Raw genomic sequence first — 142,699 nt, 5'->3', positions numbered from 1 at the left:
TGATGCAGGGTAATGATGCTCTTACAGAATCAGTAGTTATGCTGACAAAACAAGTTGCGAAACTTAAAAACCAGTTTCACAAACATATGCGAAGCCAACGCAACAACAGAGAGGACCAGACCTTAAGACAGTCAAGAATATCAGATATCTCCTCTTTAGGACACTATCGAAAGAAGGAACATGAACGAGGAAAAGGAATTAAAGCCTCAAAATCTGACAAATATGGCAAAGGGATCAGGTGTCATGAATGTGAAGGATTTGGACATATCCAAGCCGAGTGTGCTACTTATCTTAAACGCAAGAAAAAAGGTATGGTAGCTACCTTCTCTAATGAAGAAGATTATTCCGAAAGTGACGATGAAGACCTTGGAATGGCCCTGATTAGTGTCTACACCATGAATGACGAAGAAAATGTTCAAACACATGACCAGCTGGAATCAAAGAACTTAACTGACGACACAGCAAACAGAAAGATAGAAGATCAAGAAGTTATCTTGCAACAACAAGAACGAATTCAAGATCTAGTGGAAGAGAACCAAAGCTTTCTATCCTCTATAGTAACTCTAAAAAAAAGAACTAGCAGAAACCAAGCATCAATTCGAAGAGCTCCTAAAATTTGTAAGGATGCTGACGAATGGGACCTCGAAACTAGATGACATACTCGACCAAGGAATGAGGGCTGACGACAAAAGAGGCCTCAGATTTGCAGAAAGGGACACACCTGTCAGAAAAACTGTCTTTATCCGAGAAGGTACCCTTCAGAACAGCCCTACAAATAATGAACAGGGAAAGGGTACTGAGATTACTAGCATGCCTGTGAAATCCCCAAACAAGCGAACACGTAGAATTTGTTATTTTTGTGGATGGGCTGGACATATTCGTTGGAATTACTTGAATTACTGACTACTCACGCGCAGGCAACTCGACACTCGACAGACCAAACACCTGAGGAGTCCTAGAACAGAATGGTGCCAAAAAATCCACATAGAAAACTGCAAGGTGGCTCTCACCTCTGTCAAAAGCCCCAACTCTAGTGACTGGTACTTTGACAGTGGGTGTTCCAGACACATGACAGGTAATGCAGATTTCTTTTCTGAACTGAGTGAATGCAAAGTCGGATCAGTAGTGTTTGAAGATGGAGGAAAAGGAAAAATAATTGGCAAAGGAATGATTAACCGTTCAGATCTACCGTTTCTTCTTGATGTTCGACTAATACAAGGACTGGCTGCAAATCTCATAAGCATCAGCCAATTATGTGACCAAGGCTATCAAGTCAGTTTCAATAAAGATAGATGTAATGTGTTAGATGTTCAAAATAAAGTATTTCTCAGTGGAACAAGGCTGTCAGACAACTGCTATCACTGGGATGCAGAGGTAACCTTATGCAATCTATCAAAAGTGGAAGAAGCTAGACTCTGGCACAAACGACTTGGACACCTTAGTGGCGCTACTATCTCCAAGGTCACCAAAGTTGATGCCATTATCGGTCTTCCCCCACTATCATTTTTGTCACTAGAAAGCTATTCGGAGTGCACAGCTGGCAAGCAAGTCAAGTCTGTACACAAGCCTGTAAATATCTCCTCGACGTCCCATATTCTGGAACTTCTTCATATAGACCTAATGGGGCCCATGCAAACAGAAAGCTTGGGTAGAAAATGGTATGCAGTAATGTGTGTAGATGATTTCTCTCGCTACACCTGGATAAAATTTATCCTTGACAAACCAAAAACCTTTAAGACATGTCAGACCCTGTTCACTCAACTCCAAAGAGAGAAAAATACTGGCATTGGCCGAATACAAACTGATCATGGGCGTGAATTTGAGAATCAGCACTTTGCTGAGTTCTGTGATAATGAAGGCATCTTTCATGAGTTCTCTGCCCCATTAACACTACAGAAAAATGGAGTTGTAAAGAGAAGGAATCGAACCTTACAGGAGATGGCCCGAGTGATGATCCATGCAAAGCAACTGCCAATTCAATTCTAGGCTGAAGCTCTAAACACTGCATGCCATATACATAACAGAGTCATTCTCCGTCCAGGGACCACTACTACCTCGTATGAGCTGTGGAAAGGAAGAAAACCAAATGTGAAGTATTTTCACATCTTTGGCAGCACGTGCTTTATCTTGAGTGATAGGGATCATCGCAGAAAGTGGGACTCAAAGTCAGATCGTGGAATATTTCTGGGATATTTAGCTAACAGCCGAGCCTACAGGGTCTACAACCAATGTTCCAAAATAGTAATGGAATCCATTAACGTGATTATTGATGACCTTGGTAGGAACCTAACAGAAATCTTGATGATGAAGATGAGGTTTTTTGGAATTCTCTTTCTCATAAACCAGATGAAGGAGAGTTAGAATCGTCGGCTCGCACTAATGAAACAACATACTTACCCTCTCATCTTGGTTTAAGCAGAATTGACATGTCAACACCATCTACATCAGCCATTCACTGTAACACACATGAAAGTGAAGCAATAGTATCTGCGAGTCAGCACACTCCAGAACAAACTGCGGGTGCAACTGATTCTTCAAAGTGTGACCTCATACCTCCTACGCATACAGCCAAAAATCATCCCTCCAGCTTCATTATTAGAGATATTCACAGTGGAATCATAACTCGGAAGAAGGAGAGGAAAGATTATGCGAAAATGGTTGCCACTGTGTGCTACACATCTTTACTAGAACCGACCACAGTCTCTGCAGCACTTTCCGATGAACATTGGATCTTGACTATGCAGGAAGAGCTACTGCAGTTTGAAAGAAACCAAGTATGGGAATTAGTGCCAAAGCCACCTTATGCTAACATAATTGGTACCAAATGGATCTTTAAGAACAAAACAGATGAAGAAGGTAGAGTTATCCGTAATAAAGCTAGACTGGTTGCTCAAGGGTATTCTCAAATAGAAGGGCTGGATTTTGGAGAAACATTTGCCCCAGTTGCCAGATTAGAAGCCATCCGACTACTGCTAAGCTACGCATGTTTTTGGAGGTTCAAACTGTTCCAAATGGATGTAAAGAGTGCGTTCCTAAATGGGTACTTATGTGAGGAAGTGTATGTGGCCCAGCCAAAAGGATTTGTTGATCCAGTGCATCAGGATCATGTTTACAAACTTCGAAAGGCACTCTATAGACTTAAACAAGCTCCTAGAGCTTGGTATGAGAGACTCTCCACTTACCTGTTACAACAAGGATATCAAAGGGGCAGTGCGGATCAAACTATGTTTATATATCGTCAAGGCACTGACTTTCTGATCGTTCAGATCTATGTTGACGGAATTATATTTGGTGATACGTCCTAAGACTATGTTGAATAGTTTGTTGCCCAGATGAAGGGAGAATTCGAAATGAGCATGGTTAGGGAACTAACCTTCTTCCTGGGGTTTCAAATTAAGCAAGAAAATACAGGGATTTTTTTCTCTCAAGAAAAATATGCAAAGAACCTTATATCTAAGTTTGGAATGGATAAGGCCAAACCTAAAAGAACGCCCGCCGCTACACATCTGAAATGACTAAGAACACAAGTGGTGAAAAAGTTGATACAAATCTGTACCGAAGCATAATTGGGAGCTTACTCTATCTAACAGCCAGCAGATCGGATATAGCCTTCGCAGTAGGAGTTTATGCTCGGTATCAGGCTGACTCGCGCACGTCACATCTTCACTGTGCAAAACGAATACTCAAATATATATCAGGTACATTTAACTATGGAATTTGGTATACTTATGACACAACTGGTACTCTTGTTGGCTACTGTGATTCAGACTGGGCAGGGTGCACAGATGATAGGAAGAGCACATATGGAGGGTGCTTCTTCTTAGGAAATAATGTAGCTGCTTGGTTCAGGAAGAAACAAAATAGTGTCTCCCTCTCAACAGCCGAAGCTGAATACATTGCTGTAGAGAGTAGCTGCTCTCAACTGTTGTGGATGAAACAAATGCTTGATGAATATGGGATAACTCAGTCATCCATGATTCTCTACTGTGATAATCTAAGCGCAATAAGCATCTCCAAAAATCCAGTTCAACATAGTCGAACAAAGCACATAGATATCTGACATCGTTTTATTCGAGAGCTCATTGAAGCCAATATTATAAGATTAGAACATGTTTAAAGTGCCTTTCAGCTAACAGACATATTCACCAAGCCTCTGGATGTTGCAACATTTGAAGGACTGAGGGCCAGTGTTGGAGTTTGTCAACGGCCCGCATGATAATTAGTAGGTCAGGGGCCCAATTATTTCCCTTAAGCACATATTGGGCCTCATATAGTACGTTCAGCCCATTTAAATTACCTGCCCCTCAAGCTTCAAATTCAAAAATACACCGGGTTCCATGTAGTAAAGTTATATATCTCTTAATATTCCTAGCTTTTCTCTGATTAGTTGGGATTCGTCTCTGCAGATTCTCCAACGTCCTGCCTATATTAATGCTTCTTACTCAGAATGGTTAAAACTCGATTCAAGAAGTATTCATCTGGTATCTCCTCCTCCAAAAACCCTTCAGCTTCTTGCAGTTCAGAAGCAATGGATCCCACAGCTCCGAAGTCGACAACTTCCTCGAAAGGGAAACGGTAGAAAGGAATTCCGACTAAGCATCCGTATAAGAAGGTATGCAAGTCCATTCCGTCGAATGGGTATAGTGCGGTTCCCAATCCTGAACACAGCTCCCATGCAGAGCGATCGGCAAATCCTCCGTCGCCAGTTACAGTTAAGGAAGAAGTTCTTGAGTTCTCCTCACCCAGAGTGCTCGTCCTTCTGTATCTTCGTCAGTACCAAAGTCGTCCTCGAGGCCTGAACCAAGGGTTTCTGTGGAAACTGTGGTATTAGACTCTGACTCATCAGACAGTGATGACAATGTGATCCTATCTACTCTTCTTCACTGAACAAGAAGCGCACGTAGCAATCAAACTACCTCTCTCGCAAAACCTCAGGCAAGTGGTGGTGTGTCTCCTAAGGTAGCGCCGCCTCGACCTAGTGAGCATACTAAGTACTCTGGTACTCCATCACCCTAGGCCTCTCCCAAGACGGCTCCACCCTGTGAAGCGGAGGATGATGATGATGATTTTGATGATGAAGACTATGCTCCAGGAACGAAAGAAAAGACAGAACCGGAAGCCACGTCCACATCAACTGAAAACCAGAGTGCATCTCCTGAAAAGGACCCATCCGATCACCGATCAAATGAAGAACCGGGTGAGTCCTCCATCTCTAGGTCAACTGAAGGACCAAGTGAGTTTTCGACTCCTATGTCCACACCAGCGCATATGGCATCCTCCTCTGGTTTTCGGCGCCCACCTACTAAAGGACAGCAAGTTGTTTCCACCAAGGCTGGAAGGCGAAAGGTACCCCCCAATGTGTCGTCCCTACCAATTGATGGAGTATCTTTTCACTCTAAGGAAGGAGCACACAAATGGAAATATGTGGTTAAACAGCGAATTACGGATGAGGCTAATATTGCTGATCAATACAACTTTTTCCCTGCCATACTAGGATTGATACGCAATGCCGGACTTATTCGTACTGTCTTTGAGGTTGGTCCGTTTTATCCGCGACTCATGAGGGAGCTGATTATGAACTTACCTTCAGACTTCAATGATCCAAGTGTCGACGAGTATCAAAAGGTACATATTCGTGGTGTGTGCTTCAACGTGTCTCGTGAACTTTTGAACTCTTATCTGGATATCACTCTGCCTGCTGACTATGAAGCTTCGTATCCCACTCCTGAACGACTGGCTGAGGAACTTACCGGTGGAACAGTCCCAGTGTGGCCAGTTGATGGGCAGTTACCAGTTGCCTCCCTAACGGTTAAGTATTCAATTCTTCATCGAATTGGGATCTCTAATTGGATTCCGTCTACGCATGCCTCCACTATTTCGACATCGCTGGGTCACTTTTTCTACCTTATGGGCACTGGGGTAAAAGTGAACGTTGGAGAATTCATCTTCAATCATCTTCTGCGGCATGTTGATACTTTTGCCATCCATATTCTAATCTGCTTCCTGTGAGTTCTAAGTGGCTTTATTCTGGCTCAGCAGTCAACCATTCTGACTCCTCTGGATACTGTTGGTTCAGCACCTCGGGTTATACCACTCAATATGCGGCTATTTCAAGGGGCTCATTTTCCTGATGTTGCTGCTGAGTTTGACAATGCTCAAGGCGGAACCAGTACTCCTACTGCCTCGCAACCTACGGTTGGCCATCCTGTGACTCTCTCTATGTCACTTACCAATCGGCTGCTGCAAGCTCTTATTGCTGTATCTCGCGCTCTGACCCGTCAAATAAGTGAGCTAACCAATCGTCGTACCATATTGGATGCTGTCATCCGTGACCTCCAACGTGCAGCTTCTGTAACTACCTCTCCATCTGATTAAGATGCTCTGGCTTTGATTTTTCATTCAAGAAGGGGAAGTTACGATTGTTTTTGACTTAGTTGGAGTTGGGTTGGAGTTGGCTTCATTTTTTTTTTTTTGTGAATAGCAGTCTCTGTCTTTTACTATATCAGTAGTTTCAGCAGTCTTTGTCGTTTTCCATAACAGTAGATTTGGTAGTCTTTTTCTTTGCATTATGTTCTTTCAACGATCTCATAATGGTTCAGTTGCTTTAGGTTAGGAGGTCTCAGCTCTACTTGCTATATCAGTGTACAGTTGTTTTCTGTTATTCACTCCATTAATGAAATCTGTGTTGTTCTCTAATCTGGGTACTATGTCCTCTGATTTCAACACTCGGGAAGTTAGTTAATCTGGGTGCTTGACTACAGAAATAAAAGTCAGTGGTACCAAGGGGGAGTCTGTTAAGCAAACTGGTCCCACATGATTATTTCTCCTAACAACCAGCTTAAGATTCTCCCCTTAAAAAGAGGATTCTGTTGAACTAATAAAGTGGATCCAAGTGGTTAAGATTTTCTATAAATTAGTTACTTCCTAAGGAAGTATCTTCAAGTACAAATAGTGGAGTTTACTAAGCTTTTGGTTGTGGTTTTTGGTTGAACTCTGAAAACAAAGTAACATGGATAGAGAAGCTCTACAGAGTCAACATTGAAAACACCCTCAACCAATGCCACCATTGAGGGGGAGCTTTATGTCATTTATTATATAGTTATGATCATTATGATATTCCATAATTTAGTTCTATCTTGAACAATTCGAAAAACAGCACAGAAGCTAAGGATCATAGTGTTGTTTCTCCAGTCATAACTATGCATTCAACAGCCGTTGTAGTTGTCATTAATACAAGTCTCTATCTCGGGCGAACTGCCCCCCAGATGTAGATGTATATTCATCGAACTGGGTTAACAAACCTCTGTGTTGTATTGCCTGTTTATCTCCCTTTCACTCCTCGTGTGTTGTATTGCCTGTTTATCTCCCTTGCACTCTACTCTTAACATAACTGAAACTACATCTGTTGCTTATCTCGACCACCGTTCATATTTCACTTCTCTTTCACGACATCATTCAAATAGTCTTTCTACCAAAGGCTCTCAATTAACTGGTGTCACGAATCCTTAACAAAAGTTGTTACCCCAATCAAGCTCGGACTAAGTAAAGGAAAGACAACAAAATTCACTTCTCAAGGCCTCTATATCCGAAGATAACTCGGATCTCCTGGAGCTTGGAGGTCTACAGTTTCAAACTTTAGACTGATACGCATTTAAAACAAGTCAGTTACGGTTCCCCTAGCTCATAAGCTCTTCAATTATTCAAGTTTCATAGATCCTAACACTAAAATCACCTTATTACGAGATTCTCCATGCCACTCAACTGGTTCTATTCAGAAAAAGCCGACTGCAGAAATACTCTCCTTATAATGTTAGTAATGAAGAATCAGCAAGCTTGAAAAAAATTATGAGGTTAAAACAAATGCTGAAGTGGATGGAGTGGGTTTGAATACACTATTTGTCACACCCCCTCCCGGACTACCTGCTACCTTAGACCGAAAGATGGCGTGAAGCCGACGAACAACATTTTTCTGTACCTGTATCTGTCGACTCTGCTTAAAACTTTCATGTGATGAACTTGCCAATCTAGTATATAAACTATTGTACATGCCACAAAACACAGCGGATCCTAGGCTAGTCAAACACATACATGAAGTGTACCTCAAAATTTACCGACTTCACGGGTAAACCTAAAGACACCTTAATCAAAATATAACCAACAAAATTTACACAACTACAGCTCCTAAAGCTTATACAAACTGTGGAGTATCTATAACATACAAGGGTGTGAATACATCACAACACAACAGACTTTATGCCCAACTCAAAACACGTACTGGCAATCGATAATGAAGCTTCCGCAGACTAAGGCAGTCTATCAGGCACCAGAAAGTCGATCTCTACCTGGAAAATGGGTAAAACATTTTGGAAAAAGTGAGCTATGAAGCTCAGTGAGTGACTCAGTTTAAAGCTATGAATTTAAAGATAAGAGCACGTGAAAACTTTACACATATAAATCTGTTTATACAAGTCATAAATGTAAATGTGTAATAGTAAGAATAGCTTCCTTAAATACTCAGCATGTTCATCATTGAAATCTAGCAAGGCATATCAAGTATATCGAAGCATTTTAACTAACATGACGAATCTACGTTGTGTAGGGTACACCTAGTACAACAACGTTTACAAGCACTACGATGTAGTGGGGCCCGCCCAGCACTCCCATCGTCTTTGTCGTAGTGGGGCCCGCCCAGCACTCACGACAGCATCGTTGTTACGGAGTACACTCAACGTCAACAACGAAATCTAACCAGTGTGCACACGGTAATCTCTAGCCTCAAGCTCAAGATCTCAGTCATGTAGTTAATGAAAATTTCATAAATCATCATAAAATATTAAAACATGCCTGCTTATAAATTTTACACAAAGCTCGAACTTTACTCAGCTCTTTCGTGGAAAATTGTAGTTCTTAAAACAAAACTTCATACTAATTCATGCTTTGCTTAAAATATTGTGGTTTAAATACTTTCCAAACATTTAATATCTACGTGCTAGCATAAATTTCTTTAAGAAATCTAGTCTCCAAATGTATACTTGAAAATAGTCATGAAATTCAAATACCTTTCATGGCTTCGTAAATAAACATTTATCGCATTCAATCATAATAACAGTTATGGAAAATATTTCAAAGTTGGTTTTGTCACTCACAGTCTTGGGCTAGACCCTTGGTCTATAAGCTCGGTTTAATTCTTTTCGGCCTGCCAACAACCCAACCGAGTATTAAAACCCTAAACATTCTGGTTTCCTAAAGATATACATAACATGTCGCACCAAAGATGACGCTCACGAAAACAAAGCTTAAGAAATAAAATCCTATTTCAACAATTCTCTAAAATTTCCAGATTTCTAACATAAACTTCAAAGGACTATAACTTTCTCACTACTTAACCAAAATGAGTGTTCTTTATATCAAACTCTTTATTTTGAGATCCTCTAAAACTTACCTGAAGACATATAAATCTGATTCCCCGTGCATAAACACATATAACCCTCAAAACAGAATCACTTCCAGAATCGCGCGCACACGACCTCTTTAACTTGTTCCTACAATTTAACCAATTTTTAGTCGTTTTTGGTTTACAATTTCTTCATGAAAGTTGTATTAAATTGAATAAGAATTCCAACCATACCAAATAGAGATTCTAACTCTACCGATACACTCTGAAATACAAGAAAAACCAGAGACCTCTTGATTTCGAGTGAAAACCAACTGTCCTGTTTTCTTCATCAAAAAGCACCAAATGAATATCCGAATTTGCTCAAACGTTCTTCATAAAGTTTGTTTAAAAATGAGTTAACTTTCAGTAAATGTAAATCTCACCTCTTAATTCCTTTTGAAGAGTTCAAACCGAATTAAAAACCAGTGATGTGCAGAATGAACTAAAATTCAGCCATTGATACACTTTGCTTGAGTTCTCCTCCTCTTCTTCAACCTAAAAATTCTAGTAAAATTTCTCTTCTTCTTCCAAACTCTCTCTTAGAAGTTCTCTGCAAATTGAAGAAGGAAAAAGAAAAAAGAAAAAAAATAAAGGGAACTTGGATGTCTTCAAACTCTTGGCGGTGAAGGGAAGAGAAGAAGAAGAAAAAAAAGAAAATGAAATTTTCTTCTCCTTTTCTTCTTTTTGTCCTTTCTTTTCTTTCTTTTCTTTAATTAATTTAATAAAACTATTTAATATATAAATATATATATTTATATTTACACTTAATTTCCATTTTTTTTTCTTTTTTTTTCACATTTAAAGAAATTAAACCAAGAAAATATCGGGTTTACACTATTCGATGTTAATGGTGCTGATATTAGTAAAGCTCCCCGGTCCTCCCCTATCAAAATTATCAGAAGTTCCAAAGGAGTTGGTGCTCATTGTAAATGATTGTGGTATTGTGCTGGTTTGAGTAAGCAGTCATGTTGCTATTATTTTATGATACCTCACCCATAAAGATAATTTCTTGGAATACAAGAGGCTTAAGAAATTCATCAAGAACCATCATCCGGATGTGATCATGATTCAAGAATAGAAGATGGAAAGCTTTGATGCAATGTTTATTAAATTACTATAAAGTTCCAAAGAAATTGGATGGGAGTTCGTGGAATCAGTAGGTGTCTCAAGGGTATTCTCACAATGTGGGACAAGAGCAAAATAACGGTAGTTGAGACGATTAGAGGGAGGTTTTCTCTCTCAATTAAAGGTGACACCATTTGCAAGAAACGTTGTTGGATTACCAATGTATATGGCCCATGTAGTTACAAAGAAAGAAAGCTCGTTTGGCCAGAGCTTTTATTAATTTTAGAATGCAGTTTTATTAATTTGGATGCTGAAGTGGTTTTACAGGGGCCTTCTCCCTTTAGGATTTGCAGTAGCTGGCTGATGTTCAAAGAATGCAATTAGGCCATTGAAGGATTCCTAAGTAATCCCCTTGGTACCGGTTATGTAGAATTCATTCTACATGAGCAACTAGGCAAAGTTAAAGCAACAGTAAAGGATTGGCATGCTCATTTCATGTCTCTCTCAAGCAAAAATAAGATAGTTTGTTGAAGGAATTGGAAGCCTGCGACGCAATTGCAGAACGTATTGGTTTAAATGATGAAGAGCTGGGTCATAGATCTGTCATTCAAGCATATTTACTAAGTGTTTACAGAATTGAAGAGAGGAATTGCATCAAAAAAGTAAACTGAATTGGTTGGCAGTGGAGGATGAGAACACTGATTTCTTTCACCGATTTCTTAATGCAAAAAAGAGGAGCAACCGAATCATAGAATTTGTTGATGAGTAAGGAGTAGCAACAGAGTCATTTTAGGATATCGAAAGGCTTTATTAGGATTTTTTGATGACCTATACAAAAGGATTTCAGGGGATAGATGTATTCCTTTCATTAGAGACTGGCCTTGTGTCACTCCCAATCATAATATGCTACTTGTCACCAGATTTTTAGAGGAGGAAATATTCAAGGCAGTCAAGGCACTTGGTAGAAACAAAGCCCCAGTCCCGGAGGGTTTCATTAGAGTTCCTTGTCAAAGCATTGGCAGAAGTTAAAAGGAAGCTTCAAAAACCTGTTTGACGATTTTCAAAGAAATGGAAGACTAAATGCTTGTGTTCAAGAAAATTTCATTTGTTTAATACAAAAGAAATAAAATGTGATTCATGCAAAAAAAATTTGACCCATCAACCTTACTACCTCACGTACAAGGCTGACCCTCACATACAAGGTGGTAACAAAAGTTTTAGCGGACCATCTAAAATAAGTTATAGATTCGATCATAAGTCCATTTCAAAGCACATTTATTATAGGAAGGCTGATTTTGGACCCGGTCTTAATAGCTAACGAGATAGTTCAAGATTATTGAGCTAAAAAGAAAAAGGGTTGGATTCTGAAGCTAGATCTTGAAAAAGCTTTTATTAGAGTGGATTGGGGTTTTCTTGAAAAGGTATTGCATTGTAAAAAATTCAGTTCTAAATGGTCAACCTGGATGTTGGGTTGCTTGAAAAACCCCCGATTCTCTATTTTCTTCAATAGGAAACCAAGAGGTAGAATTGTGGCTTCTATATTCAACTAGAAGACCCTCTCTCCTCTCTTTTATTTCTGCTAATCAGCAAAGTGCTAGGAGCCATCATCAACAAGTTATACGATAATGGACATTTTGAAGGCTTCATGGTTGGAAAGGATAAGAGCCACATTCCCATCCTCCAATACGCTGATGATACAATCCTCTTTTGTAAATATGATGAGGCCATGCTCCTCAAGTTAAAGAAAGCTATTAATTTGTTTGAATGGTGCTCTGGTTAGAAAGTTAATTTAGATAAATCTGCACTAAGCGGAGTTAACGTGGGGGAAAAAGATTTGCTCCAAAAGACATAAAAACTAGGATGCAAGGCGGAAAAGCTTCCTTTTCTATATTTAGGTCTCCCTTTAGATGCTACCCATGACAGAAAGCCTTATGGCAACCATTGATTGACAAGGTGCACAAAAAATTGGATAGATGGAAAATATTCAATATTTCAAGAGGTGGAAGACAAACTTTATGTAATTCAGTCTTGGCCAGGTTTCCAACCTCTAATTTATCTATCTTTGCCATTCCAGACAATGTAGCTTCTACTCTAGAAAAGCTAATGAGAAATTTCTTCTGAGAAGGGCACTCCGATAGTAAAATAAATCATATGATGTCTTAGAGAAATGTCACACCTTCTCAGCTAGATTGGGGGGGGGCTTGGTCTGGGAGGCATCAAAATTCAAAATATGGCTCTTCTTGCTAAATAGGGTTGGAGATACATGAAGGGCTAAATAGGGTTAGAGATACATGAAGGGCTAAATAGGGTTGGAAATACATGAAGGAGGATATGTGCTGTGGAGATAAGTTATAAGAAATATTCATGGCAAAGAAGCTTTTGATTTGCATACGTGAAACAAATCTAGGAACAATCTAAAAAGTCCTTGGGTCAACATCTCAAGAACGTGGAGGCAGGTGGAAGCCTAAGAAGCACGGACACGGACACGAATACGATAGGACACGGACACGAATACGATAGGACACGGTGAGAAGCCAATTTCTAAAATAATAGGACACTGACACGTTGGGGATATGAAGGCATTGGAGTTTCTTCCTCCTCTCATCGGGGTTCTTCATCCACGACGAAAGATTTGATATAGAAAAGTCAGTCTGGTGTGAACGCATCAAAGGAAGTTGAAGTTCAAAGTACTCAACCCAAAATTATCCCACATTCCTCAACAAAAGACTTCAAATGTTCTGGAACTTCACAATTGAGGTTGAAAAGGGAAATAAAGGAACCTGCTTTAGAGGTATGCTACTTCTTACTTCTTACTTCAAAACTTATGCATACATTTAAAATTAAACGATCGTTTAGTTATTTTAAATGATCGTTTAGTTATTTTAAACGATCGTTGAGTTATTTTAAACGATCATTTAGCTATGTTAAATGATCGTTTAGTTGTTTTTAAACGATCGTTTAGTTATATTTAAACGATCGTGAAACCACTTTTTTATATATCTATATATATCTTGTGGCCCTTCCTAAACTTGTTTGTCAAATGTGGAATAGGTTTGGGCATATGAGTCTATACCAACCATCATTGGATGTGATGTAGATAAAGTAAACGATGATGTCATACCACGAATGCTAAGGTGGGTGTGCCAACAATCACCAAAGTCCCAAACTATAAGCTAGGTGTTTGACTCGCCAATGGTAAGTAGCAAGCAATAGTAACTAACTTAAGGGTCGCATGAAAATTGCTTCAGGTGAACTTTTTGAAAACCTCCGCTCATCTACCATTGTTCAGTCGAAGAATGGTGGTTCAAAAAGAGGAAGAGAAGTTGTTAATGATAAAGGTGACTTCAAAAAGAGTAAGAAATAGAAGTCGAAGTCTGAGATGAAAAAGGCTATTCGAAATCTCCAAGATCGAGTAGCGGTTGTTGAAGGGCAACTTACTAGTATAAAATCAGATATTAACGAATTGAAGGGCATGATGTCAACCATATTGAAGCACATTGGACTTCAAAGAAAGGTTAGGAATCAAACTGTTAATTGTATTGATGTTAGTTGTTTCATATTTGGTAATTACTCATACGTTAAGTTGCATGTTCTCGCTAATCTTGATGTTTACTTTCTATTGTTATCCACACTAATTCATTTCGAGGTTCCATAGGGTGACGAAGGAGACCGCAAGGGGTTTGAAGGCTTAGCAGATCATACACTAGAAAGTGAAGAAGTGGATAATGATAAGACCGAAGATGTTGACACAGGCAGTACCTCTAATTGGTTGAGGATGCCAAAGGAGGATGACACAAGTAATGAGGCAAAACACATTGAACTTAGAAAGAAGGTTTGGTTCCATGTTCTTGCTAATATTGATGTTCAATTTCTATCATTATCCACACTAATGCATTATGAGCTTCCATAGGACGAAAAAGATGTTTACACCATCGGTACCCCTTCTTGGTTGAGGTTTAATATTGAGTTAGAGAAGCCAATCGACGTGTTGGAGAAGAAGGTTGAGATTGGTTTAAAGGAGCCAATAGATGTCATTGACGATGAGGTTGAAATTGAGGACAGTGGGAAAAAACTTTGTACTCATTTTGATTCATACGTCACAGAGATAGAACCATTTCCCACTCAATGACCACACGTTCGGCCCGCCCGTAGGAAGCGTGCAAGTGTTTACCTATCAACCCCATTCACAACTCTACCTAAACGGTCTATGACATCAACCCCCACTACCTCTCAGTGTGAACCAATTGTTTATGATCCCATGCACAAAATACTTGATATTGATTTAGAAAGACTTTGAGCTTGGATTATAGATAAGCGTACAGACGATGAGGTGCGTGAAACCTTTCATGGGAAAAAATCGAAGATATTTTTCAGAGACTTGTTTAGGTGTCGCCAGTGGTTGGCAAATGAGGTAAAGGATTATCTTATTATTTATGCCATTATAATTTTTTTTATTGTTATGGTTCTATACATTTAGTACTTACTTTTGTTTCTATTAACATTTAGATGCACTTTTTCTTTTCATTCGCTTCAAGATTAAGGCAACCGGGATACCTTCTGCTCAAAACTTTACAACTGCAGACACAATCTTTATGGTTTGGAATCGTCACATTACTTTATGTATGTATTTGCGTTTGATATTTGTCTTTCGGTCTGATATTTGCGTTTGTATGTTTTTCTTTGTAGCGCATTTTAGTTGCAAAGTTGTCCCAATACAAAGAATGTATTAAAGAGAATCGCCCGTTTGACTGGAAGGAAGAATATAGGTTGGTTAACTATGTTGTCGGGTCAAAAGAGGACTTCCAAGATCCTTGGGTAAGTGTTGATTACGTTTACTCTCCATTCAATGTCCATGTCAACCATTGGGTTCTATTATGCTTGGATTTAGTAAGTTGTCAAGTCAAGGTATGGGATTCGCTTCCGTCACTTACAACTGCCGAAGAGATGAGAAACATATTACTGCCCATTCGAGAGTTGGTGCCAAATTTATTAGATAGTACTGGATTCTTTGCTAGGAGAGGTGGATCATCGACATACAAGGAACCTTGGCCAGTTGTCATTGTCGACTCCATTCCACTACAATGAAATAATAGTGATTGTGGCGTATTCACCATTAAGTATTTTGAGTACAAAGCTGCTGGTTTTGATTTAGATACATTATGTCAAGAAAACATGTTGTATTTCAGAAAACAATTGGCATTTCAATTATGGACCAACACTCCTATGTATTGAAATATGTACATAAATCACAAGAATCATGTATATCACAATTGGCTTTTCAATTAGTAGTTGTATATCATGTATGTATGTACATAAATCACAAGTATCGATTATTCTCTATGTTGCAAAACTACTTATAGGTAAACGATCACTTAATATTTTTTATGATTTTAAGAAGATCGTTTAGACTTTACTAAACAATTGCTTAAACGATCTTTTAAAGATATGTGCACGATCTTTTACATTAGTGTGATACATATAAACGATCGCTTAATATTCTTCACCTGAACGTTTAGGAAATCGCTTAATATTCTTTTAGATATTAGTGTGGTTTCTATAAACGATCGCTTAATAATTTTTATGTTTATTAAGAAGATCGTTTAGACTTTACTAAACGATCGCTTAAAGATATGTGCGCGATGAGTATTTCTCTACACGAATGTTTTGTGATATGTATCTAAACGAATACAAATATTAACTCAAAAGTACAAGAACCAAATATATATTTATTTACCAAAAGTATTTATTCGCCCAAAGTTCCAGTACATACTGTTGTCTAAACAGTTTCATGTTTGGCACAATTAGACAACCAAGGTTAGCTTCAGTTACAAGGCATTCAATAAATTTAGAACAGAAAATGCCACAATCCTGTAAACGCCCTTTCTGTAATGTGGTCTTCGATCTGTGTACTAGCCAAGGGCTATATGTGAATTGTTTTGAATGGAGGTTCACTCCAATTGCAATTACGAGTGAGGCGATACATCGGGCAAGCATTTGAAGAGCTTGACCAACAAGTTTTTGCTCAACATAATTTGGCATTGATTCGAACACATAGATCTTGCATTTTCTCATATCAGCTGCAATAGCCAACCAGTGTTCTTTTATGTTGATGCAGCCAATCACGTAGTTGACATCTCCCCACCCTGTGTTGAAATAGTATTCCAAATCTTTTTCTGCCCATATATTTAAGTGTGTTATTGTGTCTGTCCATTCAACTTTTTTATTGTTTGATGTCACTAGATGAGTATCAAAAATATGTTGCCAAACAATGCAATCTGGTTTATTGATTCCAGTCTTGAAGAACAAGTAAAAAAATTTAGTCAGAATATAATGATGCAGTTTAACTTCTATACAACAAAAAATTAAAGAATAACAACTTACTATAAACACGGAATCTAATATTCTAAAAGTACGCTTGCAAAGTTGCTTGAGATGCAACATTTTCTCCTGCAAGTGGGATAATAGCAAATCCATGGTCTACAAAGAAAATTAAACGATCATTTAGTGAATGAAAGGAGAGTATAAGCGATCGTTTAAAAAATGCACATGTGATTGTTTACTTACTAAGTGATCGTGCAATATATATAAACGATCGTTAAGTTAATAGAAGCGATCGTTTAGTTAATAAAAGCGATCATTTAGTTAATAGAAGCGACCGTTAGAAAATACGAGTGATCGTTTACATATAAAATGAAATTTGGAAAGAGTACTTACGTCTCCAAGTACCCATGTATTTTCTTCAAGCTGTTTGAAAAAATCTTTCTTTCTGGTTGTGGAGACAACTTTCCTTTCTTCATGAGTTGTTTTTCTTGATCTTTTCCATTCTAAGTATGCCTTCCATAATTTACAATCCACTTGCCACATGGGACTATATCTATCTACATCTCTGATTTTGACATTTGGGACAGGTATTGGACATTCTGATATGATCTTAGTAAATGTTGTGGGTGGATTAACCTGTTCATCTTCATCAGTCACCTCTTTATTTTCTATTTTACATAATTTTCTTCTCTTTATTGGTTTTTGTTGTTCATCTTTATTAGGCATCGTTACTGGTTCTTTTTCAACCAAAGTAATTGCTTCATCATTTTTTTGAATCTCAACCTGTTATTTTGTTGTTTCCTACAATGTATGATATTAGACAAGTAACAAACTATTAATTCAAAGGACTACAAATTTGTTGTGTATACACACCAGTTGAGATTCTTCATTTACAATTGAAATTGATGGTGGCACTTCATGAATTTGTACAGTTTGATCCAATGGAGCCATTTCACAAAGTGCAAGAGGTTGGCTCACAAGTGGAAAGGTAGTAATCATTTCTGACAGATCTTTTTCTTTCTGACTTTGAGCATTTAGATTATTCGATATATCTCTTATAGTCATTAACAAGTCTGCATCCCTGCCGTATATGCTTATATCACTACCAGATTCCTCTTGATGTTCCCTAAACAAAATGAGGAAAAAAAATAAGAATAAGAAAAAAATACAATTGTTACTTATTTAGAATGTAAGCAATTTTCAACATTATAAAGCAGTAAACAATGAATGAAATGTTAACCTTTGGGTTTCCTCTTGATGTTCAGTATGTTGTTGTTCAGTATGTTGTTATTCAGTATGTTGTTGTTCAGTATGTTGTTCTTCAACATATGCTTGGTCTGGTGATCATATCTTCTCTATTCTGATCATCATTGTCATTCTGATGAGTATGATCATTCCCTTAATTTTCATTTTGATTCTAATGAACAAATAAAAACGAAAATAAAATTAAAAATAATGTATTGTTAAACGATCGTGTATATAAAAGTAAACGATTGCGTAACTTTGATAAACGATCGTGTAACTTTCATAACCGGTCGTGTAACTTTGATAAACAATCGTGTATCTTTGATAAACGATCGTGTAACTTTGATAAACGATCGTGTATATAATATATTCTGAAAACAAATTTTACCTAGATCAATCTCTCGAGCATCTGCTTCATCTCAGACAGCTCCAATGAATGCTTTCTGATTGTGTCATCCATCCTACAGACTATAGAAGTCAGTGTGGATAAATCCTTACGAACTTCTTTTATTTCGTTCTTCAGTTTCTTGTAGGATTTTGAATGACTTTGTTGTTCTTTGTCATTGGACTTCTTTGATCTGTAACATTTCTTGTTGATGATTAGATGCATTTCAGACTGGTCAGCCACTATTTGACTTTGTTTCCTTTGTGGTGACAACTATGGAGATGAGTCCGATTGCTCCAATGATTTATTGTTCATTGCATGATCAGGAGTATTGGTATCATTGTTGTTAATATCTTGAATGGATTCATCGTCCTCCATTTGCATGTTATCATCCTCTCAAATTCGACTTTTCGTGAAAGCTTTCTCTTGGGTTGACAGCTTTAGTTTAGGTTTAACAACAGTCTGCAATGTAATCGTATTAAACGATCGTTTAATTATATTAAACGATCGTGTAATTGTATTAAACGATCGTGTAATTGTATTGAACGGTCACTTTGACAAGTTTTACTTACATTTTTGTTGTCGAATATGTTCTTCTGCAGCATTTTGTAAGATGGAGCTTGTGTACAATTCCATCTAAATATCCTGGGGATTAATCCCTTACTGTTTCTTGTGGCCAGGTGCTCACTTGCATTTGAGAGTACTTCATAAGCCCACACCTACAACATTTAAGTAAATATGTTAAACTTAGATGTTTAATTTGCATTTAATTAAAGTGTATAAACAAATAAAAATCACCTAAAAAGCAAGCATGTAGTCTTTGATGTTGTAGTATGCCACTGCTTTGGAACTTGTTGTCTTCTTTAGCTCGTATGCTTCTTTTTTTCCTTATAGACTTGTCTTTAAACTGTTGAGCAGACGAGTGTAGAAGAAAGTTGACCAATCGAAGCTTTTAAATGCTTCTTCATCATCAACTCTTCCCAAAATATCCATGCCAAACTGTGTTTTCTTATCCTTCCTGACCATCACAGTTTCTATAAAGACAGCCAAGGCGACCTTCACAGCATCGTCATCATTTGTAAACTCACAATTCTTGAAAATTTCCTCAATTTTCAAGCATGTTATTAGTTTCTTATTTTCTGATCCGAATAGAAGGCTTTGTAGGCATTTGTTATCATAATCTTTCTCCAATGTTGTGTTTGTTGGCCACAATCTAGTTATGATGTTGAATTCCTCTTGGGTGAAACAGACGTTCTTCCCCAAAACTGAAAAACAGATTCCATCTGCGTTACCATCTTCAGGTATCTACCTCAGCAAAAAATGATGGATCAACTGGCCGTTGAAGACCATGTTGACATTCAGCAATGGACCAAAAATTGTTTTGTCGAACATTTGCAGTTGTTCCTTGGTCAGTTTATCCTTAATAAGATTGTCGATCTTATGCACTTGGCATGAGACAGTGGCAGGGAAATACTTGTCGCTAAGTACCGCCATCCTGAAAATAAAGTTAATCGGCAAGTAAGAAATTTAACAATCTGGAGAATATAAGTTTAAACGAATCTAAAACCCTAAATGCTTGACAATAAGAATTTAAGAACAGAACAATAGTTTTTCAAGACAGAAGTCGAAACGTTTGAAAATAAAGAAAGGAAAGTGTAACGTTATAGTAGGAAAAGTTCAGGAAAATACCTTTTGACGTTGAAGAAAAAAATGAACTAAGACAAAAATGGTCTGAGAGAAAAATGGACTGAGTGATCAGTGCGGTTGTGTATTGCGAAGTGACGGCAAACGAAAAAGGCAGAACGTATATATTTGTTGTTTTTACCAAAGGGGCAATATTGTAAATTTGCGTACTTTTTTTAAAATGTTGAATCGCGGTTGTAAATTCGCGGTTTTCTTTCGTTATTTTAAACGATAGTTTAGTTATTTTAAACAATAGTTTAGTTACGTTAAACGATCGTTTAGTTTTTTTAACCGATCGTTTAGTTGTTTTCAAACGATTGTTTGGTTGTTTTAAACGATCGTTTGGTTGTTTTTACACGATCGTTTGGTTGTTTTTAAACGATTGTGTAATTATTTCAAAACGATCTTTTAAATATGTATATATAAATTAAAGAATTACAAACTAAACGAACAGTCGTGTGAAATATAAAAACGATCATTTCGTTATTCTAAACGATCGTTTAAAATTTAAACGATCGTTTATTTATTTTAAACGATTGTTTAGTTACGTTAAAGGATTGTTTAGTTTTTATTAACCGATCGTTTAGTTGTTTTCAAACGATCGTTTGGTTATTTTAAACGATCGTTTAGTTATTTCTAAACGATCGTGAAACCAGTTTTTTGTGTTCCTACATGAATAAGCCAGTTGTTAATTTCGTCTTCTTCATCTATTTGGAAGCACATAAAGTAAGAATGTTGGGAGACATCATTAAGAAAACACATCATTAACAAACATTCATTAATTAGTGTAATAATTAGTACATTGGTAGAGAAATTTCTAATCTTGTATGCTCGACTTCTTAGTATATGAAATTGGATTCGTACACGTTAATCTGTTGTGACCTATTTGTTTACACCGACCACACTTATGAAATTTTGGAGCTTCACCAACACTTGGAATCCTCTTTTTCTTCAGTCGACCAACTCTTTTGACTACTTTCGGGGGTAAAACAGTCATATGTACGTAGTCTTCGCTTGTCTTCCTATCTCACTGATTCCCAACTGGGTAGACGGCCTCCGCATATACAGCCAACAAATATTCATTTGTATAATAATTAGCACACAAACTATAAACATTTATATTGCGATCCCATGCTGCAGCAATGGCATGTGAGCATGGTAGTTGCTCAGCTTGAAATTCCTTGCAAGTGCATTCTTCAGTCTGAAGATTTACGACCTCCTCCTTATCTAAATCTTTGACATGAAATTGGTAACAGTCAATTCTTCATTGTCAAAGCTCGTTCTTGTTTCTTTTGAATAACTAACTCTGCCCATTTGGTCAATGTAGATGTCACTTTAATGCCTTCTTCTTGACGCTCCTAAAACCAACGTTGTAGCAAAGCTCGAACATGTTCAAGGAATGAAGCAATAGACAAATCTCTAGGTTCTTTCAGTATAGAATTCATGGACTCTGCTATATTTGTTGTCATCATGTTATATCGTCTATCTGGGCAGTGAACACGAGACCACCGTGCTATTCCAACATCATTTAAATATTACCCTGAACCATTAGAAAATGCAAGAAGATATCTCCACGCTTCTAGAAACGTTGATTCACGATATGTTCTCGATGCATTGTAAAACAAAGTAGTAAAAACGTCATTCTTATATTAATCATGCAAATTTTGAGTCAAATGTTGGACACAAAGGTCGTGGAATGCTGAGGGGAAAACTGATGAAATACCCTTGGAGAAGCATGTTTTCCTATTTGTCACGAAGCCTAGATTAGGCACCTCTCCTATTGAACCTTTCAATTTTTCTAAGAACCACTGTATTGAGTTATCTGTTTCTTTATCAACTACTCCAAAGGCTAGAGGATAAATCTGATTGTTACCATCTAAGCAAACGACCACTATCAACAGACTCCGATATTTGTTCTTAAGAAATGTTCCATCCATGACTATGATCGATCTAATGCAATTTAAGAATCCTCTGACACATGGACCAATAGCCATAAAAAGATATTTAAAGAAACGATCATCTTCGAGTTCCATGTGAAATATTGTATCAGGATTTGTAAGTTTGAGTGCTTCACCATATCTACGCAAATGATTATATGACTCTTCAGGAGACTCTCGCACTCATTCATATGCATTTTCTCTAGCACACCGTGCTTTTTCATAACTCATATTTATGTCATAGTCTTGCCTCTTGTCTACTATGATATCACGTGGTTTGTATAGGAGACCGGCTCCCTTGAATTTGGACTTTATTAATTCTCCAACAACCCAAGATTTTGCTTGCCTATGGTCACAATTCAAAAACTCAAGAGAACATGAATGAACTTTTACATACTCTTTAATCTTGAATATATTTGAATCTTTCAGTCTCACCGCTCGCAATCTCCAACCACACTTGTTATCGATGCATCTAACAAAAAGAACCTCTTTTGTAGACTTTTTTACTACGAACTGAAAAAAAAATCATTACCAACACACTTAATCTCATTGACAAATCTCTCTTGTAAAAAAATATTTGTCGTACATCCAACTCCTCGCTTGTAGAGCTTTCTTCGGACCAACCACTTCCTTATGTCTTCAACTTCCGACTAGAGGAGCTGTAGTTAACTTTACCTTTTCCTTTGCTATCTTTTGTAAGAGCATCTCTTTGTTGTGGGATGTCAAAAGATTCATTGTTCATCTCAACTGACTCCCATTTAAAAGTATCATCTTTTGAATGATATGACTCATATGATTCCCATATAGCCGAATTGGTCCCTATCATGTTATCACACAAGCCAACCTGAACTTCACCAATATCAACTTCATTATCATGTAATGTATCCATTCCAATTGGAGGATAAGGGTTTAAATTTTGAACTTGGTTGCTCCCAGATACTGAATTGTAATCTTTGTTTAACACTTTCTTGTTTTGATTGCTTGTAGGCTCAAATGATAGGTATAGGGGGACCTCCAATAGATTTTCACTAAGAATATAAAACTTCAAATCACGGTCATTGCTTAACTCAAATAGAGGAGCTTCCTTTTCCCCTTTTATCTCATATATACATCTTATCTTTATGTCGAACTTTGTAAGGTCAACTTCTGCAAGGTCATATAATTCATCCTATAAATCTTTGTGTGTTATTTCTTTACTGACAACAATGCCTTTTAACACTCATCCTTCATATTTTCTTCGTCCCTCATCCCATGCACCACCGTAATGCACTAAAATCCGAACATGTGTCATCCTTAAACTACCTTAAGTTTTTTAGTTCCTGCAAAAATTGATTTGAACGTAAGAACCTACGAGATGCATGCGAAATATTTGCGAGATGCAAAGAAATAACAAAAATAACTGCAAGATGTGTGCGAGATATGTGCGAGATAAAGCATGAGGGCCTAAGAAACTTACTAAACATGCAAAGAATAGCTCTAAATGGATTAGGATGTGTATCAATTTGATTTTGAAATAAATAGTGAAAGTTTGGAACGTGCGAGATGCGTGCGAGATAAAGCATGATGGCCTAAGAGACTTACTAAACATGCAAAGAATAACTCTAAATGGATTAAGAGGTGTATCAATTTGATTTTGAAATAAATAGTGAAAGTTTGGAACGTGCGAGATGCGTGCGAGATACGTGTGAGATAAAGCATAAGGGCCTAAGAGACTTACTAAACATGCAAAGAATCGCTCTAAATGGATTAGGAGGTGTACCAATTTCATTTTGAAATAAATAGTGAAAGTTTGGAACGTGTGAGATGCATGCGAGATAAAAAAAAAAAAAAAAAAAAAAAAAAAAAAAAAAAAAAAAAACCTCTATTCCTTCTATTCCTATTGCTTACTCCTCTTCTATTTGACCCAACTAAATCCTCTAGTTCAATTCATTTTTCACTACCCATTTAACTTTCTAAGAACCTAAACCAAACTTTGACTAAACTAATTTACAGCAAATAAGTCCATTCCAAAAACCAAACATTTACGGATGAAACTAGCAACAAATACCCCAACCAAACATTTATAGCAAATAAATTGCAAATGGGTTAGAGATGAAACTCACTGAAATAAGAGAAAACGCTCGAAGTTGATTGAATGGTTCGAAGAGGAGCGACGAAATGCACTGGACGACCGACGAAGGGCAAGTAACGAATGGTCGGAGTATCTTCAGGTGTTCTACGCGAAAGAGAAGGAAAAGGGAACTCTACGTGAAGAGAAGGGAAATCGATTGTGGAGAGAAGGGAAAGCGAACATGGAAGAGGGAAAGGAAAAGAGAAAGAGAAATTTAATGAAGGGCATTTTTGTCCATTCACACCTAAATTGTCCTAAAACTCTTCATTTTGAAAAGTTATCCCAAAAGTCATTTAACCCTCCTTTGTTAACCTATTTTTGGCAATTTCCCAAAAAAAAATCACTGCCCTTTTTTCTGATCTTATTCGTTACTGTTTTATTTAACATTTAACTACTTGAATTTTCCAACCTTCCATGGCAGAGATCCTACCTTGAAAATATTTTGAATGCACTTGAAATAATTTTATAATATTGGTTTATGATGGAAGTGCCCATGCATCAGTAGGAAAATAGGGGTAATATTGTTAGGAATAGTAGCAATGATAATGTGGCGTATTTATTCACTTACATGTTGGTTTATGTTGAAATTTATGAAAAGATGAAATTGGGTATGGTAGGCAGAATTTTGTGGATTAGTTTCCGTTGGAGAGAGGTAGCTCTCTTTAAAACTATACTAATATACTTTCTCAGTCTTTCTCTTCGAGTATCATACAATTCCTATATTTTCTTATCCCCAGGCCTAAGATTGGGATCCTTAGCAGATTTAGCTCTGCCTCTATTTACTTTATGAAACTGTCATCTATGTTATTCTATTATCGATTGACTATGCTATTTGTCAAGTTTAACTCTGCCCTTGTAGCTTCAAAGTTGTTGAAATCTAAGTTAAATTTAAAATTTAAGACCCAAACGATTTAACATTTCACTTAGAGGTGGCAGGACTGCTCAAGTCGCATCTGCATTTGTAACGTGAGAAGGTGGCATTGCAAGTGGGCGCGTGACAACAACTTTTTCCCTTTTTTTTTCTTTTTTGAAGTTTACAATATATCATGTCTCTTCTCTGCTATATTAAAACTGTTGATAAGAGAGAGTCTCTTCCCTTCTTGGCCTTAGAATTTTTGACAATTCCTATTTTGCCCCTATTATGTCCCTTCGCTTAAAACCTTCACATACCTCATCAATCGCGCTCTTTCGTCAAAACATCCTTTTACAAAAGATTCCATTCCTTCCATGAGAACCACCTAACTTGCTTTTGTATTTAAGTTTTTGAAAGGATTTTATTTTTTCAATTGTTAGAAATCAACTATTTCTAAATTATCAAAGTCGATCAAAGTGGGACCGAAACGCACATGGATCTAAAATTTATTCCACCATTGGTTTAAGATAGAGCGACAATTCAAAAATGAAAATTCTAAGTTAAATTTCAAAACGATGATTTTTCTTTTTTGTTCAAATTTCTTTTTGGAGAAAATGTTAATGTTCTTGAAATTTTTACTTGAATTAATTGTATGAATTTTCTTGACTTACATTGTGTAGGTGTTGTTTGTTTTTTTTAGATGCACTTTTTTGTGTTTTTTAAAGGTATAGTAATACAACTTGGGAGTAGGGAGATCTGAACCCGAGACCTTTTGTCTTCGGGTACATACATGTTCTAGTTGAATTGAGTCCATGTTTGCTTTTTATTTTCATTTTCATTTGATTCTTGGTAGACAAACAAATAATCAATTTATTTAGATAGGATTTTCAACCTAATTATTCTCTCGACTTAAACATCATAAAACTAAATCTTCCAAAATTTGTTTGTCGATATTTGAGTATAATAATGTATGGAATATCTCTTGCTCACTTTCTCTTCCTCCGAGTAAATGGTGATTTATTTTCTCAAAGCGAGTTTTCACTAAAAAATAATAGTGTCTTTACTGTTGAGTAAGAGGTGTGCATTTTCTTTTTCACATATTAATCTAAAAAAAAGAAAAGTAATATTAAGTGGAATTAATTGACTATAATTGTGATATATCGTCCATAAATATATTCTCAGCTCAATATATGTCATGTGTGCAGTCGTATTGAATACACTTTTGTATTAGTAATGTTTGAGTCTTAGAGATAATAGTCAATTTATCCAACGTTATGCAATGTATATACTGTGTTTGATTCGTCAACTACATTTAATATAACACTCGTTGATTGAAATTTTGAGATAATAATGATATTTTTTTTCCTATACAATAAATTGAGCTAAATAAGGTTCGAACATCCAACTTTAAAAAATACACACCACACTATTAACTAGTCAGTATTGACCAATATATCATATATTCAAAGCCCTCAATCCAAAAGAGTTTTCATATGTTTTGTGCCTTCCTGAATCTACGATGAATTATTAGTTTACAATGACTATAAATAGTACTTAAACAGTACTACGAGTATTATATTTTACTTGTTTATACAACATGTGATATGATATTAAATATATTTTTATCCATCAAATTAGTTGAGCTTTTAAGTCAATCAATGATTTAAAATGGTATCAAAGCATTCATGCAAGTTGATAAACAATTTCATTCTTTACGTTATTTTGGCTTTCTTTTTTAAAATTTAAAAATAGTCGAAACATTATTTTTAAAATTACATTTCTATTTTAGTTTTCAGTAATTAAATTCTAAAAAACAAATTTAAAAAAATATAATCACCAGAGGTCTGGTGCTTATGATATTCCTCTGAGAAAAAAAACCATTATTAGACACAGTCATAATAATTTATTTTGCAACACATAGCAAGTATATTCATTATATTTCTTTTTGTGTGTGAGGTTTTGAAATGACAATGGTTTTGAAATGACAATAACCTTATTTGTGAATGTAGAGTTGATTAGTTAGACAATAATGAGGTGCAATTTGGTAGTGTGTAACCATTGCTTTACAATCAACTTTCTTGTCACAGCAACAACATTATGATTGGATGTCTATGGTTGATCCACATGGCACATACTTATATATCATTCATTCACATCCACAATGCAAAGTGCCTTCAAGATATAAAACTAATGTCTGTATGCTTTTCAATAAAACTTGATCATTTCATTAATACATCTTTTATCTTTTGTTTTTTATTCTCCCTTTCTATCACTATTATCATCACTACAAGAAAAGGTATCTACTATGACAGTTCATTCCATCCAAAATTAAAAGGAGGGAAGAAAAAATTGTCATAAAAGGTAAAAATACGCGTTTTTATCGGAAAAAGACGGAATTTTTCGAATTTGAAAAATTTATGACAGTTTTTAATTGTCACAAATCTATGACAAATTTTAACTGTCATTGAATATAAATAATAAAATAATTTATTAATTATATATTTTCTTATCTTCTTTCTCTCTACATCTCCACGAAAGGCTCCAAAAACCCCAATCTCAATCCTCTCCATCTCCACCTCTAGCGACTGGTCACACTTCTCATCGACAACAAACCACGGAGCCTCGAAAGAAAGCACATCTCGATCACACTACTCGGTTTCTCATCGATGTCGACCCACGACATTTTGGCCGGCCCCTACTCGATTTCTCAATTAGACGGCGACCCACGAAGCTTTCGACCCACAAAGCTGATGTATATATGATGAAGGCTCTAATCTGGTAAGCTTGATTCCATTCAACTTCTCTAAAAATCCAAACACCAACATTCACAATATGAAGATCCTCCACATCAATTCGTTGTTGCTGACATTTCTACCGCTGACAACAAATTTCAGTTTCGTCTCATCCTATCAATTACTACGAAGCTACTGCTGGCGGTGGCGAAGAAGGAAAACATAAAAGACTGTTGAACTCTTAACACATTGCTCAGTTAAAAAGGTATTCTTGTGTTAGTTTTCTTTTCATACATCTTTTAAATGCTCATCACCGAGTAATATTTTTGCTTGATCAGTTATCAACGGTGGCTAGTAGTGAAGATGGGTCGACGGTAGAACAAGATGCAATAGCACTAAAGCACCCCAATCCCATCTATGTCCTCGATGGCTCGTTATATAGAGATGATGAAGCATCTCCTATGAAAAAAATTACGATTTCACTTCTGGGTAAACTCTTGTTATTCAACCATTTGTGGCAGCTGCTTTGTCAAAAGTTATTAGTCCAATTAAACTGACTTAGTAATTTTATTTGCCTGATTTTACTCTATGATAGTTCAAGGAATGATAATCCATTTGTCTAAACCTTCAAATTTTCAAGGATATAAAAATTGTAGTTATAGTTGTTTGTTTCTTGACTGGTTATCATACTATGCTATGTCCATTTCTAATTTTGTAATGGGTACTAAGTTCAATAACAGGTTCTCTCAGTGCAACTGTATGATCTAAAACTCTGGAATCATTGCATCTGTAATTAAATCTGGTGATCAGGATGGATTGCAAGTGATAGAAGTTCTCAGATTGTGTTGCTTCAGAGGAAACTAAGTCAGTTGCTCGTGTTCCAAATAATGGTAATAATTTTATGTTTGTTATAGCTTCTTGGGAATTCTAATGCTTATGTCTCGTGTTCTTTTTTCCTATATAGAAAGTATAGGGAAGAGTGAGTGTGATTTGCCTGTATTTTGCGAGTTTCATCTTCCATATAATCATCTCTTCCATTTTTCGAGCCTTTCTCCTCCACTTGTGCCATTATAGTAAACAACAGAGAGGCAGAGTACTAACAAATGAACTTTCTACAAGGAAATCGTTGAAATTCATGTGAGTTCTATTACCTTTTTTATATAATCTTAAGGTAGCTATGCATCTTTACACAACCTCCCTCTTCTCCCAATAAAAAGAAATAAATAAATAAAATTACCACCACAAACTTATTTAGTGTGAAAGTTTAATAACATTAATTTAAAGCAAGTAAATTAGGCATGCTCATGTTGACTGTGAATTAGTCTTCGTTTTATATTGCCATTGTCTGAATGTAATGCTTTGTTTAATTTCATCATCCTATCAACTAAACTCGCTGGTGAGGCCTTAAGCTTATTGATCGATATGCTGAATGATGATTCAGTTTTTGTCCGCTTCCAAGCTTTCGAAACATTACATCATATGGCAGTCTAAGGTATAAATGATCGTATATGTATATAACTTTTGTATCTGTAGTAGTTTATTGTTGAAAGTTTCAAATGTACGATATCATACTAAGCTATTCACAACGCCACTCGTTAAGTCATTCAACGAATCAATTTATTTTGTTTGAATACTTAAGATAGGAGTATAAAGAACAATATCTATATTTAGTTCACATTATTCTTATCATTGTTGGGGTTTGCTTTGCAGTTTCTTAATGCTTTAAAAGACAATGATGGTCATGTAAGATCTGCTTTAAGGAAATTGAATTCTGTTTATAGACCTTTTCATTCGTTAATTTAGAAAATGAATTCTAACATATACTTCTCATATGTGTCATACTTATGATTTTTTTTGTTTGGATCATTAATCATGTGATGCTTGTAGTTTTCATAAAAGCTTCTCTATTCTCATCGGCTTGTTCTTCATTGACATTTTACCGAAAATGGGATTATTGGAAATAAAACATGGTTTGCTTCAACTAGCAAAGTCTTGGACTGAGTTTGTTGCATCTCGGTTGAAGGAAGACTTCAAAGTATAACGCTTCCAATCCTTCTTTAAATTTGAATTGAAATTTTATAAGCTTCATATGCTAATTGATTAAATTTGTATAATGAAATGTAAAGAAAAAGAGTGAAAATGGGAAGGAGAAGCGGAAGAAATATAAGTATAACCACAGAACCTCTAGGAAGGGGTATGCAAATCTTATGGAAGAGTTGGTAAGCTGATTTTTTTAAGATGTTGTAGGATTATATGTAATTCTAAATATCTTATTGTGTTATAGTTACTCTTTTGCCACATTCTTTAACGTTCGCTTCGTGTTCTAACTATAAATAGAAAGCATCGTCATCGGATCAAATTGATCGATCCATAGTTTGGAAACAAGCTAAAATGGATCGTAAGGGACAAATAGCTACCGCTTGCCTTGATGCGTACATAATGTAAGATATGTTATTACAGTGTTACTCTTTATAAGTTTGTTTGAAATTTATCTTCTTTCAATGTCTTTGTAATGTGTTAGACCCCTATTATTCATCAATACCAGAGGAGGGATAGAAAACAGTAAAGAATTGGTGGAAGTCGGTTGTATAGGAGGGACCACATTTTTGTTAGAATTGTTTGTTACAAGGGGGGACCACCTAAAGGTTATAAATAGGTAGAGGAGAGAAAGATGAGGGGAGGAAAATTTTCATGAAGTAGTGGGCATTGTAGCTCTAGAGAGAGTCTTCTGTGATAGTCTTTTTCGTTTATGAATTACATATTGTAATCGTTGAGCTCCTTCGTTTACATTGTTGATCGTTGAGTTCCTTCGTTTACCTTTTTGGCTATTTCATATTGTAATCGTTGAGCCCCTTCGTTTACACTTCTGATCGCTGAGTTCCTTCGTTTACCTTTTTGGCTATTTCATATTGTAATCGTTGAGCTCCTTCGTTTACACTTCCGATCGTTGAGTTCCTTCATTTACCTTTTTGGCTATTTCATATTGTAATCGTTGAGCTTCTTTGTTTACACTTCCGATCATTGAGTTCCTTCGTTTACCTTTTTGGCTATTTCATATTGTAATTGTTGAGCTCCTTCGTTTACACTTTTGATCGTTGAGTTCCTTCGTTTACCTTTTTGGCTATTTCATATTGTAATCGTTGAGCTCCTTCGTTTATATTCTGATCGTTGAGTTCCTTCGTTTACCTTTTTGGCTATTTCATATTGTAATTGTTGAGCTCCTTCGTTTACACTTTCAATCATTGAGTTCCTTCATTTACCTTTTTAGATATTTCATATTGTAATCGTTGAGCTCCTTCGCTTGCATTTCTGGATAATACATATCGTAATCGTTGAGCTTCTTCGTTTACCTTGTATACAGCCGTTTTCATTTCAATTAAATTGTTAGTTTTACCCTAAGAAATTCAGTGTTGGATTAAGATCCAACATAATGCACTCGTAGGTATCTATAAACATGTATGGAATCATCAAGAACTTTGAATCTATACAAGTTCGTTGACGCTGGGTCGATTAGTTGTGGGAGTTCTAAAAAAGAACACGCCCAATTGTTGACTGCACGATTACTTGGAACAGATTACGATCAACTCTTATTGATTCCTTACAATTCTGGGTATGTCCATAACCTAAAGTTATTGATACGAATTGTGCTTACAATAGTCTAAGATGTAGTATTATTGTTTCACACATATATTTAGGAATCATTGGACATTGGTTGTAATAAACCTTACGAAGGGTGCTGCCTTTTGGATAGACCCTTTGAAAAACCATATTGACCCAGATGTAACCGAAGTAGTTGAAAGGTATGTCATACTTACTTTTACCTTTACTTCCTTTTTTCTTAAGTAGTTCAAACTATGATATTGTTTTGTAGGTCGTTCAACATAATGAACAAGAAAAAACCAAATTGGAGGGTCGTGAAGGTATGTGAATATCTATGTTGCTATGGGTTGTAAATTAATTCATATTTCTAACATAGGTCAAGTCATTTGTATGTGTATCTCCAGTGTCCTAAGCAATCAGGAGTAGTAGAATGTGGTTATTACGTGATGCGGTTCATGCGTGACATCATATTGTCAAGGAGTACTTCTATCATACAGATAGTAAGCATAACAGTTATAAAACTAGCGTGCATATATACTTTTTTGTGAATGAAACTCATTTAGAACCACTTTATTGTCTACATATGAAAGATTCACCTCGTGCTTACACACAGGATGACATTGATTGTATAAGGTCTGAGTGGGTTGAGTTTGTAGGGAAGCACGTACATTGTGCTTAGAATAAGATATTTTGTCACACATTTTGTCACATATTTTGTCATATACTTTGTCACACATTTTGTCACATATTTTGTCATATACTTTGTCACATATTTTGTCACATATTTTTATGTTCGAGCTACCATGGAAAATACAGTGCTGGAGGAAAATACAGCTGCCATGTCTAATATCAATGAGGTAAGGTTATCTTAGAAATTACTAAAATGCAGTTTTTAAAGTTCATCAAATTATCTCCATTGATTTAGTATATATAACTTGAATACACTTTTTGCTAAGATGAGGCACTCTGTTTTACTTTCCAAGCGCTAAAAGTTGTTCTCAGCCTTCTACTTCAAATCCCAGCACTTCATAATCCATTTTCATTCAAAAGGTTGGTTTTCTCTCCTTTTGTATTTTGTGCTAGTGCATCATTCGATAAATTTTTTACTTTTAGCCATTGATATGCTTGTAGGTGTTTTAGCTTTGAGTTTTGTTAAGTATGTGGGTTGAATTTGGTGTTTGCGATTATGTGTTCTTGAAGTGTGTATGTAATTTAGGTAACTTTATGGGCTTAATTTGGCGTTTGCACTTATGTGTTGTTGAAGTGTGTATGTAATTTAGCTTAGTTTGTGGGCTAAATTTAGCTAAGCTTAGAAGTTATTATTCTTGAAGTGTGTATGTGCTCTATGTTGTTGAAGTGTGTTGTTGATCATGAAGTGTTGTTGAAGTGTGTATGTAATTTAGCTTAGTTTGTGGGATGAATTTAGCTAAGCTTAGAAGTTATTATTCTTGAAGTGTGTATGTGCTCTATGTTGTTGAAGTGTGTTGTTCATCATGAAGTGAATGTGATGTGTTTATGTGGGTGAATGTGTTGTCTTGTTTAATCATTTTTTTTTTCCTTTTCTTATCTTATTAGGTTTTGCCACAATCCATTGGAGCAATGAAGCCATATTTATGCCAATTCATTGATGTATAGGCTTTTTTGTTGGTTTGGTAGGAAATTTTTTTGTTTAAATGTAGTTATTTAAATAGTTTGTTCGTACCAAAACATATTTGTACCAACAATTAAAACAATATTACAAAGTGTGTTTCTTTCTATTAAAGCGTTCACTGTGTTTTCATATATGATTGTATTGGTCTGTAATGGTATGTGTAATGGCAAGGCGACAAGAAATACATGATTCAATAAGAAAGAGGACTGTTGAAAATAGTGATGAAAAACACAAATATGACATTTAAATTGAAAAATAAAACTCTCATCGAAAAAGTTTTATTGACATTTAATTAAAGTCATGGTAAGTTAAATAATGACAGTTAAAAAGTGTCATAAATCTTAAATAATGACATTAAATATCAGTCATATAATATTAACAATGACAGTTATCCTCCGTCATAAAATGTAAACTATGACAGTTATCCTCCGTCATAAAATATAAACAATGTAGTTATTAACTATCATCAAAAATAAATAATGACAGTTACAACCTGTCATAAAATGTAAACTATGATAGTTATTAACTGTCATCGTAACTAAATAATTACACTTATAATCTGTCATAAAATATTTCATTCGTGACATTTATTATATGTCATGAAAACCGCATTTCGTGACAATTTTTTACAACTGTCATAAAATACTTTCCATGACTCCTGCATCAATGACTGCAAAAGACTGTCAAGAAAACCTTTAATGACAGCATTTAACTGTCATTGTAGGCCCTTTTTCTACTAGTGCATCGATTATTCTTTACGTTTAGAATATAATATGATGATAATATTTGATCGAGTTAGAAACTCATTTGACCTTTACGTCCCATCGACAATTAATTTGTATATTTTTCGAAAGTAGGTAGCAAATAGTCTAATGCTTAAATTAGTTTTCAACAGAAGGAACAAACTAAGCTTTTGTGAAAGAATACACATGAACTTACTTGAGATATATATATATACATGGAGATATTGTGTTCAGGAACCAATTAGGAAAAGTTGATCTTATTCTCAATCTTTGTTGCCAAATCATAAATTTATGATCGAATGGCCTAATTGTCTTCAATTGTAAGCATGCAAAAGTGGGTCTTTAGATCATATGTTGTCTCTCCCATGTCAAGCATTACCTTAAATAGGTTTGTTTCTTGCTCGTCTTGGATTTAATTAAAATGAGACGATTTTACTGATTTTATTCTCTAAATCTTGTATTTTTGTTTTTTGTGGATTTAATTACTTAGAAAATTGTTTAAGTAATTAAACCCTAAACCCTAAAAAGAAGATAGAACCTGCTAGAGAGGAGGAAAGAGTCAAAGGCCTTCGAGAAAACAAGTTCTCATAAAAGCATGGGTTGGAACCGACAAGGCAATAAGGATAGTTTGTCTAATCCTTTTTCTTCTTGGACTTCGTTGAGATCTCATTTGGACCTCTTAGGTACACCCATGCGTGTTCTAAGATTCAGTAGATTTTAGCTATAACTTTGTCTATCATTTCATCCATGGTGTTTTTTCTTTTAATCTTTTTATTATTATTATTTTATTTAATTTTTAGTTTTCAAAATTACCCCTAATATAATAAGGTTATACAAATGAAAATTGTATTTCACAAGACATGCATCTACAAACTTGGAAATTAAAGTTTAATACAACCTTATTGTATAGTTGGATAACGAATGATGGAAAAACTCATACAAAATAAGATTACATTAGGAAAACTTACATAAATGTAATAAAACGGTAAACTATTTACAGCCCACGTAACAAAGCCCATAAGGTTAGCCATTTTTTAAATATTTCAGGTTTGTTCTTCCATCTTTCTATTCTTCCTCGCGATTCGTCTTCCTTCTGTTTTTTCGTCTTCCCCTGCGATTTCGTCTTTCTTCTTTTCTCCTTTTCTTTTCTGCGATTTCTTTCCATCATCTTTCTTATTTTTCAATTCTTTATTTATATCGTTTAATCTTTTCATCGTTTTTCTTCTTTTCCTCTTCGTTTTTTTTTCACTTCGATTTCTTTCCATCGTCTTTCTACTTTGTTGCAATTTCTTTTCATTGTCTTTCTTCTTTTCTTTTTTTTTACGTGTTTATATTTGGTAACCAAATCTAAACAACTGTGTATAAGACTGTGTACAACAAAATAGCAAAATCTAAAAGATTGTGTATAAATAATCTTGAAAAAAATTATTTAGATTAGAGTAGCCAAATTTAAACGATCGTGTAAAAAAAAATAAAAGATTGTGTATAAAGAATCTTGAAAAAAAATCATTTAGATTGGAGTAGCCAAGTGTACCAAATTTTAGAAAAAAAACCATGATTTAAAAAAAAATCATTATTTAAAAAAATCATTTAAACGATGAAATTAAAAAGATAAATTTTAGTCATATTTAAACGATCGCATATAAATTATAACCATATTTAAACGATCGTCTTGTAGCCATATCTAAACGATCGCCTTCTAGTCATATCTAAACGATCGCGCATATATTGAACCATATCTAAACGATCGAGTATATATTAAATCATATCTAAACGATCGCCTTGTAGCATATCTAAACGATCGCGTATAAATTATATTCATATCTAAATGATCACGTATATATTGAACCATATTTAAATGATCGCGTATAAATAGCAAATATATTATGCACGCGTTATTGACGACGTAGTTGACGGGACATTTTTGGTATTGTACATGGTGGGCCTCTAGGCTTTTTTTCATTTTTTGAATTATTCTACAAAGTGTAAATATTTTGTCGCTTTTTATATTTTTGAAAATACCCCATTACATTATATAAATTTGATTTTTCATGCGTTACTTCGAAATTTAATTTGAAATTAATTAGTTGTTTAACTATTTACTTACTTCAATTATTTACTATGACATGTATTACTTTATATATTATAAAGATAAAAACTTTTGGTCGAAATTGGGCATTTGGTCTAGTGGTATAATTCTCGCTTAGGGTGCGAGAGGTCCCGAGTTCAATTCTCGGAATGCCCCTTTATTTCTCTATTTTTTTTCCTCCTAACACCTTTTAAATTTCTAACCATGCATGTTATCACTTGGTTAATAATATGATTAAATTTAAGTGTATCTAATAATAATTATTATTTAAAACATCTCATTATACACGAGGATGTCACACTATTGTCTTTTTATATATATATCAAATCTCTCGAAAGTATATATCAGGTTGGCCACAACAATACTAGCTGTAATTCATGGAATGTTAATGAAATTTTATGAGAAAAAATAAGCTCATGGAGATTTCTTTTAAGGCACGTGAAGATTTGAATCATACATTTACTTAGACAATATTTACTTACAAAACTCAAATCAACGTGTCATCATTTTCATGTGCCAATAAAATATTTTGACATTTGCTTTAGTTGACACAAAATGTTTACCTATTAATTTATGGCAATATAACTCTTTCGTTTTTTATTTATTATATTATTATTTATTAATGAAAATTAAGTTTCGTTCTTTTCCTTGTTTTATAATGATTTACATTTTTATGAAGTATAATGATTAAATTTTTAACTAAATTTAAAAAATAAATGTAACTTTTTTAAAGTTGTGTTTATTATTTTTGACTTGTTTTTTAAAGTTATCGGTAAAATATAGATAACAAATGAAAAAAAAACTGGAAGTGAAAGCAGTGGTTTATAAACTTATTTTTCGAAAAAACAAAAACAAAAATTAAAATGGCTACTAAATCAATAAGTTAAATATAAAAATCTTTTTTAATATTATGGTCTATTATTTTCCAATTTATGAACACACATTTTCATAAAATTAGAGTTTTCTTTTCATTAATAGAAATAAAAAGAACGGTGGAAGCACGTGAGTTGAGTGCGACGAGGTTCCTCCGATCGCCTATATAAGCAGCCAAAAGGACAGTGAATTGGTCGAATCGAGTTGAACTGATCATCAATCTTCTTCAATCTTTACCTTCTCTACAACTCCACTACTTTTCTTCAATTTTTTCCCTTTTCGATCCTACTTTCTCTGTTCTCGAGTCCTAAAAGCAATTGAAGTAAGTTTTCGTTAATCCCTTTTCGTGTTCATTTCCTTTCTGTAAGAAATGTTCGCTTTCCTCTAATGGGTTTTGTTTACTTTCTGAATTTGGTAAAGGAAACGATTCTTTGAGCATTTCAGTTTCTTAAAATTCTCTTCTTTTTCACTGGTAGACTGAACTTACTTTGACCTTCAGTGGATTATTGTTCTTTAGCATGTTTGAGGACGGAGGAGGGTTTTCCATTTTCACTAAAATTTGGGTGGTTTTAATCCCTCAAGAGTGTTTTGTGGAATGTTATGAGGATTTGTTGTTCTTGGGTTTTTAGACTGTTGAAATTTCTTTATGTGCCTGGTGGAAGATTTTGTAATTGGATCTTTAGCTATAGGGTTTACTTTTACAGAAATCTATTCTTGAATGGTAGGTGGATCATGATTCATGTGATAAATTGTCGTTTCATATACTATAATGGAATTAAATGAACTCCCGTCTGTTTTTCCTCAATTTTTGCTCCTGATCTCTATCGGTTATGGAAATTTCATTAATTAGTTGCTTAGTTCATTTTTTAGTTCATTTTCTTTCCTGACGAAATATTCATGAACTGTTTGCTTCAGTTATTTATTACATGGTTCATCAAAAAAAAAAAAAGGAGAAAAAGCAAGAGGTTCTTAGTTCTTTGTTTACTTTTGTTTCAGCTCTGTGGTGAAGAAAGGCTTGCTTGCAAATTACAACCTCTAAATCATTGTGTATTCTGATCAATCTACTAATTTTATTCCGGCTGTACCGACTGAGTTTGTGAAGTTTGCTTTAAACACGATGGGTCTCTCCAGTCTCCCAGCTCCGTCTGAAGGAGTTCTGAACGTGATTCTTGTAAACACTGCTCTATCTATTTCCTTGTTCAAATGCATTGTTCGTTTAATCCTTCACATGGTAGGAATCCGTCTCTCATGGCCATCATCTGTAGTCCCTTCAACAGATTCCTTTGAAAGTTCCTCAGAGTTGGGAGATCCCATTTTTGGCTCTTCTTGGAATTACCTTGACATGTTTCGAAACCGATATCCAAGGATTAGATTTGATAAAGTACAGAGTTCAGAACGTCGTGAACATGACTGCTCGGTCTGTTTAACTCAATTTGAACCTGAATCGGTGATAAATCACTTATCTTGTGGCCATCTTTTTCACACAGAATGCTTGGAGAAGTGGCTGGACTACTGGAACATCACATGCCCTCTTTGCAGAACTCCTCTAATGTCTGAAGAAGAGAAATCTTGCTTTTGGTGAGTGTTTAGCATGCTAGAAATCTAGTTAGGGGAAAACTCATGTACAGCATACTCTTAAAGATAATCGTGAGCACATATCCTACCTCCGTCATGACATTTGAAGTTTGATGTGTCTGACTGGTCTTAGAGACCAAAGTTTTGTCACTGTAAATACATGTTTATGAAGTTCTATGCTTCTGGCTTGTGCCTTTAGCTTTGAGTTCATTCACTTTAGCTTTGAGGTAATGCACTATTACTTCACTTTCTTTATATATGGAATTCCCCGAGTATGCTACAAAGTTTTCCAGCTTCTGTCTGTGTGATATTTGGGTTGACAGTGTGGAAATCAATTTCCTGACATTATTGTTTTAATTGATGTGTTGGGAATTGCTCAAATCTTGGTGACAACTTATATGCTATATGTTGTAAGTTTTTTGATGTCGAATACTGTTTGTCTATCAAGCAAGATATTTACTAGAGCATTATGATCATATATCGAAAAGTTCTCACGTTAGTCTTCAGAAAAGATAAGTTTTGAAAAGTACTTCACTTAGTCCTTCGATACTTGTCCTTTTCCTCCTTTCTCGCTACGCTTAAGTTGACTTGAGTCGGTAATAGTCATCTTCATATTTCTGTTAAAACCCCCCTGCTTGTATTCCTTTACTGAACAGAAGGAATGGTACCACTACTTGGTCGCTAACGGACTGTAGTTAGAACAAGGCACGGATCAAATACTAAGTCTTTCCTATTTGACGTTTCTTGCAGTTTTCAGCCTCCTTAAACCTACTAAAATCAAAGTGAAAGCCTCCTCTACTCTATGCTGTGTTGCTGAAAACTGCCTCTCTCCCTCACTTATCTTTGTGAAACTGAACGTTAGAGTTGCTCCATGGAAATCAAGCAGCTCCATCAAAGAGATAGTCAACGTGATTCTGAAGATCATATGCTCGAATACCAAAAGGGTAGAACCAGGATGGACTCCAAAATGAAGAGAGTGAGAGAGTATAGATTAACGTTTTGAAATAAATTAAACAGGTTGATAATAGCTTTGGAGAACTTCTCCCTCAAGCTTGACCTACACATATCTCCCTCTTACGACCTTACTTTAATAGGATAAGTTCTATATGTTGTACAACCATGTCCTTGAATTTAAAATGAAACATATATGCCCATCTTCCTTTGAAGCTGTCTGCTACCAACCAGTCTTCCTTTATTTTTCCATGTAAAGTAATGTAATTCAAGGATGTTGACACGGTCAAATGAATATCTGTTAGAGGAAGCGTTAGGGATAAATAAACTAAAGAAAGACCATTCCAATTTGCCCTAGCATTCTTGTTTTGTTGGTTCTTTTGTTAAATATCTTGCGCTCGTTGATTGTCAGGTACGGCTATCAGATTTTGGCACTCCTGCAAGTTGAACATCCAACTCGATACAACGTAGAAATTTATAAATGAATATATAGAGAGATTTTTTAACCTTTAGCTTGCATCACCCAGCCTTTTTTCTTAAGATTTTTTATCTTCTTTTCTAGTTGTTCTAAATTAGCTTTAGCTTACTTTCTTGCTCTTGTCCTCTACACTTACTTGTTTGATGTTTGAAAGAAAAGAAAAGAACTCTATTCCTATCAATTGTTAGCGGAGGAAGAGGCATCTTTGTCAATTCATGACATTACTTCCATCATAACAAAATATAAATAACAATTGTCATTGCCGCAAACAAAATACAGAGAAAAGATCTACAAAACGAAGACGGGGAAGAAGACAATAAAGGAGATGTAGGGAGAGTAATAGACGAGAGTTGAAATAACAGTTTGCATAGTTGTATAACTTAATATTACCATTTTTTTTTAAATAATGTGATTTTAAAAAATATTGACAATAATAGAGTAGGTGTGAAAGTACAGCACTTTGCTAAATCGTGAATCGGGTCTATGTCTTCGGTCGAAAAAGGACTGGAGTCATGGACTTGATTCACATCTGACTGGAGTCTTGTATTCAATATACAACTCCGATACAAGCGTCTAACAAATGGTAATCAACAACCAAATTTGTTGCGTAGCGGCAAAGTCATGTACCGAGTACACAACTTCGTTCACATGCTTTTGCAGACATTTGTTCTTCATACAGTAAAATTATGTACCAAAAGGCGCTCATTCTGCCTTCATTGGAAAAAGAAAAAAAACTTTCAAACTTCCTTCTCTCGATCTCACTTCTCTGCTTCCATCCTTCAACAAATTTCTCTCACTTCCATCCTTAACCAAAAATCACCCATCCTTCCGTTCCTCTCACCAAAAAAGGCCCACTCGTTCCATCTTTCACCCAAAAAAAAATGCTCCTCTTGTCAATATTTTTGCTTTTGGATTTTTGTTATAAGGTATATTTATTTAACTATATCGAAGTCGGTATACGATTTTATTGTTAAAATAATTTAATTTATGTTTGTTATTTGATTTTATTATATTTTTGTTAAATTAATTTTTTTGTGCTGCGTTTGGCTTTCCCCAAATCCTCCATTGTTCTTACAATTTTTTTGTCACAAAGTATGTTTATTTAGTTAAATCGGATTAGGTTTGTTATTTGATTATATTATTTTGTTGTAAAAATTATTTGAATAATTTAATTTAGGTAGGTTATTTGATTTTATTATTTTGTAGTGAAAATTATTTGAATTAGCTATATTTTTTTAATTTAGATATATTAATTGGATTTAGGTTTGTTATTTGATTTGATTACATGGTTTAGATTTTTTATATATTTTATAGTAAATAGGAAACTTAATTAAATTTTAAGAGATTGATGAATAGTGTACATCTAAATCAATTAGAAGACATCTGTTTAGCTCCATGTGAGTTTTGTCTTGAAGGGAAATTGACCAAATGATCTTTTATTGAAAAAGTTTTTAGAGTCAAAGAACCCCTAGAACTCGTACGTGCGTACAGACCTTTGCAAACCTATGAACGTCAAAGCACGACAAGGGTATGAATATTTCATCGGTTTCATTGCATTCCTAGAAGCATTGTTAGTGATAGAAATGTGAAATTCCTAAGTCATTTTTGGAAAGTATTTTAGAGAAAACTTGGTACAAAGTGATAATCTACTCCATTATGTGTCATCCTCAAACTCGTGGACAAACCGAGTCAGTCAATAGGAAGATGGTTTCCATGCTTAGGGCTCTACTAGATAATATTACGAAAGCTTGGGAGGATTTTCTACCATTTAATGGGTTTGCATACAACAGTGTGATTCATAGTATCATCGATTGTTCATCGTTTGAGATTGTGTATGGTTTTAATCTTTTAACACCTATTGACTTGTTGTCTTTTTCTTCTAACGATGTGGTGAATTTTCAAGGTAATGAGAAGACCACCACCATTCGAGAGCTCCATAAAGAGGTTAAAGAAAGAATTGAGAAGCAAAATGCCAAGGTAGCAAACAAGGTCGACCAACATTGAAGCCCCATGAAATTTAAAGAGGGAGATATGGTTTGCGTCCACCTTTGAAAGGAACGATTTCCACGTCAAAAAGATTCGAAGTTAAACCCAAAAGACAATTGACCTTTTCAAGTGATAAAAAAAATCAATGACAATGCCTACTAGATTGATCTTAAAGCTAAGGTAAATATGGTGTGAATGCCTACTAGATTGATCTTAAAGCTAAAGTCAATATGGTGTGAGTGCTACTATTAATGATACTGGCTTAACTCCTTTTGATGCAGATATCGAGCTTGTTCCAAGGACGAATCTTTCAAAAGGGGAAAAGATGATTTGAACCAAGATGACCTTGTGTTGCATCTGGGACCAATCACATGTTCCAAGAAACTACAGTTAACATTGTATTTTCACATTCAAGATGAAGTGCACTCAATTGAAGAGATTCGAGCAGCAACAATTTATTAGAAGATTTTTAATTGGAGTCAGTTGACGCTACAAGATGGAACCAATTGATCTTTAACATCTCATGACTTCAAAATTTTGGTAATGTTAGTACTTGAGAGAGTAGTTCATCATCATACATCATACATCAACAGTTATTTAATAATTTTTATTTGATTATATTTTTTGATGATTTTTTTTTTCATTTTCATTTGATTCTCGGTAGAAAAACAAATAATCAATAAATTTGGATATGATTTTCTGGCATTTTCAGGGCATTATAATAACAAAGTATTTACATTGATTTGTTAAAATTCATATTTATGTATTTATTTTACTATATTCTATTTTACATTTGAAAAGTGTGGTAAGGAGATAATTTTTCTATATTTTTGTCCTTTTATTTTTAGTAAATTCTTATGTTACACTTTGCTGACAAAAATAGGCATCTATATAATATAGGTGTCCATTCAAAAAGAAAATAGTTGTGATTGATGTTCACACAAGATATCAAGAGAAATGTAATTCGTAGAATTAAACTTTGGACATTGATTTATATGATGTCGTTGATACAATCTCTAATATTTATTCGTTTGATGTTTTCTCTCGAATACAAATAAAAACTTAGAGCTTTTTGATCTTTGATTTTCATAAAGTTGTAGTTGCAAGTCAATTCGAACTTCGATCTCCTGAAATTCTAGGAAAGTTTGATTTCCAAGTCTTCAATCTTTCCGAAGCCGATGGTCTCGTAGTTGATAAAAACTTACATGTCTTAAGAGTTTTTTGGAATTTGTCTTCAATTCTTCAGAGCTTCCATTCTTTCTTCAACCAAAGATCCTCAAGGGAGGGTCTCTGTTTATAGAGAATTTTCATGGCCTTTAGGTGGGCTTGGACTTATTTGCTTGTTGGGCTTGAATTGGCCCATTTGCATGGTAGCTTAGGCTTTGGCTCATTATTTCTTTTGACCCAATTTTTCATTTGAACAAGGTTGGATACGAGAAAACTTGACTACCCAGTGCGATTTAATTGGCCAAAATTACTTGTTCAACAGTCACCTTTGTAATCTTTTATCACAGAGATATTTATATATTTTAAAATCAAAGTAATGTGTAGAATATGTCCAAACGTTGGGATGCAATCTTTGAGAGTATGCGTTTGATGAACACCAATTGATGCAAATATAACGTGACTATTTAGAGGGTGATGGTTACACATCAATGGTGTACTTCTTTTCATGTAGGTATGAAATGCATATACAAACTAAAAAAATAAATAGAGTATTTGATTATGTTCTTAATTTAAAAAACCATATAGCTAAATGGTTACATTTTCTCAATCTTAAATGTTTAGGTGTATTTTCATATACAGCAAAAGGACCACTACATTAAAGAATCCTATAATTAGCACAATATTAAATAATTGTATATTTTCAATTTTTCAATTTATAAAACATTGTATATTAATTTTTTAAAAATAAAAAACATGTTTACCATAATTTACTTAAATATCGTTTGAATTTAGTTTTTTTTTTAATATAGCAAAAATAAAACAAAATATCTATAAAATATAGAAAATTATTTTGTCATTTATAATCTCTCTAGTAATATCTGAAATTGTTTTTTAAAATTAATATCTAAAACAAAAATTAAGCCGAAATTTTTATAATAAAATATAATTTAATATGTAATTTAATTTTGTAAGAAGAATATGTTAATTTAAAGAACTACCCTAATTTTCTATAATAAAATATAATTTAGAGACCTACCCTAATTTTAAAGATACCCTTTTTACCTTTTTCTAGTATCTTAATTTTTCAATTGATCCGATATTTTTAAGACAAAGTACGAATATTTTTGTATAATTTGACGTTTTTAAAATAAGGATATAATTTTTGGTATTTTGAAAGTTGAAACGAAACCATTGTGAACTTTTTGGACTAATTTCATGCAATCACTCCAAACCGCAGTACAAACCACATCTTTGCCTTTTTTGATATCGGAATGTGCTTTACTTCTAGATATTGAAGTTAAATCCTCTTCTCCATAATCATTATATAAAAAAATATTAATGATCGATATACCTCTTATAACATTTGAATTATATAAAAATATTGTTAGATTACATTAGGAGTATAAGAATAATACGAGTAACCCAACAACCCGAACTACCCAATCCATATTGTAAGGGTTGAGTTGAGTTAGTGTAAAATGTGGGTTGGGTTAGGTTGAAGGTTCTGATTTTTTTCGGGTTGGGTTGAGTCTCGAGTTAGAGAGTTGAAAAATTCAGGTCAACACAACCCAACCCGAATTAATAAAAGTTATATATTATTAATAATGTATATGTATATTATTAATATATATCTATTTAATAAAAGTAAAAAAAAATTATGAGTTCAGAGTTTTTTTTTTTTTCCTTAACTTGATGCGAAACATATTTGATTTATTTTTTATGATTTTTATTTACAAATATTAAAATTTAGAAAAAAAAATATTAATAATACAACTGACAATTCAACCAAACTTAATCTATATTTTACGGGTTGGGTTGGAAAGTTAATTCGGAATGTTCAGGTTGTCAACTCAACCAACTCAAAAATATGGATTGGATTGAGAATATCTCCCAACCCATTTACACTCGAGTGTTTAAAATTATAAATAATGATTATCGACATTCATGAGATATGTTGTATACATGGTCCATACAGTTTTTATCTTATCTTCCTAATGCTTCGTTTAATTCACCTTTATCCTATTGAAATGATAGTCCCTATTGAAATGATAGGTTTTAAGCCTTAAAGCTTCTGACTCTTTCACGTTTGAGACCAAAATTCAAAATTTAGGATCAAAATGGGATCTATATATATATATATATATTCTATGTCTTCTATCTTCTAACCTTTCAAATGGGCTTAAAAAATTAAAAATAAATGATCTTTTTGCCTTGTTTTTCTTTTGTATATAGAAAACAATCGTGAGATAATGAAATTGTGTATAGATGATCCCTTTAGGGTCAAAATAAAAACAATGACCTAAATATAATTTATAATCCTTTGATAATTGTTATTACAATTATGTAACAATTTAACAACAAATAAAAGACATAGAGTGAACAAAAAAAAAAAAAGACTTAGTAAGTGACAAATTTATGGGTATCATCTTCTTTTTTACATTAGAAACAATTTATCACAGGATACTAAAAGAGGACAAAACGTACGGAATGAAACACATATATAGTTTTCCAAACGATTATAAGAAATCACATTGGGGTAAATGACAAAACCCAACTTGTCATCACATGACAAATTAAAAAGAAGCTGACACGTGAAACCCACGTGATTCCACTTCCCTAAGGCTGCGTTTGGGCCTTTCCCAACGCATTGGTTCACTGGATCCCTTTTGGGCCGTTTTTCCGGCTGGCCCAACTTGTCCTCATTTAATTTCCCCCATCTTCCACCTCCTCTCTCTCTCTCTCTCTCTCTCTCTCTCTCTCTCTCTCTCTCTCTCTAATATTTTTCATATATCGACAAATTACTTCATTCCTATCCATAATTAATATTATGGTATCTGACCGACAATTTTACATACGACACATTAATTTAAACCAGTTTGTGTTTAAACTTTTACTTAGAGATTCTGTTAAGTTTATAAACATATCTTTTTAACTTCTGTTTTTTCTCATGGTTGCTTTGGTTTTTAGTGTTTTGTCCTTCGTAAAATAAAATATTTGTCTATATTAAATTCAAATTTTATTTTCGGGACATTAAGCTTTTCAAAGTTTGTTTGACATAATAAACTTTAAATTAAATGTTCAATTATTTACTAAATATAAAATTAAAAGTTTAGTGACGCGATTTAAATTTATCTATCATTTTAAGGTTTAGTGGTGTTAAAAGTGTTTCGATCCCAAACACCTATTTAGCATGATAAACTTTAAAGTTAAAAAAATCCAACTTATATTTACTGAATTAAAATGTAGTTATTATAAGGTTTAAAACTTTACTTGATACAAAAACCTAAAATTTTAATTACTAAACATATAATACAACTATTTAAAATGTTGGGATAAGTATATGTGTTGGTTTCAATTATGTAAAACCTTTTAAATTGGTAACTTGTGTTCAAATATTTATTAATTTTATTAAAAGAAAAAGAAAGAAACTTTCACTCATTCCATTTATGTTATTGAATTTTGAATGTAAGTTGAGAGAGTGGGCTCTCTCATAGTACAATACTTAATGTGTGAGTAAAGAACAATAAATTAGAGAATTTCATAAAATGTTTTTTCTTTTTCTTTTGAGTTTAGTTTCAAGATAATTCAATCTTGACGTGTGAATTACTCATAAACAATGATAAATTAAGACAGATATATATGGTATGTATCACTAAAACGATAGATGCCTATATAAATATATAATTGAAGAAAAAAATTGTTGGAACATTTTCAAAAACAACAAAATATTAAAATTATTTACAAAATATATAAAAAAAATCATCAAACTTTCTTTAGTCTATTAAAAAAAATTTGCTACATTTTGCAAAATAATCTTCGTTCTTTTATGGTATCCATAACAAATTTTACCATATTTTTAAATGTTTCTTTTACTATACTTGGAAAAATTATAGAAAGAAGTGTAGTTAAAACGCTAAAAGTACGCTATATAGGCTAAATTAAAAACTTTTAAATAGTTTAGTAGAACTAATTTATATTTCTCTTTTCCAATGTAGTAGAAAAAAATTATTTTAAATAAAAAAACATCTGAAAATATTTATAAATATATCAAAATATTATCGTTTTTCTGTTGATATGAATTTCAAATTTAAATGAACGGTAAAAAAATCAATAGCAAATTATAAAGTTGGTTACCTCAATTACTGCTTGTGAATGTTGCGATACATATATAATTGTCAACATTTAATTTGATATTTTGTGATAATGATATACATGTAAGAACTCTTAATTTGATACACATGTAATAGTCTTCATGCTCAAACAAAAACGTGTAAAATATATTATGACTGTTCAACAAAATCAAAGGACAAAAAATTTTTATCGATCAGATTGGATCCAATCCCGTACAATTTAGATTGAATTATCAACTCATTTGGATTGAGATAAGTTCAACTAAATAAAAGCCCATGAATTCAGATGAATAAGTTCACCTGAAAAATAACATGTACTAGAACAAATTTATTATTAATTTTAGAAGTATTTTTTCTTAATTTTTAAAATACGATACAATTATATGTTTTAATTTAATTCAACGCCTTTTTTCAATAAATTATAATCTAAAAAATCCTAAAAATAATTCTTACATTTAAAATAAAACATATAATTTAAATTTAAATCTAATGGTAATTTTAATTCAATATATGAAAATAATTAAATGGAAATTGGAAAATTGCATCATATCACAAAAAACAACTCATAGCACTTCTTTTTTGCATATTGCAAATATGACAAATATAACAAGTAATTAATAATATTAAATGGTTATCGAAAAACTATCAAAAAGCTATCCGTTTTTAAATTTATTACTTAAAATATAATGACATAAGTTCTATTATAAAAAAAAATACTATTTTTGCAAACACCTCGTTAAACTTTGTGTTTACTTTTTGATCAATTAATTTGTTAAATAGTTGAAAATTTTTAAAACTTAAATAATTTGATTAAATCTAAAATGTTTTTCAACTCAATCTACAAACGCTTTTGACTTGTTCTATCATCTTTAAAATCAAACAATACCGTTGAATGAATCAATTAAAAAAAAAAAAAAACTTACAAAAAAACTGGTTCTATTAAAAAAAATGATGAAATTTACAAAAAAGAAAGGTAAAAAAAAAAAAAAAAAAGAAAATTAGGACAGGACAATTTATGTATGTCTATGTCACACAATAACTTCATAGTACAATACTAATTGGGGGGATACCATTAAATGCGTTTGCCACCTGTCAATCCTTCTACGGCGGCCTCTGTTATGCTACATCGAGGGACCACGATATCCTATGACGGCACAATCATAGACTGACACGTGGAGATTAGCCACTTAGCATATGTGTAACGCTGTTATATATGTGGGGTTTAAGAATAATTACGCGGGAATTTACGTGGCCATATCATAGTACAACACGTCTTCCGATATGTACACGTAATCCGTGTGGAGCCGCCACATTTTAGTCCCTGCTGATTTTTTTTGCCAGGTGGGCCTAGAATTTTGCCGATTTGGAACCCACACGTGTCCGTTTGCATTAGTTCAAAGCCCATATTTGAGCTGATATTTTAACATTTTCACCGTTTTTATTGGCTTGTCTGGATAAAGCTTCTGTTTTTGTCTGGACTCGTATAATTAAATTGAAAGATTTGAACCATAGATTTGTTTGTTAATACGGATGAATGAAAAAAGTTTGTTAAACTATGTCGATGTTGACATTTTATACACTAAATTGAACTATGTCCACTTTAACATTATATGGTAGTGTGTTGTGACATTGGATTGATTATTATTATAACTTGTGGGTTATAATAAGATGGGATAAAAGTTGTTTTAGTATGAGTTATATTAAATTGTACTTGAGGTACATTTTTTAAAGAAATAAATAGGCACAACTAGAATTTAAATCCACGTTTGATAAGAATATTTTAGGGTGTACGTGCACATCTGTTCATCAAAATGTAACTATATTCTTGAGAATTAAACTAAAAGCGACTATGAGCAAAAAAGTAATGTTATAAGTAAATTTAGACTATTTCTCTTTAACTTAAACATCATAAAACTAAATATTCCAATATTTATTATAATATATGGAAGTGAGAAGTGATACCTTGTACACATTTTCTCTTCCTCCGAGTAAATGGAGATTTTCTCAAAACAAGTTTTTGCAGAAATTTTAGGGTGCGTTTGGTTTACCTATGAAAAAATATTTTTCTAAAAATACTTTTAAAAAACCTTTTTTTTAATAAAACGAGTTTAAATCTAAACACTTATACGTTTGGTTTGGTCTCTTTATAAATGTTTATATGCAAAATTGTGTTTGGTTTGTTTTATATTAACAATGTTTATACTTGGGTCAAATTACCATAAAACACCAATAAACATTATGAACTAATTTCATAAATAAATATACACATTTTGAATCTTTTTCTGAAAATACATTTTAAAATTAATCGCACGTTATCTTGAAATTATTAATCTTTTAGTTACTTGAAACTAAACATTAATTTTATTTTTTTCGTATTATTTTTTTTACAATTAAACCTTAGAAGTACAAATATCTTGAAATGTAAATACATAACCATAAAAAAATAATTGATTTCCAACAACAAAATATAAATAAGATCAGTAATTTTTTTCAAGACAATATAATATCAACTAGATAAAAATGTGTGCAATTCGATCATTTTTTTCATTAACATCTTCATGATTTTTTTTCACATATGTTAAAGCAAAGTAGATTTGGCTGAAAAAAGAACATTTGCAAATCTTTATATTTAAATGTATATGAATACACATTGAAAAAATATTCAAAATATATATAAAAAAACAAAAACGACAAAGTGAAAAATAGATAGGCAAAAGGAATAAATAAATAGATGAAGAAAAATAGATTTTTTGGAGGAATTACTTACTAAACACCAAATAAACATTTGTTCTAAAATTTGGTTACATGTGTTTTTGAATCTTTTTTTTAAATAATATATTTTTTTTAAAGTAATGTCAAAAATAGATTAGAAGAAAGAATATTGACAAAAGTATGGTAGTTTGGACAAATTCGTGTACATGTACCGGATATACGACTTTGCTAGTTGGCACGTGGACCCCGTACCTCTTCAAATTTCAGTTTTCAAAAATATCTTTTCTTGTTAAATATCTTTCTAAATTTTAAATTTTCAATTTCCAAATTTCAAATTCTAAATTAATATATATTTATATAATGAAAAAAAATGTGGGGTCCACATGTCGTACATTGACTTCGTCCAAACTACCCTATTTTTTCCTCGGACCCTATTTTTTAAAAAAATATTATGTGTTTTCTCTAAAATGATTTATTTTATAATCTTTTTTTAAAATTATTTTAAACAAATGTCAAACACTTCAACTTATCTTAAAATAAATTATTTTAAAAAATAAACACTTCAAAAATCAATCCAAACACATGCAACCAAATGTGTCATTAAGTGAAATTAATTAACTTTAATGGTAATATATCGTTCATAAATATAATATTCTTGCGAAATTATTTTGTATAGCAAAATATTGAAACTATTTACAAAATATAACAAAAAAATCGTAAATAATCGATAAATTTTGCTATATTTTGTAAATAATTTCAATATTTTGCTATTTTTTAAAATGCTCCTACATTCTTAACTCAATATGTCGGGTGTGCAATTGTATTGAATATATTTGTGTATTAGTAATGTTGAGTCTTGAGATTATAATAGTCAATTTATCTAACGTCATGCGCAATATATATAGTATATGTTGATTCATCAACTATATTTAAATAATATAACATTTGTACTATGTTGTCAACAACTCACTGATTGAAATTTTGAGATAATAATGATATGTATAATTTTTTACTTATACAACAAACAGAGTTAAGAAGGTTCGAACATCCAACTTAAAAAAAAGTACATGTCGCACAATTTTAACTAGTTAGTATTGACCAATATAACATGTATTCAAAACCTTCTATTCAAAAAAGTTGTATGTGTTTTGTGCCTTTCTTTGTGTTGAAATGAGTGTCAATAATGATTTTTTTCCCTTTCTTTTTAGTGGGTCAAAAGATTTATTGATTTATAGAGTTGGGTTGATGTAGCACCTTCAGAAACCTATGATGAATTACTGGTTTGTTTCCAGTTCATTTTGGAGTTCTTTAGGAAAACGAGGTAGGGCTTACTAGAGAGGAGGAAAGTGTCAGAGGTCTTCGAGAAAATTAAACAAGTTGTCGTAAAATAATGGCTGATTGGAACCGAAGAGGCAATCGTGATAAGTGGTCGGATTCTTTTTTTTCTTTTTTTAATTTCTTAGACTTGATTAAGATCTCATTTGGACCTCTTAGGGTACGCCTCATGCCATGTTTTTAGCTACAACTTTGTGTGTTGTTTCATTCATAAATTTGAGGTGTTCTGTAACCTTCAAATGCATTTTTGAAAAAGAGATTGAAAAATAATTCATTTTGAAGAAAACAATTTGAACCAAATTTTGAAAAAATAAGTTTTTAAACAAAAATTATGTACACTTATAAAAGATCTAAAACCAAAAATGTAAGTGTTCAAATTTTAAACTCATTTAAAAAGAAAGTGTTTAAAAGAAAACGTATTATTAAAGAAAAAAAAATCTATAGATGATCCAAACGCAAACTAAATTTGTCAAACTTTGTGCAATAATCTAGACCAAATGTTTTTAATTATCAATGTATTTAGTATATATTCGACCAATTAATATGTATTCAATAACATCGTTAACATGGTTAGTTCAGTTCGAGAGTAGTAGATTTTGTAATTTTTCTCTTTGAAATTATTGTCTCGATCTCTCATTTCTTCCTATGATTGTAATAAAAAGAACCACGAAACATAAATTTTTAATTTCACTAAATAGCATTTTTTTTAGTAAATGAGTACTCGAACAAAATAAGATTACACTGTATAAATGTGATTTTTCATATCTTGAAAATTTAATTAGTTGTTTAAGACATTTTATAATTTATAAATAATAAAGTTTAATTTGCATGCACGGAAGTGGGCATTTGGTCTAGTGGTATGATTCTCGCTTAGGGTGCGAGAGGTCCCGAGTTCAATTCTCGGAATGCCCCATTTTTCTTGTTACTTTTTCCTTTCTTACCTCTTTTAAATTTTTAACTACAATATCATTTCGTTAATAATATTATCAAATTTAAGTGTGTTCAATTATTACTATTATTTAAAACATCCTTTTATACCACGAAAACATCCTTTTATACTACGAGGATGTCACACTAGTCAACATTTTATTATTTTTGTATGCCAATAAAATATTTTGATCTTTGGACATAAAATATTTACTTATCAATTTGGTAACTCTTTCGTTTTTTAGTTATTATATTATTATTAATGAAAATTAAGCTTGGTTCTCCCCTCGTCTTATAATAATTTGTACTTTTATGAAATATAATGATCAAATTTGTGGCTAAATTTAAAAATAAAAAAATCATTTTAAAAGTTTTTTTAATTTTTAATTATTGGCGGAATATAAAGAACAAATGAAGAAAAGAATTAATCAGTGACTTATTGTTCAAAAATAAAATAAAAAAATTAAATAAAATGGTTACCGAAACCAACAATTAAATATATAAATCTTTTTTAATATTGTTGTTTATTATTTTTCAATTTAAACATTTTCATAAAATTAGAGTTTTCATTTTATTAATAGAAATGAAAAGAACGGTGGAAGCACGTGAGTTGAGTGCGATGAGGTTCCTCCGATCGCCTATATAACTAGCCAAAAGGACAGTGAATTAGTCGAATCAAGATGAACTGATCATCAATCTTCTTCAATCTTTACCTTCTCCACAACTCCACTGCTTTTCTTCAATTTTTTCCCTTTTCGATCCTACTATCTCTGTTCTCGAGTACTAAAAGCAATTGAAGTAAGTTTTCGTTAATCCCTTCTCGTGTTCATTTCCTTTCCGAAACAAATGTTCGCTTTCCTCCAATGGGTTTTGTTTACTTTCTGAATTTGGTAAAGGAAACGATTCTTTGAGCATTTCAGTTTCTTAAAATTCTCTTCTTTTTCACTGGTAGACTGAACTTACTTTGACCATCAGTGGATTATTGTTCTTTATCATGTTTGAGGATGGAGGAGGGTTTTCCATTTTCACTGAAATTTGGGTGGTCTTAATCCCTCAAGAGTGTTTTGTGGAATGTTATGAGGATTTGTTGTTCTTGGGTTTTTAGACTGTTGAAATTTCTCTATGTGCCTGGTGGAAGATTTTGTAATTGGATCTTTAGCCATAGGGTTTACTTTTACAGAAATCTATTCTTGAATGGCAGGTGGATCATGATTCATGTGATAAATTGTCATTTCATATACTTTAATAGAACTAAATGAACTCCCGTCTGTTTTTCCTCAATTTTTGCTCCTGATCTCCTATTGGTTATGGAAATTTCATTATTTAGTTGCTTAGTTCATTTTTTAGTTCATTTTCTTTCCTGACGATTTATTCATGAACTTCAGTTTACTTTAGTATTTATTACATGGTTCATCAAAAAAAAAAAAAAAAAACAAAAGAGAAAAAGCGAGAGGTTCTTAGTTGTTTGCTTACTTTTGTTTCAGCTCTGTTGTGAAGAAAGGCTTGCTTGCAAATTACAACCTCTGAATCATTGTGTATTTCTGATCAATCTGCTAATTTTATTCCTGCTGTACCGACTGAGTTTGTGAAGTCTGCTTTAAACACGATGGGTCTCTCCAGTCTCCCAGCTCCGTCTGAAGGAGTTCTGAACGTGATTCTTGTAAACACTGCACTATCCATTTCCATGCTCAAATGCATTGTTCGTTTAATCCTTCACATGGTAGGAATCCGTCTCTCATGGCCATCATCTGTAGTCTCATCAACAGATTCCTTTGAGAACTCCTCAGAGTTGGGAGATTCCAATTTTGGCTCTTCTTGGAATTACCTTGAGATGTTTCGAAATCGATATCCAAGGATTAGATTTGATAAAGTAAAGAGCTCAGATTGTCGTGAACATGACTGCTCTGTCTGTTTAACTCAATTTGAACCTGAATCGGCGATAAATCACTTATCTTGTGGCCATCTTTTTCACACCGAATGCTTGGAGAAGTGGCTGGACTACTGGAACATCACATGCCCTCTTTGCAGAACTCCTCTAATGTCTGAAGAAGAGAAATCTTGCTTTTGGTAAGTGTTTGTGCTAGAAATCTAGTTAGGGGGAAACTCATGTACAGCATACTCTTAAAGATAATCGTGAGTGCATATCCTACCTCGTCCTGTATGTCTATGACATTTGAAGTTTGATGTGTCTGACTGGTCTTAGAGACCAAAGTTTTGTCACTGTAAATACATGTTTATGAAGTTCTATGCTTCTGGCTTGTGCCTCTAGCTTTGAGTTAATGTACTATTACTTCACTTTCTTTGTATATGGAATTCTCTGAGTATGCTACAAAGTTTTTCAGCTTCTGTTTGTTTGATATTGGGGTTGACAGTGTGGAGTTTCAATTTCCTGAAATTATTGTTTTAGTTGATGTGTTGGGGATTGCTCAAATCTTGTTGACAATTTATATGCTATATCTTGTAAGTTTTCTGATGTCGAATACTGTTTGTCTATCGAGCAGGATATTTGCTAAAGCATTATGATCATTTATCGAAAAGTTCTCACGTCAGGCTTCAGAAAAGAGAGGTTTCGAGAAGTACTTCACTTAGTCTTTCTATTGTTGTCCTTTTCCTCCATCCTCACTACGCTTAACTTGACTTGAGTTGGTAATAGTCATCTTCATATTTTTGTTAAAAAACCCCATGCTTGTATTCATTTACTGAACAGGAGTGGTACCCCTACTTGGTTGCTAATGGACTGTAGCTAGGACAAGGCACGGTTCAGATACCAAGTCTTTCCTATTGGACGTTTCTTGCAGTTTTCAGCCTCCTTAAACCTACTAAAATCAAAGTGAAATCTTCCTCTACTATATGCTGTGATGCTGAAAACTGCCTTCTCTCCCTTGCTTATCTTCGTGAAACTGAACATTAGAGTTGCTCCATGGAAATCGAGCAGCTCAATCCATTAGATAGTCAACATGATTCTGGAGATCATATGCTCGAATACCAAAAGGATAAAACCAGAATGGACTCCAAAATGAAGAGAGAGAGAGAGGGTATAGACTAACGTTTTGAAAAAAATTAAACAGGTTGATAATAGCTTTCGACAACTTCTCCCTCAAGCTTGACCGACACATATCTCCCTCTTACGACCTTACTTTAGTAGGATAAGTTCACAACCATGTCCTTGAATTAAAAAAAAAAAAAAACATATAATCCCCCATCTTCCTTTGTAACTGTCTGCTACCAGTCTTCCTTTATTCTTTCATATAAAGTGATGTAATTCAAGAGTCAACAGCAAGATGTTGACATGGTCCATTGCATATGTGTTAGAGGAAGAGTTAAGGATGAATAAACTAAAGAAAGATCATCTCAATTTTCCTTAGCATTCTTGTTTTGTTGGTTCTTCTGTTAAATATCTTGCGCTTGTTGATTGTACAGCTATCAGATTTTGGCACTCCTGCAAGTTGGACATACAACTTGATACAACCCAGAAATTTATAAATGAATATATAGAGAGATATTTTAACCTTTAGCTTGCATCACCCAACCTTTTTTCTTAAGATTTTTTATTTTCTTTTCTCATTGTTCTAAATTAGTTTTAACTTACTTTCTTGCTCTCGTCCTCTACACTAATTTGTTTGATGTTTGAAAGAGAAAAAAAAACTCTATTCCTATCGATTGTTGTATGTTGTGAAGTTGGAAGGGACATCTTTATCAATTCGTGACATTGCTTCCATCATAACAAAACATAAAGAAGTAAATGTTGTCATTGCCGGAAACAAAATACAGAGAAAAGATCTACAAAAAGAAGACGAGGAAGAAGAAAAAATAAAGGAGATGCAGGGAGAGTAATAGAACGTGAGTTGAAAGAATAGTGAAATGCTAGAGACAGTTTGTTTGCATAGTTGTAAAACTTAATACTGCAAAACCAAGCCAAACTATCTTTTGGCCCAATTTCTTTTAGCTCCATCAATCAAATAGTCCAAAAGATCTCAAAAATGACAAACACTGGTTTTTGCAGCGACATTCGAGCTCTCAAATTTTTTATATTGGGCTTTGCTCCTGTAAGGAGATAGTGACTTGTAGCTTGAATGAGGTTGAGATGATTATGCATACTTAATTCAATAAATGGCCATTGTTAAAGATAAGATTTTGTTTTTCACTAGCGTTGGAAGGAGGTACTGAAGAAGGAAAACATACAGTAAAATCCCAATGTTTGAAAAATTAATTTGGGAGAATACAGATAAAAAGATTTGACTCTACTTTTGTCTTGACAATGAAGGACAACCCCAAATTCTCTTCAATTAATTTGTCCTTTGACTATTGCTCATCGAAAAACATACTTGAGAATCACCTCTGCTTGATAGGAATAATGAATTTGTTTGAATGACAAACGCTTAAATGCTTAAATTGAGAGTGCAAAATAGTGGAAGCTATAGAGTTCAAAATTAAGATTATTTATAGGATAACTTGGTTATCTAATAACATAATTGGATCTTCCGCGTGATTGTTAGGTTTCAGAGGACACTTGTGGAAATGCAATGTCTTCGTCCTTAACAGATAGTTGAGTCCAAAAGTTTTATCCACCTATTTTGGTCCATCATGATTCACCTATTATGGCCATTTGGCCTGTCATGATCCTATCTTGGTTTGGATCAAATTAAAAAAAAAAAAGAAGAATTTTAACTATTATAACCTAAATAGGGTGCTTTATTATCCAATGTTACCATAATTTTCTTTAATGGATTTTAATTTTACACCGATGTAGTGCCCATGACCAAATTACCCACCTTCAACATGAATAATATATTAAAAAAGTAAAAAGATAAAATAAAGAAAGTGGACCACCGCATAAGGAAACTGAGAGTGGGAATAGAAACGAGAAAACTTGATTCAAATTTCAGATAAACTTCTCTTGTTGAAGAAACTTCTAAACAATGGTCTTCTTCATTCGAAAAATCTACCGAACACATCGTTCTTTCATTTTCTGTGTAAATCTACCGGGCAGAGTAGGTGATTTTCTACGAGTTTCGCCACCATTTCGACGAAGATTTTCGATAAATAAAGTTTTATGGTTATACACAAAATATGCAAGTGTATCTTACTTATTATTTTAAATATGCAAGTGTGATCACAACACATAATTATTTTAAATATGCAACGGTATATAATAATCATAGTACAATACTACTTATATTGATTGTATACTATAATTCACAATTTAAAGAACAAAGTTAATAACATGAAACAATTAGTTGAAGAAGATATTCGAAATAAGAAAGATAAGATGGAGAGAGTTTATAGCGTTGAAAAGATAGACAGAGATAGCGAAAATAAAATGAATATTAAATAATTTGGTGGAAATTCTTTTAACATATTCTTACTAATCAACTGAATTTAAATCATATCTAAGATAAGTGTTTTCTTTAAATTTTTATAATTATCTCATTGAATTTTAGGTTCGTTTACAATGGACATACAAATTTACACTCGTGTGCAGGCCTTGGTGTACGTGCCAGAGAAGGCGCCAAGTGAAAGATAAAGTTATCGGCTCAGCCTTCACTCCTCTTTCACGACTCGCCTCTGTGCATTTCACTTCGTTATCCAAAATCGCCGGAGCTCGAGGCTTTGATCCTTCAAATTCATCTTTCTATGACGGAACTGGCCTTTCCTCAGTTTCATTTCACCAATTTTGGCTAACCCATCATGGGTTCTCCATTTCTCTGCCCCTGCTCCTTTGAGCTTCATCATCAACCTCGCTTCATGGGTGTTCCTGAAGCTTGTTCGTCGTCTCACCATCTCGTATTGCACCGCCGTTTCCATCTCTCTCACCCTTGGCCACCATGCGCCCACAAGTTTCTATCTCCACCTCCGTAAGTTCTCGATTCAAACATCTCGCGTTCTTCGTTGTCCGTTTGAGTTTTCTACTGGTGTTTTCTTGCTTTTTTAAACACGCCATTGGTTAACATTTTGGTTTTTGGTTTGTATAAGTTCAGTCTTCTGATGGGTTTTCTTTGTACGGAGTCGTTTTGATGTTAATGGGTTATTTGTGTTCAATAACTGCTTTAATCCTTATTGTTGTCATTCCAGAAGAGAAGTCTTTATTGGTTATTGTAATTCAAGGTTGTTTTGTGAAGCAGGTTGGTTTTCATGATAACTTACTACATGTTGGTGTCAACCGTCCATTAAATATATGCATGAATTTGACAAGTTTCTAGTTTATGACCTACTGTAATGAATTTTTAGCCATTATACTTTCATGAATGTAGATCATTTTCTTGCATGATTGTAAGACTTGTAAACTTTCTCCTGCCTCTTTGAGTGGTTTTGAAATGGCTTTTAAGAGTACATTTTAAGGTTAGTATTTTAAGTCAAGAGTACTTTCAAGAGTTTTCATTAAATAATTTAAATTGTATTTAAGAATCACTTTTGGATTTGGTCAAAAGTTAAACTATAAAGTGTGTGAAAAGTACTTTTTGGCTACTCCAAAATTTAGATCACGCTTCCTCTCTAAGATCTACATGTAAAAGCAGGTATATACACCTGCATATGACCCTTGGAAAGATGAGGTTCCGTCTCTGCACAGGGCAGAATAATTATGTTGGAGGATCACCTGTAATGTCGACAATAAAAGGTAATTAGTTGCTGTTGTTGGTTATTTTATTTTGTTTTTTTTCACACTACACACAGAAGTTGATGGTCAGCTTTTGCTTGAAAGTTTTAGCGGAAATTTTTCCACTCGTATCACGAAGTAAAGGTTTCACATAGCATTGATAAACTTTTCTGTTTCTAAATTGACACTTAATTTCCTAATGACTGAAAAAGGTTTGTGTTAGGCTACCATTCTTACTGAAATATCATAGGACGGGTGAGATGGGAATGGCTTTTGTAATGGGAATTATAGCTTCAACTTCTAATAGTAGAAGAGCTGGCCCCAATGTTAGTTAGAGAAAAGGTGGGAGCATAGAAGGCGGCAAGAGGGGGTCAGTGGGATTACTTTACATTTTGAGTTCGTAGAATCTTCTTGAGAGGGAGAGGAAGGCCTTAGCTTCCATGTGAGGCTGGGCATTGTATCTTGCCTTCTGGCATTATTCTACTATTCAATAAGAATCTTGTTATCTTCTTCAATACCTATCATATTGATATCAGAACAACATACTGGGAAAATTTGGGGGAAAATTTGAGGAAATGGCGCGGAAGAGGATGGAGGAACGCATGGATGCCCAATGGATCAAGAGTTTTCTGAATTCCCAGTAGATGTACGGAAAATTCTGGCAATGCAAGAATCCATTGCTTCATTAGCCAAAAGCGTGGGCAATTAAGTATCCAAGTGGTAAAGCAACAACGAACTTCAGAGGATACTTGGAAAATGATCTCTACATTGTTAGCGGAAAGAAACATCAAAATTCTGGTTTGATCATGGTTGAAGAGTCAAGTGGTGAAGGGAAAACAGGTGAACAGAGGGAGAAACTTCAGCCATGCTTGCAGAAATGTTGAAGACTGAAAGTGCGGACTCCAATCAGCATACCAAATTCAGTTTTAGTTCTAGGAGTTCTTATCTGATTTGCAATTTGCTGAAATGTTCTGAAATGTGAAAGATGATATTCTGATGGCAATATAAAGTGTGTTACAGTTGATGACTGTTTCTTAAAATGCCGTCTTGGTGATTGTGGGTTTTAGTCTTTTTATTGCTTGAAAATTTTCCTCATATGCATCGCTCCAACGGTAGAAAAGGGGTCATACAGTATGAATGTAAAGTTCCAAAGTAACTTGCATGTTCTTTTTAGGTGAATTGGTATATAATTAGGTTGCTATTGGCAGTCATTTAGTAGCTAAGAGTGTAAATTTGATAATAACCACTTCAGGACCGAGGACCTTGCCTCATGTAATGTGGTGGATATCTTATCATAAATGTAACATTCTTGCTCTCCTATTGTGTGTCTACTTTCCTATTGATTAGAAATGCTGACTGAACATGAATTGTTTCTGAAGGAGTATGCAAAGTAGTTTGGACTGTTGAAGCTGATTTGGAAGCCGATCAACTTCTTTACCTAACTGGGGACCCTATCGCATTAGGCTCCTGGGAACCAAATATGGCGATTCAAATGTCTCCTACGCATCATGCTAACTTATGGAAGGCTGAAGCCAAGGTGATGACATAAGCCAGTTTGTTGTATGTTATGTGGAGGTTTTTTCCCCTGAGCTGTAAATGTCTTCACATCATTCTCTTTGTCTATCGATTTATCCTATGCTTCTTACACTTTATGTCGAGTAGTGAAGCATATAATTACTGTTGTCAATCCCATTTGAGGTCTCGAGGCATTTTTGGATTATTGATCAATTTGCTGAAAAACTAAAAAACATAACACCATATACGATCATTCTGTAATTGTGAACAATGCTTTCTGCAACCGATTTTATTCTTACATTAAAGTGAATAGGTAAATGGAGTGCTTAGTTCATTCTGTATTGTTGTTTACTTTCATTTCAAAGGCCCCACTTTACATCATTGGCAGATAAATTGTGGCATAAATTTCAAGTACAATTATTTTATCAAGGAAGAAGCATTGCCTTCATCAGACATCATTTGGAGAACTGGACCTGAGTTTTCTCTATCCCTACCTCAAACTGTTAATCATGATAAACAAATCACGGTGAGGGATTCATGGATGAGGTTTACTGTCACACGCCCTTCAGTTTTCACATGGGATTCATGGATAGAGGAACTGCCATTGAAATCTCTTCCAGCAGAGGGTAATATCTCATTTTGATTTTCATCTTCAAGCAACTTCCTCTCTTAAAATGCTTCTAAACACTTAAATGCTTCCAGTGATTTGACAGATGAACGTGAAATTGAAGAAGAATGTCTTGAGAGTGATTCTATTGAGCCCTATGTAAATTTGAATGGTACCATGATATATGATAAATTGTACTCTGACCATGAGGAACTGATGGATTCTGCAAGTCAAAGCTCAGATTTTCATAGACATCAACCTATTGAGGAACCATGGTTACCCCTCTTTTTTGATTCGCCCAAGAATGTGTTGGAGCCTGATCTGCTGAAAAATGATGTCATTATAAAAGAAGAGACAACGGTATTAGAAACTCGAGATCAACTATTGGAAGATGCAGCAAATCTGTTGCCTACATCAGGGGCTGATACAATGTTGAAGGACCCTATTTCTACCATCATACTGATTAATTCGTCAATATGCACCATGCAGCGGATTGCTGTATTAGAAGAAGGAAAATTGGTGGAGCTGCTTCTGGAACCGGTTAAAAGCAATGTGCAGTGTGATAGTGTGTATTTAGGGGTCGTCTCAAAACTTGTTCCTCACATGGGCGGTGCATTTGTAAATATTGGAAACTCTAGACCATCTCTAATGGACATCAAGCAAAACAGGGAACCTTTCATATTTCCTCCTTTTTGTCAAAGAGTAAACAAACAAGTGATCAATGGCTGCTCCGTACAAGGACAACTGGCATCACAAGATGAAAGTATATTGAGTATTCCAAAAACCGATGGTGTTGCAGATATTGAGATTCAAAATACTTCGATGCTGTCCTTGCCTGACGACCACGAGGAAAATGAAGTTGACGATGGCTTTGATGTTTCGGATGTTCTTAGAGAAAATGTGAATGGCAGCATAGTAGATGATGATGGTGATTTAGATGCTGACTTTGAAGACTGCATTGATGATAAGGGACATCATTTAGAGGGCCATGCTAGCATCAGTTATACAGCTACTGCAAGTTATTCTAGTGATTCTCAACTATCTTTTCTCCAAGATGGAAAGGATTCTAAGCAGATAGTGACTGATGAAAACAAGTGGCTCCAAGTTCGGAAAGGCACCAAAATAATAGTTCAGGTTGTCAAAGAGGGGCTAGGGACTAAAAGTCCGACGCTGACTGCTTACCCACGACTAAGAAGCAGATTTTGGGTAGGTTCCTCAAGATTTATGCTTCATGCATTAACTACTTTATTTTAGTAATTGTTCCCCTCAACTCATCATCATATCAAACATTTGTCTAGGTGTTCTCTGATACAAGTTACATGGCTTGCAGATATTGATAACTCGTTGTGATAGAATTGGCATCTCAAAGAAAATTTCTGGTGTCGAGCGTACACGCTTAAGGGTTATAGCTAAAACCTTACAGCCTCAAGGTTTTGGTTTGACCGTAAGAACAGTTGCTGCTGGTCATTCTTTAGAAGAATTACAAAAAGATTTGGAGGGTCTAATTTCAACTTGGAAAACTATAACAGAACATGCAAAATCAGCTGCACTAGCAGCAGATGAAGGCATTGAGGGAGCAGTTCCAGTTATTCTCCATAGGGCCATGGGTCAAACGCTGTCAGTTGTTCAAGATTATTTTAATGATAAGGTGCTCATATGATTTATCATTATCTTTTCTTCGGTTCTTGTCTATGTTGTGCCATTACTTTAATTCCAAGATTATAGCTGTATGATCAACATTCCTGCTCTGCTTTTATTCAATCGATTTTCAGGTTAAAAGAATGGTAGTTGACTCTCCAAGGACATATCACGAGGTACATTTTGATTTCATCACTGGATTTTAAAAATAGATATCTCTGTGTGAACATGCACGAGGATAGTATTGTAGGCTCTGTTAGGGGTCTGTATTCTTTGGAAGCTAGAACAATAAATATTTCTTCCCTCTCTCAAACATCTCCACTTCACAATTTTTTGTAAATAATTTACTCCGGCCTTCTGGATGTAATATATAGTGAGATAAGATAAACTTGTGTAGTGCTTTGTTCTTTCATCCATGTTAGGTTTCACGGTCACCTGCACAAATACTAATAACCAGCACACACACAGCACAAGGAATAAAACAAGGAATAATGGGAGAAAGATGGATAGATATATATTAATGAAGCCACAACACACAGATTCACTTGAACCCTGCCAAATAACAGGGCTATCCTCTCCCAATGAAATAATGTTCATCCACAAGAAACACAATCACTAAGATAACCAACCCTAGCACAAGATACCCACATATATACTACCTTCCCCCTAATGCCACGTAGCTTCTAAGACCACTGACTCCTCTAACTACTCTTTTGTGTAGGGGGAAATCCTATTTCTGCCCTTCCTCTTGTACACCTGTGTAATGGGTGGGCCCTAGCATTCCATCTGTTGAAGTAGGTGAAACTAGATTCTTATTTGGGTTTTCTACCTAAAAGGATTTTAGAACTCTGAGCTTCCCTTAGTCCAATCTTTAATTATCTCATGACCATTCGCACTTGAAAATGATCAACTATTGTTAATAATAAATTGTGGATGGATCGCATCTGAATGTTCGTGTTGCATTTTTCATGCTGCCAGTGTTCCTAAGTGTGTGAACCTACATTGTTTTTCCAGGTCACTAATTACCTTCAGGAAATTGCTCCTGACCTATGTGACCGAGTCGAGTTATTCCATGGAAGAATACCCCTTTTTGACAAATTTAATATTGAAGAAGAGATCAATAGTATTCTCAGCAAAAGGTGAGTTTTGTAAGCCTTGTTTACGTAGTCAGTTAATGTATGCAATTGAATAACTTAGAAAAAGAAGAAAAAGTCGTGTGATCTTTGGAACCTGTTCTGCTTGTGTTACAGTGGATGAAGTGTCTGTAGAGATGGGCTCACACAACCGTGATTGATCAAATTAAAAAATAAAGAAAAAATTGAAAGGAGAAACGGACGAATGAAATAATTATCCGGAGAAAGAGTTGGAGCTCCATCTTAAGTAATGACTAGACTACTTTAGCCCCTAGTCTTCTGTCCATGTTGATTAATGGTCCTTGAATCTGGAAGATGATATGGACATCTTCCATGTAGGATACCAACTGTCGACAATGCAAGCTGTTGTCTGATCATTTATGGATTATGAATGGCGTCAATACTCCTGACCCTGAATATAAGATGAATTCAGTCCAGTGCAATATCATTGCTAGTGTTCTTTTTTTATTAGCCAAGTCTATTTGTTCACAGGGTTCCACTTGCGAATGGAGGTTCTTTAATAATTGAACAAACTGAGGCTCTAGTTTCCATTGATGTGAATGGAGGACATGGGGTATTTGGTCAAGCATCTTCTCAGGAGAAAGCTATTCTAGAGGTCAACCTTGCTGCTGCAAGACAGGTATGTTGGGTGATCTTTTTACACATGGCCGAGTTTTTTGTCCGAGTTGATTTGATTTATTTCTTGTGCAATCAAAATGCATATCATGATTCACATTATACAAAAGTTCTCTTTGTTGGAATCTCTCTTTTCTCCTGTATCCTTGACTTTGCATTCTGCTAAGCTATGTAGGTAGGTGTGTATTAAAATTATATTGCACGAGGGAAGGGCACTGTATACCCTCTGCGTTTTTTGTGTTGATATTTGAGCATAACTACCTTTTTTTAGCTGTTGCGGTTGATTGCTTGAAGATTATCTATTTTTGTTTGTATTTATCAGTACTTATTAAGTTGTTGTATTGAAGTATGATTATGTTATCTACTTTCGCAACTAGCAGAAATTCTAAATATCTGATTGGCAACAAATATTTTCAGATAGCAAGGGAATTACGATTGAGAGATATAGGTGGAATAATAGTAGTAGATTTCATTGACATGGAAGACGAATGTAAGTTTAATTTTCCTGTATCTCTCGCTCTCTCCCCCTACCTTCATGCTGTTCGCACCTGTATAATTTTTCATATCTCCAAAGTATGTCGAGTCGACTTTTTGTATAACTCAATTATCTTTCACTTGGTTATCTCTATCCCTAATCTTTCTGGTCCTACGTGTATTTAACTTGTTGTACTGAAGTGAAGTGACAGGATGTGCATGACCTCGAACTTGCGGAAAATAGAATAGATTGTATATAAAGCAAATCTAGATTCTGCTGGTTGATTATATATTAGCTTGAAATCTGTAAATAATTTATGCAATGGACTAAAACACTTGTTTAAGATCTATCCCGATACAATCGACTGGACCTACCTGTGTTGCTGTTTCACTGGAACAATGTGCTCAAAAGGAGAGAGAGAAACTTGTTGAACTTGCGTGTAACTCTCTAGTTTTGTCTCCTTATCTTTAATCAAGGAAATTGCGTTATTGTTAAGAAGATTTTCTTCATTTTTGTTGCTGCTATTGTAGGCATCGAGAATGGTCATTTTTATGTCTGTCATCTTTTTGATCAATGACACGGGATTCTTTTGTTTCAGCGAATAAGAGGTTAGTCTACGAAGAAGTAAAGAAAGCGGTTGAGAGAGACAGGTCAATGGTGAAAGTTTCTGAGTTATCCAGACATGGACTCATGGAAATTACAAGAAAGAGGGTACCTATCCTAAACTTTCCTTAATTCAATATTTTCTTTCCCTGAAAATAGTGAAGGTAATTGCTGAATAACTTGGAGTTCTCTAATCCCTTGAAAATAATATGGGTCTACATCTTGTTTATCAAATATATCTAAGTTTCAGAAGTATATGCTTCATTTTCGTCGATAGACTCAACACACTGGGATCTTAAAGTTACAGTGTTTTGAGTACAGGTTCGGCCAAGTGTAACGTTTATGATCAGTGAGCCGTGTGCTTGTTGTCATGCTACTGGAAGAGTTGAAGCTCTGGAAACCTCCTTCTCAAAAATCGAGCAGGAAATCTGTCGACAGCTTGTAAGATTTTACATTTAGTTATCATCATACAAAAGTAACACTGCCAAATCTCTGCATATACAAACTTGGTTTGCGCCATTATTGCATTTCTATTTATTATACGGCTTACACATGTGAGTGACATTACCCTCTTTTACATTGTGGTCAGGCAACATTGAAGCAGAAACCAGATCCTGAAAATCCAAAATCCTGGCCAAAGTTCATATTAAGGGTCGATCATCACATGTGTGAATACTTAACTTCGGGAAAAAGGACAAGACTTGCAATCTTGAGTAGTTCCCTCAAAGTTTGGATCATTTTGAAGGTATATATTGTGGAAAATACATTTTTAATCAAACAAATTTACTTTTTGAAGTTATTTTACTTTAAAACAGACTCGTAGTTCATTGTAAAACTTTCTGAAATTTGAAGTTGGAATCATTCAGGTGGCTAGAGGATTCACCAGAGGTTCATTTGAGGTGAAATCTTTTGCAGATGATAAGTTGAGCAAAAGTGAAAATCAAGCACCGATTTCTTTGTTACAACCATTAGAGGGCAGAAGTAACAACTCTGGCAAGAAAGTTACCCTCTTTCCAGTTAAAAAGTGGAAAAGTACTGGGAGATAAAAAGACAAGACTAGGTTTTACAACCCAAAATTTCTGAGCCAAGCTCAAAGGTCTTTTTATTTGTCATTATTGCTAGACCACGTGCAATTGCATATTCAGATTGACAAACTTTTCAAAATATCAAGTTTGATTTGTTGTAGTGCTAATCAAGCGGTTTTGTTCTAGAGTTGAGATTCCTCCCCCTTTGAATTATAAGTCTCAATAAATTTGTCATGCTGTTTCTTTGCTGCTCCACAATTGATGTAAACATTTCCTGACAAAATCCACTATTTTTTTCATTCAAAGCGTATTTGAAGTCTGCTATCATTGCCAGTAATTTCAACTTTCAAACTTCACTCCTTGCTCTAGTCGGCCTCAATGGCCAACCACTCCGTGACTACGGCAAAAGAGGGAAGGTTCATTGAGAGGCCGGAAAGACTTCAATTCAGACCCTATAGGGAACCCTTCTTCATGAAAAGAGGAATTCTCCCTTGAAACAACAATATAATGATGAATGAAAATGGTGAGCCATCAAGTTCTTTTCTGACTGTAAAGAAAATCACCTGAACAGAATTGAAAAAATGTATGATATTCAGTGAATGAAATTTGACATGAGCTTCCATAGACCCCACAATCACTCTTAGGAGAATATGAAGTTGTGTAGAATCCATAATCAAAAGTTGAAAATTGATTCTGATGGTTCTGTTTCTCCAAGTAGTCAAATTTTTAATCAACTGCTGCTACAATGGTAGTTAATACTTCAAACATGGAAGGAAATGAAGAAACATCACATTTGTAGGGAAAAAAAATAGAATAATACAGAAAAATAATAATGGTAAAGGTCGTGTCTAATTGAGGAAGATGAGAACTAAAGTATTGAAATATAAATCAGTCAACCAAAACAATTCACACTTCTGGATTACATGAATACAACTTTTTTTTCTTGCTATCATCAAATAACTTTACAGGTAAGGTAGCTGAAAAATTAAAGAGAAGGAAAAATTCTTCACCAGCCTATATCTTACCTTTCTTTCAAAAGCCCCTATAAGATCTCCAAATTAAAGAAGAAAGAATGCAAAAAGATTTCTCAACACTTTTGACTTGCAAATTCTCTCAGTTTGAAGAATTCAACAATAGAAACGCTCGAAAAAGCTTATCAAATGAAGAATTGAGAGAGAGAGAGAGAAAGAGAGAGAGAGAGAGAGAGAGAGAGATATTCCATATAGCACCAGCTGCAAGAAATAGAACAACTGCACATGCCTAGTTGAACTAACTTAAAATGGTAAATATCTGTTATAGGTGGGCTTCACCTTTCATGTACTCACTTCAAGCAAACAGTAGAATCAGTCTTTCCTGCTCCTCTAAAACATTCTCCAGTCAATAGCCAACTCTTCCCCTGATATTCTTTTCTCGATCCACAATTGCTGGGAGCTCTCCCAAAAATCCCAATATTAAATTTTTAAGAAAAAAGCTTCTGATTTGTAGTTACCTAATAGTTACTCGGCCAATTGATCTGCGAGTGTTGAGGTTGTTGATAAATGCTACCTCCGGGTCCTACCGTATCGACTCCTCCTCCAGCCACAGCTTGTGATTGTTGCAGAAGCGGGTGAACTGTTCCTGGAGTTACTGCTTGTGCTGGGTGATAGATACTGGCAAATGTACCATGACCTGTCTGTGTTGGTGTAAAGGTCACATGTTGACCCTGTGGTGGAAGGTTGTAGAACGAATTTGTGGGCAAACTCGACATATCTCTTCCGGGAGCACCAATCCACACAGCTGAACCTTCACTCTAAATACGAAGAGGAAAAGGATCCAATTATTGTTCATTCAACAAACTTCAAGATATTACATAGACTGCTGGTAAAGGCTACTTCATATTTCTTTTTAACAAATTATTTGCTAAACTATATTCTTCAAATACTTTTTTCAATTATGAAGTAATTTGAAAAGATGTTATTTTGTATTTGTTCACTATGAAGCTGTTAGTACTTGAGAGAGTAGTTCATCATCATACATCAGCAGTTATTGAATAAAATTTTCAACGAAAGGCATGCTAACGGTGATATATTACTTCTTTCTTTTCCCCTTTTTCATTTTCTTCCTTCTACCAAACACTATTTGTGACTTGAAAACTTCATCTTCCACTTTTGCAAAAGAAACCAATCAAGTAAAGGTTCCAGTTTTCTTAGTTTGACGTGAATGTTGGCACAAACAATAAGGCGGCCTATGGAATCCTCCAGTTCATCAGATCTCCATGATGCTTGTAACTATTACAACCTCATTTTATTGTCTATTACAAAATGGATGATTTGTCACTTCCCACCCCAGATCACCAACTAAACCTAAGATGAGCTGGGACAACAATAGACCCCAATTCAATTCTTCATCAAACAGCTCCTATGGTGTTCAGAGTTTCCGTTGCACACTTGGAGCTTATTGTCGTTACAATTTGTCGTAGGCCAAAGGTGAGACAACAGTGGTGACAGGAACAGAAAAAACAATATCATATTATGAATATTTAAGTTGATGGGTCCTGAAAGTGTACGGTTCTCACAGTTAGTTTATTCTCTTTTGGCATGTATAACGACACTCCCACGCCCACCATCACCATTTAGCATACAGGACAATTACTTATGGATTATCTTATTAATTTGAAGAGAATGAAAATTAAAGGGCAGCACCAACCTGTGGTCCAGTGATGTATACACTATTTTCCTTGAACTGCGATGCACCAATGTCCTCATTAGCGGTGGTATTTCCAGCTGGTGCAGCAGTGCTAGGACTATAGCCAGATGCTGAAGAGCCATAAGGGCCATAACCACTGGGCACGCCAATGTGAGATGAGTTACCAGAATTGGCTCCCATCTTGTATTGTGGAATTGAATATTTAACTGCAGCAGTTGCTGCTGGCGGAGCTGGATAGATATTGCCTCCTTGAGGTTGTTGAGGAAATGCATTATTGCCAACAAATTGATGGATGGGAGGAGGTGGAACATAGAAGGGGGAGAAATAATGACCATAAGGTAGGTAGTTGGGGGGATAATGAGAAATATGGACCCCAGCTGGAGGTCGGAAAACGGGGACAGGCTGCTGAGTCACAGCTATGGAGCTCTGCATGAGCCCAGCAGCTTGAGTTAACAGTGCTGTTGGACCTGCTGTAGTCAAGACCACACCCTACAAGCAAACAAACAACAGCATAAATACTGGTTTTAAAACAAATAAAGGAATTTGCATTGTTGCAAGTTCTGTTGTTGTGTAGGGTGAAAGCAAAATACGTAGGTGTTTATTGATCATAATCTTAAGCGTCCAATGACAAACCAAACTCAAAATAAGAATAACAGGAGATTATCACTACAAGCAATCTAGTATAAGAGACGACTGAAGGATGAACAATACACCGGGGGTAACATAACAATTAACCCCCTATAACATATGTCTGAATGAAGACCTAAACGAACGACAATATGAAAAACCTGAGTACCTCTTGAGGAGATTGAGAACTTGAAGGAGACAACAACGCAACATTGCCATTGTACTTAGCAGCAACTCCAGGAGAAAGAAAGGGGGAAAGTCGACCATCACTCTCACCTGACCGGTAAAACTGAGCATAGTAACTCGAAGGATCAAAAGGTTGTTGAACCTACAAGAAATGTAGCAAATATGAAATTTTCAATAAATTTTATTGGACAATGAAGCTCATTGGCATGACCACCATGACACTAAGAAGAATGAAATAGCCACTCTAAATCAATAAGGAGATTCGTATCTAACATCGTGAGACACTGAAGATGTTACAAGTTAACCATACAAAACTTGAGATCGGCATATAAAAAAGTATTATGTATGTTAGAAACTCTGAAGATGTTACAAGTTAACCATACAAAACTCAAGAGATTGGCATATAATAAAGCATTATGTTGAGTGCTTACGACATAGCTGGGAAGACGGGAAGCGTCGCGGCCTTGAGCATCAGAGTTTTCAACAGCTGTAATCTGACTCCCAACTACAGGGGAGATAAATCCAAAACTGTAACTTGAAGAAGTTTGGGGCACAGAGTTTGTGTGACCTCCGGAAGGTAATACTGTCTCCTGCTTTAAATCATTGAACTCCTGAATTGTGCTTGATGGAAGTTCACCTCCAGTGGCCGATAAATCCTCAGGCACACGAATGGGGGATTGTGGATGATCAGGAGAATCCACTTCTTCAGTACTTCTCAAGGCATTGGGATAACTGAAAGGAAATCATGTAAGTTTTGTAAACAAAAGGTTGTTACACCAATTTCTCATTCTTCACTAATAAGGAATAATAACACCACCACCCCCCCCCCCCCCCCCCAAAAAAAAAAAAAAGAAAAAAAAGCTTCATTCTAAAATATTAAATACTTCCCACATCTTGCTATGATCACCAAAATAACACCAGAAAACATCATTTTCAAGAAGCAGAGAGCAAGAGAGAGCTAGATGGATCATTGTAGCATATGGACTACCAGCACTATTAACTTTTCTAATACAAGAATGTACTAGAAGAATTAAAAAAAAAATGTACTAGGAGGAGATCTAACACACACAAAAAGAAAAATAAAAAATAAAAAATTAGAATTCACGATATACAATCTTCTTAAATCAAAAACAGGGAAGTACTCTCATAAGAGACACTGGAAATGAAGTTGCAAACAGACTTCCGTACAAAACGACATCTTGTTACCCCTACTTAATTCCCAAATGCATCGAATAACAGTCAGAGAAGAAAATAAAAAAGAGCTTTAAGCCCCCCCCCCCCCCTCCCCCACACACATAAGAAAAAAAAGGTTCAGCAGAAGTGAAATACTCAAACAATGACATAGTTAAAAACAAATTAACAGCTGTAATTGCCGACCTCGAAGCTTCATCCTCTACATTTTCATCCGCATCCACTGACGCTTCAGAAACAGGTGTATGTTTCTGGTCAATCTCCTGACCACTTGGAACAATGGTAGAAACCCCAAAACCAATGCCGAAACTTCCAAAGCTTAGCTTTGATCGTTCAGATTCAGGAACCTGGATGTGGTTTGGAAGAATAACAAGCTGGCTTTTAGATACATGCAACTCTTCCAATTTCTTCTGCAGTTTCATAGTAGCCTCTTCTGAATCAAGGACCCTTGAAACAGGCTCTAAATGTTCAGTGCCATCAATGACAATGCCTGGAACCTCAGATGCAGCAGCAGCCGCACCAACAGTTCTCGATCGCTGGACAACAACCGAACTTGTCGTTTTTGGTTTCCATTCCTTATTAGAACTAGCTGTCATGTATGTAAACCATGTACAAGCAGTCACTATTATGTGCATGTTAAATTTTTTTTAACAAAGATTAAAAATTAAATTCAAGTGGACCAAACATCTGAATACAAAACCTTGAATTCGACCAAGTGGTCATATGTAGTAGACTACTTAACTAAGCCAATTTGAGATATAGATTAGATGAATTTCTCAACTACTATGTTGTAATACTCAACAATATTGTCAATGGTTATTCCATCCAAGATTTGAATAGGAACTCGGTGAGTTTTATTCTTCCTTTTTAGTTGATCTGTCTGGTTTTGTATTTTACTTTGTTTTGTTTACTTTTTATTTTGGAGCATTAATCTCTTTTCATTTCTGGAATGAAAAGCTTGGCATCCTTAGAAGAAGTAATCAACAATGATTTGGAGTTTTCATAGTTAGCGAGTACTGATAGTTCAAAAAATATTTTGCTGTGAATGCCCTTCGTTTTCGTCAAGCTTTGGAAGGCTTAAATCCTAAGGAGAAGAAATTGAAAGCTTTGAGTCCTGAATGGAATTTCCATAAGCATTAGGGGTAATATCATCCAAAAGTTTGGTGTTAGTCTGGCTTCAAACAAAAATTAGCTGGACATAATTGAGGTGACTTTAGTTCTTTCTTTTCTTGACCATGATCATTATTTCTATCACTATATTATATATATATAAACTAATATAATATAGGATAGAATAAAGGAAAAACAAAAACAAGCAAGTCTTTGGAAAGGATCCAATTACGAAAGTTTATCCCTTTTCTTCAACTTTTTTGAAGGAGATGTTGAGAGTGGATGGACTTTATGTTAAGAGAATCAAGACATGTGTTATCATCTGGTTGTCTTTGTAAGTTATCAATTTTGTGATATGAGGAATAGAGCCATCAGAACTCCAAGTATTTTCACAAGTAATCAAACCGGCACATAGAGGAACCGATACAAAACTAATTTTATACCTATATGAGAAACAATTAATTGTGGCCGTTTATTATGATTTGAAGGTAAACTAGCATCGTCAACTGAAGTAGTCAAGTCAATGTAGAGGAACCAAAACAAATGTTGTACCTTTATGAGGACCAATTACTTGTTGTGGCCGTTTATTATGATTAGAAGGTAAACTGGCAGCAGAGCTGCCCTGTAATGACACAGAAGGTGGCGAAATCTCATTGAGCGGGCTCTCCTCAACTTTTGGAGATTTAATTCGTTGGTTTTCCTGAGCCAGAGAGTTGCTAATCTCCAAAGTCTCTATTTCAGCCAATGCAAACAAAAAATATTAGTTTAACCATAAGTCAAAAGATTACAACAGTAATCGAAGAAACAAATCGATAGTCCTGTGCTGACCAAGAATTAATTTATTTTCCACGAGATTAGCTGTGCTCGATTCATTAGGATGCGATAAGCTTCCCCCATCACATGTAATTGCATTCACCGAACCTGGTAGTTGTGCCTCACTGGATGGATCTAAAGATGAGGAGCTCAATGCCGTTGATGAAGACGCCACTGTGATTGGTACTATGCTGTTGTCAGAGTTCGGTATGGGCCGCTCACTTGAGGGCCTTGTACCAAGCACACGGTTTGGGTTCTTGTTTGCATTTATAGGAGCCAATGCACTCCCCTTACCACTTATGTCTGCTGAAGATGAAGTTGCTTCAGCAACATTCCCCAAAGCTACATTTGTGGCACCGTTTCCAACAGTTGGGGAACTGCAAAAAACACCCTTAGCATCTACTTGTTCACAATATTCATACTCAAGGTTACATGTAAAATTGCAACTCAGACAATCAACTTAGAACAATTGAGAATACAAAATGAAACATAATCACCTTGTTACTGGTATTTTTTCTTTATTTTTTGTCTCTTGAGAAGTAGGCATGGATAACGAGCCACTCTTCTCAATTGCTTGATTTACTCCATTCTCTCTTCCAGGTCCAGGGTTCCGGCCACCCCCAGTATCTGATCACAAGTAGGAGTTTACAAATAATACAACTAACATTACCAGATTGAACTCATCAATACTGAGGAAAAAACTGGAAAAACCTAAGGAGAATTCATAACAACAAAGCACTGATGGCTTTTGAAGAAAGAAAAAGAAGTTCTGAAATTAAACAAGTGTTTGTGTTATCTTAAGTACATCATAACATAAAGTGAACAAAAGAAATGCTATGGTGTTTATGATATAAACATACAAAATGCAGCAGAAGCAAATATCTTTCACAACAGCTTACCATGAGAAATATAACGAGGAGAAGAATTTATACGACCACCTCTACCACCCCTTCCCTGCATGCCTGTTTTCCACCGTGACTCTACAGACTCTCGATTGTTTGCATTCTACAATAACAGTATTTTGAGTTTGTTGGGTGGGAGATAAAGAATTAGTTTATTGTTTTAGGTTAGAAAGCTTATCGAACAAAAACCAATCAAACACATAAGACAGAACACCTCAAACAATGTGTGTTCAGAGATGAATGGTCATATTACCAAAACAAAACAAGTTGTCAATTTGATCAAAAGAATGATGAAATGATTACACCTCTTCATCAATGGTCCTCCACCGAGAAGACAGCAATAATAACAATAATTAAAGAGCCCAAGGGGTTGAAATAACTCGAGGCTCACAGGCGCAATAGATGATATCTACTAAACAAAATGTGGGTACCATAAGTAATCAACATGCTGTAATAGGTGTTACCTCTTTTCTCCTCTCACGTTTGCTCTTCACTTCATGAAATGTATCTGAAGAACAACATGGACCGCTGTTAATATTGTCTAAACAAACACAAAGAAAAGAAATAGGGCGATGGGAAACAAGAACCACTTTCTTTTATCTTTTAAATAGAAATAGAAAATTACATAAAACTAGGAAAATTCTCAAAAACACCCAACAAAGAGAGTTTATTTCAATTATTAATATTGCTTTAAAGTTCCAATTACCCACTAAAACTCAGTTAAAATAGTTATAAGGGGGAAAACTAACATACAATAAAAGGGTTTGAATTAATAGTTTAGAGTACAAGTGCCATGATAAATAAATTCAATAGAAGCTTCTCGCTGGAGAACAAACAGCTTTCTCTAAAACCTATTGTATAGTACTTTATGACAACCTAAAAAGTCAGCAGTTCAAAAACAAAGATATCAAAGTGAAAACTAATAGATGCAAGACTTTACTATGTCCAGTACATGGGAAATCAGAGAGTTATCCATTCTTGGGAAGAACTGTGACATGCTCAAATTGTTGGTATTCTCCCTTGCATTGAAAAAAATACTTTATAAATGATAAACCCACTAGTTGATGAATATTCCAAAGAAAAACACAGTTGATAATAAAAGCAAAATTATACTATGTCCAAAAGGTTAATGTTAGCTTTATTGGCAAGCTTTGCACAACCCAAAAGACCCAACAAAAGCATGAACCTTGTTTTACTTTTTTTTATAGTAACGGCGCCGGAGGCACGCCCTGGCCAGTTAAGGCCAGGAGTGCACAGAACAAGCCTGACCGGTTCTCACCGTAGGCAGACCGATCAACCCAACTCAAGGTCCAACTTCGAGCTTTTTAGCATGAACCTTGTTCCTAATGTAAACTAGTTAAAAACCCTCGGGTTTCCAATAAATCAACCAATAACCGGAGACTAAAGAAGAGAGAAAACACAAAATGAGTACACTAAAGCCCATTACAACTTCAAGAAATTGAATAAAACAAGATCCCCATCCACAATCAGAAACAACCCAAAGCTCCTAAAAAAGATTGCGAACTATTGAATAAAAAAAATCCCACGTAAGAAAAGGTTAAAATGGCTCTAAACTCACTTTCATAAAAAGAGAAGGGATCAAAACGGCCAAGAGGATATGTTAATCCAATTGAAGTCCAGCCATTAAAATAAGCAAAGAAAATAAACAGAAACAACACAATAGTGGAATTAATGTCAACTCAAATAGTCACTAAAGCAAGAGACCGAAGCTGAAATCCGAGAATCCCACAACCCAGAAGTCGATGAACTCCATAAAGACCACAAAACAGAGAAGGGTACACCAAAGTTTGGATCACAAAGATTCAAAGAGCAAAGCAATGAAAACCCAGAAGAGCAAAAGAGTCGTAGAAGCAAACATAAAGAGTACCCTGAAGAAGAAGCTTTTGAGCAGTCTCATTGGGATCCATAGAACATTCTTTAAGCATTGCATAAATCTCATCATCACTATGATTGCCCGTGATCTCCTTAATATTCTCGATCGTCTTCCTCACACAGTTGGGGATTGAAGAAGCCCTAGACCCACCACCACTCATCCTTCTTCACAACCAAGAAACCCCAAATACAGGATGAAGAAAGAAAAAGAAAAAAACTTGACAGAGAGAGAAAAGAGAAAACAGTAATCGGTGAAAAGGGGCAGAAGGGGCAGAAGGGAAGGGGTAAAAGTGAAGAAAAACAAAGAGAAAGAACAGCAAACAGAGAAGAAAAACCCAGATTTGAGAGGGTATGGAGGAAAACTAAGCTGTGAGAGAAAGGGGAGAGGGGTTTGTAAAAAAAAAAAAGAAAAGAAAATGAAAAAATTGATCTATTTGGTTGTGAAGAAGACGAAGAAGAACAAAGAGGGAAAGAAATGAAAGGGGGAAGAGAGAGAAGAGTTGTAGGAAGAGAGTAGTGTAATAGAGGAGTATAGGGCTTTTTGGGGATTTCACCCTCTTTTTTTCTTTTTATATTTGTTTTATTATTATTGTTATTATTATTATTATTATTATTAATTCGTAATAATATGGGAAAGAAAATTACATGAGATGTCTTTTAAGGATATGCTGTCCGGCTGGATTGGAAATTATACCTAGGTTTAATTCAATTGCTTTTTATTTAAATATTCTAATATCTTATGGGGTGTGTCATTCTCTCATATCAAAAACAACCCAAACTCAAACTCAAACTCAAACTCAAACTCAGCTCATATATTAATATGCCTTCACCATCAACAAAATATAATGATTATTGTAAAAATGAGTATTGTTTACTTACGTAATATACGGTTTATCTACTTCTAGACAAGAGGTTTAATGCTTTTACTGACGACAAAAATATTGTGGTAATTGTATGTCAAGCATTTGAATTTTATAGGGATAGAAGAGTTTGTTTATTGAATTTATTGTGTTTTTTTAAGTTCGATGGATACTTAGACTTTCCTCTTCATATTTTCATTTTTTCCAATTCAATAATCATAGGGTGAAAGATCGAATCCTAACTTATAGAATGGTAACTGAGATATGTTTACAAAAAAAAATATTACTTAGGACATTTTCATTATTTGAATTGTTTTTACGTCAATTCAAATTGAAGTTTGAAATTTGAAATTTGTCGAACAACACAGACTAATTGCAATTTGTTTAGTTCAATTAGTTGTGTATGATTGAGCAATCGGAGGACAAAGAGTAAGAATGTGTAATAAATGTCTCGTTATTTTAATGATTTGAGTGATATTTTCTTCTCCTTATTTTAATGATTTGAGTGATATTTTCTTTTGTAATCTATGTGTCGAAGAATTTAGACTTTCTATCGATTACTAATTCAAATGCAATATTTTTCAATATCTTTAACTAAATGAATTGTGTAGAAGTGAATTGACCTAATTTTTTAGGTTCATGATAATAATTTGTATTTATTTTTTAAAAAATATGTTATACTTAGCCTTTGGTAAATTAATATTAATATTTGTATTAGTTTTACTTTTTTTTTATTTTGCTATTCAAATGCAATGTTTTCCCAATCCTTTGACATATTGACTAAGGGTTGATTAAAATAAAATGAAACCAAATCATAATTTTCGTTTAGTTAATATTTAATAAGTAAGTTACGTATAAGCCAGCTCAGCCATCATGATATTAATGATGAATGACATAATTATAACAAACTTACTTAAATATAACAAATAACCGTCAGATAATTTATTTTGCACCATGAATTACATTTGTCTCGTTAAAGTCAAGTTCAAATAGGATAAACAAAGAAATATACTATTAAGCTTGATAGATAGTCACATTAATTAGTTTATTTTTTTATCATTTTTTTAAAGAGAGTAATTTAGAAACAAATACGATCATGATAATCAAACTTAATTTAAAATTATTTGTAATTATGACAATTTAGATTTAGTCCTCAATATTTGAACGATATACTATATCTTTTGTTGAAGTATGTCACATATGGACTTTGCTATATCTATAATTCTTTAAAAATATAGACACATGCTTTATTATTATTCTAAAACGTGTTATACAATAAAACAAATTTTAATTAGATAGTAGTAATTGAATCTCATATCTTATATAATAACTTTATAAAGTATATATGTTCACTTTTCTATCTCTATAATTTTGTTATCCATTACAAAAAACAATAAAAAGACAATAACATCTAAGTGGAAGGATATAACTAATCCATTCGATGTAATCACTATAGCTGTTCATCTTTTAAGAATTTTTTTGTATTCAAGCAACTACAATTTACAATCTAAAATAACTATAGTTCGTGTTTGCATTGTAGTAATTCTCTGATCCAAGAAACATTAATAAACTAAAGATAATACGATATATTCGAGAGAAAAAAAGAATCAAATGTTACAACTTTACCATTTTCAAAAATTGAATTTAGTATTGAAACGAATAAGTAGACATTTACATAATTTAGATTTTTAGTATTTTAGTTATTGGTTTTAAAGGTCCATTATTTAAATGGTCGACATTGTTCCATGAATATGAATAGTAGATATTTTCTTAAGAAGAAATATTATAAAAAAGCTAACCATAGCCTAATAAACAACACTTCTCACTCACAGAAGAGAATCATTCCGTCACAGAAAAATCCCCAACAACATCACCAGAAAAGGAAGAACTAGGGACAAAACAAACCCTACAACTACACCCAACAAATTAAATAGCCCTTTGAGCAAGGCAGTGAGCAGCACCATTCTCAAAAGTTCGAACAGTGATCCCAAAACAAGGACTGAGTCCAAAATAAAACAATACATAATAACCCCCACCCTATTAATGGGGTTGATAAGTTAAGCACAATCATACTCCAACAAATAGGAGGATGGAACTAAGTAGTAAATGTCGATACAACCCTTTAATCACTTCTAGATTTTCTATGTCCCAATTTGACCTCACCGCACCTAGCAATAATAAGTGATCCAAAGGAGTCACTAATGAATAAATAACACCCCTAGCATCCTTACGCGTCAGCGTTGATCTTTCAGCAGCCTAAATGAGGCAAAGACCATAATTTAATGACTCAGCAAACCCACCTCTATAGGGAGAAAAAACCTCCACAATGCACGAACAGAACTCTTCAACATGAAATGTGACTTTCTTGACGACTCTCGAGGAATGATATTGCTCGAATTCACCAAATTGTGATAGGTCCACACATCTCCAAAATAATATTTAGGATTTAAATATGTATTCCTATGATCGAGTCACCAAAAATAAGGTGCACCTTGGTATAGATAGTAACTTTTAATTCTTTTTAAGTTTTTCTTAAGCTCACTTTCTGATGGAAAAAAAAAACAAAGCACTAGAGACATGCAGCAACGAAATTTAAAGGATCATGCTTTACTCTATATGCATCTAAACGATTTAGAAGTTAACATGCATCTACTATGCGATAACGAAAAGCCAAAAGGTAAACGATGTTCTTACCTTTGTAGTTATGAACTTCTTCTTTAATCCAACGCTTCTTTGCATGAATATCTTGAACAAGGACAACCACCAAGCTGACCTACTATACTTATGACTAAGAACGGAGTTGTGGGACTCGGTTATGCGAAGAATTATTTTAGAGAGAGATGGGAGTGAATCGTTTAGGTATTTTTTTAGAGAAAACATCATCCTTTTTCTCATTCGATAATGAGAAGTTTTATATGAAATTTACATGCAAATTGCATGTAAATTGCTTCATATCTTATCAACATCTAATCAATTCATTAACTCTTTAATGAAATTAGTGGCTTCATATTCACAATAATCTGCCACATTTCCCATTAACTGTTAATTAATTAAGTAATTAGTCAAGGGGACATTTTGGTCATTGACCAACTTAAGTCAAAGTCAAACTTTGACTTTTCTTAGTCAAAAGTCAACTTTTTTTTTACTTCTTACTATTTTCCCGTCTTGACTAATTATAATCTCCCGAGTATGAATCCGTATTCATTTTTCTAAAATTCAAATCATATTTGAATATAAATCCGGTCAAAGTTCACAGTTAAAAGTCAACATGTTGAATTTTACAATTTTGACCGTTTCCAAAATTTTCAAGCTTTTAAATATGAATCTATATTCATATTTAAATCATATTTAAACACAAAGCTTAAAGTTTATATCTACCGACTTATATCTAATATATTTGTTGGTTTCTCTCTCTTTTCTTGATTCGAACAATTTGAATTACTTCAACATACTTGTTCTTAGTTGAATCCAAATGAGCTAGTAGGGGAACCTAATGGACCTATAGATCATGGGCTCCAACGATTTGAGATTAACTGGCTAAACTCTTTTAGACCAAAGTTAATCAACATTCGTTAACTAAAAAGTCATTCCACTAAAGACTTTTAGTTACACTCCCCTCAATATAGATATATTTCTGTCCACCTGATATAACCATGATGAGTAAGTCGATCATTCACAGGTTGTTCGTAATCTCGGTTGGGTCAAAATACCGTTTTACTCCCAAGACTACATCTTGTTCCTTAAGACCCATTGATCCACTATTGAACAATTGGTTTAAGGTCCAACCTATAAACCAGAATCCTTCTCGGGCCAATAAGAAGGTGGGACCCCTTGTTCAAGACTTGGATTCAGTCCTTAAGGGAACAACCTATCTACTATCCCAGAAGTGGGTAAGAGTGAACTCCATCTTGCACCCTATGTCCCTAGCTATCAACTCGGTCTTATCCTTGAAATGGGAGGCTTATTGGACCAGCGATGTTGAGCTGCCCTCACCTATGCAGATCTAAAGATACTACCGAATGAACAGAAGTTCATAGTTAGCTCAAGATTAAGATCAAGTTACCTAGGTCATCATAAATGAAATAGTCAGTTTATAGTTTACGGTGTTATAACTAAAAGTGACTATTTCGTGGTTCCAGTCTTATGCAAACCATTTACATAGGATGCCCCCACTCCCATGTTTCTACATGAACGATTACATCGTCTGTACTAACTACGGAGCAGGTCACATCCATAATGTTTAACCACAATAAGGCGCCTAACCTTTATTCATACACTATAGACCATTTGGACTATTAACTTGAACTTAATCTATGTTTATGTCTCTACATAAAGTTCAAGTATATATGACAAACTTAGTAAAATAGCCTTGGGACCTTAGTTTATTGGTTTTAAGATTATAGCATTCAATAATAAATTTTATTGAATCAAACAACAAAGTACGAGTTTTAGGACACAAATTCCAATACTTTCATGTTCATAGAATCCTCTTATTTAGATGTGATATCAGTTCATTTATTTCTCTCTCCTAAACTCGGTACGTTACGTACAAAAATTTAATTTTTTTCCCTGTAGTGAAGAAACAAAAAGAAATAAAATGACATATTCCCATTAGATTTACAAATTTCTTGATCTAACTAATTGATTTAATCCTTATGTTTTAGCAAACTCTACCAAAGTTTTGTTCACATATTTTTATTGTTATTTAAGAAGTCAAATGAAACATTGGTTTCAAACTTTGAATTTAGTCTAAATGATTAGATATGGCGTCTCACATTTTACTTTTAAAAGTTTCAATCTAACTCACTTTAATGTTTTAGAAAAATTACTATATACTCTTTACGTTTTAGATAATTTCATTTTGTCTTTGAACTTTTAGGGGCTGTTTGGGTCCCAATTTATCACTGTAGGGTTGAGTTTCCATTACCCTAACTCTTGTTTGGAGCCTAATTTATGGAAACCTAGTTTTAGGGTTTCCATAATCTTCGCAAATCCTTTTCACACTATTCATTCACTCTCTCTCTTCCTTTACTATATTTCATCAATTTTTTGTAATGGGTGTGTAGAATTATTAGTTAATTTACGCTAATCTATTCAAAATGACCTTTCTTAACAATATGTTTATTAGTATTTTAAGTAAGTTTTTATTTAATAAAATTCTTAATTGTCCTTTTCAGCTTTTCTTTGTGTAAACAAATTTTGATTCATTCAGTTTTTTTTTTTGTTCATTTTGTTTACAAAATTGTTTGAAAATGGCTATAGAATTAGTTTACTAAACCATCTCACAATTATTTAATAACAAATACATAATTGTTAATTTTGTTGACGAAAGTAATTTGGGAGAAAATGCAAAGAGTGAAGTTGTGAATTATTATTTCAATTATATATATTATAAAAAAAAAACTAAAGTTGAATTTAACAAGTGATATTGAGAATTTAATGAAAAATTTAGATTAAAAAAGTAAATGAGAGAGATTAAATTAAAACAAAATATATACAAATTTCATTTTCAATAATGAGATTGTAACGTTTTGAAATTTATGGACTAACTTAGTGAATATAAATGTATAACATCAATAAAAAAGATATTCCTCTTGAATTAACGTCAATAATGTGGTAATTAAAAAAATTAAGACAAGTGATTTTAAGAAAAATAAGATTATTTAATAAAATAAAATTATGAAATTTGTGTTTTGAATCTATATTATATATTTTAGAAAAAAAATATCATCACTACTTACATAACTCTTTTCCCAAACATATCTTATCATAAAATCCTCATAAATCTCCCTACATAACCCTTTCCCCAGACACATCTTATTCATAACACTATCATAACATTTTCCACGCAATCTTTACTCCAAACACCCTCCTATCATACAACTACGTTTCTAAACTCTTCCCCCAAACAAGGGTTATGATAAAACTATTTATCATAACACTAACTCTTCCATAACTCAACTCTTCTCCCAAACGCATCCTTAAGTTTTACTTTTTTAGTTCATAGATTTATAGGAATAGACTCCATTGGTTTTTGAGTTTTCAATCGGTATCTATTTTAGTTTTTCAAAATAGGTGCAGATAGCACCTCAAAATAACTTTATACTTTTTATTTTAAAAAGTTATACAATATTTTAAATTAAAATATTAATTTATAAAAATCGCATTATCTAAAACTATTTTTTTCTAATCTAAATATTATATAATTATTTTTTTTAAAAAAAACCACCTCTTACACCAATTTTTTAAAACTCAAGGGTTAAAGAAGTATATCTTAGAATCTCAGAACCAAATATACATATCATTTAAAACTCGGAGACTAAAAAGTTAACATTTTCTGTTGTTTCCAGATAAAGTAAATTTAAAATAGAAAAGTCATCTTGTTATGAGTGATCTTGTATCACAAGATATTCAAGCCAACTAAAGATCAAAGTTGATTTAGTAAATGAGGGTAGGCTTAGGTCCAACCAAACTAGCAACCTCAGTTGAGGTCGAGGATGACCTTGTTAAATTCCCACAGTGCATGTTTTATGGATATCCTAACCCAATAAGGCCAATTTATGATCCAAATGCTTACACGAGGTCGACCCTAGCCGAACACAAAGTGTACACATTTAACCTAGTTGATTATCTAATTATCTTAGGCGACTTGAAAACCCTAAAAGACACCCCAAGGTAACTTTCTCCGTGAATGCATTATTAATCTTCATACAAGATACCTTGAGTCAAACTATCAAACTCTCTTTTGCTTCCATACATTCTTTTCACTTAGATATTGGATTGCGTGGCAAGCACCAAATTGATGCACATTTTTTTTAAAGATCATGTTATTCTCCGCTTCAAATAAATTCATTTAATTTTCTTCAAATTAAATTAAAAGTTCCAACTAGAAAATTTTAATATTTTAAAGAAATAAAAACTTCAAAACCAAATTATGAAATTTGTACTTTTTTAAAAGATCAACACAAATTTAAGAAACAAATTAAGAAGTGTGTATGCAACCACTACGGGTTGATCCCTCGCAAGAGCCAACCAAAGGGCTCCACCTAAAAGCATTAGCGGCACGTGCTGATTAATTTTGCGTCACCCTTCCCATGGGCACGTGGCGCACGCTTGATTTAAGATGGTACGTGGCAGTATTTTTTATATAAAAGCTCATTATTTGGATGCCAATATTACCCTCAAACTAACCCTTTAAAACGCTACGCCGAGTGGGGGCTTTTTCGTAATCTTTTCACCCTCCCGCCCATTTCATCTCTGCAAGTCGGAATTCACCGGCCTCCGACAACCACCTTCGAAGCTGCTCCCGGCGGTTGATAGCTTCGTCTTCGAAACTCAGAGTAATTCGTCTTCCTTATCAGCTCTCAATTACAGTATACTTTTATGTTTTCTTTCATTTTCCGTTCGTTTTCATGGTTTCTTATTGCTATAGAAGCACAGCACCGCCATCACCTCTTTTTGACCTCTGCTTCAAGGTTCACTGTTTGTATAATTTCGTTTTTTTTTTCGTTCTCGAGTTTCTTTTGATTTAGTTCGATGAACTAATGGATTGAGTTTTTCTTTGTTTTGTGGCGATCTTGTAGATTATTTAGTCAAAAAGCAGAGTTGTGATGTGATATGAAGTTCCAACATGCTCAGTTTGTGATCAATACTGTATTTTTCGTATGCTATTCTTGTTTAGGGTATAGTAGCTTTAATCTACGGTCGTGATCTTTTACTGTTTCTTATAATTTCAAAACGAAGTTCAAATGTTCAGCGTCCTCTGTTTTCTTCTATTAATCATATAAAATTTTCCATATGTCGTGTTTTCTTCACTGTTTTTCCCCCTATTTTCTGTATTTTACTCGTTTGCCATTTCATCTGGCAATTGAAGATAACCGAGATTGGGTCGTCGCTTGAATGATTTATTGAGTTGTGCCCTCGATCTTTTTCATTGCTGTGAAGCTGTTTTCGTCATGAATTTTGAGCCGTTGTTTTGCCTATGCCGTTTTCTTGGTATAATTGTAGAGATAAACCGGGGATTCTGATGTATACGTTTTTATTTTTACTCTGCTGTGATTTGAGAAATGAGTATTTCACTAACTATAAATTTGTAGGGACATACATTCATGACGGGGGAGTCCATAGAAAGTATACGGAATTCTAAAATCATAGAAAATCTACATGCTGGAGATTACTCGTTAGTTTGGAGAGGCTATGGCATAGTAGGGATTGTTGGAACAATTTTTATTGGGATTCTCATAGCAATACTACTTCCGAGTGTCTTTTTGGTGAAGAAAAGGCGGAAACGAAGAGGAATTCCTGTCGATGTCGGTGGTGATCCAGGTTATGCAGTGCGTAATGCTCGGGTGACTGAACTTTCTCAAGTTCCTTGGAAAGGGGCCACAACCATGGCGGCATTGTTTGAGCAATCATGTCGAAAGCATGCTCAAAATAAATTTCTTGGAACAAGAAAATTAATTTCCAAGGAATTTGTCACTACTAGTGATGGTAGAAAGTTCGAAAAGCTGAACTTAGGTGAATATGAATGGCAGACGTATGGAGAAGTGTTTGATCGTGCTTGCAACTTTGCATCCGGGCTTGTTGGGATTGGCCATGATGTTGATAGTCGTGTTGCCATTTATGCAGAAACTTGTGCTGAGTGGTTTGTTGCCTTTCAGGTTATCTTATTATTGTGCTTCAACATTTTTTCTCTAGAACTTGCACTTGGTTTAAGCGTTAGTCTTTAATTATATGTTCTACTTTTAGACCAATTCAGAAATAAAGTTGATATCTTTCAGGGATGCATTAGGCAGGACATTACTGTGGTGACAATATATGCTTCTCTTGGCGAGGAAGCCCTAATCCACTCTCTCAACGAGGTTTGTCAAATAATCTTCTTTGTTGCATTGTTCAGTTATTTTCGCTGTAGAATGGACTTCTTTGTTGTAACTACAATTATTAAACGAGAGTACTTTACTCCTTTACAGACCGAAGTATCTACTCTAATTTGCAATTCAAAGCAATTGAGGAATCTTATGGAAATAAGTTCAAGTTTAACAACTGTTGTAAACATTATTTATTTTGAAGATGCCGGATACGAAACTGATTTTATAAGCTCTGAAAATACGAGCAAATGGAAGGTGATATCCTTCTCTGAAGTCATCAAACTTGGTATGGAAAATCCTGTTGTTCCAAGCTTACCTTCCAGTCACAGTATTGCTGTTGTGATGTATACGAGTGGCAGTACAGGTTTTCCAAAGGTATATTCCCATTAGTCTGATTATTTTGTATTTTCTTGGTAAATTTTGGGCTTTTAAATTTGTGACAAAGTAGTACTTTCCCAGAACTCTAAGTTTGGCCACGTTCAATTCATCAGCCACCATGGTACCATAGTAGTCAAAGGGACATGTAAGCTCAAATGCCTTTAATCATAGGTTCAAACCATGGTACTTGAATATTGCATGAGTTTCTGTTAGGGCCCCAATAATGCTAAAAAGGGTAAGAAAGGAAATGGAGCCTTAACAGGTTAGTTAGAAGAATTAGAATGGAGGGAACTGCGAAGATTATGTAAGAAGGAATGTGGGCTGGACAAATATGTTAAAGAAATAGTATTGTGAGGTTTTATGCCTTTTGTGAGTGGATTTTGTAAAGAGTGGAAGAGAGAGATTTCCAACCCTCTTGAATTAGCTCGGAGACATTTTATATCGCCTTAGGACAGTTCTTTTTTTTTTTAATATTAATACATAGAAGGGAATACCTTACAGTTTTCCCATCAAAATATTAGAAGGATCGTATGGTTGTCTTGTGGAATTGGTTTAGGTGTCAGTTTAGTCCAATACCCCTGATTATATGAAATTAATCTAGGTTATTCATTGTGTTTGGAATTTTCTTGAATCAACGTGTTGCTTCTCATCTTGGAACATCGTGAGATTTGAACTCGTAATGTCATGCTCGTACGCTGTTAAATTACCACTCTTAGAAGCTTAAGTTACTGGATCGTGGTAATTTGTTCTTAAGGATGATATTAAAGGTCTTTGGTGTTGGAATAAATTCATTATTTGACGATGTTGCTAATCTTGATTGTACTCAAACTCTTTGCCTTCATATGAAGCCCCTATAACAGAAATACCATATTGACAGGGACTAGACATGCTATATTTTCTCTCTTTTCTTTTTCTCTTTTTCTTTGTAAGCGGATTCTTTTCGTCTATTCTTTTTGTCATTCCAAATTTATAAAATCAGTGTGTTTGTATCTCATAAATGAGCCCTAACATGTGTGTTGTATAATAGGGGGTTATGATCAGTCATGGCAATATTGTAGCCACCGTTGCAGGTGTCACGACAGTTATTCCAAAACTTAACAGTGATGATGTATACTTGGCGTACTTGCCCCTTGCCCATGTTCTAGAACTGGCAGCTGAGGTATCATCATGTTTGCATTAGTTTACAATATAGTTTTAAGTGTCTTTACTAAATTGTTGTTGTCCAGGCTGTTATACTCTCTGCAGGATTGGCAATGGGTTATGGTTCGCCATTAACAATGACAGACACTTCAAGTAAGATAAAGAAAGGAACAAAGGGAGATGTTTCTGTTTTAAAACCAACAATCATGACTGCAGTTCCAGCTATCTTAGATCGTGTTCGAGATGGAGTTTTGAAGAAGGTTGTAGATGGAAAAATTCATTTCTGAGTAATTAGAGTACATGAAAGTTGAGGATATTTGTTAATTTTCAATTATGCCACAACTAGGTTGAAGAGAAGGGAGGCTTAGTGAAGAAACTCTTCCACATTGCATATAATCGCCAATTGGCAGGTTTGGAGGGAAGCTGGCTTGGAGCTTGGGGACTTGAAAGATTGTTTTGGAATGTCCTAATCTTCAGAAACATACGATCAGTACTTGGAGGACGTCTTCGGTTCATGCTTTGTGGTGGGGCTCCTCTATCAGGAGAGTCGCTACGCTTTTTCAACATTTGCATGGGGTAATGGTATTTTAATTAGTTTCAATAACTTCGACTCCTTTCCTCTCAAATATTGGTACATCATTAGTGCAAATTATCGTTTCGATTTGGAAGCTTTACTTATGGTTATCATTTACCAGGCTATCTAACCAGTCCATTCTTTTGTAATAATCAAAATGTGGCTTGTGTAAAATTAATCACTTGTTTAGATTGTATGTATTTGTTTCAACGTAATTCTGTAATCAAACATCTTTAACAGGTCGACAATTGGTCAAGGGTATGGCTTGACAGAAACATTTGCTGGAGCTGCCTTTTCCGAATGGGATGACACAAGTGTGGGACGTGTTGGGCCTCCGCTTCCTTGTTGCTTCATTAAGGTACGCCAGGATTTTATTTCAAATGAAGTAATAAATTTGTTGTTCTCTCTACCCTTCTTTAGTAGGGTGAAATTAAGTTACCGAACTCTTAGAAGTTCATCCGCGGAAAAATAATGCTTTGTTGCTACATATTCATGGTGGAAAATGAAAGAGATATATCATGGGATGCACAAAGATCAATTATTTGTAGTCTATTAAATTACCATTGAACTACCAACTTGAGCTAAACATAAACTTAGCTCAGCAGTTAAGATATCTCTGTGGCCTTGAGAAATCATGGCTCAAATCGTTCCACCCTCAAGGATTGTAATAATCATTTAAAAGAAAAAAATCATCACAGAACCTAAAAATTTGAGCTTCAACAAGTGCCTATCAATACTAATTTTAGAGGAAATGACACCATGGGGATTCAAAAGACACAGGACCTCCTCCTCTTAGTCCATCTTAAATCAACTAATGTAAACATTATATTGATAATTTAACATTTGTCATAGCTCGTTTCTTGGGAAGAAGGTGGCTATAGGACGACTGACATACCAATGCCAAGAGGAGAGATTGTTATTGGGGGCACTAGCGTTGCTGTTGGTTACTTCAAGAACCCTGAAAAAACTAACGAGGTCTATAAGGTAATTTTCTTACCAGATTTCCAATAGATTTCAAATTCTGCAGTAGGTCCCATTTTTATGCTTTACAACAGGATGACGAGAAAGGCACCCGCTGGTTTTACACTGGAGATATTGGAGCATTTCATCCCGATGGATGCCTAGAGATCATTGACAGGAAAAAGGATATCGTTAAACTTCAGCATGGAGAATATATATCCTTAGGAAAGGTGAGGTTTTAAAAAAACTTCAATAAAAATTTTGCTGCTAACATACCATTAGAGATTTTTAAGATTTAAGATCTTCGTCTGTGTATATAGGCCGAGGCTGCCCTACTATCAAGCAAGTACGTGGATAATGTTATGGTATATGCAGACCCATTTCACAATTATTGTGTAGCAGTTGTTGTCCCTTTGCGTCCAGCCCTTGAGGAGTGGGCCAAAGAAGCTGGCATCAACTATGGGGAGTTTTCTCAGCTATGTGAAAATGGTGAAAGTATTAGTGAGGTTCAGAGATCCCTTTCCAAGGTTTGCAAATCCTACTCTTATCTATTGAAAGGCAGAAAAGTTATAGAAACAGTCTGATGCAATCTGAAAGACTCTAGAAATATAGATGGGTTTTGATATGAAACCCCACTTTTTATAAAAATATATGGGTCAATCTTCTCGTCCTAACCAAAATAATATACTGTGATCCGAATTTGACATCTAAGAATGAAAAGGTCTCATAACCCGATACATCTTTCATTCTCGATTCTCGATTCTCGATTAGGTTTGAGATGAAACACCCCATATTTATCTAACCGATTGCACTGACCTATCTTCTAATTTATATAGATAGATTGTATAATTCAATTGGTAAAGTCCTCCCATATTTGAACTGAAGAAATAGAATCAGCATTGAGGGATGAAGCAATTAGGATGGCAGGCCATGTCTTTCCATTGTTTATTAGCAAGATTAATTTGATAATCAAATGAATTGTACCAAACCAAAGTTTTATTAAAATAGTAGTTTTGTTTTTAGAATTTGACTAAGATTTGAACTCTTTTTAGATGAAAACCGTTGCAAGAAGTTGAAAGGGAATAGCCCTAATTTACAAAGCTTTTTAACTCCATTATATGAAGAAATCATACAAAACTAAATAGCTGCAGCTACTAACACAATGAATGAAATCCCACTTGTGAATAGAGTAATATTTTCAATTACTTTACAGGTAGGGAAAGATGCAAAGTTACAAAAGTTCGAAATTCCTGAAAAAATAATACTGGCACCAGATCCATGGACCCCAGAATCAGGGTTGGTTACTGCTGCTTTAAAGATAAAAAGGGAACAAGTGAAGGCTAAATTCAAGGATCAACTCCAGCAGCTATACAAGTAATTAAATACTGCCAAACTTTTCACTTTAGTACACATCACATGGATCTCCACGTACTTAATGAATAGCATTACTCCTTGCTGAAATTAGTGTAAATATAGAAAAATAATATCTTTGTCTGGTTTGTATATATAATATGATAGACATGAATAAGTAGATTGTAATATATATTCTGCATCGTCTAGATAAACAGGGTTAGAAATAGAGAGATGGAGCTTTTCATTTTTATTGTGGTGTGGTTCTATTATTTTCCTTCTCATTTGTCATTTGCACAAAGTGGACATTTTAGAAGTTTATAGATTATCAAATTTGATATCAAAACTCTATATGAATTGAAATTAAGACCTTATATGAATTGAAATTAAGACCTCATTAGATATTAGATATTAGAAAAAAAAATGATTTCAAATGATTTCAAAGTATTTTGTTATATTTGAAAAACTTAAAAAGAAAAATAGTAGATGTTCAATTATTTGCTACAACAAGCAATAGAAACAACATTTTGTAATAATCTCTCAACAAAATTTAATAAATGTATCGTGAAATTTGTCCGTCATAATTATTTTATATTAATTATCTAGAAGGTTGTGTCGAATAACAAAAAAAATTATTGGTAAACATTCGAAGGTGAAACATAAAGATATTAAGGAGAAATCGAAAACGGTAAAAAATCCAAATTTTAGAAACCGTGTAAAAGTATTGTATTTCAAGTATCCATAGATCAAATGAAGTATATTCAAAACTTAGCACTAAAAAAAGTATAATTTAGAGCAAAAGGAGCATCTATCCTCAGAATTACTATTATTGTTGAGCATTTATCCTCAAGATTACTATTATTGTTTTTACTAAACTTCACATAAATCAATTTAATTAAGTCTAGTTTTGAGATTTATTTTTATTTCATATTTTTAGATTTATGAAAGGTAATTAGAATGAATAGTGGTTCGAGAATTAATAATTAAGTTTGTGGAACACTTGTAATAAATTCTATTATTGAGGTTTATTGATAACCTTTTAAGGCTAAATCTAAATTTGACTATATTTATAGGACATGTATGTGTTTCGTTATAGTTGTTTTATTTTGAGTTTGATTGTTATATTTGCAACTTTAATCTTTAAATTAGTAAATTTTCAATTCTTTTTAGTTTATTGTATAAGATTATATACTATAAAATAAAATTAGAACACATAAACGTTTTAGGTAAATTTAGAGAATGAGATAAGATGAGATTTATGATAATACTTTTAAGTTGTCTAAAAGCCAAAATACCAATGGAAACTAAAATGTTTTCGAAGTCACAGGCATTGTCGCGTTAGATATTAGGTATACGCTTCTAGTTGTGAAATAATAGAAACTTTTGATGGAATGAAATATAAATATTCTCGTATGAATAATGAAAATAATCAATTAAAGAAAACACTTAACTATTTCAATGATTACGAATAACTCTTCAAATTAAGTACTCTTTTCAATTTGTGTAAAAAACATTTTCTCCATAATCCTTTACCTTTTTCAGAAGTATTTCTTTCCCATTTTTCAAAATTGTTAAAGTTTGATACATCCACAAAAGTTTAAAGTTCGTTGATCTTCTATACGTACTTCTAGAAGAACGGTTATATTGTTTTATCTTGGAACATAATTACTCTTGAAACTTAGGCACCAGGGTGAATAAAACTGTATTAGGAAGATAATGTGAATTCGCTAACCTCATATATTTAATATGTGTGTGCTTATATTTAATATGTGTGTGCTTATGCTTTTGGTTTTGATAACAACTTTAATCGAGATATTTATTTCGATTACAATTTTCCTTTTCGATAACAAACAAAACAATCTATTGTAATATTTTGGAAAACTCTTTTTGTAATTTTGGAAAACTATATTCTTCATAAAACTCTGAATACACTAACTTAAACATGTAATGTTGCAAATGAAAATTACAATGGAAAGGAAAACAAGTGTCCTATGATCTAAGCAAAATGTTAATTTTCATCAATGTCAAGATTTAAAAGAGAGAAAGAAAACCAATTTTATAAACACAAAATTAAATTGTGGCGCGATACCACAACCGTTAAAAAACGACCAACATCTTTTTATCGACTTCTCTTCTTCAGATAAGGTTTCTTTCCCATCTCTCTCGTCTTCGAGCTCAGCCATGGCTGAAGCTTCAAGGGTTTTCAATTCTTCCCTTGTTCCCAACTTTCGTCCACTTCAATACACTCATTCAACCAAGCCCCACGCTGCAACTTTTCGCAGACATTCAATCAACTGCTCCGTATCCACCACTGACACTGCCAGAGTGGCAGCGACCGGCCCCATTCCATGGGGTTGCGACATCGATTCCTTGGAGAATGCTTCTGCTCTTCAGAAATGGTTGTCGGAGTCTGGCTTACCTGACCAGAAGATGTCGATTCAGAGAGTGGATGTTGGAGAGAGAGGGCTTGTGGCTTTGAAGAATGTTAGGAAAGGGGAGAAGTTACTGTTTGTGCCGCCTTCTCTCGTTATCTCTGCAGAATCGGTAAGTTTTCTTCATTGGGAGTTCATGAAATGTCAGAATTTTGCACCAATTGTTACTTAAAGGTACCCATTTGGAAATGTTTTAGTAGTCAGCAAACTGTTTGGTAAATTTTGCTTAAGTCGTTTTCATTTGTTACCTGATTATGGTGTTGGTTGTATGACGACAAATCGTGTCTAAGTTTAGCTTCTTTTTATTTATTTATTTATTTATTAAAGTTATGAGTAGTTGTATTTGAATGGAAAGTGGGCAGTTGAATCGATCCTCCTCTTTGAAGGAGCAATAGAGGAACAAAATTAGAAATGTGCACTGGAAAACCATTTTTTTATGATTCCCTTCTTTTGTAAATTTCATACATCAACGAAAATTGTTTCTCATAAAAAGAAAAAGAAAGGCCAATTGCCCTTGGACTAACCACGTTGCAATTTGGGAGTGGTTGGAGTAAACTACAGGAATGATTTTTACGTGAACTAGGCTTGTAATTTGACTTCTTTGGTGGGGAGTGTGCAAGCGTTACCTTTGCAACTTAACTTCAGGGTTATGGTTATTCATTTCCATTTCCATTATCATCTAAGCTTATAAACCAACAATGTAGCCTTTTCCACCTTCTTCCAATAGGAACAACAAAAAATGCTACACAAGCAAATGCCTTCCCAATTTCAGCATGTCACATTGTTTTCTATGTTAGGAGTGGAGCTGCCCTGAGGCTGGGGAGGTGTTAAAACGTAATTCAGTACCAGATTGGCCACTTATTGCAACCTACTTGATAAGCGAAGCAAGTCTAATGAAATCATCAAGATGGAGCAACTATATATCGGCCTTACCCCGGCAACCTTATTCACTTTTGTATTGGTCAGTAGCTTTATGGTCAAGTAACTTTATCTTTTGTGTGCCTGGACTTTATACCTAGTCCTTACCGGTGTAGCCTCTCTTTTACCATTTCAGGACACGTGAAGAGCTAGATCGATATCTAGAAGCATCAGAGATCAGAGAAAGGGCAATAGAAAGGATCACAAATGTTGTAGGAACGTAAGGCCGCATTTTCTCTTTGCTTATTTTCCTATTAAATTTAGTTAAACAGCTATGAACGCTAGAATTTTCAATCAGTAGCCTATATTCCCATAGTACATCATTCTGTTGTTCACTAAATAATAAATTGTACTCTGTGATTTCTGGTGCAGATACAATGATTTGAGAGTCAGGGTATTTTCTAAACATCCCGAATTATTCCCCGAGGAGGTATTAAGTTCTTTGTTCTCCAAGAAGTTTTCCCACTATCATTTTATAACTTTACTTTATTCACACTGGAATATGTTCGACCTCTTTTTGTCCAACTCGTGTTAACTCTGCTAAAACACCATTGTGTTCATCTATTCACTTAGGTTTTGGTATTGAAGAGCAAATGGTGTAAACCAAATCTAAATTTTTATGAAATGATTGTCTTCTTCAATTGAGGGGAGAAGTGGAGAACGTTATAACAATCAAACGAGCTGACGACTCACTACTTTAACTCTTAGCTAGTTGCAAAAATAAAGCCTCACACTACACCAGTAAACTTGTTTTCAGCTCATGTTTGTCTATTAAAATATCTATTCTCTTGAGAAGAGTTTTGATCAACCAAAAGAACCAACAAGTTCTTGATCAACTTTAAGCACATTTTTTTTAAACAAAGACAGGCCTCTTTTAAAAGCACATTTAAAAGCACATTACAGTACAGTTCTTTTTAACTTAACATTTAGTTCCGGGGGACCTGGTTTAGCCATTTAATAATTATATCTACATTATTCAATTTCATTTGCTACATTTTAGAGAAAATTGCAAATTTATAGTTTTGGTTGCCATACAATAATGTACATACTTTCTAGTCCTTGAGCAAACCCCAATTTACTCAACTCTTGTTTTCTTGAAAAATGAAAGGTAACTATATTCTTCCTGGATATTTGATTTTCAGGTATTCAATATTGAAACTTTCAAGTGGTCGTTTGGGATTCTTTTCTCCCGCTTGGTAAGTTCATTTAATCAAATACTATGCTGTAAAGTATGTGGTATGCTTAATAGAGATCAAGGCATAAAACTATATTATTAAGGATTAATTTTAGAAAAAACTTGGTTGCACTTGCAACCATATGTAAGTTCACTGTCAAATTTCATCTATTGAAACTGTAAAAGCCTTAACTTCTATTTTATTTTACTTTTTAACATCTAACTTTGCTGCCCCTTTTCTTTATATATATATTTTTTGTCCATCATAAATCTGGGAACAAGTGTTCATATGTAATTTGAATGCTGACAAGATTACATTTTTCTCAAGCCCAGGTTCGGTTACCCTCTATGGATGGAAAGGTTGCATTGGTTCCCTGGGCTGATATGCTGAATCATAACTGTGAAGTACGTTGATTGGTATTTTTCTAAAGCTGTGAGTTGAGATGCAGGATTGAAATTTAACTCTTGCAACTATGAATGCTGGCTCAGGTGGAAACTTTTTTGGATTATGATAAAGCATCCCAAGGTGTTGTCTTTACAACAGATCGAGCATACCAACCAGGTGAGCAGGTAAAAGAACATTTAAAATTTTCATCATGGATGAATCTGATGGAATAATATAAAACTTAAATTTCTTGGGAACTTGAATTAAAAAAAATGAAACTATTTTGAACTTGCAAATCATATTGGATCTTAAGTCCATGATGAAACATATTGGCAAGTGCCATAAATGGTAGAAAGAAGGATCAGAAACTTTTTTTCACTTCACGCTTCCAAAAAGGAACTTTTCCCAGATAGACGAAATTTATGTCAACCACAAAAATTGTATTCTTATGCATCGTGTTTACTTCAATCACTGCTCACTGCAGGTGTTCATTTCATATGGCAAGAAATCTAATGGGGAGTTGTTGTTGTCATATGGCTTTGTTCCAAAGGAGGGAAGCAATCCTAGCGATTCTGTTGAGTTGTTACTCTCCCTAAAAAAATCTGATAAATGTTATAAGGAGAAGTTGGAAGCACTGAAAAAGCATGGATTAAGGGCGTGAGTATGAAGAAATTTATGAGTTCTTCACCATTTATCGGGAATTAATTCAATGAACATTTTTATGACTTCCATTTTCCAAATTAAAGGAAGATATCATCTCATCTTCCTTCATAAATATTCATCTTTAATTTCTGATGCAAATCTTAATAATTAGTGGTAAACTAATCACATATGGATTAGTTCCTCCCAACCCTGTTTCTCTTGTTAAATATCTTGTTATTTTGTTGATCGTGCCAGCTAAATTTTCATGGCAGATCCCAGTGTTTTCCTATCCAAATCACTGGCTGGCCTTTAGAATTGAAAGCATTTGCTTATTTAGCTGTTAGTCCGCCAAGTTTGAGCAATCAGTTTGACGAGGTTTGGTTCACTACCTCTTTTATCCTTATGTTCTTGAACTGCGTTAAGCAATATCTTTCTCAATGTGTATCTGTGTATTGCTACCAGATGGCTGCTGCAACATCCAATAAATCAACAGCAAAAAAGGATTTAAGTTACCCTGATATAGAGGAGGAAGCGATGCAGTTCATATTAGATAGCTGTGAAACTAGCATATCAAAATATAACAAATTTTTACAGGTAACGGATAAAGAATGTGCTGATTCTACTATTTTAGTGGACATTGACAACTCGAACTGAACAATGAACCTCTGATTCTTGCCATACTGGTTCATAATAGAAGTCAATATTGATTTTTTGAAGATTACATGATACTAGAAAGCTTAAAAATTCACATTTCTGACCTTATCTTTGCAGGCAAGTGGATCCATGGATTTGGATGTGACGTTGCCAAAACAACTCAACCGTAGAGTATTTTTGAAACAGCTGGCAGTAGACTTGTGCACTAGCGAACGAAGGATACTTTTTCGAAGCCAATATGTAAGTCCAGATGATCTCATATTTCCAGCTTTCTTATTCTTCATGAAAATGACAAACTTTTCGCATTTTCTGGTCGTTGCTGTGAACATAAGACTATATTTGATAACTGTTTGATTTTTTATGTTTGATATTTTTTAGAAAACCTTACAAACACTATTTTTTTCATGAATAAGTTCCTTTGTTTTGCTATTTACTTTTGAGCATTGTTTTAAAAAATCAAATCAAAATTTGAAAACTAAGAAAGGTAGACTCGTCGAAAGGTAGGCTTGTCTGATGATCATTTTGTTTTTTGAACATTATACTCGTTTCTTCACAATTCTTGGTGAGTTTTTCATCTTTTCCGTAAATACTTGTATTTTTAGAATTTGGCTAAGAATTCAAAAAAATGTAAGACCGTAAAAAAGAAATAGTGAGAAGACAAATACAAATTTCATATATATATTTATCGAGCTAAGTTAAGTGGCTCGTGACTATTATTTGCTAGGTAAATCTTAAAGGTTAGAACCTCTTATTTACTGTTTATTCAATATTACAACTTTTCAGATTCTGAGAAGAAGATTGAGAGACTTAAGAAGTGGTGAATTGAGAGCTCTAAAACTGTTCAGAGGGTTTGGGAAACTTTTCAAATGATTGGTTCACAAATCGAACGTGCTAGTCCTAAACCTTACAAAACACCCGCCGGAGCCTTGCCCACTTGCCGTGGCTGCCACAGTTAGTTTTCTACTTGAGAATCAAAGAGTCTGGTCTATATAGCATCAAAGGTTCTGTTTAGAGTTGTGTGGTGAACAAAGTGAAAAATGCAAAAGAACTTCCCCACTCCCTACCACCACCTCTTGATACATCTTCATATTGTAAGTTATGTATTTTGTTGGATTAGTTTTAAACATTCTCGAGAGAAAATTAATGGATTTCAGTAGCTTTTGATTCAACACAAATTTTATTTCATTTTGTTATTTTGTTACATTCTAATGTACTGAAGCTGTTTTTCAGAACTTCTCAGCTGGAGAACATCTCATAGTTGATCGATCTTTTTCATGCCTTTTGATTTTTGATTACCTTAGTTTTATTAATATTTTTACGTTAAATTATATATTTGGTCTACTGGTTTGGAGAAAGTTAGATTTTAGCTTTTACGATATGCAATTAGAATTTAATTCTTATAGTTTGCTAAAACTGTCCTAAATAGTATTGTAGTTTATCAAATCATATGGACTACTTATAAGGTTTTATCAAACCATAAGGTTTAAATTATAATGTCTAGAATCTCGATGAGTAAATTCTAATGTTCTCCATAGCAGAAGGACCAAATTTGTAATTTATTAGAAATTTTACAAATGTTTTTATTTTTTTGGTCTCTTTAATATATCATTAAAACAAAATTTGATATGGACATATGTGGGAGTATGAAACTTTAAGGAGCATAGCTAATGATATAATATTTGTATTATCAACCTCGAGATCGAACTTTCGATCTTCCTTCCCACTCCATGTATTGTCAAAAAGAAACTTTAATTTTCAAGTTGGAAGTGAGTATCACTCGAACTTACCTTTTTTAAAAAATTAAATTGGTAACCAAAATTAAAAAGGGCGTAATGATGGTGCCAACTAGGTTGACAATGTGATTTAAGCTATCTTTAAACAATAATTAAAACAAATTGAACTATGTTACATTTGTATGCATTCAACAAGTAATTTAACCCAATTGTGTTTTTTTGGGTAAACAAACCAATTGAGTTTTGTTTCGCTGCTGATTAAACAAAACAAAACCAAGCTGTAGAACAAAATTTAAGCAAAGTTTGTGAAAACATAAGTTGTTACGTTTGTTCCATTGGTTGCAATATTATTCTTAAGTTGAGTAGAAATCCGTTAAAAGATGAAAGTCGAGACAAGGAATAAAGGTGATAATGATTTGAAACAGTATAATGGTATGTAAGCCTCAATTCTCATTCTAGGTTAATATTACATTGTTTTGAATCCTAAATTTTGTCCAACGTTATAATGAGTTATATTTCACCAAGAGTTTTGAAATGTACTATTACAACTTTTGAAATGGTTTCAAAATGATACTATTACGACAAGAGTTTGATTTAATTTGGAAGTATGAAAAATAGAATCTCGTACATACACAAATACTTTGTAATTCAATAATATGAAGGTGAGGTATATCAAACATCTAACTTATTGATTGAAATTAGTTACTTAAATTAATTGAATTATGACGGAATGGTTACATATAGATTTAGTGAACCACCATAAACTACTTTTTACCCTAAGAAAAAAAGTCCACATGTTTTAAATGTTAAGAGGATGACAATTAGCTTTAAACTTTTGCTCATTTTTCTCACAAAACAACCTAAAAACATCTTTTCAAAACTTTCCCTTTTCAGTAGAAACATTTATTAAATCAATTGATAGTTTATTTAATTAAGTTGAAATGTACTCCAAAAAAAATTCATTTTTCTAAAGACTAATTAAAATATCCTTGAAAAACTATTTACAAACATTCAATTTTCTTTTCAAACGATTTATTTTTTAAATTATAAATTTTGAGAATGGGTCCAAACATATTTTTTACCTTAATTCTCTTCAAACACATAAAAGATATCGATACTTACATTTTAAATTTCTAACAAACATAATTCAATTGACATGAAACATACGAAACGAACAATTTCTTTACCTAATATATTACACTCAACAAGGGTTTTTTTTTAAACATAAAAACAAAAATATGAGACCATTTATAAAATAGGGAGGGAGATTTATGTTGCAACCTTCTTCTGGCTCCAAGTCCCAACAGCAAAAACTTCCACAAATTTGTTCCTTTTTTCTTATAACTTTCAAAATGATTTTGACCCTTTTTTTGTTTTGTTTTAAATTTTGGTGTTAATTCCCCAATTCTCCAATATCTATAAAATCGATTGCTTCACGAAAGCAGGGCTTTCAAAGGAGCTCAAGTTTTGGACGACAATGGAGGGTCTCGCTTCCCTCACAACAATTCCCAACGTTTCCTTTCAACCCGTCTCCTCTTCCACTCGCAGGTCAAAGTTTCTTTCCAGACGGTTGAATCTCGGGCCTTCAATGGACTCTTTTTTGAGGAATTCAATCACTCTTGCCTCTTCTTCTTCTTCTTCTTCTTCTCCCATGTCCACTCCCATCCGAGCTCAACAGGTTTTGATCTTCGACTTCTATGTTATTCCAATTTGGAGACTTTTTTGCTGGGGTTGAGGTATTTTCTGTGTAGTTCGTGTATTCGTTGATTCTCTGTGCTTAATCTGCATTTTGCCCATCTGGGTAGATTTCGTTTTCTCGTATATTGATTTGAATGGTCGATATTTGGAGAGTTATTTTGTAATTAGTATATATACTACTCGTTTTTTCAGATAGAGTCAGAGACTGGGTCAGCTGCGGCTTCCCCAGTTACTGAATCAGAAGAAAATGCTTTGAAAGTGAAGGAATGGGAAGTGGGGATGTTCCAAGATGAAGTGGCAGCAAGTCAAGGCATTAGGATTCGTCGCAGGCCGCCCACTGGACCGCCATTGCATTATGTTGGACCCTTTCAGTTCAGATTACAGAATGAAGGGAACACTCCTAGGAATATTTTGGAGGAGATCATATGGTACAAGGACAAGGAAGTTTCACAGGTAAACATTATGTAGACTGTTAGATGATATAATATCAAATCTGACATCCTCCATTAGCTTAAAGTTGTTGGGTCAATAGATAATTTAAGATTCTATCAGAGTAGATGGTCGAGGAGGTCCCGTGTTGAGTGTGTTTCAAAACTTGCAATGTAATAATATTAGATATGATTTCACTTGTCATCTTAAGTTGTTGGGTCAATGGTGTTTAAGGACTTTTGGTTTATCTGCATTCCCATACTTTAGGATGTTGTCTATTGGCTAATATTGTTCTTTGGTTTCTGTATGTTTCCAGATGAAAGAAAGAAGGCCTCTCTTTGCGTTGAAAAAGGATCTTGAGAGGGCCCCTCCTGCTAGAGATTTCCTTGGAGCTCTCAAAGCTGCCTACCTTAGAACTAATTTGCCTGGTTTGATCGCTGAAGTGAAAAAGGCTTCTCCTAGCAGAGGAGTTCTAAGAGAGGATTTTGATCCTGTGAGTCCCTTTGACTGTTTATTTTGTAGTCACATTTCATAAATCTCTACACAGTTTTGACGCAGTAACTATAGCAGAAAATCCCTCTTTCATATTACCAAAATTTGCTTGAATTGTTAAAACAAAAAGGTTATAAAGCCCTAGGTTTGTGTGCTTAGAGGATTTTTAGGCTTAAGATGTACGAGTTTCTGTAACCTTTGTTTGGTTTGTAAAAGAAATAGGTTATAAAAACCTAGGTTCGTGGAACTTGTATTTAGTAGGTGCTATGATTCCTAAAAGTTAGCATATAATATGAAGAGTAGGTTTCATGACTCATGAGTGTTGGTTTATTAGACATGAGTTCTTGTAACATGTGAAATTAACAACTCTATAGCATGGGATAAATAAATTCATTAGCAAGTGTAAGTTAGGTTTCTTAACCCAAGTTAGATGAACATGAGTACATCACCTATGAGCCAAACACCACTTAAGTATTAATATTTATATTTTTTCTCTTGGGAAACTAAACTTTCATTGAGAAGAAACGAAAGAAAACTAGACAAAAGATTCATCGGCACTAAAAAATGGAAACCAGCCCATGCTAGAGGTGCCTAGTACCTAACTACATATAAAAGGGCTTGAACTCAAATGCCTAGTAATAAGATCTCTTGAATGTACGTAAACCATATGCATAGTGCTTGCATTGTTGCTTTGCCTTACCTAAACCTTTTGTGCTAGCACGTAGTTTTTTTTTTTGTAAATAATGGGGTTGCTTTCCTGTGCTTGGTGTTTATTTCCAATGCTCAGTTTTATCAAGTCATGAATGGAGTGGGGAAGAATAAACTTGATACAGGGTCTTCCCCGACCCTAGGAATGGTAGCAATTTGTTTAGCGGGTCCATTAAGTGCATCAAAGGTCAAAAGGGGCAATAAATCTTTCATTTATTCTCGATAAAAGTTGTTCTTATAAAAAGGGTATAACAAAAGTTTTAGAGGGAATGGATTCAATTCATGATGTCTACCCTTGACACCCAAATGTTATAGGGCTAGGCAAGATGTCCCATGAGATCACTCAAGGTAGGCATGAGCTGGCACAAACACTAACGGACAATAAAAGAAAATTAAGTGCATCAAACAAGGAACTGCCATTGGTATGTACATGCCTAAAACTTCAGTTGTAAAACAACACTAGGAAATTCAAGCTTTTTATTTAGTATAATCCAAATTCAACTACGTGTTAAGCGTAGCATTTATGTTTCAACCTGTTACTCTTGCATCAAAATAATCGTTTTATCTTTTGTAAATTTGATAAATGATGATAGGTTGAGATTGCCCAAGCGTATGAGAAAGGTGGAGCAGCATGCCTTAGCGTTCTCACAGATGAAAAGTTTTTTCAGGTGAAGAACATTTTAGGAGCTCTGTCTTTCTTTCAATCTCTCGGATGGTGTTTGTCTTTTTATTCATTTTCTTTTAGTACCTGAGTTTTACATCTGTTGTTTTGGGGATTAGGGAAGCTTTGAGAATCTGGAGAAGATAAGGAATGCCGGAGTGAAGGTTTGTCTTATTTAATCATAATTTTATATATTGGTATGTGAATTGTACTTCTAAAAGTGGGAAACATATGCAGTGCCCTCTCTTGTGCAAAGAATTTGTGGTTGATGCATGGCAGATCTACTATGCCCGATCCAAAGGTGCCGATGCCATTCTTTTGATTGCTGCTGTTTTGCCTGATCTTGACATTAAATATATGGTGAAAATCTGCAAGATGGTCGGTTTGACCCCCCTTGTTGAGGTTTGTGTACACATTATGTCTTGCACTACATTCTAGAAAACTCTCCAGTCTTCTCATCTTAGCTGAATAGGATGGTGTTTTGCGCAGATAGATGTTGCTTACCACTATTGTACAATATTTAAAGAAGCTATACATGTCTTTTACCTTTTACTTTATCTGTAGGTTCACGACGAGAAGGAAATGGATCGTATGCTTGCAATTGAAGGCATCGAGCTTATTGGCATCAACAATCGAAATCTTGGTAATGGCTGACTACTTTTGTTACGTTGTTTATATTTGCCTCATTTCTCCATTGATCAATATATTGTGTTCTGTTAAACCAAACTGCATCGCTACTCTCTTCTTTAACTTGATATCTTTTATTATGACATCATATTCCCTACATTTTAACAGCCCTAGCTTTTAAGTAGTTATAGCATTTTGAAACACGAGCAATTGTCTGTTCCTTGCTTCTGAAGCGCTCCTATTTCACCAATACACCAACGAAAGTTCCCATTGAAAGTTATATTGCTTACATGCGTGTGCATGAATCAATAACTTGCAGAAACATTCGAGGTCGATATCAGCAACACCAAAAAGCTTCTTGAAGGAGAGCGTGGACAAAAGATCCGCGAGAAGAATGTTCTCGTAAGTATCAAGTGGACTTTTCTGCTGTTCAACAACTTCTCAACAAACTTATCTTTCCATCTTCTTTTATGAGAAAAACACACCGAACTTTTACATTATCTGATATTCACTTGATTGTTGCGAGGATTGTTCAGATAGTGGGAGAATCCGGGCTGTTCACTCCTGATGATATTGCTTATGTGCAAGAAGCTGGTGTTAAAGCTGTAAGCTCATATTTGGTTTAATGGCTTCCATTGTTGCATGACATGGAATTTTGAGTTGTTTAATGTTGGTTTCTGCAGGTTCTGGTTGGCGAGTCAATTGTGAAACAGAGCGACCCAACGAAGGGAATAACCGGACTTTTTGGTAAAGACATCTCTGTTTAAGCTTGAAGAAAATTGAAACTGTTGTATTTTCAATATGTTGGTTGCCCCCATTCGGCTCTAATTTTATTTACCTATATGGTATTTCAAGCTGTAAGTGATCAAATAGAGTCTGGATTGTCCTGCCTTCCAAAATGGAAAAATAAAGCATGCGTTATGCATTAATACAATAAATGTTGTAGGATACCACATCAGGTTCTCTCTCTTTGATGGATTTTAATTTTATGCATAAATATAGAGGTAGTTGTAGGTTGAACCAAAATTTGTGCCCAAAATGAAATCTGTTCCACTTTTAAAATCTAAGTTATTTTTATTTCTACCTTTTGCTTGCACAATCATTAGCGGAAATTACTGAAATCACCTTATTCTGCTTGCTTGTTGACTCCACTCTTGAATCTTGCTATTTACTCTCTCAATAATGAAAGAGAACTGAGAGCAAGATGAAGTAAAGAGTTAGATAGCAAGAGTAGTGAAAGGGAACCCTTATGGACAATGGTTTGTTTTGATATTTTTACTCTCATATGATACAAACTAAAGATTAAAATAAAAACATGGTTTTTAAAAACCGTTTGATTGTTTTTTGTTAAAAAAAAAAAAAAAAAAAAAAAAAAAACTCATAGATATAGTTGGTGGTCTATGATAATGTAAACATATGATTTGTCTTGGAATCTTATCTGACTTTGCTACTTATCTTCAACCCTAGGGATTTCCTGCCTTGATCAGGGGTAGTCATGGAACCCACCCCCCATGATTTTTTCCTCCAACCCTAGGAGTGTGTCAATTTCAAAATCGGGTGTTAAATTGATATTTTTCACAAAAAAAAAAAAAAAAAAAAAGAAAAGAAAAAAAAGGTTAAAATACTATTATGATTTTTAGGGCTTTAGTTGGTATAGTATTAGTCCATTTATTTTCAAATTTCAAATTTTAATCCTTCTATTTTCAATGATTTTTAAAATTTGTCATTGTGAATATTTTCAAAATTTTATTATTAACTCTGGTAATGTTTTCACATATTGAATTATTTCATGAGAATTATTGCGTAAGGCTGGATTAATTCTCCGCTTGAGATTTTGTAGTCAGATTGCATTGTACAGTAATTGAAATGTAATGGTGAACGAATTACTTTTGGTTATGTTTATAAACTGTGTAAAAATAATTACCTCAAATCTCAAATGTAAAACTAGAGAATCCTTTTATTGTTTTATCAATGTTAATAGAAAAATATATGTTTTACCATTATATTCTGAGAGTCTAAAAATTACCCAAACCAAATATTAAAATAAGTAATTATTTTAAAATTTGTTGATCTAATTCACATTTTAATTGATTATAGATTTATTCGTAAACAAGTAATGTTTTTAATGGATAAAATACTAATGACAAATATTTGTTAGATGAATATTATATTTTTTGTGGTTTTAAAAAAATAACAATATTCTAAATATGAATTTTAAAACCAAGAGTGAGAACTTTGCTAGTGTGTATGACTTTGGCCACATGGGAATAGTTGGAAAGAAAAGCGAGAGTTTAGATAATATATTCGAATCCATTAGATGGATGATCGAAAAACTAGAAAAAAAATAATGAATAACCTTTTCTTTAAAAAAAAAAATGTGTCAAATAATCCTGGGTTGAGATCGAAATTGAGTGAAATTAACCACAAAGGCAGAAAAGTAGTCTCGTCTTGCTCGATCTTTCTCAGTCTCGCTTGGTTGGTGTTGCTATCGCTTAATCTTGTTCAATTTATGTCACTCTTCAGTCTCACTCAATCTTTCGGTCTCTTAGTTACACGGTCGGTCTCGCTCTCGTCCATCTCAATTGGAGTCCATCACCCATGTTTGTTGGCTCACTCTCGCTCCTCTCGGAGAAGAAGACTCCAGGGATGAGAAAAAGTGTGAAGTTAGGAGGGAGAAGGGAAAAACTAAATCAATAAAAGAGGGTAATGCTGTAACTTGAAGGATGAAAACTTGAAAGCTACTTTTAATGTTTTTATAAAATTTGGGTCATTTATCATAAAAATGGGTGTTTTAGACAATTAAATCAATATATTTGTACCAAAACGTAACTATTGGAGTTAAAGTTCACGACTTTGAGTTTTAATCGAAGAAACAAACCCATTGTGTTTAACATTTTCTGTTTTCTTATTGGTCAAAGTCTCGTCATCGATCCAATAATATTTCGACACGGCATAATCCGACATCATACCAAATCGGAGGCGACGTAAAAAGTTAACATTTTTTTTTTTTTTATGTTGAGTTAAAAACACTAAAATTTTCTCCTCGTTTGAACTCCCAACTGCGCCACCGTCTGTTTTGACCCTTTTTCTGATCTCTTCCCTTCGGATTAAATTAACCCTTTAACTTATTCTAACTCTCAGATTCTCTCTTCCCCCTATTGGCGGCAAGCAATTCTTTGTTCATCCCCTCATTTTCTAAATTCTGAGGTAATTTACATACCCTTTTGTTTCTTCTTTCCTTTTCTTCATCACAGATCCTGAAGATTTGACTTTTTTTTTGTATGATTCTTGTTATTTTCCATATGGGTTTGTGATTTTTTGAAGATATGGAGCGATGGGCTATGAGATTTGTGGTGATGATGGCGTTTGTTGGGGTTTTGCTGTTGAATTTGAGAAAATCAGAAGGGATTAGGTTTGTGATCGACAGGGAAGAATGTTTCTCTCACCAGGTTCAATACGAGGGAGATACTGTTCATGTTTCTTTTGTTGTAATCAAGGCAGATTCACCATGGCACTATGGCGATGATGGCGTTGATCTTGTGGTATCATTCTTCTACACTTCCCTTTTGTTTTGCTTTCCTTTTCATTAATTGAATTCGAAACTAGGAAAACAATGTTTATGGGTCTTTTTTTGTGTTTCTTAATTCTTTGTTAAGTGCATTCTTAGTTCTTCTTGGGCAAGGCCTTAACTTGGTATAAGAGATGATTAGCTTTTGAGATGCTTTGGTTTGACTGAGTGACAGAGACCTCCTTACGATAAAAGCTAATACCATGTTTCTCCGTTAAGAGGACTAATAGTAAAACTAGAATGGGGAAGGATTGATCTTTGTCCAAGAGGTGGTTAGTCTTTAAGGTTGTTTTTTAGAACTCAAGGACACAGTTGTACAATTTGTAGAGCAAAATTCTGTCTAAGTAAGGTCGTGGTTTTAGGTTGTTTCCTGGAGGCTCCTATTGATAAAAGTTATGACATAGTTCTTGGTTGCTAGAAGACTTATTTTAGTATTAGTGGTGGCTAGCTTTAAGTTATTTTTGTGGGGAGAGAGACAGAGAGACAGAGTACTCCGAATTCCTAACTACATCTACTTCTTAGTTTTTGGGTTGGGGTGCTCGTAAAGACCAATGCTAAAATAAGAATGGGCAGAGATTTGTCTTAGTAGAAAAGATGGTTAATTTTGTGGAGATGCTTTGATTTGGATAATGACAGACCATTCTAATAAGAGCTATGTCTTAGTTCTTGAAGTGATAAGAAGATTATAACTAAAACTAAAATGAGTAGACACATCTTAGTATAACGGGTGGCTAATTCTTATAATTTAATTTTTGGAGATGTTTTGAGTTTTACTTTATAGGGAAGGAGGGAGAGTGACATTCAAATGATACATCTTTTTTTATCAGAAACAGAGGAATTTATATATAAAACAGCAAGTAGAAAAACAGCCAAAGGGCGAGGGGTTGAGAACCCCATCCCCTACCTGAACAAAAAAGTGAACAATAAGCATCTAGTTGTTAAGAATCATGAGAATGTTGTAATTACAAAACAACTTTGTGTAGTTTGTACACCACCAAAAGAGCGTATGGTGCACGAGAGCTCAAAAAGAATTGAAAGAGCTAAACTTATCTTCGAACACCCTACTATTTCTTTCATTCCAGAGGTGCCACAAGAGAGCACGGGTTGCACAACTCACAAATTTTTTTCTTTTTCACAAAAAGCTGCCCCCATATAGACCCTCAATTATCCATTCATCGACCCGCAATGGGAGTCAGCCATCCAACCCAAAGCTCTCAAAAATCCTATTCTACTCTTTGGATGTGAACGTGAACTCGCAGTATAAATAAAGGTGATCTAAAGTCTCAGCCTCCTTTCGGAAGCTTCCTTTGGAGCTTTTCCTGGGTGCTGAGACTTTTATAGGTGAGGGACCAAATAAGATTGACCAAAGGCAGATTAACTTTAGTACCTCACTTCTCATCCCGGAGCTTGATTAGAATCAACCCAACAATCTGCCACCACAACATTCTTTTTCAAGGAAATAATGTAGATGACACAGTACAAGAAAGCAAGAGGATGGGCTGCACAACACCTATCCTCCCAAAACTTTATGCGTCTCCCATCACCCAGCATGAAATCAACGAAGGTAAAAAAAATGCTCTTTTTGTTTTAGAATACCATTCCATAATTGAAGCTGCCTTTGTCTTTAGGCTTTATAGAACTCCACTCATGCTCCTCTGCCCCGTAAATAACTCTAATCATTTCCCTCTACAAGGCGTTTCTTCATGACAAAACCTCCAAAGCCACTTCATCGAGAGAGTAGAATTCTTCTGATTAAGAGAGCCAATTCCCAACCCTCCCATAAATCCTTAGGAGAGGTCCACTTCTGGCTGACAAGATGGGAGGCCGTTTATCATATCCACCACCCCAAACAAAGTCAAATAAGCTTTTACACGCGAGAAATAAAACCTTTCGGAGCCTTTGATAAGGAGAAAAAGTAACAAGGTAAACTTTGAAGAACTGATTGAGCAAGAGTAAGTCTACTGCCTTTGAACAGGACCAATCCACGCCACTTACCAATTTTAGTTTTAAATTTTTCCTCAAGAGCAACCTTAGCCTCCTTAGTCGCGGCCTTCCCACCAAGGGGAAACCCCTATTAAACAAAAGATAATTGATCAAATTTGCAACCCAACTCACTAGCTTTAGAAGCAACCTCCTCAATAGTGAACAATATTACTAAAGGCATTGCCAACAATGGTAACAAGGAAAGGGGAGAGGGAGGTGCCCTTCCCTAAGCCCTCTATGTGCCATAATCTTCCCACGTGGTCTTCCATTGATAATGATAGAGAAATTGATAGATGTAGCCTCGAATCCACCTCCTCCACCTTTTCCCAAAACCTTTGAGCTTGAGGATCCCATCGAGGAAGGTCCAGTTGATTTTATCATAAGCCTTCTCAAGATCAAGCTTTAGCACAAGTTGTCACATTCGCTTTGTCACCGCTCGCTCTCTCGGATGCGGTGTGTTCAGCAGCATGCAATGCTAGGGAGATTAAGCTATAGCAAAGTGAAATCCTCCTTCTTCCCATTCACCTTCCATTCTTCAAGAGATTCCAAACCAGTTAAATGGCACCAAGGATTTTCCTTCCACAAAAGCCACTTGAGCATCATGGATAATGGAAAGGACCTTTTTCAGTCTTTTGGTGAGGAGTTTCAAAATAATTTTATACAGAAATGTCACCAAGCTGATAGGTCGGAACTCACTTACCCGTATAGGCTTCTTCTTTTGGGGGTCGAGCATATGTTAGTTTCATTGCACCTTTTGTTTATAATTCCATATTTAAAAAACTCGTGGAACATTTCAAAATCACTTTTTAAAATGTTCCATGAAATTTTACAAAACTCCCGGGTCATGCCATCAGGCCCTAGCGAGTTATCAGTAATCTCATTGTCTCTAAGAAGAATTCTACCCTCACTGTCTTCTAGCATCAAGATGACATTTTTGCTTCTAAAGTTGGAATTTTCATCTCCTTTTATGTGTTTACTAAGTAAACAATATTGAAGGGGGTCTGTAAAGGCTCCTCTTTTTATTTAGCTTTATATCACTGAGAATGGATGCAAAAGCTTCTACTTCATATTAATGAGTCAAGTTCACCTGTGAAAGGTCCAAATCTTGTTTCTCATCCTGCTCTAAATTGGACACAATGAACAACTTACGTAAATATGGATTCTACGTCACCCATCAAATAGTATTTCTGATACATTTTAAAATAACATTGTTGTGGGAAAGAAATTTCAGCTAGAAATGAACATAAATAACTAGAAAATCTTTTGAGAGACTATGAAGTGTCCAAGATTGGCTTGTTTTTTACTTGAGCATAGGCCTGATTTCATACTTAGAATATGTTGTCATAGTCATTTGTGTACTACGTGGTCAAAGAAGCCTTTGGACATATGTATTGAAGTTGAGTTGGTTATTTTTTAGATGATTTAGCAGTTTTTTAAACGGAAACAAGCTTCTTTATTAATGAAAATAAATGAGCTCAAAGTACAATAGTATTGAGCAAAAAGAACTAGGGGAGAATCCATACTAGGATGAAAACAAAACTATAGTTGGGCAGCATAAAATATGGCAACCTATAAATCGAATTCAACCAGAAAAGTAACAGGCAAAACATAGCTTCTTGAAGATGAAACATCTTAGGAAGTCATAAATGGAATTACCTCAATCACGTTTGAGAACTCCCCTTATCTTAGGTGAACCCCCACAATAGTAATAAGAATAACCCCGATTAAACAATTAGTTAACAACCCCAAGAAAGCTAAACAGATTTGACTTGGAAAGATTGATCAAAGATCAAGAAGAAAGGAGAACTTGTTCCTAAGTTCAAGATTTCGAACTCTCCACAATCTAATTGATCAAACTAGATTGAAAGTCCTAAGCATGCATTCTAACACAATAATACAAAGGAAAACATAAAGCCTGTGAGAAACACTCTGAGAAAATTTCATTCAAATTCAAGCTTTTGTTCAAAATGTGGAAACTACAACCCTATTTATACTAATTTCAAATGTTATATGAAAGGATACAACATTTAATTTTATGCCATTTCAACTACCCTAATAAATGAAAGTACATACCATTAAATAAGTACATATTAAAGATGTGAATGAATCTAAAAATGCATTAAATATGTGAATCTGAATTTCTATATTCATTATGACCCTTGGGTATCTAAGTGACTCTTGACGTTCCAGCTTGTCATTAAAAGTAGAAAATTTAACTTAAAAGTTACTTGTTCTATGTTTAGCTAATCAATGCCAATTATTTGCTTATCAAGAAGACTAAATGCAAACCAAAGCTTAAAAACTTCCAAGAGGAACCTATTTAAATAAAAACTTGCGCTCCCAAATCTTCAAGATGAAAGGAGAAAGAGAAGGGCCAAGTAGAAGCAGCCGGCTGCCTCAAATCTGTCTTGTCAAATCTATTCAGAACCCAGAGGAACTCAAATAAAACTTCCAAAACAAACAGAATCTGATTCCAAAAGAACTCCCCAGCAGATGCTCCCCTTTGGCAAGCCAGAAAAACGGAGACCAAACACAAATACAATATCAAGCAAACTACTCCAAAAACGGAGACGATTTAGCAGTTAGCTATGTATAGAGACTCTAAAGACTATATTTGGCGATTTTTCTATTCTTATGGAGTTCTTATTATTAGACTCTTGTGTTATATTGCTTTCACTGATAGAATTTTCCGTTGATCCAATATTTTGTTTGAAATATAGATAAAGGGACCTACTGGTGAACATCTTCATGATTTCCGTGATAAGACTAGTGAAAAGCATGAATTTATTGCTCACAACAAAGGCCTTCATCGATTCTGCTTCACGAACAAGTCTCCATACCATGAAACCATTGATTTTGATGTGCACGTTGGCCACTTTTCTTATCATGAGCAACATGCAAAAGATGGTAAGATGCCATTGCCCGGTTTTATTATTTCCTGACCTTTCACAAGTTAAAATCAATCTCAAAACTGGTGCATACTACAGAGCATTTCAACCCTTTGATGGATCAAATATCTAAGTTGGAGGAAGCTCTTTACAATATTCAGTTCGAACAACATTGGTTAGAGGCTCAGACTGATCGTCAGGCAATAGGTAACGTTGACGAACATGTCTCAAGCTTGAATAATTTCCATGAAATCAGCTTAGGAATTTAATTTCTTTTGCTGAAGTTAGTCCTTGATAAAATTGGCATCAAGTAACTTACAAATCTAAACCCATTAATTAAGTGAGCTCTTCAATAGATGTTTTTGGCATTACTCAAGCACCAATGATCGTGATGGTAGCTTTCTTCTTCGTAATTGTTGCTGAGGCCATGTTAGATTTAGGGGAATAATGGCATTTTCCGGAAAATAGACTAACATGTATAAGAGAATGATTTATGAGACCCTATTTGATAACCATTTAACTTTTGTTTCTATTTTTTGAAAATTAAATTTTAAACACTACTTCTGCCCTTAAATTTCCTTGTTTTTTCATCCAAGGTTTTAAAAAACCAGTTTTCAAAAATGTGTTTTTACTTTTTCAACAAAGGTGGAAATCATAATGGAAAATTTGGGAGGAAACAGATACAAATTTTAAAAGAGAAAACTAAAACCAAAATCTTTACCAAGTGAGGCCTTAGGTCTTGTTTTAGACCAACAACTAAGGTTGAGCAATGGAACGACTTCAAAAGACTTTGGATCTATTCTTAACCTCAAATTACATTGCGAAGATTTATACAACCTAACAAAACCTAGGTGGTTTGGGTTGTGTTGAAATAGAACTCGGTTAAATTTTCTGTTCGATCTCTATTCTTGTTGGATTGAAATGACGAAAACCCATAATGTGTTTATGTGGTATGGTTTTTGATTGCAGTGAATGATGGAATGAGCAAAAGGGCAATCCACAAGGCAATGTTTGAGTCAGCAGCACTGGTAGGGGCCAGTGTCCTCCAAGTCTATTTGCTGCAGCGCTTGTTTGAAAGGAAGCTTGGAACATCCAGAGTTTAATCAAACAAATTCACCTTTCCCTTCTTTTTCTTTTCTTTTCCCTCTCTCCTATTTATGGCTTTATCATTTTGTATCTTTTTCCCTCGCATGATCTTAACATACTAGTTGGTTCTAATATAAATTTTTCTTCTCTTTTTCTCTCGTTTGGTTCAATAAGCAATTACTTTCCAATGTTCTTGAGTTTCTGCATCAGTTGACTTATATAATTGAGTAGCATTCCTTTTTTAGAATTTAAAGATCAGGTGTACAATCATTGAACAAATCATGTTCGAGGTCGAGAGTAGTATATTTTTTATTTTTTAGAAATACATATTTTCTCCTATTATCGTGTATTTATCTTAATCAACTACGCTATGATCAAGTTTGACAATTGAGAATGATTTTTTTCCCTTGTGAGATGAAAGAAATGTAATGTAGGTTGAGTAGTGAGTGGGAAGAGAATGAGGATCGTTTTTCTTATATAAAATCTTAAAACTACTTTCTATATTTTTATATACCCTAGTTATGAAACATGTGCCAATCTTGTAGTTTTAATGATTATTTTACATAATGCATTTATGGAACGCGTTATTTTACCGTATTGATTATCACTTTCATTTATTTAAATTTTCTTTAAATTTTGAATTTCATTAAATTATCCTTAAAGCAGGTGAATGCAGTATTTGTTTTGTTTTTCTTTTAGAGGTGCATCTTATATATACATTGGAAGAATCAACGTACCCTACCAATTCAATGCGTGTAATCACTTTCATCTCGATTAACTCATCCAAATAGCATATATTGTATTTTATTTCGAAAAGTAATATATGTTAACATCAATTGCACTAAAAAAGTTATCTCTACTATCTCTTAAATGGTCGGTGCTTACAATAGCACAACCACTCAACAAAAGGTAATATAAAAATTCATAAAAAGAAATTGTAAGGGTAAAAGGGACATGATGTCCCTTTTAATATAATAGAGATTATTTCGTTTCACATGTTTTTTCTCCTCTCTTTGGGCAAGGTACCCTATTACCATTCTTGTACGTACTTTATGACATGCCATGTGATAGTGTGATTCGAGAGTTCAATTGATTACTATAATGTACTTTGAATTATAGTTGCATATTTGAAGTACGTAACTGTTACAAAATGGTTTTTCTGTAGAATAATGTGTAATAATAATTGAAAACAGTTGGTGTATGGTAATAGTTCACTTTACCTAAGGTAAGTTGGAAGTTCAATAGTCACCTAAAAATCGGACAAAGTTGAAAACAATTTAAAACTAACATATGATAGAAATGATCAAATGTTGCTTGGAAATTGAGATTTGAAATAGTGCGGTGATCCGGACTTACACCATTTTGTACTGTAAATCCTACTTTAAAGGTATTGTAACTTCTATAGTAGTTTATAAAATAAAAGAAAGTATTCCTTTAGGCAAATGACATAATCGACTTTTCAAAACTAGAGTAATCGAAAAAAATAAGTTCAAAAAAAAAAATTGACAAACTATTTACATTCCATAAAATAATACAACTAAAATAAATTATTACACTTGATTTTAATTTAATAAGTTAAAAAACAGAAAGTTTATGACCACCAAAAAGCAATAAAGAGTCGATATGTTGGAAAAATAAAGATGACATTCAAAACTGAATCATTAACATCAAATATGAGGGGAGGAAAAAAGTGTGCAGAATTGGTACCTAAAAAAACAATATATTTTTCAACCTTATTAAATTAGGAAACCAAATGAAAGAGAAACTTTATGGATAAAAATTCAATATTATTCTGATAACAGAAGAAAACAACAAACACATTTTGATTGCCTCAGCTTCACTTTAAGCTTTTGTCACAAAAGGCTCTACTTTTCCAGATCCCTAAAGGCTAAAGCTATCATCATTTGAAAGGGTAAATAGGAAGGATAACAAGTTACTACCAACCCATATGATCCAACACCTTATCTTATCGACGCTTTGTGACTTGAACAGGCTTCACACAAGCTCCAACACAAGAGCAGATGCACCACCTCCACCATTGCAAACACCTCCAACTCCATATTTCCCACCCTTTTGCTTTAGTACCTAAAATAAGATCAAATGTTTGTTGTTAAATGGGTTGCGAGTGATATCTACTTTCATAGACAAGGAAAGAGGATAGCTAATAGAGAAATGTTGGGCAATATTGGAGATTTTTTAAATGAATTACCCCCAAAAGTGTGACCAAGATACGAGCCCCGCTGCAACCTAGAGGATGCCCCAGAGACACGGCTCCACCGTGCACGTTCACTTTATCCTGTACATGAAGAAATGAGATGAACTTAGAACAGTGATAACATGACAAGGAAGAAAGAAACTGGATAGAGAGATGAGGTAGCACATTTAGAACGACAATCTAAAAGCAAGCCGTAGTCCAATTATTCAATTCATGCGAGGCCATAGAAGGGCGTAGAAATATTGGCAAAATATCAAAAGACACAACTTCACCAACAAGAAGAGTGGAAGATAATACTCACAGGAGAGATTCCAAGTAATTTCTGATTGGCAAGAGCCACAACCTACAGAGATTATGATCAAATAGAATAGATAAGAATTCAATGATCGGAGTCATGGAAACTGATTATTTCACGCTTGTCATTAAAAATCTTACAGCGAATGCTTCATTTATTTCGTAGAAGTCAATTTGTGAAGCTTCTAGGCCAGCATGGGAAATGGCCTTTGGAACTGCAAGGGCCGGTGCAGTTGTGAAAAATTCTGGCTCCTACAAATCAATTCCCCATATTATTAGTACAAAGTGCTTTGAAGATCAAAGATATGGAGACTGATGCTTCAGCTGCACTCAGAAAGTAATTACTACAACTAATAAAAGGATCAGGAATTACATGAGCAGCATCAGCATATCCTTTAATTTTTCCAATCACTTCTAGCCCAAGTTCCAGTGCCTTCTTCCCGCTCACTAGAACTATGGCGGCAGCACCATCGCTGTAATTTTGAAAATTTCAACTTTTAATATAAGTGCGATTGATCCTCTGGCACACTTATCCATACAAAGGGAAGTAATAAAGTTTGTTATATTTCTAACTTCCCAACACATGACCAAGAAAAATTTTCCTTTACCTTATGCTGGAAGCATTGCCTGCCGTTACGGTACCTCCATTATCCTTAAAACTCGGTCGTAGCTTCCTCAACTTGGCAGGGTCAAACTGGCATTACGTATAACCTTTAGAAGAGAATGAGAAAGAAGAAACTACATAAAAGAATTATAGAGAAGTACCTTTCCAAGACCCTCGTCCGAATTGACTATAGTCGATGGTTTTCCCCTTCCTCCGGAAACTTCAACCTGCAAGTTTAGAAAGATGTAAGACTCGTAATTTTGAACTAGAGAAAAAACCATGCAATGATATGGAGGGACATCTAACCGGAACAATTTCCCATTCAAAGGCATTGCTATCCTTGGCAGCAATACCACGCTCAAAGCTCTGAACAGCGTAGTCATCCTGCATGAAATCCAGATGTAAAAATGTTTACATAATAATAAAAAGAGAATCAAACTCAAAATCCACTATAATCAATACCTGGGCCTCCCTTGTAATTTGATATTTCTCTGCACATAACTCTGCACAAGTTCCCATGCCAGAGTTTGAATACACGTCCCATAAACCATCTTTCAGCATTCCATCAACAAGAGAATCATGTCCTAGACGAGACCCCTTCCTGCAAATGAGCATGAAATAAGCTATATTATGCTTAGAGCTCAGGTCAATGCGAATGCGTTGAAATTTAGAATAGAAAAGCAACCTTGCTTCTGCCAGGTACTTTGGTACATTGGACATGCTTTCCATCCCACCAGAAACTACAACATCGTTAAGGCCTAACTGGATACTCTGTGCTGCTAGCATTGTCGCTGAAAATTAAGATAGCAAACGTTGTAAGAACACTACAATATCATTTAACATCAGTAGGCTGTAGGGTCAAAAAGATCTTAGAACAAGGACGAGAATGTGAACCTTTCATCCCTGATGCACAAACTTTGTTGACAGTAGTACAGATCACTGAATTAGGTATTCCTGCACCTAATGCAGCTTGTCTGGCAGGAGCCTGGCCCAAATTTGCGCTCAGAACATTGCCAAAGATGACTTCTTGTACAAGTGCAGGATCAACTTTTGCCCTTTTAAGTGCAGCTACAAGTCAAAAACAGGAAAATACTTCGTTATTGGTCAGCTCCATATACATTAGAGGAGAAAAATGGGTTCCAAAATTACCTTCAATAGCTATAGATCCCAACTTGGTGGCTGATAAAGATGATAAAGTACCAAGAAATCCACCCATTGGTGTCCGTGCAACACCAACAATGCAAACATCTATACAACCAAATATTGAATATCAAGAAAAATAGAGAGGAAAAAACAAACCCATCATAGAAATGCAATAACTGTGGTTCTTCAGCGTCAGTTTCACCGACAACATAACTTATAATATCAGGCTCTGATTAACCATTTTTATAGGAAAGCAAGTGAAATACCTCTTGGATTTATCGATTCTGCTGCTGCTGCTGCTGGAGCCATGGTATGCCAAAAATGAAAATCTGTAAAATTTATAAATGAATCGCTGATAAATAAAACAAATCCATGGGATCACCGAAAACAATACTGTGGAAGCAGCCGGATAAAATGCAAACCGAATATTATCATTAATTCTTATCAATCAGTACGATTTAAAAACAGACCAGTAGGAAAAACATCTAAAAGATTACTAGACTTTTCTCCAATTTAAAAGAATACATGGACAAATAATTATAAATTCCAGAAAAAAAAATATTTTGCTAAAGTTGGAAGTCAATTACAATGTAATTATTTTAGGTTGACAGTTAAATTAAACTTCCTGATTTGAGCATCAGCACAGTTTAACAAAATCAACCAACATAACAAGCTTCTCAGTTCCTTCGTTGGCTAAGGAAAGCAAAAGAATATTAAAGCTTTAATGCTTAATCAATTCATTAAAGCATTTCAGAATCACTCTCGATCATGCTGAGATGGTTAAAATTGTTTTTGAAAATTTTAAAATCAGTCCAAAATATGCTGATTTAGAATGATACAAAGAATTGCATTTAAAAGTGAAAAATTAAAAAATAAACTAATTTTGAGTGATTACAGAGTGATTTTGTAGATGAAAAAGATGATTTTAACAATTTCAAAATCACTCGTAAACATGCAGCAATTCCAAAAACCCAAAATCTCTTAAAAAAAAAAAGGCGCTCTCCTTCAATGCTGATAAATACACACATCAAACTCAACCACCAACCAACGCCATGTCCACCATTCCAAAAGATTACTCCAGTCGCCAATCGCAATCACATACGCATCCATAAAATCCGAACAATCATAATCACTCAACCTCCAAATCATCCAAAAAACACAGAAACAAGAAATGAAGCAAGATCTATTTTTAAAAAAAAAAAAAAAAAAAAACCCCTCACAACATCCAACTCGTCCCAGTCAACCATTACAGATCTAAAAACAATTAAAACATCGAAATTTTGAACAAGAATCTTCTAAGACAGTAAACAGATTTCAAAAGTATAAAGAGAAGTGAAGCTAAGCTTTGTTACACTAACCTCTTCACTGTCTACAAGGTGGAGAAAAAGGGGTGCTGTGATCGATCTGGATGGATGAATTGGAAGAGAGAGTTAAAGAGAAAAAATTGAAAATGGTAATGAAAAATGTTGAATCAAAATTGTTGTTGGAATTGGTGTTGTTTATATAGTCGGTCAGAAGAGAGAGAGAGAGAGAGAGAGAGAACTTGATAACTGCCAAGCAAGCGCTGCACGAGGAAGAAGATCTATGCCGTATTCTCCTCTTTCTCCCTACCACTCTTCTTTATTTACCTTCCTTTTTATCTCACAAATTTTCAAATATAACCTTTTCGTGGGATTTTCTAAAAGGAATAAAAAAAAAATTGACAAACTATTTACCGTCCGTAAAATAAAACTAACAAAATTAATTATTTTTTATAAATATTTTATTAATTTTTTTTATTTGTTTTTAAGTATAAACAAAATATTTACAAATGTAGCATGATAAGCATTATCAATGGACTGTAATATTTTACTATATTTAGAAATATTATCAACAATATGTTATTTAAAATAATTTTTGTTTTTATTATAATTTTTTCACAATTTAGTGAATTTGTTATGATATATACATTGAATTGTTTTGTTTATTAAAAAAAGAAAAGGTTGAATTCTCAACCAACTCTTTTTGCTCCTAACTTCTTTCTTACATGGTACATAAAATAATAGTTCAAGAAATTAGCGGTTTGAATATTTCATTCTATAATTTTAGAAAGAAAACAATATATTACTAATATAAGAAATAACATATAATTTATGCTTTTTTTTTCAAATGCTACTTAATAAATATGGACAAAGTGAACCATCAAAGAGATGCATCATTGGCATGATAAAAGCTTAGGTTAAATTGTAATTAAGGTGTTTTATGAATTAAAAAAAAAAAAGTTAGAATTTCGTTCTTATAATAAATTATATGATTTGAGCATGTATCTATTTGATGTTATAATTTATCAAATTATAGAGAATATTTATAAACTTCTATAGATAAATTAAAAATATGATAAAAAAAAATAAATTCTAATATTTTTCAAACTAGATAAACCAAATTTATAATTAATAATTAATTATAAAAGATGAACTAAATGATATGATTATTTAATATGGATAGTTGGTTTAATTGATATAGATGTAAGTCTATTATTATCTTAATCATGCGAAATTACGAATATATCCCACCTAAGAGTAACTTAATTTAGATTTATTTTTTAAAACATGGTAACTTAATTTAGATTTATTTTTTAAAACACGTCCTAAAATTATGTAAAATTTATTACTAATTAAATCACAAGTAAAAAAAAAAAAAAGAAAAAGAAAAGAAAAGAAAACCACAAGTGACTCTCAAGATGATTTATTTTTGCCAAGTTGGTAAGATACAACTTGGCATTAATAAATTGAACCAATTCAAAGCAAACAAATATCTTTTTAATATACTAATGGGTTTAAATATGAATGACGTGTTTAGCTTGAACATATTTCAAATGAAATATTAATAATGTTGAGAGTTAATAATGTTGAGAGTTGTTTAAGGTTAGGGTTTGAGGTCTACAGATAAGTTCAAGTACAAGAAGATTTTGAAACTACGTAGAAGAAAAGTCAAACTTTTGAGTTATAGGTAATTTACTAATTTTGTGATCGTAGGGTTTAAGTAAAAGAAAAATGACAGAGTCGAGCTTACCACACTCTAAAACCCTAAGAGCCACACATATTCTAATATTTCTAATATTACACACATCTCAAACTAGAGTTAGAAGATGGATCAACAACTTTAATGGGTAAACGATTCTTGTTTGTGCTTAGGTGAGCTAAATATTTTCTGTAAACTTAGATGTGGAAGTGTACTCAACTTGACATTACCTAACGATGCGATTCTTGCAAATCAACTCTAGTGACGTGTTGACCAGAGGAGAAGGTTGGTGGAATACCAAAGGCATGTACGAGTTATACATGACAACTTATAACTTTCATTAAAGTTTGTAAAGTTGGAATTTACTCCCAATTTAGAATAGTACAAGTATAATTTAAAATGTATGTTTGAGATTAACCAAACAGGCAAACACGAACCCTAACAAATCAATCTATGTTGGTATATGTTTTAACTTTCACATTTTTAATAAATAAATACATTTATAATTCAATGATAATAATACAACGAGGATTTGAGATTTTTGGACCACTAATTTTGTGATACTAATACCTTCATATGTCAGTTGAAGTATATGTTCACTTCGGTATTTATAATTAAATTATCATTCTATAACCATACTCAAAAAACAATAACAATGTTCACCACTAGGACACTAATATAATTAAGAACAAAGCAATTGGTCAATACCCAAGATCTCACGTCCCCATAATCTTATTCTTTACCAAATTGATAAAGTCAATGGAATATAAATCATGGAGTTCTTCAATTTTGAAAATACCTAAGGTGTAACCAAAACTATATATTATAATACATAAAATCATTTTAATAAAATGGCGTGGATGGAAAGGTTTTGTCATAGACAATTATAAAATTGGTGCGTTACATTAATGTATATTTCTTAGTTTATACAAGAAATAGATTAAATAAAAGAAATATGCTCTAAACGTTTCACGTTCTCTATTAAAATACACACCATGAGTACATACTTTAATTGTTTTAGTGATGTATTATTTAATTCTTAGAAAAGTTGTATAACCAATCAAAATTATCAGGTGGTTATTGGGGTGAGCATCGGTCGATTGGTGTAGATATTTCAATCAAACCAATATCGAACTGATTATGGTCGATTTTAGTAAATGTTCAAATTGACTCTGACCATGAAGGAGTACAATTCAATCATTGGTCAGTCGATCGGTTGGTTTAAGTTAGTCTTTGAAATCTTTTTAAAATATTGTTAGTTAGGATTTTTTCCAAACCAATGGTGACTGAATTAACGCTCATTATTCCTTCAGTTCTATCCATTTTTGTCGGTCGGGTCGATTTTTAATTTTGATCTATCATGTTCACCCTTAAGTGATGTTACCACTTTGTCTTACGTAGAAGTGTTAGGTAACAAATAATTTAACGATCTATCCTCGTTTTTTTTATGATAACAGGACAAATGTGGAGTAATAAGTGTCACTAGACTTGAATTATTGATCATGGGTTTTCTGGAAGAGATGAGAAGGTTATGCTTGTTGCATGGTACGATTTGGCAACTGATTTCAACTACATTAATATTTCGATTGGAAAGTTTATCCACGAGGAAAAGATGCATTATATAGACCCAATTGGTAAAGAAGCTATGGAGAAACTTTCATTATCGCCCATCTACCTCCATTGGTTAGTTCCCTCCGATTGTAAACTCTTGGAAGTTGAACTTTTATGTTGCGTAAAGGTAAAATGCAGTTTAAGCTATGTACTTTTGGAACCACTTGGATCATATAATATATCGGAGAAGTTAAGCTCTCTCCCTTCTTTGATCTATTAATTAAATTACAAAAAATTTGAATCGAGTCCTCTAACTTTGAATTCAATTTACATTATGTGATTTTAGTTTCATCTCCTTCTAGTTTTGTTTAAGTATTTATTAATTATTATCACTAATTAAATCTCATTTAATTTTTACTACCAATTAGGGTATAGCTTTACTAGGAAGCATATGTCGTAAAAAATATATATATATTAGTACTTGCCTCACAATTGTCGATTTAAAAAAAAAAAATCAGTACCATTTTGATAATATAAACTTGGTTTATATTTACATCACAAATAATAAGTGGTTTGTGCATTTCATTCGGTTAATTTGTCTTTTTATTTAGCACAACAAACGTAAGGTATCGAGATTTGAGTTTCTAACTTTAAAATGAGCGCATATCAGTTACAATTGAAATAAGTCCATATTACCATTTGATAATTAATTTTGTTAAAGTTGTCACAAGGAAAATTAATTTTTTCAAAATATAAATTTAGTATTCTATCGATGATAGACACTGAAATTTTTTCGAAACTACATAAATTAAAATTTAATAATAAATTATACAAACTAGATTCTAATTTATTTTTCTAACAATATTAACCAAATTTACCATTTAACCATGAAGTAAATTCAAAACAATAATTGGATGAGAGAAGGGAAAAAGAAATTTAAATTAATTATCACGTGAGGCACGTGTATGGAAATGACATGCACGTGAAGCACGTGCAAAAAGCTACAAAGTTCTCAAGATTTATTGTAAAATTTTTATGGGTTCAAAAAGCCTATTTTTCCATTATCATCTTAACCTACATTTCATGTTTTCCTATATTAAATTATTATAAATATACTCTTTTTTATTATTATTGATTCTTCAATTCCTTTAGAGCAAATTTTATTTAAATACTTTTTATAATTTCACGATTTATTATATACAAATGTAAATTTCAAAAAATAAAAAAATTCATATATTTATTTGACTCAAACCTTAGATTCAAGAACTAAGCTTGTAATTTACGAAGGTATTAGTTAACTTTAATTTTTTTACTATTTGAACAAAAGAAAGTTTACATAACTTAAAATACAGAGAAATTTCATCATATGACAAAAAAGTTTAGAAAAAACAATTCATAACACTTTTTTTTTTTTTTTTTGCATATTATTACAAACATGACAAACAATTAAATATATCAGACGACTATCAAATGGCTACCAGAGGGCTATCCGTTTTAAAATTTACTACTTTTGTAATTTATAAAATGTAGTGACATGGATCTTATTATCATAAAATTTATCACCTAATATATATATAAATAAATAAATAAAGAATGGTTGTTGTATATATAATTTGGAAGTTTATAGGAAACTTTGACAAAGAGAATAAAAAAAAGAAAAGTAGAAACCAGATTGTTGAATATTGGATAGTCCACGTTTTGGGATTGGGTCATTGAATGAATCAAAAACAAGTATTTAATGATGATGATGAATTCAATTTATACCTACCAACCACTTATTGTCCCATTTATTTAATTTTGTAACAAATTAAACTACTTCTTTAATCTAATTAATTTCTAATATATATATATATATATATATATATATATATATATATATATTGAGTAGGTAGCTTTAGTTTTATATTAATGGGGAATTCAATTACAATCCTTAAAAAGTTAAGAAAATAGTTACAAATGAAAATGATTGATACCATATTGTTGAGATGGTAATGAGTTGCATAAAGTCAATCAACTTGTGATTCTACTACAAATTTTAATGTTCATATTCTCGTTTCGTTCACTTGTGTTTTGAAAAAATACATATGGGTTCGAAAAATTAGTGTATATGAATGAATAGTTTAAATTACAATATATTTTTTTTAAAAAAAAAACACGAAACTTGTAATTTTTAGCACATTTGACAATCCTATATTAGTAAACACGTTAAATGAACAATGGACGCAATTGATTTAGTGGCCAACCTAAAATAACTCAATTATTTTACATACACCTTTGATCAAGAAACATATTACGTGAACGAAGGCAAAAAGTTTGAACTTTTAGTTAAAATTACTTTGAAAATTTTTCAATTTATATCCTTGAACTTTAACAGGGCTGCATCGATTTAAACCTTAAACTAATATTTGTATCAATTTAAATCCTAAACTTGTATAGGCATATCAATCTATATTTACGTTGGATACACATTTTAATACACCCAAACAAATGGAAGGTTTAATTTGATGAAAAATATACTCTTTGAAGGGAAAATAGGGATACTAAGAGACAAAATTTAGAGTACTTATAAAAGTCCAATTAAGCCCAAATAAAGTCAAAATAATGCTAAGGTCTCTCCAACTCATTATATATTGATATTGAGCTGTTTCACTTAATTGTTAATGAAGATTTGATTGATTATTATATATGATTCCTTAATTGCCTATCCATAACATCTTCAAGCTTCATTTCCTAAAAATCATTCTTTAGAAAACATATAATATCTTTCATGGTTAATTTCACAAAAATGTTATTTAGAAAAAAATATATACTAAAAATGGGATATTTAGTTAAACAAAAATTAATTGTGTGAAGACTCAATTGAAACATAATTTACTTAAAATTAATAACTTTTATTAAAAATATAATATTTTAAAACTTAGAGAAGAATTAGATCCAAATCTAGAAATAAAAAAAAAATATTTTATCAAAAAAAAATATTTGACATGTTCCACACTAATTAAACGAAAATATAGTTTGAAAGAATTTTTTTTAAAAAAAAATGATATAAAGGACAAATATCAATTTACACTCCTAAACTTTGAGAGTTGTATTAATTTAAACCTCTAAACTTATAAATATTGTATCAATTCAAACTTTAAACTTTTTAGGTTGGGTAAATTTAAACCTAAACTTATAATTGTATCAAATTATACCCTAAACTTTTATATGTGTATCAATTTAAATCCTCAGTTTCTACGAGAGTGTCTAAGTAAAACATAATGAATAATTTAAATCGGTACATTTACAAAAGTTTATGATATAAATTGATACATTTGTAAATGTTTAATGGTCAAAATTGATACAATTGTTAATTTGAAATTAAAATTGATACAACTTTTAAATTTTACGATTTAAATTTATACGAAGCAATAAATTGAAATTTTTTTCGTACCATTTTGATTCAGTTAAATCAATTAAGAGAATTTGATAGGTTTTAGTGTAGAAGTAAATAGTGTCATTTAGTTTGTTTACTTCGAAATGCCTCAATTATATTATATATATATATATATATATATATATATATATATATATATAAATATCAAGAGTTGGACCAAAATTGAAAAGCAGTTCAAAACGAACCGTTTTATTAAACATGGAATTAAAGTCAGATGGGTGGTCTAGTTATTTGTAGAGCCCATTTTCGCTTCAGGTCCAATTGTTTTCGGCCCACTAAGATAATTGTCTAAACTTTTCTTTTATTTGTTGCTGTTTTTTAACTACAATTGATTGGTATACCATTTTACGTAACTAAGGAATTTCATAAATGTCGTAAATGGACTATAAAAATTTTACAGAGGACTCAATTTACCTTATTATCCATTTTCATTAAAAATACGAAATAAATAATAAATAAATAATATGCAAGGACCTTATAAACGTAAAATATGGTAACTAATTAATTCTATTATAGTAAGTGATTTATTAGATATCCAGTGATATTATGGTAATATTGTAATAAAAAATACTCCTTAATAATTTTTTTGTAATTTTGTTAAAAAAATTCTTTTCTACCGATCTCTCTCACATTCGAATCTCTCTCTTCGTCGAATATTTCTTGCGTTTTGCATTGTTTTTCATATATTCCACGTAATTATAGTATATATTTAATGTTATCTAGTATATGTAGTATTGGGGAAAACTGAGTATGTTTGCGATGTAGGGACTTTGATGAAAGAGTTGAAGATCCGGGGAGTTGTATGAAAAATTGGTTAAATGGAGAGGATATATTAAATTAGTTTATGAACTGTATATATGAAATAATAAATTGTATATTTTATGAATGAAAGATTGTATTTTTAATTTGTTAAATGGGTTTATGTATTTTATTTCAAATATTCATATTATATGTAATAAATAATAAGTTATATACGTTTGAAACAATAGTGATTATATATGAAGGTTAGTATATTAAATATAATAAATCGAGGAACTTTGATTAGTACAGTTGATGGAAATTTAAGAAAAAATATGAAAATAAAATAATTGAACTAAAACTTGGAATATGAATATTTCAAATAAAAGTCTAAAACAACATACTAAAATTCTAATAATAAGAAGGAAAAACTAGTTCAATAAGGAAAACTTGCATCTCTTTTGGTTATGTCCAATACGTCCACAACGGCCACATTTAATGCATCTCTTGAACTCCATTTTAAAAGGAATTCTAATCTTCTTTAGTATGAGGATAACAACTTCAATTTCTGTATTATTGAATATATATAGTAGTATATTTGTAACAAATCTCAGAACATAAATGTATTATGCAATAGTTTAATTAGATGTAAGAAATCAAAGAAAATACTAATTGGATCGAGAAAAAAATAAAGAAAACAATACGAAACATGAAGGAAAAATATGAATAAAATGTATATATCTGAAATTCAACTACAATTTATGTATTATTGAATATATGTAGTAGTATATATGCATGTAACAAATCACATAACATAAATATGAATAAAATGTATATATTTAATAAATCACATAATAGAAGTAGATTAAACAATGATATATAAATGTATATATTATTCACGAAAATTTTACTAAACAAAAATATAAATAAGATAACCGGAACACGTCGTAATTAAACAAAATATTAAGAACATGAAAAAAAATTTGTATATGCATTATTAAATATATACAGTAGTATATATATGTAACAAATCTCAAAATATAAATATATTATTCAGTAGTATACCATAGTATATACGAATGACAGAACATTTAATAAAAAATCTATGTCGAACATGACAGGAAAATTGACTGAACAATAAAAAATTAAACAAAATATGACGAACATGACCAGAATATGCTATAAATGGTGAAGGAGAAATAAACTAAGGAAGACAAAAACAAAATATGAGGAATTAATTTTTTACATGAGGAAGACAACTAATCGGAAGTGAGGAAGACAACTAGCTGGAAGATTAAGGAGAATGTAAGGGCGAAATAAACTGAGAAATTGACGGACGAAATCGAAAACGGTGAAGAGCGAAATCGGAAACAGAAACAGTGAAGGACGTTTCAGCCAGAATCAAGTTTGCATGAAGGCTCCGGAATTGATTGAAGAAATTATCGGAATTGGTGAAAAATTCATTGCTAGTGTTGGATTAAAATTGATGATGTTTTACATGGTAATGGAAATAATATTAATGATGAAATTATATGATTATTAATTAATAAAAAATTTCCATATTAAAAATATTTTGTTTGATAATATTTGCAAATCTTAACGTAATTTTGAATATAATTAAAACTGTATATTAATTATTAGCATAAATAAGGAAGTGATAAATTACCTCATAAACTTAATATAATGTAAATAAGAAAATATTTTGTATTCAATTTCGAAAATTATATATAATTAATAATTATGATAAGGTTATAATTGTCTTAAAAATATACGAAATCCTAATAAATTTAATTTTAGGACATTACTAAAATTTACTAGTGAAATTAGGTTTTTTCCTAATTTTTTTTTGTCAATTTTCGTCCCTTTAATGTTTATTTGGGTTCTCATATTTCAAAATTTAGTTCTAAATAGTTCTTAAATCTTATTTTATCGAAAAATTGATCATAAAACTTGAATACTTTTGATTTTCTTTTTTAAAAAGTAGTACATTTTTTAAAATTTGTAAAACTATTTTTCTCGGTTAATCTTGGAAGATTTTGTGAAAGATTTGAGAAGGTTTGAATAATTTTTTTAAAAATATAAAAGAAATTAAATAAGATTTGGGAATATTTGAAATTTTATAGAATCTCGATAGACAATTAGACCGAGATTGATCAAGATGCATCGAGAAACCCAAAACAATCGATAAGTTGAAAATTTTAATATTTTAGAAAATCTTGGTAGTCGATCTAGCTTGAGATTGACCGAGAAAAACAGTTTGATGAGTTTTTAAAAAAATGCTACTTCTAAAAACGAAATTAAAAAAGTGTGTAACTTTTGTCAATTTTCTTATTTTATCGATAGTTAATTATCTTACTTTTATTTCATCTCGTTTCTTTATGTTATTATAGATTCACCTAAATTTAACTCAACACAAATTCATCTTCAAATTAAGAAAATAGAATCTATACGATCCGACGACAAAACCCATATTCAAATTGTATTCACTTCTTTCATTAAATTTTTACTAATCTTGAAGATGGTTTTCTTAGTTAAAGCTTCAAAGTAATGGTTGCAATCATATTAATTTCGTCCCCAAACCCTAATTTAAATTCTTACACTGTTTCACCCCAAGTACTTAACACCTTCAAAACCCTTATTTTCATGTTTTCAAAACTTTTAAGTCAACTTTTTTATGCTGTCCAAAAGTTTTATCTTATTAAGTTATTAACTTTTTTTTTTAATAAAGTAAAAAATTTGAATATTTTAATCCCATTTGGAAGGGTATATTTCAAAAAAGAAAAAAAAGGATTAATACGGTCAAGTCTTTATTAATAAAAGAGAAAGAAAGAAAGAAAAAAAAAAGTAGGTTAAAACAAAGGTTGATATAATAATATAAATTTGTCAAAAAGTAAAACCACATGTTTACATGACTAAAAATATGATATAACCACTCTTCACGACTACTTTTGTAGTCATCGAATCCATCGTTCACTCATGAAAAATGGTATCATGATCAGTTGTTTCATTATTTATAAATTCAGTCGAAAATAATTATTTATATAATATTTATTATCTATCACAAGTTAACATTTTTACGACAATTTATCATTGTCAGTAATAGATCAAAAAGTTGATTTTTTATGCCAGATAAACTTTTATCTTGACAATAAAAATCTGTCACAAAAATATGAATAATGTCACATTTACAGTATCAACAATGCATTGATGTTAAAACTATGTATATTGTTATTTTAAATGGTCAAAAAAGTACTTTTAATAATAGATAACTATTTGTTTCATACATGTTATTATATTATATTTAGTCCAAATTTTACCACAAATATGTCCACAAACATGAATACAACAATAAAGTGTGTAATACAAGGAAACTATAAACAATAAAACAAGTAATCAAACTTTTTGGTTAAGTTGTTTGCAAAAGACTAAATACAAGTGTTTGCATTATTTTAATGAAAAAAAAGTAGATATTAATAAATTTGCTTCAACACGTTCATTCAATAGCTAATAAAAAACAACATTCATTTTAGAATTCGATCCAATATATCGATATCTCTCCCTCTTGAGTAAATTTTGTCCTCAAAGCAAAATTAGAAATATTCTACGTTGATTGACGACGGGTTTATCAGACATGGAAGGAAAAAATTACAATTTGAGAGAGAAATGAAAATGGGAAGGGAGGGAAACAAGAATGAATTAATTTAAAAAATAGTATTATAATTAATGACACTTAAAAATCGTTAAATATCTACGATAATTAAAAAATGTCATAAATTTCAAAAATTCGGAGATCTTCGTCCTTTTTCATCTAAATCGTGCATTCTTCGTTTTATATTACACAACTTCTATTTACGATCATAAATTTGTAGCACAAAAACAGTTATGTATTTTGAACAATCTGAAATTTTGCATCTTTTGCCGTAAAAAGGTACGTGAAATGGGTTTTTATGACTCATGTTTTACTCTTCTCTAAATTCGGTAGTGTCTAAGAGTTATGGAATGTAAATTTTGTTGTAATGAGTTTTGAACGATTGTTATATTAAATACCATATTATATTTTAAAAATGAGAGATTCGATGACCAGTTCTAAAAAGAATTAAATACTTGCAAAGAAAACATAATTTGAAAACAAACGCAATAGAAAACATAAACATTTACATACAAGCAAGGACTTTGTAAGAATACAAGAAATAGAGAATGAGTCATATACACATTTTCCAACCTAATCCACAATTCAAAGTCTTTAAACGATGTATTTGAAATTTACTACAATATTTTGTTTGAAATAATAAAAAAGATAGAATCATGGAAAAAACACTCGAAATGTGGTAGTTGTAATCACATTTTGAAAAATTATAGAACTTACGAGCGTGTACATAGTTTAGGTTGTTAGAACTTTTCATATCAATAGCAAAATTTTATTTGATCGAGTTTAACCCAACCCAACAAAATTTGAGTTGAGTTGACTTGGGATGGTTTAGTTTTTAGTTTATTTATTTTTCTTTTCTTTTTTAGTATTTTTAAATATTCAAAATTTTCTTTTAACATATAAAAATAACTATAATTTCATAAAACTCAAATATTAAAATTCAAAATATAAACAAACGTCATAAATAAATATATAATTAGAAATTTGCATTGGGTCAAATTGAGTTTTAAACAAACGATAAAAGTTCTTGCATATAGTAGTCTATCTTGGTTTGTCGCAGTCTATCATAGATAAATTGTGATATTTTTGTTATACTTTGTAAGTATTTTGGTTTATTTGACTGTACTTTGAAAATAATTCAAATAAATATAAATCTAACGTATATAATCTAATATTTAATTTAAACACATCCATTATCTTTAACTCTACAAACAATCAAATAATAACAACAATGACATAACATTAAATAACTATACTAAACAAATAAATAGAGGCTAGTCGGGATGGGGGAATGCACTCCTCATCCTCGCTTAGCTCCGAGAGAATTCCTTTTTCCCAATTTCGTGGATGGTTTGGGGTGGGCCATATCTCATGCCTAATGAAATTGAACATCTCTAATTGCTATCTGTCTTGGAGACAATGATGGTATCTATATGGACGACTCATTTATTCTAAGTCTATGAAATTGATAGAAAAGGACCAAAAACAAGTGAAGTCCTAGGGATCAATTTTCCTTTCTATTTGGGATAACTCTATTGACCAAACCCATTTACAAGCAATTTGAAAAATAAAAAGTCAACGATTTATAGATTTAGTGTCATTCAACTTCGTAGTTTGCGTAAAAAAGATCTTTAAAATTTAAAAAAAAAGGTTCTTTAAGCTTTGAAAATTGGGTTAAAAGATATTTTTATCGTCAATCTTACAATAGTATAAGCTTATCTTTAAAACAAACATTTAACAATTTACATCTGAAAACTAATTATAAGGTTAATGTTTTTTAGACTTTTTAAAATTTAAAGATATTTTTGAAACTTTTGAAAGTTTTGAAAAATATATTATTGATACGTAACAAAAAAAAAGTTTTTTGGGGATTTTTTTTTTATAAACGAAGAGCTTAGAGATTCTTTGATTTTTATATTTTATATTTATTATTCTTTTTTTTTATAAGAAAAACATAGTTTATAAGGGAATGTTTTCTTTTCGTGTAAAGTATGTTTATTAAAAACTAATTTTAGAAAAAAAAATATCATAAAAAAGGGAAATGTATAGTAGATTGAAAAATAATGAAATTATTTATAAAATGGAACAAAAAAAATTTAAAAGAGTTATAGAAAAATCGATTAATTTTGCTATAACCAAATCTAAATGATCATGTAACCCAATTAATTAAACGATAGTAGAACCAAATTAAACGATAGAATTGAAAAAATAAATCGTTTAAATTTGGATAATCTAAACGATCGTGTACTAAATATATTACGCGCGTTGTTGATGTGCCATTTTTTGTATTTTCTATGATGGCCGTGTGAGTTTTTTTTTTTTTTGTTTTTAGAATTGTTCTATCTAAATATTTTGTCGCTCTGTTATATTTTTTAAAAGATGCCCCATGAAAATGTACCAAAATTTAGAATTTTTTTTGAAAATAGAAAAAATCGACAAACCATATACACTTTATAAAACAAAATTATTAAAAGACAAACTTTATTACCCAATTTTTATAGGGATTATAAATATTTTATCAAAGTTATATTTCGTAAATTCTCTTTTAATTTTCAAAACCATTTTGCGACTTTTCTAATGTAATAGATCGTAAATTGTACTTTATCAAAAGCTTCATGTTTGTTTGAAAAATAATAATGTTAAAACAATTCTTTTTCCTCCATTCTCTTTTGTTAAAAAAAAAAACAATAAATCAAACATCCAAAATAGATTTATGACATTTTTGGGGTTATGTTTTCTTTTTTTTTTTTAAAAAAAGGTGAAATTTATTTACTTTTTTTTTTTTTATAATAATTTTTGTGGAAGAACAATTCAGTAAATAATAATTTAAAAAATATATAAAAGTAAAACTCAAAATCATATTTAAATGGGAAATTACAAAAGGAAAAAACGACAAAAATTTCCATTGGATGTCCAATTCGTCGAAAGAAACCGGAAAATGAAGGATCAACGCGGCGTCCCAAATGGGTCTGACTCCTCTTCTTCAACTACCCATTCATAATTTGAATGTCAATCTAAATCTTCTGTTGTGTTCAAATGGAAGTTTCATTAGAATCATTGAACCCCATGTTCAAGGCACTGCCTATTTCTTTTTATTTGTTTATATAAATCTGTGTTTACATATTAGGTTTTATGTTATACCAATCGTCTGAAATCCGATTAGTTGTTTTTGTTTGATTTTTCTTCATGTTGGGAGTAAGGAGGATTAAATTATATACTTATCTTTCCCTATTTAAAGCATTTCCATCTTCTTTACCCTCCTCTGCACTTCATTCTTCGTTGAATCGAGCTTTCTTGAACTCTTCGTCGTCTTCCCTTTTCAGCTTCAGAACACGTATGGATTTTTCTATTTTAAATCTGTCTTCTTTTTGTTTTTCTGCGTTTTTTTAAAGTTGATTCTATGTCGGTTCTCTTCATATTTTAATGGGTTCTTCCTTGATTTCTGTACCCAAGTTCATAACTAGGATTGGGATTTTGAGAACAGGGTTTGTTTGAGTTTAAATTATTGCATAATCATGTGGATTTGGACTTATTTTGTGCTCCCTTTTGTGGGGGGTTTCTTGTTTTTCATTCTTGTAGTTAAGGCCACTGCTTCATATGTAGGAAACAAAAGTCCAACACTCAGCCGAGGCATGTCTTCTTCATCTGCAACTCTAGAGAAAGTGACTCCTCCGGCTAATATTCAACAGCTTGAACTATTGAGTGGAGTTTATGATCGTTATGATGGAGTCATTGTAGAAATGAAGGACCCTATGGACCCAAATGAATTTGGTTCTTTGCTTAGAGCTTCATTATCTCAATGGAAACAACAGGTGTTTTTCTGTTCGGTTATAGCCTATAGGTTGAAGTTGGTTCTTTATGTATAGTTCCTGTCTTCGACTCCCATTTATGGTTTCTGTTTGTGTTTTGATTTTCAGGGTAAGAGAGGTATTTGGATCAAATTGCCTATTGAACTTGCAAATCTTATTGAAGTTGTTGTTAAGGTACATTCTGTTCGTACAAGTACATAAAAGTCACTTGTTCTTAAAACGTACGATATCTGCAAATTGTTAAGATCTTAAAAACTACTTTGCTGTCTAAATGAACAGCCTGATTCCTGCAGTTATATTGATTTTTGTTTAGTCTAGCACTTACATTACAAATCCGAAACGTTAAGTATACTCTGTATGATTAAAAAAAATGTTCCACTGATTGGTATCTCTCCACTTCTACCTTTAAGTTTTAGAACTTCTATAGAATTCCATATTTGATGATGAATAAATAATGTTAAGTCTGATTTAGTATTATGTGTCTATCTCAAATTTAAGTATGTATATATATGGTCAGAAATGTATCTCATGAGATTGGTTGTATGTTAGTCTGGATATTCATCGATATTTTAAAGAAGGAAAAAAGTTCTAGCTAAATTATTGTTTTTGGTCGTACACTATTTCTGAATTTTCAACTTTTTGATTATATATTCCGGAAGGGGAAAACTCTTAGAATGTGATCCTACGTGGCCACAATAAAGCCTGAATGCTTCACTCCAAAATCTCTGTACTCCTTTCACATGCTCCAATGTGACCTAGTCAATCCACTGTAGTTTGATTAGCGAAAAGCTAAAATACAAATGTCTTTTGTATCTTCTTCAGAAAGATAACTGTATGCATTTGTCGCTTTCACAAATTAATGCTGGTTGTTGCTTTTGATTTTCAGGAAGGATTTGATTTCCACCATGCCGAACCTAATTATCTAATGCTCGTGCGATGGATCTCTGAAACTACGAATAACCTTCCGGCTAATGCCTCTCATCGCGTGGGCATCGGTGCATTTGTAATGAATAGTAATCGAGAGGTACTTTCCAAATTCCTCTTGTTTGTTTGTGATTTATAATGCGATACTCTGTTCTTAGGAATAATTTGCTGTCTATTTGAAAGATTTTAGTTAGAAGAGCTCTTTGTTTCTAGTAGCTAACATGAATACTCTAATTTTGAAGGTGCTTGTGGTTCAAGAGATTAGTGGCAAATTCAAAGGTACAGGAGTTTGGAAGTTACCAACTGGAGTGGTTAATGAGGTGAGGAAATTTCAATTTGCTTCAATTGTCTCAATTCAATAAGCCTTTCTTGTGCTATAATCTACTTCCCCTTTCTGTAGGGAGAGGATATTTGTGAAGCAGCAATTAGAGAAGTAAAAGAAGAGACTGGCGTAAGTTACGAATAACAAAGAGTTGAATTTTATTGTCATTATTATTTATTATTTTAATTTCACTCTCTCTTTCCCTCTCTCAAATGTTTAATGGTTTCACTTGAAATTCCTTTCAGGTTGATGCAGAATTTGTAGAAGTGTTAGCATTCAGGTACACCAAGTTACATTCTTCACCATTTATCTCACTTTTTATCCAATACACCCAATTTTCGTTTTACTAAATGATAAGAAGCGCACAAGTATGGATATGAGACGCATCATTTTTTAAAATTTTAGGACAAGACATAGCAAGGACATGTTTATTTAATTATACCATATATATATATAGAGAGAGAGAGTAAGAGATTTGTACTATAAGAAAATTAAAATTTAAAGTCTGATATAATTCTCATCCAAAATTTATTATTATTATCATATATGAGTCTTTTTAGTTTACTCAACAAGTGTTCAATACGTGTCCAACAAGTGTTAGATTGTTTAAGTGTTTGACACATATCGGACATTGACACGCTAGTCAAACTAAAGTGTTTGTGCTTCTTAGGCCGGATGTGTGTTGTAATGTATAGGGAAGTTTTCATCCTCACCCTTTTTTCTCTCTTTTCTTGAATGAAAATTTCTTACCATTTGCTCCTTTCGTTGTCTAATGCAGGCAAAGCCACAGTGCATTTTTTACAAAATCAGATTTGTTTTTCGTATGCATGTTACGACCACGTTCCTTTGACATTCAAAAGCAAGCTTCAGAAATTGAGGCCGCCAAGGTATATTTTAGTAAGACAATGATTGATAAATGATGAGATGTGTCATTCTCTTATTTTGATTGGAAAATCCCTCCTTTTAATTAGAGCCCCAAAATTGGAATCCAATGTTTCCATATCAATAATTGATCAATAATCTAAACAACTTTAGGACAGGTCACACCCTACTGTCTAGATTAAAAACACTTATCCAGGAATACGATACTATCCCGGTTTCAACTTTTTCGATATAAAACATAGATATGGTACCAATACATTCCTTTGTAGAGGCCATTCCAAGACTTTAGATTATAGTGATAAATTTTTCCCCCTTTTCTGACTTTTTTCCACTTCCAAAACAGTGGATGCCCATTGATGAATATGCAGATCAACCCTTTGTTAAAGCAAATTCGGGTTTCGACTACGTGGCAAAAGTATGTTTAGCAAAGGCGAACAACAGCTATACGGGGCTCTCAGCTATGCCTACGTATTCTGCGTCTGGTAAAATGACGTTCCTCTACTCAAAACTTGAAATCTGAACTCATACTTCAGCAGCAACATCGATGATGACTCCCTCTAACCTCTGCATTCCAAGAAGCTCAAAAGAATCTGTAAAGTCTTTATGTACAGATCATTTGTGCATTAAATCTCCATCCCGTTTGGTTTGTGGTTCGAGAAAATTGGGTAATAGTTAGTCAGTCACATGATTTGTTCATTAAATGTATTTATATATTGTTTTTTAAAATGTTAGCACTAAGGTGGAGTTAATAAGAGTGCTTCGAGTTGCAATAAACTTCGTTCAAAAAAAAAAAAAAAAACGACACGATGTTTCTTTCTAAAATTCAACACCATATAATTATGTTGTACTCAAAATAATAACAAACATAATATTTATCAATGATTTTATATCAACGTACTCTATAACATGTCATGTCCTTTCTTGAAATTAATGCCATTATGTTTAGATTGACTTAAAAGTTAAAGTTTGCTTATTAGTTATATTTATAATTCAATAAACTTGGAACATGTACAGTTTCTATATTGGTATGTAAAATCTCAATTCGACTCCTAAGGGTAACTTGCTCTAAGACAAAGTTGCAGCATTATCTTTATATTTGACCTTTTTATGAATTGGAACAGTGTTGACGAAGTTTTGACTTCTATTTTTTGTTAGATACTATAATGATAACGATGACTTTTTTTTTTTTTTTTCTATTTTGGAGAAGTATGAATATGATAACACTTGCTACTTAATTCTTACTAAAAGTGGAATAAAATAAAACTTATGAGTCCTAAACTTGCAAATATATATATATATATAAAAGGAAAAAAAGTGTGAAAATAATAAAAAATGTTGGGAATTGTTTATGATTGCTCCCACCGACAGAAGAATAAGATTCCCCTATTATGTCAACATGCATTGTCTAAATAATAATAATAATAGTAATGAAAGAAAAGAAAAATTAAAAAAAATTATTCCAAATTTAAATAAATTATTGTTCTTTTTGAAAATGGGGGGAAAAAATGAAGCCAAATCACTTAGAAAATACAACCCAATTTTATATTTAAAGTGACTGTACACCATCCAAAAAAATAAAAATGAAAAACATCACCGACACTCTCAAAAATAAAAAATCCAAAATACAAAGTGGGACTTTTTCTTTATTTTGCTCTATGAATAAAACGGACCTCTAATATAACGCCACCCCTCCATTCCATCATAAAAATCATACGAGCAAAACACCCAACCACAAACTCAACATCATCACCACCGCCATTGATCTCTCTCCGTTCCTTCCCAACGCTCCATCCTTTTCTGATGTCTGATCCGCCGGCTCCCCGTCCGACTCATCCGACCCAATCGGCGAGTCGGCATCCTCGGCCTCCTCTCCGTCCGATGCCTTAGGCGATGGTGCCTTTGTCTTCTTCTTCTTCGGCGATGATTTCGGCGCTGGAGCCTCCTCCTCCTCCTCCGGTACTGCCTTGAAAAGCTCCTTCGGCTGTAATACCTTATCGACCTCATACACTATCAACGGCTCCGAATCTATCAGCGTCGCTGTCACCGTCGACGTCACAACCTTCGTCTTTACCATGACGTCCTCGCCGTCGGTCTTGATGACGAAATCGTACTTGGCGCCGCCGTCTGTCGCTAACGTGTTCACGACGCCGTTGTTCGATTTCAGCATCTGCAGCGACAAGTAAATCGGCATACCGTGGTACAATAGCAACGATACTTTATGCGCCGCCGTGAGATTCTTGTACTTGGGAAGAAATGCGTTGAGTGCGTCTTCCGTAGGACAAAACATCGTTAGTCCACCGTCGACGTTCGATTGATATGTTTCAATGGCGCCGGCGGCTATTAAAAGATCAGAGAAGGCTTTGCAACCTTGTTTTGGCAGGACCTCCGTCAGATTCAAACTAACCGGCGCCGCCGTAGGCGCCTCGGCGTCGGCGGATGTTATAACCTACGTAAAATCCCAATGTGTTAAAATAACTGTTACGGTTAACTAACAAAATTGTCGTTTTCTGAAAGAAAAAAATAAATAATAAATAAACATATCTATAACAAATTAAATGAAATTTTTTGAGGTTTCATTTTGTCGGTCACAAAATAGACCACTAAATTACCAATTCTAAGGGTCGAAAAACTAACTAAAGTTTTAACAAAATGTTAAAATTATGAAACTCAAACATAGTTAGAACTATATACTAATGATTATATTGTAAATTAACATTATATTCTTACCAAACATTATTAGAAGTCACGATTCTCCCTAATACCTTACTCTATCTGTTATTAGTCTAGTAAAGAGTAAAGTTTACTTTTTTTTTTTTGAATATGTAAAATAAAGGAATCCAATTTATCAAACTTTTGATTCTAAAATTATAATATTAGTATAATTTCTTGAACTCAACTCGTTTTAGTTGAAAATCAAGACTTCATTAATTAAATTGATTGAGCATTCAAATATGAAAAATCTAAAAACTACACTAATCAATTATTGTGGATCCCACTCAAGTGTCATCAATAGGTTTTTCTTTTCTAATAAACTATATTTCTATAATATTTTTTTTCCTATGAATGTATAGTCCATACCCAAATATTACTTTTTATATATTTAACTTTGATAATACAGTAGTTGAAACCATGGATCCAAAAATTTCGTTGATGAATGACTTTATAATTCGGTAAATAAATGAAACTTTAACCTACATATATATATATAAATAAAGCGCGTAAAGTTAGGATGAAGTCGGTGATCGAGATGGTGTAAATGTCAATTTAATTTTGGAATAAAAAGTGATGATATTATCCTAAATAAATAAATCTCGTTCACATATTTAGAGTACTACTACTGATATCATGATTAGGATTGTTAAAAATTTGAACAAATAAGTGGAATTAGAGAATAGGAAATTAGGATTTGGCGTAATGAAGAAGGTTGAAATCGACAGTTACCTTACTGATCTGCAAGATGGAGATATTGTAAGGCATTTCCACAACCGATTTAACATAAAAGGAATTGAGATCGCCGCCGTTATCCTCCGATCCAAATCCCACCTTACCGCCTCTCATATTAGTGATATTAACATATCCAGAAGTTCCAGTAGCGGAACCGGTGGCCTGAAACAGAGTAGAAGAGAGGGTAGTTCCTTTAGAAAGCTGGTGAAGCTTTTTAGCGCCGTAGTAATCAACAAGAACATGAAGGGAGAGCACATTCTTGATAGTGCCAACGGAGAAATGCTTGTCGAGGAGAGCGGACATGGCAGAGTTGTCTAAGGCGAGGACAGTAATGGTAAGACGGCGGTTGATTTCGCCAGCGAGATGGGTGATTGTGAGGTAGTGGTTGAAGGTACTGAACTCAGGGTGTTTGGCGAGGATTCTGGTGATGTTGTGAGCGTCGGCGGAGGAGGAGGAGAAGATGAGGAGGAGGAAGAGAGGGAGAGCCAGAGAGGCGAGGGCGGGGAGGGGAAGGGGACGGGGCATGGTGGAATGTAGAATTTGGGGAGGGGATTTTGATTGAGGTGTGAGTGAGAGATTTAGGGATTTGAGTGAAGGGAGTTTTTATTTTGGAAGAAATAGAAAAGGTTCGTTAGCATGGGAGCCAGCTCAAGAGGGGAGTGAAAGTGGGCCCCGCATTTCATCTCTCTTCAATTCATTATTTATTTCTCATCAAATTATAACTAAATTTCTTTTTCCACATTCAATTATTTTTCTTATAATCAAATTCTATATTTACTTATATTTTAATCACTTTTTTTTTTCTTTTTTTTAATGTTTATTAAACCCATCAAATTTTGATTTTATATCTAATAGATATTTAAAAATTTTAACGCACAACAAAAAATACAAATTTGAGAATGTTAGAATTTTGTGATATAGAAAAGAATAACTTCGAACCTCAAAATTGATGATATAAATTTACGTTAATATTAACAAAAATAATTTAGATGATATATATATATATATATATATATATATATAAATGAATGAGATAAATTGATTCATATAAATATTTGAGTAACAAATCTAAGATGGCCCAAATAGTAACTAAATATAAAATAATATTCTTAAAGACTAAAAATAGAAAACAAAAATCAAAAGTCATAAATCTTGTAGAAAAAGAAATCAGAACTCAGAATTAAATTCCAAACCTTCTTGTTCTTTTGTGTTTTTGGTTTCTTCTTTTTCATGTACCTCATAATTATGATTCATACTTTATATTAACAACAATAGTAAATATTATGACATGTATAAGAATATATATAGTAAGTTCCTTTTTAAGGATAATTATAGTTATAATCAATGATTCGAATATAAATTTCCTATTATTTTTGGCCAACTCAGTACTATATAATTGAACTATATCACCATATAAAAAAAGCTCATACTAATCATGCATAATAATATTATTAGTTATGTGTACATTATACTCGATCGTGTAATTGAAATGAATATTAAAATGGAACGGTGAAATTAATTAATTTATGTTTTAATAATGATCCAAAAAGATGTTTGGATATTCTAAAGAAGAAAAAGTTTGGGAAATTGAATCCCAATTGATTTTAAAAAAGGGTTAGATAATAGATAGAAGTAAAGGTAAGATACTTGACTTTGTTTATGATTATTTGAAAGACTTGTATGGTTGATAAGATGCTTGTGCATGTGGGCACTTCATTTTTGGAACCTATTGATCTAACTTGCAAGTAATTCACAAACCTTTCTTCTTTTTTTTCTTATGAAAAAAAAAGTTATAGAAGGTTATTAGTTGGATTTTAGTGTCGGCGATATTTTCAATTTTAGTTCTTATACTTTCAAATGTTTAATTTTAGTTTAAATTTAGTCACTGCTAGTAGTTTATAGTAGATTTTTTTTTCTACTACTTTCTACTTTTATTAACATTTTCACTCTAAATTTTAAAAATGTATTCGCGTATTGTCTTTATTTGTATGAAAATTAATGTGATTATTTATTCAATTACAATAAAAATTAACTTCAAATGACTAAATATAAGATTTACTAAAAGTATAAGGATTATTAGAATTCTGGATAGTACAAGAATTAAAATGGAATAAGTTTCAAAATACTAGGACCAAAATGATAATTTTAATCGAATAAGATTTTAATTATTAGTTTATAAGGATCAATTTAGACATGTCTTATTTTATATGTGTTACATTTAAATTTGGATATCGATATAGATATAGACATATATATTTTAATCAAAAGGATTAACTTAGATCTATTATTATTATTGTTGTTGTTATAAAAGGCAAGCCTACTTGATTGTACTATTTTACAATTTCCACACCATCATTTTATAAGATAGTCATGTGAAAAAAGTATGTGTTTAAAATGTCATATGAAACAAAAATAATTAAGATAGACCTAAGTACCTAACAACATAATGTATAAAAAATAATAATTAAAGGCTTCCTTCACATCAATAATTAAGTTTTTTTTTTTATTATTATTTGTAAAATTGGGGTTCGAGAGTTTGTTTTCTGATTAAACTCTCATTGAATTGATTATGGTCGATTAAGTGACATTAATCATCAACCAATTTATGTCGGTTAAGCTTTTGAATTTTTTAACCTAAACTAACTGAATCCCTTCGTATCTCCAACCGACTACCATTTGTTTATCTAAAATGTCATGACTAATAACCATATTCTATCTAACAATTAAATTATCTTTACTATCAAATTAGATTATTGATAATAGTGTTTGGATTTTTAGATTTACACGTATATCGAAGGATATTTTAATAATAGTCGATTCTTAAACGTTAGAAGCTAAACCGACACTAAAAAATAGTTGGGGGGGAATAAAATCATGTGTTTTTATTTATTTTAGATTAGAGAAAGAAATAATTGAAAAGGAAACAAAGGTCTCAAGAAGATTAAGGCCAAAATAGACAAAAAGAAAAGGGCAGCATAGACAGATGATGTCCCACCAACCACTTTGAAACACAAAACCAAATGCTTCAATAATTTTATTTGGGTGGAGGATTAACAAAAGAAAAACAATACTTGTTTACACCATTTTAGATGCTTTCTCTTTTACTAATTACGCAATTAATCTACCTTTTAAAAAGGTTTTTCTTTTCCTTCAAATATTGAAAAATAGTAAACTATTGATTTCTCTATTTTTGACAATTTTTCTTTTAGAAAGTTGAAAGAAGATATTATTGATATATAATTAGGTTAAAATGCATTTTTCGATATTCAATTTTAGTCTGTATTCTTGATGAATGTTATAATTTTTAAAAGAATTTATAAAAAATAAAACATTTCACAAAATATTTATATTTTATAGAAAAAACTAGTGTAATAAATTTCGTAGTTTTATTATACGGAGTGTAACCGTAAATAGTTTGTTAAATTTTTTGTTATGAAAAAAAATCTAAATATTTAATTTTTCATAATTAATTTTTACCAAACTTCTTTACATAAAATAATAACAAATTTTCTGTTGACAAAATAAAATTAGTAAATTTGTTATAAATAACATAAAGGTAATAAAAAACAACAATAAACTAGCCAGGTATATTAAAATTAAGACATATATATTGAAAGTAAAATAACAAAAATTGAATAGTTAAATTTACAAGATTTAATTTTAAGGAACAAATTATTATTATTATTATTATTATTATTATTATTATTATTTAAATTAAAAAGATTGTGAGAAAAATAATGTTTCTCAATCAAGTTTGAGCTTGAGAAGTTTGAAATATGATTAATATTTTTGAAAATAAAAAGTTGTCAAACTAACATGAAGAAAATAGTAATGAGAATCTCTCTTTATATATATATATATTGAAAAAGTAAATCAACCCTAAATTAGCATTATTTTGTATAAAAATATTAAATTAAAATATAGTATTTTTAAAAGTTTGAGTGAAACATAAAATTAACAACTAAACATGTATTTGTCTTTTCTTCCTAATTAAATTATTAATAGAAAAATTTACTTACTCAAGTTTGACGTTATGGATTGAATTACTATTTTTGATATGTACTTTTAGTTAGTAGTTTCAATATATTCATTTTAATCTCTATACTTTTAAATTTTTAAGACTTCGGCCTATTATTATAGAGTCTGATTTGTTTAGAGGTTGTAAACTTGTAGTCTAAAACTTTATAGATCTTACTAAAATTTCTTTTTTTCTTTACGAGGTGGAGGCTTATACACAAATCATAGGCAGTGCATCTTTTTGTCATGCTCGAAGGTGGAATAATGTCCTCATTCATTTTTTGGTATTTTAGGTTTTGGATGGATGAGCAAGCGAATTCTCATTTTTATTTTACTCTTCACTCAATATGGTTTGAGTCTTTAATTTTCTATGAGGTGATTATTTAGTTCGTTTGGATGTCTTCTAAACAAAACTTAGTTTTTTTTTATATATATATATATTAAAAAAGATCGATTATGACAAGGAAAGCAAGTGACCAACAACCATAAAACACAATCTCCTCTTTTCAATATTAAGAGAAAGCACACAAATAAAGTTAGGAAAGACATTATTTATAGCTTTGTTTTCCTCTCTAAAAGTTTTACCAAAGAAAAAAAAAAAAGAGAAATTGTTACGATATTAACAAGGTTTAGAGCCCTTTTAAAGAAAAAATAAAAATTCAACCTCTAAACATTATATTGATTTTCGTTCTTCTTCGTCTCTTCATTTTTCATTTCTAAATAATCATTTATTGAAAATTAAAAATAAGGTTAAAATTACGAAATTAAAATAAACACTTTAAGAGTACAACGATCAAAATGAATAAAAAACAATAAAAAAAATACAAGAATGGAAGTAATATTTAA

The 142,699-nt window shown here is 33.1% G+C and overlaps 12 protein-coding genes, 1 long non-coding RNA gene and 2 other non-coding genes across 23 annotated transcripts; 11 read left to right on the top strand and 4 right to left on the bottom strand.

Annotated features, from left to right (window-relative positions):
• The first annotated feature begins 3,511 nt into the window (after positions 1-3,511).
• LOC103500554 (uncharacterized) lies at positions 3,512-6,375 on the top strand. Its single transcript, XM_008463903.1, has 6 exons — positions 3,512-4,024; positions 4,130-4,195; positions 4,407-4,643; positions 4,747-4,860; positions 5,017-5,919; positions 6,037-6,375. The coding sequence occupies exons 1-6, from the start codon at positions 3,512-3,514 to the stop codon at positions 6,373-6,375; spliced, it is 2,172 nt and encodes a 723-aa protein (XP_008462125.1).
• Positions 6,376-8,397: 2,022 nt separating this feature from the next.
• Positions 8,398-10,011, bottom strand: LOC127149729 (uncharacterized). Its single transcript, XR_007821423.1, has 4 exons — positions 9,820-10,011; positions 9,629-9,713; positions 9,443-9,542; positions 8,398-9,196 (listed from the first exon to the last, which is right to left on the bottom strand). It is a non-coding gene; the product is annotated as an uncharacterized LOC127149729 (long non-coding RNA).
• A 25,923-nt stretch (positions 10,012-35,934) lies between these two features.
• On the top strand, positions 35,935-36,006 carry TRNAP-AGG (transfer RNA proline (anticodon AGG)). The gene has a single exon. It is a non-coding gene; the product is annotated as a tRNA-Pro (tRNA).
• Positions 36,007-36,878: 872 nt separating this feature from the next.
• On the top strand, positions 36,879-55,348 carry LOC103500499 (probable E3 ubiquitin-protein ligase XERICO). 3 transcript variants are annotated; one of them, XM_051085584.1, is made up of 3 exons: positions 36,879-37,045; positions 37,720-38,301; positions 54,486-55,348. In XM_051085584.1, the coding sequence occupies exons 2-3, from the start codon at positions 37,841-37,843 to the stop codon at positions 54,505-54,507; spliced, it is 483 nt and encodes a 160-aa protein (XP_050941541.1). In that variant the 5' UTR covers positions 36,879-37,045; positions 37,720-37,840; the 3' UTR covers positions 54,508-55,348. The 3 variants fall into 3 exon arrangements, with proteins under 3 accessions (XP_050941541.1, XP_050941538.1, XP_008462033.1); XM_051085581.1 differs by lacking the exon at positions 54,486-55,348 and adding an exon at positions 39,662-39,908; XM_008463811.3 differs by lacking the exon at positions 54,486-55,348 and adding an exon at positions 39,049-39,464.
• Positions 51,898-51,969, top strand: TRNAP-AGG (transfer RNA proline (anticodon AGG)). The gene has a single exon. It is a non-coding gene; the product is annotated as a tRNA-Pro (tRNA).
• LOC103500498 (probable E3 ubiquitin-protein ligase XERICO) lies at positions 52,604-55,348 on the top strand. Its single transcript, XM_051085593.1, has 4 exons — positions 52,604-52,782; positions 53,469-54,051; positions 54,486-54,550; positions 54,692-55,348. The coding sequence occupies exons 2-3, from the start codon at positions 53,591-53,593 to the stop codon at positions 54,505-54,507; spliced, it is 483 nt and encodes a 160-aa protein (XP_050941550.1). The 5' UTR covers positions 52,604-52,782; positions 53,469-53,590; the 3' UTR covers positions 54,508-54,550; positions 54,692-55,348.
• A 2,180-nt stretch (positions 55,349-57,528) lies between these two features.
• LOC103500500 (ribonuclease E/G-like protein, chloroplastic) lies at positions 57,529-66,516 on the top strand. Of its 2 annotated transcripts, XM_008463812.3 has the most exons (14): positions 57,529-57,839; positions 58,500-58,600; positions 59,959-60,116; positions 60,483-60,720; positions 60,808-61,907; positions 62,032-62,349; positions 62,474-62,515; positions 63,354-63,478; positions 63,965-64,112; positions 64,526-64,598; positions 65,182-65,294; positions 65,508-65,627; positions 65,776-65,931; positions 66,053-66,516. In XM_008463812.3, the coding sequence occupies exons 1-14, from the start codon at positions 57,673-57,675 to the stop codon at positions 66,230-66,232; spliced, it is 3,039 nt and encodes a 1,012-aa protein (XP_008462034.1). In that variant the 5' UTR covers positions 57,529-57,672; the 3' UTR covers positions 66,233-66,516. The 2 variants fall into 2 exon arrangements, with proteins under 2 accessions (XP_008462034.1, XP_008462035.1); XM_008463813.3 differs by lacking the exons at positions 57,529-57,839; positions 58,500-58,600; positions 59,959-60,116 and having other exon boundaries at positions 60,489-60,720; positions 60,797-61,907.
• A 547-nt stretch (positions 66,517-67,063) lies between these two features.
• On the bottom strand, positions 67,064-76,143 carry LOC103500555 (GBF-interacting protein 1-like). Its single transcript, XM_051085577.1, has 11 exons — positions 75,614-76,143; positions 74,190-74,233; positions 73,723-73,828; positions 73,321-73,450; positions 72,839-73,200; positions 72,563-72,742; positions 71,087-71,489; positions 70,141-70,441; positions 69,693-69,851; positions 68,897-69,385; positions 67,064-68,000 (listed from the first exon to the last, which is right to left on the bottom strand). The coding sequence occupies exons 1-11, from the start codon at positions 75,777-75,779 to the stop codon at positions 67,701-67,703; spliced, it is 2,640 nt and encodes an 879-aa protein (XP_050941534.1). The 5' UTR covers positions 75,780-76,143; the 3' UTR covers positions 67,064-67,700.
• A 7,520-nt stretch (positions 76,144-83,663) lies between these two features.
• On the top strand, positions 83,664-90,000 carry LOC103500501 (long chain acyl-CoA synthetase 8). 2 transcript variants are annotated; one of them, XM_008463814.3, is made up of 12 exons: positions 83,664-83,818; positions 84,575-85,138; positions 85,259-85,339; positions 85,448-85,720; positions 86,751-86,882; positions 86,950-87,123; positions 87,210-87,439; positions 87,678-87,795; positions 88,290-88,421; positions 88,493-88,627; positions 88,718-88,924; positions 89,611-90,000. In XM_008463814.3, the coding sequence occupies exons 2-12, from the start codon at positions 84,587-84,589 to the stop codon at positions 89,773-89,775; spliced, it is 2,199 nt and encodes a 732-aa protein (XP_008462036.1). In that variant the 5' UTR covers positions 83,664-83,818; positions 84,575-84,586; the 3' UTR covers positions 89,776-90,000. The 2 variants fall into 2 exon arrangements, with proteins under 2 accessions (XP_008462036.1, XP_016902818.1); XM_017047329.1 differs by lacking the exon at positions 83,664-83,818 and adding an exon at positions 83,876-83,953.
• A 1,816-nt stretch (positions 90,001-91,816) lies between these two features.
• LOC103500503 (ribulose-1,5 bisphosphate carboxylase/oxygenase large subunit N-methyltransferase, chloroplastic) lies at positions 91,817-97,127 on the top strand. The gene is made up of 12 exons (XM_008463818.3): positions 91,817-92,291; positions 92,977-93,140; positions 93,234-93,317; positions 93,470-93,527; positions 94,240-94,293; positions 94,605-94,676; positions 94,761-94,841; positions 95,141-95,313; positions 95,571-95,673; positions 95,761-95,892; positions 96,070-96,192; positions 96,736-97,127. Exons 1-12 carry the CDS (start codon positions 91,929-91,931, stop codon positions 96,820-96,822), a joined length of 1,494 nt encoding a protein of 497 aa, XP_008462040.1. The 5' UTR covers positions 91,817-91,928; the 3' UTR covers positions 96,823-97,127.
• A 1,820-nt stretch (positions 97,128-98,947) lies between these two features.
• LOC103500502 (indole-3-glycerol phosphate synthase, chloroplastic) lies at positions 98,948-103,253 on the top strand. The gene is made up of 10 exons (XM_008463817.3): positions 98,948-99,363; positions 99,576-99,836; positions 100,129-100,305; positions 101,606-101,680; positions 101,793-101,837; positions 101,911-102,075; positions 102,238-102,316; positions 102,620-102,702; positions 102,837-102,905; positions 102,984-103,253. Exons 1-10 carry the CDS (start codon positions 99,163-99,165, stop codon positions 103,065-103,067), a joined length of 1,239 nt encoding a protein of 412 aa, XP_008462039.1. The 5' UTR covers positions 98,948-99,162; the 3' UTR covers positions 103,068-103,253.
• Positions 103,254-105,154: 1,901 nt separating this feature from the next.
• LOC103500557 (transmembrane emp24 domain-containing protein p24beta2) lies at positions 105,155-111,983 on the top strand. The gene is made up of 5 exons (XM_051085553.1): positions 105,155-105,507; positions 105,625-105,842; positions 110,572-110,758; positions 110,839-110,946; positions 111,709-111,983. The coding sequence occupies exons 2-5, from the start codon at positions 105,627-105,629 to the stop codon at positions 111,840-111,842; spliced, it is 645 nt and encodes a 214-aa protein (XP_050941510.1). The 5' UTR covers positions 105,155-105,507; positions 105,625-105,626; the 3' UTR covers positions 111,843-111,983.
• A 1,596-nt stretch (positions 111,984-113,579) lies between these two features.
• Positions 113,580-117,702, bottom strand: LOC103500505 (acetyl-CoA acetyltransferase, cytosolic 1). The gene is made up of 14 exons (XM_008463819.3): positions 117,440-117,702; positions 116,348-116,410; positions 116,088-116,186; positions 115,833-116,006; positions 115,624-115,729; positions 115,401-115,539; positions 115,245-115,322; positions 115,100-115,165; positions 114,943-115,028; positions 114,708-114,807; positions 114,476-114,586; positions 114,342-114,383; positions 114,035-114,121; positions 113,580-113,910 (listed from the first exon to the last, which is right to left on the bottom strand). Exons 2-14 carry the CDS (start codon positions 116,388-116,390, stop codon positions 113,821-113,823), a joined length of 1,221 nt encoding a protein of 406 aa, XP_008462041.1. The 5' UTR covers positions 116,391-116,410; positions 117,440-117,702; the 3' UTR covers positions 113,580-113,820.
• A 13,621-nt stretch (positions 117,703-131,323) lies between these two features.
• Positions 131,324-135,285, top strand: LOC103500506 (nudix hydrolase 7-like). 5 transcript variants are annotated; one of them, XM_008463823.3, is made up of 9 exons: positions 131,324-131,422; positions 132,035-132,267; positions 132,373-132,438; positions 133,151-133,288; positions 133,431-133,508; positions 133,589-133,639; positions 133,756-133,790; positions 134,289-134,397; positions 134,736-135,285. In XM_008463823.3, exons 1-9 carry the CDS (start codon positions 131,419-131,421, stop codon positions 134,910-134,912), a joined length of 891 nt encoding a protein of 296 aa, XP_008462045.1. In that variant the 5' UTR covers positions 131,324-131,418; the 3' UTR covers positions 134,913-135,285. The 5 variants fall into 5 exon arrangements, with proteins under 5 accessions (XP_008462045.1, XP_008462046.1, XP_008462044.1 ...); XM_008463824.3 differs by having other exon boundaries at positions 131,342-131,422; positions 132,059-132,267; XM_008463822.3 differs by having other exon boundaries at positions 131,380-131,530.
• A 554-nt stretch (positions 135,286-135,839) lies between these two features.
• On the bottom strand, positions 135,840-138,552 carry LOC103500508 (fasciclin-like arabinogalactan protein 2). Its single transcript, XM_008463828.3, has 2 exons — positions 137,834-138,552; positions 135,840-136,838 (listed from the first exon to the last, which is right to left on the bottom strand). The coding sequence occupies exons 1-2, from the start codon at positions 138,359-138,361 to the stop codon at positions 136,101-136,103; spliced, it is 1,266 nt and encodes a 421-aa protein (XP_008462050.1). The 5' UTR covers positions 138,362-138,552; the 3' UTR covers positions 135,840-136,100.
• Positions 138,553-142,699: the final 4,147 nt, after the last annotated feature.

The sequence above is a fragment of the Cucumis melo genome, chromosome 1, assembly GCF_025177605.1.
Source record: "Cucumis melo cultivar AY chromosome 1, USDA_Cmelo_AY_1.0, whole genome shotgun sequence".
NCBI classification, from domain to species: domain Eukaryota; kingdom Viridiplantae; phylum Streptophyta; class Magnoliopsida; order Cucurbitales; family Cucurbitaceae; genus Cucumis; species Cucumis melo.
Note: the sequence above shows the minus strand (reverse complement) of the source record. Positions and strands in the feature narration are given on the sequence as shown.

Bases quoted from the DNA above. Each gene is read 5' to 3' on its own strand.
- LOC103500508 (XM_008463828.3), bottom strand. From the start codon at position 138,361: ATGCCCCGTCCCCTTCCCCTCCCCGCCCTCGCCTCTCTGGCTCTCCCT. The intron at 136,839-137,833 runs GTAACTGTCGAT...GATTTTACGTAG, and splicing joins CCATCTTGCAGATCAGTAAG to GTTATAACATCCGCCGACGC.
- LOC103500501 (XM_017047329.1), top strand. From the start codon at position 83,891: ATGGTTTCTTATTGCTATAGAAGCACAGCACCGCCATCACCTCTTTTT. The intron at 85,340-85,447 runs GTTTGTCAAATA...ACTCCTTTACAG, and splicing joins TAATCCACTCTCTCAACGAG to ACCGAAGTATCTACTCTAAT. The intron at 87,124-87,209 runs GTTGTAGATGGA...TGCCACAACTAG, and splicing joins GAGATGGAGTTTTGAAGAAG to GTTGAAGAGAAGGGAGGCTT.
- LOC103500554 (XM_008463903.1), top strand. From the start codon at position 3,512: ATGACTAAGAACACAAGTGGTGAAAAAGTTGATACAAATCTGTACCGA. The intron at 4,025-4,129 runs GTTCAACATAGT...AGTGCCTTTCAG, and splicing joins TAAGCATCTCCAAAAATCCA to CTAACAGACATATTCACCAA. The intron at 4,861-5,016 runs GTGATCCTATCT...CCATCACCCTAG, and splicing joins CATCAGACAGTGATGACAAT to GCCTCTCCCAAGACGGCTCC.
- LOC103500505 (XM_008463819.3), bottom strand. From the start codon at position 116,390: ATGGCTCCAGCAGCAGCAGCAGCAGAATCGATAAATCCAAGAG. The intron at 114,384-114,475 runs GTAAGATTTTTA...TAATCTCTGTAG, and splicing joins AAATAAATGAAGCATTCGCT to GTTGTGGCTCTTGCCAATCA. The intron at 114,122-114,341 runs GTGAGTATTATC...CTTCATGTACAG, and splicing joins AATTACTTGGAATCTCTCCT to GATAAAGTGAACGTGCACGG.
- LOC103500506 (XM_008463820.3), top strand. From the start codon at position 131,642: ATGTTGGGAGTAAGGAGGATTAAATTATATACTTATCTTTCCCTATTT. The intron at 133,289-133,430 runs GTACTTTCCAAA...CTAATTTTGAAG, and splicing joins TAATGAATAGTAATCGAGAG to GTGCTTGTGGTTCAAGAGAT. The intron at 133,640-133,755 runs GTAAGTTACGAA...AATTCCTTTCAG, and splicing joins AAGTAAAAGAAGAGACTGGC to GTTGATGCAGAATTTGTAGA.
- LOC103500502 (XM_008463817.3), top strand. From the start codon at position 99,163: ATGGAGGGTCTCGCTTCCCTCACAACAATTCCCAACGTTTCCTTTCAA. The intron at 99,837-100,128 runs GTAAACATTATG...GTATGTTTCCAG, and splicing joins AGGACAAGGAAGTTTCACAG to ATGAAAGAAAGAAGGCCTCT. The intron at 102,317-102,619 runs GTAATGGCTGAC...AATAACTTGCAG, and splicing joins CATCAACAATCGAAATCTTG to AAACATTCGAGGTCGATATC.
- LOC103500499 (XM_051085581.1), top strand. From the start codon at position 37,841: ATGGGTCTCTCCAGTCTCCCAGCTCCGTCTGAAGGAGTTCTGAACGTG. The intron at 38,302-39,661 runs GTGAGTGTTTAG...GTTGATTGTCAG, and splicing joins GAAGAGAAATCTTGCTTTTG to GTACGGCTATCAGATTTTGG.
- LOC103500557 (XM_051085553.1), top strand. From the start codon at position 105,627: ATGGAGCGATGGGCTATGAGATTTGTGGTGATGATGGCGTTTGTTGGG. The intron at 105,843-110,571 runs GTATCATTCTTC...TTTGAAATATAG, and splicing joins ATGATGGCGTTGATCTTGTG to ATAAAGGGACCTACTGGTGA. The intron at 110,759-110,838 runs GTAAGATGCCAT...TGCATACTACAG, and splicing joins TGAGCAACATGCAAAAGATG to AGCATTTCAACCCTTTGATG.
- LOC103500503 (XM_008463818.3), top strand. From the start codon at position 91,929: ATGGCTGAAGCTTCAAGGGTTTTCAATTCTTCCCTTGTTCCCAACTTT. The intron at 95,314-95,570 runs GTGAGTATGAAG...TTTTCATGGCAG, and splicing joins AAAAAGCATGGATTAAGGGC to ATCCCAGTGTTTTCCTATCC. The intron at 95,674-95,760 runs GTTTGGTTCACT...TATTGCTACCAG, and splicing joins TGAGCAATCAGTTTGACGAG to ATGGCTGCTGCAACATCCAA.
- LOC103500498 (XM_051085593.1), top strand. From the start codon at position 53,591: ATGGGTCTCTCCAGTCTCCCAGCTCCGTCTGAAGGAGTTCTGAACGTG. The intron at 54,052-54,485 runs GTAAGTGTTTGT...TCTATCGAGCAG, and splicing joins GAAGAGAAATCTTGCTTTTG to GATATTTGCTAAAGCATTAT.
- LOC103500555 (XM_051085577.1), bottom strand. From the start codon at position 75,779: ATGAGTGGTGGTGGGTCTAGGGCTTCTTCAATCCCCAACTGTGTGAGG. The intron at 73,451-73,722 runs GTAAGCTGTTGT...ACTTGTGATCAG, and splicing joins TCCTCGTTATATTTCTCATG to ATACTGGGGGTGGCCGGAAC. The intron at 73,201-73,320 runs GTGATTATGTTT...TGTTTTTTGCAG, and splicing joins GAAAAAATACCAGTAACAAG to TTCCCCAACTGTTGGAAACG.
- LOC103500500 (XM_008463812.3), top strand. From the start codon at position 57,673: ATGGGTTCTCCATTTCTCTGCCCCTGCTCCTTTGAGCTTCATCATCAA. The intron at 57,840-58,499 runs GTAAGTTCTCGA...ATGTAAAAGCAG, and splicing joins AAGTTTCTATCTCCACCTCC to GTATATACACCTGCATATGA. The intron at 65,932-66,052 runs GTATATATTGTG...GGAATCATTCAG, and splicing joins AAGTTTGGATCATTTTGAAG to GTGGCTAGAGGATTCACCAG.